Below are 129,704 nucleotides of genomic sequence, written 5' to 3'. Positions count from 1 at the left end.
TTTAGCAGATGAATAATTCAGTATTCCAGTATTGATAATATATTCCCACTACTTTCCTACATTTAAAAAATATGTCTTTATTGATTTCAGAGAGAGGAAGGGAGAGGGAGAGAGAGAGAAACATCAATGATGAGAGTCATTGATCGGCTGCCTCCTTCACGCTCCCGACTGGGCATGGAGCCCACAACCCGGGCATGTGCCCCGACGGGGAATTGAACCTCCATCTCCTGGATCCTAGGTCGATGCTCAACCACTGAGCCGCACCGGCTGGGCTTTCCTATGTTTTTTCAAATGATTCTGAGGCAAGGATGGAGCTCACCTCGCAGAGCCTGAATGGGACTGAGCTTTCCAATGGGATGTGTGTTCAAATGCTGTGGGTGTAGCCAGCGAATCCCCTTCTGATTTAAAACAGGCCAAGGGGCTAGAAATTCAGCCACACAGTGATCAGGGGAACTGTGCCGATGCTCTTATGCTTGTTTATTGTGCAAGAAGGGTCTTCATCTTGTGCTCAAAAGGCACGCGGGGGTGGAGCTGGAAATACGGGTGAAACGTCCTCACAGCTGCAGAGACCGTGAGCTACCAAGGGCTGTCTTTCCATTTACTGAGGGCTTTGTTTAGGCATCGCCCGCCGTTTAAAAGTTTCTTCGAATGGGTAGCTTTATTTCTTCTTTTACCTGATTTTTAAACATCTTTGCTGTGGCTTCTGTAGATGATACCCTCTCACTGGTTGTTGTTGGTATTGATGAGTGACATTGATCACTTTGCATCCACTAACCTATTGCAGTTTTTCCTGGTTTGTAATGCGTTTTTAAATTGACTTTACTGCACTTGAAGGAATTCATCAAATCATCTGAAAATATGTGTTTTCAGACTTCCTCACTAACTTTAACCTCTGATTTCTTGGGCTAACCTAATTGCGCTGACCAGTGCCTCCTGGTCCGTGGCCACAGCAGACAGCCATGCCTGGCGTGAATGAACCGACGAAGGCGACGCGGCTGTTAGGAGAAAGGCTGAATCACACATCTTCTCCTAGCAAATTCCTTTGTCGGTGCTGCAACAACATGGTTCCTCCTCAAAAAACTAAACCACCGCAAGGAGATTGAAATTGCTTTCACAGTTTTTATTAGTAAAATTCATTCACTTTTTATTGGGGAGCGTCAACCCGATATTCAATTCCTACGAGTGCAGGAAGCCTAAGGGGTGAGAGCGCGAGAATTCCAGACCCGGGCTCGTGGCCGTTGGCACCAGACCCTCTAGCTGTGGCCCTCGGGGCTGCCGTGGACCCTAAACCTGTATAAACATGTGTATTTCGGATGCCCCCAGTTGCTGAGGATTTTAAGTTTCACACATTGTAAGGGTTCAGAAACGTCATGCTAGAAATAAAGAAAAGATGAAATTAATGCCTTATCAGGAAATCCATCTCACGGTCCCCGGTCAGGGCACATGCAAGAATCCACCAATGAATGCATCAGTAAGTGAAACAATAAATGGATTTTTTCTCTCTCTCTCCCTTCCTGTCTCTAAAAAAAAAAATTTTTTTTAATCTATCTTGCAGAACCCTAAGCAATGTAGCCATGATGGGAAAGGAACTCTTCCCTGCCTTAAGTATAATCTAACAAGCTCTGACGGGGGAGAAGTGAGCCCCTCTAAGACAAATGCCGGGGGAGGGAGACGCCAAGGTGGCCGGGACAGCCACGTGCTCCCGTGGCCACGGCCACGCCCCCCAGTGCTGCCTGCTGGCTGCCCAGGGTGGGAGGGAGAGACGCGGATATTCAACCAAATATGAAACTCCACAGGTACGTTCATGTCTAACGTTTTGCTTTCTCACCACTGGCCAAGCAGTGCCCTAAAACCCTTGTTTTCACACGAGACGAAACGCCCCCTGTGCCTCACCACTTCCTGCGGCTGCTGAGAAAAGTGAAAATGTTTCACGACCTTCAGGAATTAAGGTCATTAAGGAATTACGTATTAACAGCTGGTACTTTTCCTCACTGAGTTATTAAATATTTATTGTCCCTTCCTCTGAGTTCCGCTCCGCCTCTAGCATGGCACGTGGGAGGTGAGGCAGAGACTCGCTCACCTAACAGCAAGGTGAGGTCAGGACTGAGAAGGTAAATACACCGGGCGTCCGCCACCCAAGATGCATGCAGGCACCGAATAATTATAAAGGCAGCGTTTATTAAAACACATTTCATTTTCGAAACTGAGCTCTCAGCTATTGAAGTGCGTATACATTTTGGGGGGCACCCTGCATATTTTAAAGTGTGATAGCGAATGAAGGATCCGGCTTGGACACCCTTTGGTATTTGCCTGTCTTCTGCCTTGAAACGCACACAAGCACTTGGCACTAAGGACCGAGGTTCAGAGGGGCCTGCTGACCTCCCGCTTTGTCACCGTTAATCCAGAGTCTGCATCATGCAGCCCCGGCCACCCCTCCCGGGACGGAGCCCCGCGCACCCTGCCCCGCACTCCTTACCTGGAGCTCAAACGTTTGCACGGTGGTTCCTGTTCTGTTATATACGAACTGACCTAGGAGAGCCTCCTCCCCTTCACACTCCTTGGAGACGCCCTGCGGAGAAAGTGACGGACAGAGGTTGTAAGGAGTGGACCCCCCATCAGAGTAAGTGGGGCAGCTGTGTGTTCAATTAGCAACCACTCTCCAGACCCGCAGGGCACAGGGCACAGTAGCCAGACGCGTGGAAACAACTCAAAGGTCCGTCAAACGATGAGTGGATAAAATAAAATGTGGTTAAAAAAAAAACAAAATATTGACCCTTTCTGTAACATAATGAATCTTGAAAGCACAATGCCAGGTGAGAAAAGCCATTCACAAACGACCACACAGGTGACTCCATTTATATGAAGTGTCCAGAAGGCCGAGCTTTAGAGACACAGAATATCGGTGGCTGCCCACAGCCGGGGGACTGAGAGCGGGGATGGGAGGTGGCACCTAAGAGGTACAGGGTTTCTTCGAGGAGTGATAAATAGATGCTAAACTAGATTATGGTGATGGATGCACAGCTCTGTGACTATACTGAGCCACTGAAGTGTGCATTTTACATGGATGAACTACATGGTGTGTGAATTATGTCTCAATAATAAAGACACACACATGCTGAGGCTGGGAAACCATAGAAGGGAGCTAAGCTTCATTTCCCATCAGAAGACGTCAGTAGATAACAACCAAAACTGAAAACAATTAAGAAATTAGTAAAAGCAAACACGAAGGCAAGAACCCAAATAATTATTTTCAGCTAAACCTGTTACAAATGAAGCTTCCAGAGAGTAAGAATCCGGGGCAGGAGAGGTGGGACAGAGACAAGCCGTGTTTCATTATAAACATGTGGCGATGTTCCATGTTTTCATTATACGTGCATGACTTTGGTAAAAGTAAAATTAAGTAATAGAAATCATCTGGCCCAACTCCCGCACTTGGTCCATGACAAAGCGGAGCCCAGGAAACAAGTGACTTTCTCACAGCGATGCAACTGGCCAGCTGCACAGCGCAGCTGAGAGCCCGGCTCCTACCTCCCGGCCACCCCCTTCTACCATCACCCTCTCTGAACCGAGGTTTAGGCAGCGTCTCACGTGGACAGAAAACTCCTTGGGTGCACTGGAGATGCTTCCTGAGGGAGAAACCTTCTCCGAGATGTGCTCCATGGTGACAGCGGTGGGTATGATCTTCCCCACGAGCTTGATGAGGGCGTGGCCCTGGGAACCTGGAAAGGCCCAGCACCTGCCAGGGTGAACATCTGGCTGGAAAGAAAACAGAGTTCGTCTCCTACCTGGTTATGTAAGTCCACCCCCAAGCACTGGCCAGCTCATCACTGCTGACCTCAGATCTCGCTTATGCCTCTAATATGAAGGCCCTGGATGGGCTGCGTATCAAACGGGAAAATTTCAGACACCCGTAGGGTTGGTTGTTCTTCCAGCTCACATTATGCTTACATCTGTTACAGCCCTTTGTTAGGTGAGAATCTTTACTTTCAGTGTTCTGATGACTAGAAGCTACTAGAAGGCAGTTAGTATGGTGGGGTGCTGGTGGTGCTAGGGATGGAGGAGAGAGTGATGGCGGTGGCAGTGATCACTGTGATGGGGATGGAGGGGATGGAGGTGACGGTGGTGGTGGTGATGGTGAGGATGGTGGTGGTAGTGATGGTGAGGATGGTGAGGATGGTGGTGGTGGTGATGGTGAGGATGGTGAGGATGGTGATGGTGGTGATGGATGTGGTAAGGATGGTGGTGATGGTGGTGAGGATGGTGATGGTAGTGATGGAGGTGGTGATGGTGATGGTGGTGATGGTGGTGATGGTGGTGATGGTGGTGATGGTGATGATGGTGATGGTGGTGATGGTGATGATGGTGATGGTGGTGGTGGTGATGGTGATGGTGATGGTGATGGTGATGATGGTGGTGGTGGTGGTGGTGGTGGTGGTGGTGGTGATGGTGGTGGTGGTGGTGGTGGTGGTGGTGGTGGTGATGGTGGTGGTGGTGGTGATGGTGGTGGTGGTGGTGGTGGTGGTGGTGGTGGTGGTGATGGTGATGGTGATGGTGATGATAGTGGTGGTGATGGTGGTGGTGGTGGTGGTGGTGATGGTGGTGGTGGTGATGGTGGTGATGGTGGTGATGGTGGTGGTGGTGGTGGTGATGGTGATGGTGGTGGTGGTGGTGGTGGTGGTGGTGGTGATGGTGGTGGTGGTGGTGGTGATGGTGGTGATGGTGGTGGTGGTGGTGGTGGTGGTGGTGAGGATGGCAGTGGTGATGGAGATGTTAATGGTGGTGATGGTGATAATAATGCTACTCCTGGTGCTGGTGTTAAGGGGAAAAAAAAGTACCATTTGCTAGATTTAGACTCTGCTCTGGAATGAGGTTTGGCCCTGAAGGTATTTCTACACTGGAAACTAACTTCAGGTGTGTAGGCTCTAGTGAGCTCTATTTGTTGATGTCTAGTGCCTTTTGAATTGAAGTGAAATGTCAGTGGAAATCTTATTTGGAAGTTTCTCCGGTTATTAGTGGACTTTCTGAGAACGTGCTGGCCTGAACACCACAGGCACTGAGGGAGCACAGACCTTCAACAATGTGCTGAGGGGCTGAACTTGCTCGTGGAAAGGGAGCCACAGCCCTGGCTGGTGTTGCTCAGTGGTTAGAGCACCATCCCACACACGGAAGGGTCCGGGTTTGATTCCCAGTCAAGGGCACACACCTCAGTAGCAAGTTCGACCCCCGGCCCTGTTTGGGGCAGGCGCAGGAGGCAACCAGTCTGTGTGTCTCTCTCACATCGATGTTTCTCTCTCTCCCCCTCCCTCCCTTCCAGTCTCTCAAAAAATCAATGGAAAAAATGTCCTTGGGTAAGAATTAACGAAAGGAAGAAAGAAAGAAAGAAAGAAAGAAAGAAAGAAAGAAAGAAAGAAAGAAAGAAAGAAAGAAGAAGGAAGGAAGGAAGGAAGGAAGGAAGGAAGGAAGGAAGGAAGGAAGGAAGGAAGGAAGGAAGGAAGGAAGAAGAGGAGAGAGTCACAGGATCCACGTAAAGATGTGGGCTATGTGTGTCCTATGTGAGAAGTAAATAATCTAGTTTACTGGTCTTCAAATAACACATTAATATTTTATCAATCATAGTTTCCTGACCATAAAATAAGAACCAATTCATGTCGTTTGATGACTATAAATATGCAAGGAGGTGGGGTCCGGTTCTGTGACAAGTTCAGAGCTGCTTCCATTTTAGATATTGTTTTCATGATTAAAAAAAAAAAAAAGTGAACAAAATCCTAAAATATAAACAAGCTACTCTTAATCTAGCTTTACCTGCAGGATGCTGTCTGGAGGCATTTCATAATTCAGGAACCCGATCCCGTGCCAGTGCAGTTTTGCTTTATCACTTTTATAACTTTCTGAGGTCCCAGCTTCAATGATGGAGGCGCCTAAAGTTATCCGATAGTTTTTAAAATAAAAAAATTACAGAACTCAAAACACCTCATGTAGGTTTTAATAATGTTGTTGGAAAACGATTACTGGGCAAATTATAAATAAGATAAAATTCATGCTCGGGATTTGGTAGGAGAAGCCTGACTTTCAGTGTCTTCAGCTCTGCAGGCTATCACTTTGATGAAGCCATGTGTATTCTGTGTAGTTTCGCATTTCCGAAACTGGTATTATGACCAAATACTGAATTTGGAAGCAACTGGTTTAGGGATGGAAGCATTAGATGCCTTGTGTTTATTACCCGGAGACACAGGGACCCCGTTTTTAACAACTCATGTGACAGGTGAGGCTTATGCCAGCCCAGGTCACTCAAAAACAAAAAGCGATTAAAACAATGTCATAGATGCACTAACAGGTTACATAAAGCTCATATTCATGAGCTTTAGCTTTAATCAGAGATACATAAAACCTACTCATCAACTGTTATCCCACCAGGTTACTTTGTTTCGGAAGCAAAATGTACTTCTGCACGTGATGCTAAGCTAACCGCTGCCTCCAGGGGTCGCCGTGGAGCCCGCTGCTGGGCGCTGACCAAGGGGCTCGGCCGCTGCGCCGGGATTGGCACCAACCCCAGCAGTGGGCGACACGACCGTCTCTCTCCTTCACTGTCTGGGCTTGTTCACGGCGCTTGTCTCAAATTACCAGGGAGATAAAAGTGTTCCCCTAATAAATATAGAGAGATACACAGAGCGGGACACCCCGGGAGAAGTTTCACTTCCTTACGCACCCGCCGACTTCAGGGCATAATCGGCCATCTGCACTTGGTCTTCTCTCAGCTTCTTAAGCACATAATTTACCAAGTTGGACGTTTCCTGCACAGGTTTAAAAAATAGTCTCTGTTAACAATCCCTGCCAGCTGCTGAAGTGCTGACCATCCGCGTTGTGGGTTTGGACCCAAGTTCCCTACCCTGCAAAATACGAATAGGAGTGTTTACTTATTCGAGGCGCTGCGCACGGACTTCTGGCGTCACTTGCACAGCTGGGCGGGCTCTGCGTCTCTCGGGTAACTAAGCTGTTTCCCTCACTCCCCAAGGTCAAGAGCAAGGTCAGACCGAAGGCCCCTTCCGAGGCCCCAGTGACCGCCCACCGTGGTCAGTGAGATGGTCAGATGACGTCGGTGTGGCCCGCTGGGTCCCCTCCTTCACTGGTGTCTCTGCTCGCTAATAGGAACTGGAACGTTCCGCGGGCATTTGGGAGTTAAGGTCGTTTGTGGAAAGTGCCTGGTTGCTCATGTTAGAAATTCATTAGTTCGAATTAGTGTGGGTTTCTCGAGGATGTTCTGATTGTACAACTTACTTTTGTCTCCTTTGATTTCTTTCCTGGCGAGGAAACCAGGGACAAGTGGGGCCAGGAGGCAGGGGGGGCCGGTCAGAGTCCTGGGCCCTCAAAACACAGACGCCGGGGAAGCAGCCCATGCCCTGCCCAGCTGGTTTGACTCAGTGGCCGGTTAGAGCCTCAGCCCTCGGGCTGGAGGGTTGTGGGTTTGATTCCACGTCGAGGGCACGTACCTGGGCTGCAGGCTCGATCCACAGTCCCGGTCGGGGTTCCTCCGGGAGGCAACCAATCGATGTGCCTCTCGCACACCCATGTTTCTCTCTCTCTCCCCCGCTCCACTCTCTAAAAAACTCAATGGAAAAAATATCCTCAGGTGGGGATTAAAAAAATAAAAGGAAAGCAGCCGGTGCCCGCAGAGGGAGGAGAGAAGCAGAACCAGGCCACTCCCTTCACCACCCGGTGGCCTAACCTGGTGCAAGTTCCAGCCAACGCACCACCTTTAGGGCCGGAATAAAGGCATCCTGTGTGCGGACCTCAGAGCCTGCCGTTTCCGACTGGCCTTTGTTTGTGTGTTTGCCGGAAAATAAAGCAGGATTAGTTAGTTATTCGGGTGGGACGTGTGTCGTTTGCCACACAGTCTTCTCTCTGATGAGCCGTGATGAAGTGGCCCCGGGACCAGCTCAGGGACAGAAGCTGCAGTGAGGACTTGGGGGGGGGGGCGGGGGGGGGGCCACATATCCATCAGCCCCGACGTCTCCTCTCAGGGGGGTGGTGCAAGGTGTCCCCAGAAGGGACTCCGCCCGTGTCCGCCCCAGCCGCCTCACCTTGTCGATGACCTCCGCGTGGTCCTGGGCCTCCGCGGGGTCCCCATCGGCCGTCCAGCTGTAATTGTGCAGACCGGCCTGCATGTCTCTGAGTAGCGCCTTCAGAACGTCGATTTGCTCCATTAAAAGCAGAATTTCACGCAGGCTGTTTTCCAAAGTCTGGCTTTCCTTCCTGTGAATGGAGACCCCGGTGTGAAAGGAGGGAGAGGCTGCTCCCGGCATCCGCTGGAGCTGGAGCTGGGCTTGGGCAGCGGAGGGCAGAAGAAATGAGCCTGAGACTGAGGGGAGCCCAGGGAGGGCGGCTGGTCAGGATGCTGCGTCTCAGCACCGCGCAAGGCAACGGCATCCGGGCGGCCTTCCCGGGGGCGTCCGAGGGCCTGGGAGGGGGCGGTGCTCAGAGAAGGCAAGTGGGGCTCAGCCGGCCTTGCGGTTTCTTGTCCCTCGGGGGCTCTGCCGCCCTGACCTGAGGCTGGGTGACGCCCCCGCTCTCACCCCTTCCAATCGTAGTGCCTGGCACCCGAGTGTGGAACGGGGCAGCCGATTTCAATCTGAGCCTGGGGGTCTGCAGACCAGCCCCTGGCAAGAGGTGGTGGGGCCCAGCCTAGGGGGAGGTTTGACTTTAGAAGACTAGGTTCTGCTGCCTTACAGCCTGAAAGTTACTGGTCACGTCAAGCCAATGGGTATTTCTTTCTCTAATCCTCCCCGAGGATATTTTTTCCATCGATTTTTAGAGAGAGTGGAAGGGAGAGGGGTGGAGAGACAGAGAGAGAGAGACAGAGAGGGAGATGGGACAGAGGCACATCGATTGGTCGCCTCCGACACGCACCCCAAAGCTCCGGCCCAGGTGCGTGCCCCTGACTGGGACTTGAACCAGGGCCGTTTGGTACCCAGGCCAACACTCTAACCCCTGAGCCACACTGGCCAGGGCAATAGGTATTTCTTTATGTTGAAAAAAGGTAATCTAGTATTTTTATTCACCACATGTTCACAGTTTGGAAAACACAAACTTTGAGGAAATGCACACTTTTACATTTTAGGGTGTTTATGACAGTTTTTATTCTATGCCAAAAAAAAATATATAGTAAAATAGTATCAAAATAGAGATCATACTTATATTTTGTGTCCCATCACACTTCCCAAATTCTTAAGTCTATTTCAGAATAATTCGAATGGCTGCCTGATCCTCGGGCTGGGATGGGCTCTGGCCTATTCACCCACGAGCCGGTGTTTCTTACATAGGTCGTTCCCCCCGTTTGAATCATAACTAATATTCACAGCGCCTCCCATTGTATCTTTCGTTAAACAAGTGTCTATAGAAGTACAAGTGCGTGTAGTTCTATAACTTTACCAAACCGCGTCTGCGTTTGGGACCACGTCAGAAAGGCCCCGCGTCAGAGAATCTCACTCACTTGAAAAGTTTCACTTGCTCCGTTGGCATCCGAAGCCGGGCCTGGGGAAAAAAAAAAAAAATCGCCTTCAATCCTGCCTGTTCCTTCCCAAAACCCCCACAAGAGATCGCATTTTAAACCCTGTGAGTTCCAGGGGCATCCTCGGCGACATCGCGGTGCCGACCCCGGACGCGGTTAAGCCGGCTGCTCCCCGTAGGGTTTTGGCTGTAAACCAACAACGCGCTTCACGTGTTTTCAGCCAGTAGTTTGCCGTCATCCGCCTTAAGCTCCTCATTGTGACCGTGATGATGTGGCTGCTGAGGCTGCACATTGTGTGACAATAAGGCTGCGTCCTCAGCATGAGCAGCAGACAGGTCGGACCGGCCGGCCAGGGCCAGGCTCTGAGCAGGGCGGGGTGGGTTTCAGCTCCGGGCTCCAGCTGTGCTCCTTTCGCACTCACAGCACCGCCCGGTCGCTCCGACCTCGCCCATGAGCGCATTTCGGGATACTCTCACTGAAGGACCACTTTGTGGGTGAGATGAGCGACGGATTAAATTTGCTTAAATTCCCTCTGGGGCATGGCTGTCATTGTCCCAGTGGCCATGGGAACATCTGGCTCTTGAAGAGCAGTATTGAGTCCCTACGACTCCTTATAAACGGTCACCTGAAAACTGAGACTATTCCTTGTTTACTTCTGTTTTTTAAAAATATGTTTTTACTGATTTCAGAGAGAGGAAGGGAGAGGGAGATGGAAACATCAATGATGAGAGAGAGTCATGGACCGGCTGCCTCCTGCACGCCCCCGACTGGGGTTCGAGCCCGAAACCCGGGCCTGTGCCCTGACCGGGAATCGAGCCCTGACCTCCTGGTTCATAGGCTGACGCTCAGCCGCTGAGCCACACCGGCCGGGCTCTCCCTCTTTTAGTAGTGGGTCCCAAATAAAATCCAGGTGGGTGAAAAGATGCAGCAACAGGGATGTTTATGTTTATAATATTGGAAAATTGCCAACAATTCAATTATATGGAAGTATTCATCGAATATATCATTTATCGCATTATTAGTCAGCCATGAAATGCTGTTATAAGGTAACATTTAAAGACAAGGGAACGTGTTTAAAATCCATCGTTAATAGGATGAAAACGAGGCATAAACAGCTCCTTTGCACATAGCGCGGGATCTAGGAAGAGTCCCATGGAAACAGCCCCCGTCAGTCTCAGGTGGTCGCTGACGGGGCGCAACTGAAACTGACCGGCGAGGTGCCCGTCCTGCTGGAAGCCCTGGCCTGGGGGAAGCCGCTGAACAGGGCTCTGGTCCCGCTTTACTTGTCAGATATTCACGTGCGCAACACGGAGAACGCTGCGCGTTACACTCACCGGGCGCACATTAAACCTCAGGGAGCGGCACACACAGAGATTTAACAGCTCGTCACCTGGTAATTGTACAGCCGGGAGCCATATTCTGCGATTGCAGCGTAAAATCGCTGGGGCTTCTGAGGAGATTCTCTTTCTTTCAGCCACGTGCGACTTCTAAACCCTGTCAAAGAAGAGAGCAAGCCTGATGACAGTTTACCTGGGCACAGTGATATTCTGCCTGCACAGAGACAGGCACGCTCTCAGAGAGCCTACCAGACCTTTGGGTGACAATACAAGGTGCTCAAAAAACCAGTCCTCCATCGAAGCAGCCAGTAGCCGGCCGAGGGGAACAGGGTCAGCCTTTTTTAGATTCTGGAATCTAATCCAAAATTCACAGGTAACGGAAGGCTGAAGGAAAGAGGAGATTTGCCCGGCTGGGGTGGCCGGTGGCTGAGTGTCACCCCATGAACCAGGAGGTCACGGTTCGGTTCCCGGTCGGGGTACATGCCTGGGTTTCGGGCTCGATCCCCAGCTGGGGGCGATCAGGAGGTAGCCAATCAATCAATGACTCTCTCATCATTGATGTTTCTATTTCTCTTTCCCTCTTCCTTCCTCTCTCTGAAATCGATAAATATATATTAAAAGAGCCAGTTCTTTTTGGTGAGCGGGCAGGGTGGCCTTTTGCTCACCCGCCTGCCACCTCCCGTGCCCCACGTGGTGGCAGTGGCCATGGGAGGGTGCAGCTGCTGGTGCCAGCGGCTAACACAGACCTGCCGTGACTGAGCTCTGAGTTGGCCAGTGTCCCCTGATCAGCTGGTGCAGAGGCCAACCGTGGTTCCCTCCCACCCCCTTGGGCCAGATGGTTTCTGGGAGGGAGGCTGCAACGTCTCTTGAAGGATTTCAAGTCATAAACTGGCTATGCCCACTGGGCAAGGGACGGTGGATGAGGCGAGTGGCAGACACAGGAGCGGAGGAGAGAGTCTCTTGTGGGAACGAGGGCTTGGCAAGTGCAGGGAGTGCCCAGTGCGCATGCTCAGGAAAGATCCCGGGAGACCCTGGGCTTGCAGCCACAGCCAACGGCACCCTGAGAGCTGTGGGGCTATCGAATGGCATTTCCTGACAGTAACTGGGTTGAAGCCTTGGCTTTCATGGGCATTCTCTCTTCACGTTGCCCACATATCATAAAGAGCAATCTTCCAGTGCATGGGGGGCGGGGGCGATGTGAGAGACAGGCACCCAGAAAACTGCTCATGGGACGCCCATGGCCATTTCATCCAGAATCCGGTGATCGGTGAGTCTTTGGGTGTCAAACCCCCCCAGGCTGAGTCACCTTGAGTTAGAAAAGGTGGACTGTATGTGTTTGCAATAAAAATTTTAAGCCTTAACTTCAAAACAACTTCTGTGTTTTTAATTCATGATTCTAAGAGGAAAAAAGTGGCCTTCTAAGTTTTCAATAAAGAAGACTGTTATTTTTACAATCAGAAATAAAAGCCAAAAAAATAAAAATAAAAGAAATAGCTTCAGGAATGTGCAGTGACTTCCAGCGACTTCCATGACACATTAGGTCATCCCACTGTGGTCTTTCCTCACCACAGAGACATCCCTCGAAGTGGCTGTAAGGATGATGACTTGGTAAGACTTACCTACAAGAAGAAAAGTCAACATAAACACCACACTTAGGACAATTTTCCATGATGGAGTCAACCTGAAAGAGAATAAAAACCACAGAAGGAATTCGACAATACATCACCACGGACCTTTCATTTCAACCACTACCACCAACTCAACAAGTGTGCCTATTCTAGGCTGAATTTGTGAATTAATTCCTAACCCATTATCTTTGAAACTGAGAGAAAATCGTTTTCAGGATGGTATCCGTAGGTCATTACAGCTGGGAGAGCCCCCCAGATTGTCTGAGTTAAATGAAAATTCCCACATTGCTATAGTCACCAAAGGTTCATTAAGTTTTGGATCAAGCCCGGTATCAGGCTGGGCTTTGCAAAGCAGCTCTGTGCCTGGCCCACCTGCGGGATTCTGCCTCCAGGGAGCTGCTTTGCTCCTGTGGCCACCTGGTGACTGTCACACAGTTGCTATTGCGGGGGATGCTCCTCTTGCGCAGTTGCTTTGTAGCTTTTCTAGTTCAACTACTTTGTAGCATTCCTTTTATTATGTAAGGGCCATTTCTGACTGGTGCTTCACTGTTCCCAGTGGGATGGCTACTTTGTTCTTTACCTTGTTTGCTTCCCCAGCAGGCAGCACAGAGGGGGCAGGGAAAGGGGCCTTGGGTCCTTAGCCCACCCAGGTGCACAGGGCCTCCCTGCAACCAGTTCCAATGAGACAAACAACAGCTGTTGGCTCAAACTGTGTCCCCTCTAACACCGTGTGGTCAAGGCCCACCCAGGGATGTGGGAAACCCCCGAGCCTGTAGTCCCTCTGCCACTGAGCACTGCAGACCTCGGAGACTGCGAGCGGTGAGGAAGGAGCATCTGTAAACTGTAAATTAGAGCCCTCCTCTCCCTGCTGCTGAGGCTCATTCTTGTATTTATTTTTCAATTACAGTCTACATTCAGTATTATTCTGTATTAGTTTCAGATGTACAGCAAAGTGGTTAGAAAATCATGTACTTTACAGAGTGGTCGCCCATTGCTTCAAGTACCCACCTAGCCCTATACCTATTTATCTCGATTAGGGACCATATTCCCTGTGCTGTGATCCACATCTCTGTGGCTATTCTGCAGCTACCAATTTGTACTGTTTAATCCCTTCACTTTTTCATGCAGCTCCCCACCCCCCCACCCCTCTGACAGCTGTCAGTCTGTTCTCTGTATCTGTGGGTCTGTTTCTATTTTGTTTATTCTGTTCATTAGATTCCACATGTAAGTGAAATCATATGGTATTTGTCTTGGTATTATGCTGAGTTAAATAAGCCAGTCAGAGAAAGACAAGAGGTTCATTCTTTTAAACGGGTGGCTTCTCCTTCATCGTCCCTGTCTCCGGCCCTCTGTAATTCATCTGAACACCTCCGGCCTACAGAAAGCCGGCCTACCACAGACAGCTCTGTGGTCGAGGGAAGCCTTCAGAGCAAACGTTAGGAAATCATCTCTGAAAAGGAGAAAAGTTCTTACTGGGTTACTTTCCAAGTAAACAGAAGCCCTAGGACGCAGCAGGTATGACAAGATCTGATGGGACTCGTTCTGCAAAGTTACACACCTGTGGGCATCCGGGTTCTCATGCCCCTGGACCAGAGCGTGAACGCTGGAGCTCCTGTTGGCTTCTTCCGACGGGCCCTGAGGGCCCTGTGGCATCAGCTCCGGCCTTCCACTCATCCCAGGTGACAGATGTGACAGATGGCCGGCAGGAGGGAGAGTCCCACTTGTCTTCTGTCTTTCTCTCATTGGAAACAGGACACACACATAGTGGGCTGGGCTGGTTCTTTGTCTTCTTGCTTCTTGGAGTTTCTCAGTCAGGGGGCAACTGGGAGTGAGCTGATCCTGATGTGCCTGGGCCCCTCTGTGGAGTCACCCTTCTGTGACACGTCACAATGGCAGGGTCAGGGGGTGCCTGGGCCCCGCTCCACCCGTGGTCACTCCCTGATGACGCTGACAGTGGTTTACTGCAGCACCTTCCTGATGTGCCATGTAAGTGAAGGCCCCAGACCCTGACAAGTGTACAAGGGTAACATAAATATATGATTTTTTAAATTTCTCTTCCTTTCTTTTTCCTTTCTCTCCTTTTTACTAACAGAATGTGTAACTGATTAATCAATGGTACATGTTTAACCTCATGTTCTGGCTAAGATTTTGTTGCAGTTCTCAGATGACCAGGCAAGAACAAAGAAACTTTCAGGTCCTGAAATTCCAGGCCTGGCCACCAGGAATGCGGAGGCTGATCAATTAGGTCCCAGAAACACCGGATGACGCACACCCTATCACCTTGGCCGGTTTCAGAACGCTGACCCGGAATGAAGATATTCATCACGACCGAGACCCCCTCCCTCCAGCTCTCGAGGCTGCGTCGAGTCTCAGTGTGCGGGCGTGGTGCCTGCCGAAGACACCGCACAAAACATAGCCTCGTGCTGAGGCCAGCGGCCTGTGAGCTGAGGCCAGCGGCCTGTGTGTTATTTTCATAATACTGTCTTTGTCCTCAGCAGAGACTTGACCAGTGTAACTTTCCCCGGGGAGCTTATGAGACTTTATTCCTAGTCACTGACACAGTGTGTTATTATACTTCTTATCTTTGCCAATCAAGTACATTCTAAAAAATGGTACCTCACAATAGTTCCCTTTTGTGTTCTGATGGGGGAGTCTGTGCTTTCTTTTCTTAGATCAATATCATTTAAAAATTTACTTACATGTTGCATACTTATAGTAAGATGTTTATATATAAGATATCTATAACATAGATATATAAGGTAAAATGAGATATATTGATATATATATAGATATCTCTATATAGATAGGTATATAAGATATTTCTATTTATCTAAACATCAACTAATAAAATGGAATAAAATTGTGCACGAAGTGAGGTCATGTGTGAGGACATGTGGATCCTTCTAAACACCGAGAGCTGTTATGTGACAAAGACCACAGGTGACAAGAGGTAGGAAATGAAGACATCGAGCTAGTCTCATTCTAAATAGATTATTGTTCGTGTTTCCATTTGCTGGGCCCCTCACCTAGAGTCTAAGGTGACCTGGAACCTGCAAACCTTTGTAGTTTCCATCCTACCCCAAACGTCAAAACTTTTTTCTAGGGCACGATTGCTTCACTATCACTCAGATACCGACTTTGATTAGTAAGGGAGGTGGTCAGCTGGGGCACGTTCTGCGCTCTCCTATCACCCCAGTTTGGAACTAGAAAGAGACTCTCTCTAGTCACCTGTCTCCAGTTACTGAGATCAATTATTTTTAAAAAGAGCCTTCTCTCAAGGGTGCGTTCCCCCAGGCGGAGGGTGCTGTGACTTGGGGGAAAGAAAATCCCTTTATTTTGGTGATGAGCTGAGTACCTTTACATACAGCAGGACCAGCACTGGAGGCTGCAATGGGAAGTGTGATTGCCTCAGGAGGGGCCAGCTGTAGGCCCTGAAAATCCATCATAATATTATGTGAGAGCCGGGTGGACCACAGCCGGAGGCAGGGCTAGTCCGGGACACCAGTAATCTCACACTTTCCCATGTCACCTGCCTCCTGCTAGACTTCTAAGGTTTTACTTGTTTGATAAAAGAGACACCTTGTTTCACTAAAGTTGCCAAATGACCACCGTTAGAATGTGTCGATTTTTAAAAACTTTCAACAAGAGAAGATCAAAGCTCCTTCCTGTTGCCCAGTCACTGGAACAGGATTTCTCACGGTGTCCTCCCCCAGCTCAGCTTGTCGGGCTCACACCTGGTCAACACCTGTCTTGTCTCAGTGGCCAGGGCCGCGCGGAGTTTTCCCGGCTGTTGCTGCGGGTTGGAGCCACCGAGCAGCGGGCAGGGATGACGTCCAGTGTGGGGAGCAGGATGCACGCCGCAGCCCCCTACCTGTGCGGACCCCGAATCCAGCCGGGCCACAAGGTCGCGCTGAAGAAGCCCAGGTTGGGACGCTGAGCGCTGTGCCGTAGAAACAGGACTAAAGGCTTTTTAAAAGTGTCTCAACTCACAGGCCAGAAATAGTCCTGAAAATCAAGGTGCGAGGAAGGACGTTTACAGGACAGTTTTACTGCTGATGCACAACTGGCAGCAATGTCTCCTTTCGGAGTTTTCCCAGGTATTTATTCGTTCTTTTAAAAATGCATTAAATAAACGGGAGTTTTCCTGGACTGCGTTGGGGAAACTCGGGGGACCCGGGGAGGGAGGTGAGGGGGCAGGAGGGGGGCTCAGGGACCCGCCCCCTTCCGCGGCCCTGCCCCGCTCGGGTCCCTGGCGGTTGACTGGCAGAGTACGCGCTCCGCCCCTGGTCCTGATTGGTCTGCTGCTGCCCCGCGGCTGCTCCGATTGGCTGTCGGCGCTCCAGCCGCGCCCGCCGGTTGGCCACCCGGCCGTTGCCCGGGCGACGCGAGTTGTTGTGGTTCCGCGCCGCGCCGGGCGTTCGTGATTGGCCCGCGGCTCTCCAGGTGGACTTTGGCCCCCGGCGCGGCTGTAGGGACCCGCAGACTCGCCGGGCGAGCAGGTGAGCGGGGCGGGCGCCGGGGGCCTGGCCGGGAGCGGGCCACCTGTCCCCGGGGGGCCCGGGAACCTGCCGTCCTCCGCCGCGTCCACCTGTTGGGGCGCGCACGCCCTTCCCGAGGGATGACACGCCTGCATTCGGGTCAGGCGGAGGCGGACGGACGGGCGGACGGACAGGCAGAGCAGGGGCGCGGACGCGGCCTCCGCACTCAGCCCGGCGCGGCTCCCCGCTCCCCCGCTCCCCGCGAACCCCGGCCCAGCGCACCCCCGGCATGAGGAACGCGAGCAAGGAGGTGCACGGCGCCGCCAGCCGCTACGCCCCCTGCGGTGAGTGACCGGGGGCGCGGTCAGCCCCTGCGCCGGACAGCTCCGCGCCCCGCCCCCGCGCGTGCAGATGGAGCCCGCGATACCCCAAAGAAAGGGCCACCGTTCCTGTGCCCCGGGGTCAAAGCAAGGCGTAAAGGGAAATATGGGGGGAGGGGGGGGTTGGCCTTTCTCCCTCTCTTCTTAGAAAACAAGCACCCAGCTGCCTGCTGCCGCCTCGGCTGTCGGGGCAAAGCATCTCCGAAATTTCCTCTGCTGCTCTCGCTGCACCTCTCAGGGCTCCTTTCTCTGAGTGGTGAGGTCTCCTCTTCCTTCAGCTGCAGCCAGTGTCCTTCATTGAGGGGCCCCCTCCTCATTTAGGCCCCAACCCATTTAACTATGCCCCCCCAAGTGCCTGGACACGGCCCCCAGGTTCCGTGGAGGTGCGTGTGGGTTCCCACTGGGCTGGGCCTGGGGCTGGGTAGGGGGTGGGCTGTCCTTGCCTTTGTTTCATTGCTCCCCTCCTGGGGGGGCTGGAGGGGGTGGAGCGGGGTCCAGGAGCCGGCTGGGAGCCGCAGGGCGGGGCTGGCAGGCAGCCTGGGCCCTCGCCTTGCTCAGAAGTGGAACAGAGGGTGGCCTTCCCGTGACCTAATAGGGCTTCTCGTCCGGAGCTCGGACTGTGACCACTGGGGGACACTTTGGTGGGGGACAGGGGTGCAGGGAGCTCGGACTGTGACCACTGTGGGGGACACTTTGGTGGGGGACAGGGGTGCAGGGAGCTCAGACTGTGACCACTGTGGGGGACACTTTGGTGGGGGACAGGGGTGCAGGGAGCGGGGCGGTTTCCCCTTCTTTGCCGGGCTCTCGTGCTGCGTGTGACCCCTCCGTGCCTCAGTGAGCGGCCTCCCCTGTATGAAACACTGTTCTAAGCACGTTTATACGCTCACAGTGAACCTCAAAACAGCAGGGCAAGGTAACGTTAACCCCAGTTTACAGGTGGAGACGGAGGCGCAGAGTTTGAGGGCACTGCTGGAGGTCACAGCCCTCCCAGGAAGCTCCTCCCAGGCTTTGACCCCAGTTCTCTGAGGCCTCCCTGGGCAGCCAGGGTGATGGCGGGCGGGAGACGTCTTTGGGTCCCCTGTGGGGTGTGGCTGAGCCTCAGCCCTGTGCTTAGAGAACAGAGGGCCGCGGGGGTGGGTCCTCGCTGCTCCTCAGCCGCCTCCTTCCTGATACAACAGTGACCACAGGGCGATGGACACAAGAGTCCTCGACCTGGGGCCATGCAGGACTGATACCCTTCGGAGTGATAGAAGCCGCAGGGCGACTCTTGCCCCCTTTCGCCCCGTGTGCGTGGTGCTGACAGGGGTCTCCGTGTTGGGGCCCCGGCTCTCTGGGCACCTTTGCGCCATGATAAACGGCGTAACGAGGAGAGGGCAGTGTTCTCTGTGGATTAATTAGTAATCGAAACACAGAGGAAAACTAAAGCCAGAGCTGAGCGCCGTCCCTCGAAGTGAGATGGTTCGACCCGAGGAAGAGCAGAGTGTGAAGCTCGTAAACTCCTAATTCCTAATTTGATTCTCTGTGAGCCTCTGCACAACCCCTTACACCTTCCCCGGTGCGTTTTTTCCCCTCCTTTTCAAAACTGTAGCGCTGATTCAGCTCATGCCTGTCCTTAGACGTTGAAAGATCTGCTGTGTTAAATATTTACTTGCGTGTAGTGAACCCAACTTTGGTTCTGAGTAGAAATTGGACATCTGAGCTTTCAGCTCAGGGGACCATTACCTCTTGCTCAGGGGCCCCCTGTCCACTTATGTAAATCAGTCCATTCAGCACCGTTTTCCTGGGCACCCCCTTATCGGGCAGGGCTCCCCAGAGCCAGGGAGCCACAGGATGTGTGTACGTGTATATACACATGGGGGGGGGGGAGGAGATTGATTTTAAGGACGGGCTCACACCGTTGTGAAGCAGGCAGGTCCACAACCTGCAGGGCGGGCAGGCGGCCTGGGCCCCAGGGCTGTCGTCCTGGGTCTGAAGGCATCTGGAGGCTGAGTTCCTTCCTCCTGGGGGACCTGAGTCTTTTTTTTTTTTTAATCTTCACCTGGGGATATTTTTTCCATTGCTTTTCAGAGAGAGTGGAAGGGAGAGAGAGAGAAACATCGATGTGAAACAACATGGATTGGTTGCCTCTGGCACATGCCCAACAGGGTCAGGGATTGAGCCTGAAACCGAGGTACATGCCCTTGGCCGGAACTGAACCCAGGACCCTTCAGTCCTCGGGCCAGTGCTCTAACCATTGAGCAACGCCAGCTAGGGCGGGACCTCAGTCTTTTCTCCTAAGCCCTTGAACCACACCGTCGAGGGTCATCAGCTTCCCTCAGGGTCCACCTCATCTGAAGGTACCTTCGCAGCATGTGTCCCGTGGGCTTTCCCCCATCCCCACATCCCACGGCAGTGAGACCCCTCCCGGCACAGCCAGTCTTCCGGGCAGGGGCCTGAACCAACCTGGGCCTCCCTGTGGCAACTCAGCCTCGGCCCCTCCTCTCCCTAGACTGGTATTACCACCTCCCCGTGAGGCGCTCGGAGAAGGCTGTGGACGCCCCGCCCGTGTCCCAGATCCCAGGCCTCAGCGAGCTTCGGGGGGACCCGCCCAGCAGGCACACGCTGGCCACGCGGAGGTACTGGATCAAGGACACGGACTCGGAGTACGTCAAGCTGGCCAAGCAAGGCGGCCGGCCCGGTGAGCGCCCTGCGCCGGGGTCCCCGCCCCGTGGGGGCAGCAGTAAGGCTGTCGTCGTCCCTTCCTGTCAAAGTGTCACTGCACAGAGCTGGGTGTTGCGCAGGCTGCCGGAGATGGCGGCTAACGGTCACCTGGGCTGCCGGAGATGGCGGCTAACGGTCACCTGGGGGCCGTGAATACCCCTCAGGGACACGCTGCCCCTGAGAATTAGGCTCTGTAGGCAGGTTCACAGAGCTGGCCCCGGAGGACTTGCTTCCAGGCGGCAGCGTGGCCGTGATTCGCGGTCTCACGCTCCGATGGCAGAGTCTCGGGAGACTGCTCTGGGGGCAGAGTCCGTCTTCGAGTCCGCTGGCCTGGCCGCCCGCTCGCGAAGCGTGTCTCCCTGTGGCCGGTCTCGCTGCCTTGTCCCGAGCACTCACGTGTTCGGAACCGTGGGCCCCGGGTGAGTTCCAGCGGCGACGCTGACGAGCCTCCGACCTTGTGATTTAACTGAGAAAGCGCCGGTGCTGATAGACATCGCTGAGCGGGCGAAGGAGTCCCGTCCAGAATGTCTCTTGTCACTAGTGGCGCCGGGGATACGAACCTTTCTTTGCGGCCGCCACCGTCCCCGAGAAGGTCGTCGCGGGGAGCGAATCGTCTGGGCTGCAGGGTTAGGGCCCAGAGCAAACCGTCGGGTTCAGTCCACACAGAGCACAGGGCAGAGGCCCCCGCCCCCGCTCCCGGCTGTGGTGAAAGGGAAGAGCAGGCAGCTGGCAAATACGGTTGAGACCTGAGATTAGGTAAAAGAGCTAATTTTCAGCGATGGCAGTGACAGTGCTGACCAGGGGGCAGAGATGAGGGAGAGGACGGTGGAGACACAGACAGAGGGGGTGGAGGCGGAGACGGTGGTGGAGGCAGCGATTAGGCCGCGTGCGGGAGGTAAGGCAGGTGGGGGTGAACCGAGGGCCGGAGCTGGGGGTCTGGCTGAAGGTACAGCCGGAGAGAACTCACAGTATTCTTGCAATTGCTAAGTCAGAAATATTTAAAAATAAAAGTTAAACTTTTCTTCCTGATGGCAAGCAGGAAGCATTTATTACTCTTGTCACTTTGCGGCCCGTCACCCGTCCTTGACACCCGCCTGGCCCCCAAGGATGAGAAAGCACTTGGGTGGGGGTGGGGGGGGAGAGGTAGTAAAAGCCAGAGACTCCAGAGAGGAGGCAGGTGGATTGGGGCTGGATGGGACAACTTCCCCCTAAAGTGCTGCGGGGTCAGGGACAGCCCCGCGGTGGCAGAGAACAGTCAGGCTGACCCAGGTCACAGGGTCGGCCTGGGGGCAGCTGAGAGGGCAGCCAGCCAGCAGCCCCCTGGAGACCGGAGGGGCTCTGCTCCCTCAAACGTCAGCCTGGAGCATGAACCACCCACAGGGATGGGTGGGTGTGGACGGGCACAGATGGCAGCCAGGACCAGGGGCGGGTGGGGGAGCGGGGGGGGGTCCCTCCCCAGCACCACGCGGGACCCGCCCCTCAGCATGTGCACAGGGGCCTGAGGACCAGGCCGCCCTGACTCCCGTAGCTTCGGAGCCCAGAGCCGACCCCGGGAGAAATCAGTGTCCCTTGTAAATGGTGAGCGGCCTGCGGGTCAGGCCCCTTCCCCGGGTGGGCGGAGACCGCTCACCGGGCCTCTCTTTGGTTTTGAGATCTGCTGATGCACTTGGCCCCTGGGACCAGGAAAGGTTCCCCGGTAACCTACTCCCTGCCGGACTGGTACGTGCACCACAGCAAGCCGTCCGCGGCCAGCCAGAGGCAGTGAGTACCCGGCGCTTCCTGCCGCCCATCTTCACGGGGGGAAAGGGCTGAACTGACTTCTAAACATGCCTGTGATTTCTGGCCTGGCCTCCAGGAGACCGGGGAGCAGGCCCTGGGGAGGGCCATGTGCTCACTCAGAGGCCCTGGAGGGAAGGGCTGAAGGCAGGTGGAGGGAGGCGGGGGGGGGGGGGATCAGGAAGCAGCCGGCTGCTGATGGGAGGCCCCCCCGTTTCTGCAGGGTGCTTGCTGCCTACATGCCCGACTACATGGTTCATGAAGAGTTTAACCCCGATTTGTCCAGCGGGAACTATGAGTCCAGAAGGGGGCCGTTCGACTTTGACATGAAGACGGTTTGGCAGAGGGAGGCCGAGGAGCTCGATGAGAAGAAAAAGGTGACAGGCGTCTTCCTCCGTGTGCTGTGGCTCCCTGAATGGTGATGTGATGTTGCCTGTGGCAGGTCTCTGGCTGTCCATGACGTCAGCAGGGCCTCTGACCTGGAAATCTGGACCTGCCGGGGAGGCCAGAGGCCGCCCAGCCCTTGGCGAGCAGGGGGGGGTTTCGGTCATTCCGTCTTCCTCTTCAGGGCCGGCTCAGTAGCCCGCACCCTGAACCCGAAGGTCCCCGGTGGCATAGCCTGTCCCCCACCCCCCCACCCAAGGGCTTTCTCGTAGCTGGGGGCCAAGCCCGCAGGATGTCAGGGGCAGGCCACAGCCGGCGGGGGTCCTCTCAGCGTTCCACAGCGAGCTGTTCCGTTTCTCTTCCCGAGGGGACGCATCCTTGCGTGGATGCAGCAATGCTGGGCCTTGCCGGTGGTCTCTGTCCCCGTGGTGTTGGGCGGGGAATTGCCACACCGCGTGGTACCATGGCTGTTCACGAGTGACACGCCAGCCACGCCGTGGTCCCGTGTGTGTGTGAGACGTTCGCCGCCAGCTGCCTTCTCCCTTAGCGTCAGGTGCTGAGCGCTTTTCACTAAACCAGGGTTTCGTGTTTCTCCGCACAGGTGAGGCTCCCCGCCATTAACTCCAGGAACCCAAGCAAAGCGGGGACCCCACCAGGCCCCAGAGACCCTGCAGGAAGTAGACTCTCCTTCCCCCCCATGTAAGTGATGGGGCAGCCCCAATGCCCTCCGGGTTCAGGGCGGTTTGGTCTCTGGTCCAAGTGACCGTGGTGACCGTGAGGCAACAACGTGCTGTGCTCCCGTGGCCTGAGGATAGTGACTTCCCCGCCACACGTGGCAGTGAGACTCCGATGTGGCAACTTCCCGTCGCCTGGCCAGCTGCCTCCCTTTACTTTCCCCAAATCCTAGTTTGTGCTGGAATTAATGTGGCCAGTTGTCTTCAGAGAGAGAGAGAGAGAGAGAGAGTCTGTCATGTTTTGAGAAACGAGTGGCACCGAATCCATTATTAGTGTGTTTACCGTGATCTCGCTGGACTCCCACAGACCTCTGTACTTAACGCTTGTCATTAATTTTTGTCCTCTTGAGGCCTGGTTACAAAACCAGTTCACCCACAAACTTCTCCAAGCTCATCAGCAACGGCTACAGGGACGAGTGGCTGCAGCAGCGAGCCGAAGCCGACAAGAGTGCCCCAGAGCCGCCCACGGCGTCCCCGCCTGCCCCGTCCCCGAAGGACCTGGAGGGGCAGGAGGCCGAGCGGCAGCCGGAGGCGGCGGCTCCTGAGGCTCCTGAGGGCTCTGCGGAGGCTCCAGGTGAGGTGCCCCCGGCCAGCCGCGGCCCGGAGGCCCGTGTCCATTGAGATGGCGCCAGTGACTCTCGTCTCATTACATGTCTCCTAAGAACCATGTACAAACCCACAGGGGTGCCGAGGAGACAGGTGCACGTGGAGAGCCTGTGTTTTGCATTTCCCTCTATGCAGGCGAATAGCCGAAGTCATGTTTTCTGTGGCCTGACATTTCTTTTTAATTGTCCCAAATGCTAATACTTCCTTTGGTGTAGCAAGCAAATCATATACCAAATAATATCCACGTTAGTCTCCGGATCGCGAGGGTTCCGAGCTGCAGTGCTTGAACTCCATAAGCAGCTGGTCCCTCAGTTCTCTAAAAAAAAAAAGAGTCACCTCCAGGCAAATGGTCAGTAGTTCTGGAGCTACGGACACAGAGCAGTTGGAGCTTGGCCTGCGCACCGAAGGGTGGTGGCTCGATTCCCAGTCCCAGCCAGGACGCGGGCCGGATGCCACCCACCAGTCGATGTTTCTCCCTCCCTCCCCCTCCCTCCCTCCTTTCCACTCTCTCTAAAAATCAATGGAAAAATATCCTCAGGTGGAGATTAACAAAAAAATACGGAATTAAATTAATGGCCACCTGTTCCCATTTCCCATCAGCTCACCGCTTTGCTCTGCTCTGCGTTGCAGGTCCAGCCACACCTCCGTCCACACCAGCGCCCGCGGAGCTCCAGTAGCCCTGACATGGGCTGCACCCAGGACCCCGTTTTCCGACGGCTAAATATGACCTGACCATGTCACAGTTGTATTTACACAGCTCCTGTTATACTTTATGAATATAGATTCTCATGAAATAACTTGTCTTAGAGCAGATCTGATGTCACTGTCTTGTAGATGGTGCGAGGCTTGGGTTTTGCTTCTTGAATTTCTCTGGGATGTTAAAAGGGGTGGCCTTAGGGACGCTGGGCCTCGCTGGCCTGGGGAGTTCAGGCATCTTGGACCCAATTCCTCCCCATCACCAGCTGACATCGCCCCGTCATGTGCACCTCCGGCGGTGACATTCTCACTGGAGTCCACGGCTCAGACTTTAACTAGAAGAAACTCACAGCCTTTCCCATGATCTGGTCCTGTAATCTCTGCAGAAGGAATGTTTCTGTTAAAAAAAAAAAATTAATTCTGGAATATGAGGCTCTAGTTTATATTCAGAAAAAGACTTATCAGGCCTTGAAGTTTTAAACAATTTATTATAGAAACATTGGAGCACTTGCTAATTTTAAATGCTTGCTAATTTTTCAATAAACTGAAATCCATCCTATTACTTATTATATTTTTTCCTTGAGGTAAAAATGTTTAATTATAATATTAATTTAGAAGTCTTCACAAAAATTTTTTAATAGACTGAATTCTCTTATAAATGTTATCGTTTGTATGTTATCAGCATGAAGATACAGTTTTATATTCTGTATATTTAATTCGTTAGTAAAATAATAATTTATCGATGGAAGATTGCCAGAAGGACAAAGGAGGTCACAGGTATTCTAGCTGCTTTCCCAGGGTGAGCCTGTCCTGCCCCAGCTCACCCAGAGTTTAGAAGTTTCAAAGTCCTGCTTCAGATGAGAGACTGAGCACAGCACCGGCTGTTCGCGGGGTGGGTTCGCTGGGGCAGCGAGGACTGAATGGGGCCTGGAGCCCGCAGCGGGCCCTTGTTTCTCCCCCCCCCTTCCACTCTCCCTAAAAATCAATGGAAAAAATATCCTGGGCTGAGGATTACCAATAAAAAAAAAAAGTCCAGACAATTTTGTTTCCAGCCCGGCACATTTAAAAAGTTTTAACTTGACAAATGAGTCCTCAGCGTCTGATTTTCCGGCTCCTGCGCAGCCCCCTGGAAACCAAAGGAAAAGAATCGGGGCCTCTGCCGTCCGGTCCCCAGAGTCGCCGGCAGAGGGCGCTCCCGCCCCACCCCTCCCCGCGCCCCCGGCAGGTACGTGCCCGGCTGCAGGGGGTCAGCGCGCACCCGGCGGGTACGTGCCCGGCTGCAGGGGGTCAGCGCGCACCCGGCGGGTACGTGCCCGGCTGCAGGGGGTCAGCGCGCACCCGGCGGGTACGTGCCCGGCTGCAGGGGGTCAGCGCGCCCCCGGCGGGTACGTGCCCGGCTGCAGGGGGTCAGCGCGCCCCCGGCGGGTACGTGCCCGGCTGCAGGGTCAGCGCGCCCCCGGCGGGTACGTGCCCGGCTGCAGGGTCAGCGCGCCCCCAGCGGGTACGTGCCGCGCACAGGGGTTCAGCGCGCCCCCAGCGGGTACGTGCCGCGCACAGGGGTTTAGCGCGCCCCCAGCGGGTACGTGCCCGGCTGCAGGGTCAGCGCGCCCCCGGCGGGTACGTGCCCGGCTGCAGGGTCAGCGCGCCCCCAGCGGGTACGTGCCGCGCACAGGGGTTCAGCGCGCCCCCAGCGGGTACGTGCCCGGCTGCAGGGTCAGCGCGCCCCCGGCGGGTACGTGCCCGGCTGCAGGGTCAGAGCGTCGTCGGGAGGCCTCGGCGGTGACCGAGCGGATGAGTCACTTCCTCTCTCGGCGCCCGCGGCTCCGGGCTTCCCCCGGGGACTCCCGGCCCGCAGGTCTCAGAAGCGCGCCCCAAACGGGACACCGAGGCCGGGCGCTCAGCCGAACGCGGCGGGCGAGGCCCCGCCCTCGGGCCGGCTCCACCGTCTTCCCCTCCGGCGCTCTCTCCCCGCGCAGCCCCCGTCGCGCGTCGGGGCGCGGCGCCTCCAGGCCCCTGGCCGCGGGCTGTCAGTCTCCCCCGAGGTGTCCCCGCCGCCAGAGGCGGAGGCGAACAGCGGGCGACAGGCTCGGCGGGTGGCGCAGTGACTCAGGGCGTCCCGGAGTCATCCCCACCGCGCCCGCCCCCGGGAGGAAACAGAGGCGGGTGGAGAGGGCGGGGCGGCGGGGCGCGGCCGGTGGGCGGGGCGCGCCGGCCGTAGACTCAGACCCGCAATTCCCGGAGCCCGCGGTTACCTCCCGCGACCAGTCCCGGCGCAGCTCCTGCCCAGCGCGGCCCCGAGACTCACCGGTTCCTCCGCCCCCGGAAGGTGCTCGGCGCGGGCGGCGCGGCGGGTGCAGCGGCTCCTGCGCGGTGAGTGGCCCTGGGCTGGGGTCCCGCTTTCGGGGGCCACGGACCCTCCGGCGAGGTGACTCGAGCTCGCGCCGCCCTCGGCCGTTTGCTGGAAGGATATGCCGGGAGCGGGTCGCAGAAGTCAGGGGGCGCGCGGGAGGGACGCCGGGAGCGGGGTGCGCGGGGTGCGCGGGGTGCGCGGGGTGCGCGGGGTGCGCGGGGTGCGCGGGGTGCGCGGGGAGCGGGGCGCGCGGGGAGGGTGGGCTTCCTCGGCTCCGCACACAGCGGCCTCTCCTGGAGCTCAGCGGGGTGTGGGACCGCGGCCGGGTTCCCCCTGGTGGGGACCGAGCCGGCAGGTTGGGCTCCCACAGAGAGACCCCACCCCCCACCCCGGCGCTTTCCAAACCCCCGCGGGAAGGGGGTGCGGGGAGCATAGTTGCATTTGGGACCATGGCTGTTAGCACCCCTGCAGGGCTCTCATGGGCTCCAGTGTGTGCTGAGCCCACAGTGAACAGTGTCACAATGTAACACACTGACAGCTCAAAAGAGAAACTTGTCATAAATTTTATGACACAAATGTAACCGGCATGGGGGGTGGGTCCTTTTACGATCCTTTTACAACCCTGCGCGGCAGGCTGGCCTTGGGCCTGGGAGAGCCTCACTGGCTGTCCCCAGATCTCTCCCTCCCAGGTCAGGGTTTGGCCAGGTGACTCATGGTCACCTCCGGCCGGACTCGGGCTGCCTCCCACTGGTCTGTCTTGGGCCCCCGGCCAGGCCCTGCCCCTCCAGGGCGAGTTCCAGAGAAGTCCTGTCCGAAGCTACAGGCGAGTGCCGGTGTTTCCGCAGGCAGTGGCGGAGTCCAGGTGACCCCGACCTTTCCCTGGGCACTCCCCCCGCTGTGTTGTTCTTAAAAGTCCTCACACACCCACCCCGCCCCCCCTGCCCGCCTGGTGCTCTTTGGCTCCTTAACTCCCTTCCTGGCACCTGGGCTAAGGAGACCTTTGGTTCCATCCACTGGCTGTGAGCTGCGCTTTAGAAGTACTTGCGATTTCCTCGAATTGTCTGGGTTTCTGTGCCCTGGCCGTCCCCCCAGAGGTCTCGCTTTCGCTTTCCAGGTCCTTCAGCACTGGGCCCAGCTCTTCTCAGTTAACCCCAGGGGATCTCCCGTCCTCTGGGGTCCAGTGGACCCCTTTCCCTTCCTGCGGGAGTGGCTTGCTCGGGGCTTTCATCCGGCCCAGGTTTATTGGACACAAGTTATAGTCTTGGTTCCCTTACGTTTAGCGCATTTCAGTTTAAAAGGATACATTAACTTTTCTTTACATTGCTTTTTGTCCAAGTGGACTTTTTTTTTTGTCTTTACTGACTGTAAAATTAATATTGTTAACGTAAGAAACATTCAAACCTGTGACGAATTTTTCTGAGTTTATTTGAGCCAAACTGTCGACACATGTGAAACAGAATCTCACGGATTGAGGGGATGCTCCTTGGGGAATGGCAGTTTCGCACTTTGTTTTATAGATTACAATCAAAAGAGGAGACGGGAGTGGGTTACGAGAAAGCCATTGCTGACAGGTGACGGGAACCGGAGGGAGCAAAGCTGGGGGTCGGGCCGGGAGGGTGGGGGGAACCTCTGGGGTTGGATGAAAATAAAATGATAGACACACACTTCTTTTACTTAGGTGGGTGCAGGATATTCAGAGTCAGCAATTAACAGGACAACAGTGATAATGAGGGGCTTGTGGTTTCCACTCTAAGCCTTGAGGGCCCATTAAAAGCGGAAATGACTCTGTTTTGCAAAAGTATGTCAATCAGCTGTGTCCTCTCAGATGCAAAAGATCACGCACGGGCTTAGCTTGAAAGTTAACCTTTGTGAAGGAAAAAGGCCAGCCTAGGATGTGACTACCTGCCCTGAACTGCTTTTAGTTGGACACCAATCCTGTGTGGCTGCTTTAGGTCTCTGAGTTTGCAAGGCTGCCTCGCAGGCCTCCCCTGAGCTTGTCGGGTCAGCATGGGGCCCCTTTCCGTTCACGATACTCATTGTAAAAGTTTATTGTAAAAACAAAAAAAAAGTGACAGAAAGTGAAACTTCCAGCTTCTGCTCCGTGAAGGTGAACCTCACCCCCCTCCTCTCTCTCTTTCCCACACACACACACACTCACACACACACACTGTTGAAATATGAAATATGTTCATTCAAAACATTATAGACATTTACATACTGTGGATGGAAAAGGGGCCACAGGCTAAACCCGATGAGCTCAGGGGAGGCCAGCGTGGCGGTCTTACAAACTCAGAGACCAAAGTAACCCCATGGGGTGGAGTGAACACAGAAATTCCTAACTGTGGGTCTTAGTGCACAAAGTGAGCTGCAAAACTGCTCTTCTCAAGCATTTTCTCAGTCAGTTGAGATTTCACTTCCCAGAAATCATCCTTAGTTTGCCTCCAATAAACTCTTTCATATATATATTTTTTCCTTTTTTTTTTTAGAATGAGTGGAAGGGAGGGGGAGAGATGGAGAAATATTGATTGGTTGCCTCTCACATGAGCTCTGACCCGGCCGGGGATGGAACCTGCAATCCAGGCACATGCCCTTGACCGGGAATTGAACCCTCCACCCTCTGGTGCACAGGCTGATGCTCTAACTCCTGAGCAGCACCAGCCAGGGCTGTGCTGATTCCTGCAGCTGTTCCCCTGCCTCAGTTTACCGTTTCTCACTGCTCTGTGTTGCTCCCCAGGGTCCTCTGCAGCTGAGAGAATGGCCGTCCCAGGGGCCAGCGCTGAGGAGCATGAGAGACACAGGTGAGGCTCCGCAGGCCGTGTTCCTGGCCGGGGTTTCCTCGTGAGAGTGGACTGTGTGAGCCCCTGATGCTCGGACGGGCTGGGGGCGGGCTCAGCCCTGGGGTGGAGGCCCGGCCCGGCCCGGCCCGGCCCGGCCCGGTCCGGTCTGGTTTGGGCTCAGCCCTCGGGAGGCGTGTTCTCCGGGGCCAGGTGCTCAGAACTCAGACCCTCCTCCCCTGGGCTTTATCGGACACCCGGACTCTCTGCTGAAACTCAGTCCCTCTTCTCCCCAGCTCTCCCTTGGTCCTGAACCTTAAATACTTTCCTGGTTTCTTCACAGTTTTTCATGATTCTCCTGGCACCTCTTTTATGTTTATTTGCTGGAAAAGCATGAATTTCTTGTCCTAATCCCGATTCCTAGGTGGACATCAAATCCACTGAGTTTTCTAGTTTCCTGGATACCCACTGCCCCCACCTCTGCAGGGTAACCCGGGGTGACCCGGGAGATCTCACCCTGCTGCAGTGGCCTCCTGGTCCTGGTGACCTGTGTGTGACCTAGGGCCTCTGGGAGCCCCCTCTTCCAGGATTCTCAGGACTCCTCCGTGACTCGAGGCCCCTCTGGAGGCTCTCACCTGCGGGTCACATGTCCAGGTTGTAATTCCACACGCACCCCCCCCCCAAAGGTTTTTCCTGTGTCAGGTGGCCTTATGGACGTTACATGCAGAGATGACTTTCTTATTGAATTGATAGAATCCCTGCTGCTTTCAGTCAACCAAGATGCCCTGTCCCCGATTTCTGGGCCCCTCTTAGGTTGAGGACCCTGGGGCTGGGGGAGGAGAGTGGTTGAAACAAAGTTGGGGGGGGGGCGCTGGGCTCAAGTGCCACTTGTGTGACTCACCCCTTCCCTCGCTCAGTAATTGTTTACTCTCCCTCAGTAGTTTTATGGCCACCTGCTCAGGACCTCTGAGTGCCACCTCTTACTAAAGATGAGACTGCAAACCTTTGAAATGGGGGTCCTCCTAGAACTCAGCTTCTGAGCATTAAATGAATTATTAGGTCCCAGATATTAGTGACATCATCTCCACCACAAAGTCGAATGCCTTCTGTCTTACGAGGCCTTGTGTGTGTTTCTTAATTGTTAGACTCAGCCCAGGCTCCCGAGCCCCCCAGCCCCTTCCCTCCTCTCCCTGGTCCCCAGCTGCTCAAACCCAGCGGCCAGTATGCATGCGAGTCAGGAGTGGGGAGTGCTTTGCCCTCCCTGCTGATCAGCTGGAATCAGAAGCCAGTTTTCATTTATTTGTGCCTCACTTTTTTTTTTTTTTTTACGAAGTGGGGGCTCAGTCATATTTGTTAATTGAAAGAACTGATGGCACAGAGCAGAATGAAATTACTTGACTGTGTGTGGGCTGGAGACCTGGTTTTCCAAGTAAGGTGTCCTTGACTTGTCGTTTTAAATCCTTTAGGTTATAGGTGTGAGCACATCCAGTCCGTTGTGGTCCGAGTCCACTTCATCTATTTTAAAATCATTGCTGGTTGTCAGTCACACCCTGTTGCCGTCTCTTCTTCCTAGAATCAGAGAGAAAGGGAAGGGTTTCTGTGTTGCAATGTGTGACCACGTTGTTGCAGTCACAGCCTGTTGTATCAGTTCCGGAGGCTGGCAGTGGGTCCTGCTGTTGGAGCTCTGGGTGCACAGAACCCTGAGGCCTCCTCACAGGACCACGGGCACATCAACAGTTGTCACTAAGGAGCGTAGGATGCTATGGCAGTGGCGTGGAGTCAGAATGTCCGCTTGGCCTAGAGATCAACAGGGATGGTCCTAGTGATTCAGTCTCTTGAAAGTGGCCTCCCTGCCCCAGGAGGGAGAAATACACCCTGAATCTGGGGCCCCAGGGAGCCTGCTCAGGACCAGGCAGGGGGTGGGACAGAGGAGCATGGCTCTGGGCCCTTCCCGAGTGAGGTTTGCAGCACCTCTGCCCCGGGTGCTGATGACCACGATGAGCCCACAGGCGTCTGATGTCTAGCACCTGCCCGTGGCAGCTGGCAGGTTCCCTTTATAAAAAGGTCCTTCTGTCTCTCTTTAATATTTTGTGCTCAGCTTTTCTATACCAGCCTTTTGAGAATGCCCAGGTGTGAGTTAATGTGGATGCCCTTCTAGGGCGATGGGAGGGGACATGGGAGTGGGAGCGGGGTTGTGAACTGTTGTTGATGCCCAAGCCAGGTAGAGACTAGATAAGATGGTGGAGGAGACCAGGGAGAGTGAGAGGTGAGATAGACTAGGGACGGATACAGTGATGATTAGAACAGAACATGAATACAATGTTATAGAAGACGGACTGGGGCTTAGATACAATGTTATATAAGACAGACTGGGGCTTAGATACAATGTTACATAAGATGAACTGGGGCTTAGATACAATGTTACATAAGACAGAAGTGGACACAGATACAGTGATAGATTAGAATAGGACATAGATACAATATTAGATAAATCAGAACCGGGAGAGATAAAATGATGGATAAGATAAACTGGGGACGGATAAAATAGGACGCAGATACAGTGATAAGATGGATGAAGCAGGGCACATGGCTTGGCCTGTTTGTGTGTCTGCTGTATCCTGCAGGGATTCACCAATAAATAAGAGCTGGTCATGGCCCCCAGGACTTCTTGTTACTGGAGAGAATTAAAATGATTACATTCATTATGTAAATGTTGTCAGAGTGACTGGAGCAGAGCAGGTATTCAGTGCAGGTGTGACTTGTGTCTCAGTTATTAAGAGTCTACACAGAACGTGTTTTCCTGGGAAATAACCCGTTTTCATGCCTGAAGCAAAAATAAATAAACGGAAATAAAAATTGGCATTGTAGCTGTCCAGAACATCTGTTTGGTAGGAAAATATTGGACAAACCTCCAAACACTTGTACCCCTAGGGAGAGGCCGCTGCCGTAGGGACCTGAGTCACAAGCAGCGTCTCCCAGATGGGGCGGTGGAGCTCCGTGCCGGACGGGCCTGCTGGGCATGGTTTTCATGGGGAGAATGTGCGGCCCGGCCGTGGGAAGTCCTGCAGTGGGGTTTCCAGGTCACAGGCAGCTGAGACCTTCTCCTGCATGTTTTTTTTTCTTTCTGTCATCAGTGGGTTTGGGGCAGGAAGTCAGACTCTGAAGGGAGAGAGAGAAGGTCCCGGTTGCTGTAGCCAGGGGTCCACATCTGTCTCCCTCTGTGCTCCTGGCTCCGGGTTTTGGGGAGCACACCTGTCTGTGGGCGTCAGGGAGGCACAAGTGGAAGGAGGCGTGTAGGGTTTGTTCTCAGGGATTTCTCAGGCGAAGATACACTTTGGACCTGGGCACCTGCTTTTGTGAGTAAAGTCTTATTGGAGCAACCACAGTGGTTGGCGTGTTCTCTGTGGTCCCTTTCCTGTGATGGTGGCGGAGCTGAGTAGTTGTGGCAAAGCTCAGATGGCTTGCAGACCAAAAATACTTGACGTCTGGCAGGTTTTTCCTTCTGTTTCTGTCCGCGGTGAATGTATTATTTTGAAAATTAGGTCAAGTTTGTGTTGCGTGAACTTGAGTCATGTGATTAAGCCTTTCAGTCTTGTGTTTTTCGTTTTCCTGGAGTTGTGCTCAATCCACCCTCCAGACAGGGCCCTGGGTGTGGGGAGCGGGAGGGGGAGACAGCAGACAGGAGGCGGGAGCCCCGCGGTGGGGTGTCTGTCGCAGTGGGGGCCTGTCCTTCCCACCACGCGCCACACGCTAACGTCGGGCTCCTCGCTACTATCATGCCGGCTGCCGCCCCGGGGCCGCCGGGGCTCTGCTAACCTTGTGCTTTCCCGGCCCGGCACAGCGACGGCTTCGTCCAGCTTTGCAACCCAAACATAGCGGCGATGAAGGAAGACATCCTGTACCACTTCAGCCTCAGCACCCGCACGCACGACCTCCCGGCCATGTTTGGGGACGTGAAGGTGAGAAGCTGGGCTTTCCGGGGCTCTGTCCTCTGGTCGGCCTCATCGGGCGGTGGCCCGAGCAGACCCCTCCCGGAGGGCCAAGGGGACAGGGCACGTCCTCGCAGCGATAGGCTTGTCAGAGCTTCGCAAATTGCTACTTTCAAGTACAGGAACGAGCGAGTAAAAGGAAACTGTCACAGGTACCGTCTATTGGTCCCTCCTTAATCTTGAAACTTCCTGATGCTTCACTGAGAAGGAAGGAGACAGCAGCAGTGTCAGGGAGCCCGGAGACTTGGTAACAGGCCTGGCGTGTGCTTTGGAAGTAACACGCCCGCTGGCACTGATCAGTCCGTTGCCTTTGACGGTTTACTTGCTGAACGTAGCCTCGGGCCCGTTTCCCTACAGAGCCTAAGTTCTCAGCTCTGACTTATCCTAGCACAGGGCTTTTTTTCTTTTTTAATTCTTTCTATTTTTAAATATTATTTTATTTTCTCCCAGCACCTTTTATCCCCACTGTGTCCTCTGCCCCCTCCCCCCTCCCCCTGCACCCCACAGTCACCACACTGGCGTCTGAGTACACGAGCCCCCCTCTCTCCCCCGTTTCCCCCTTTCTTTGGCTCAATCCCTCCGCCCCCCAAGCCTCGCCCCCAGCCCCTGCGCTGCCTGTCTGTCCTCTAAAATGTCTAATCCCCTGGGTAAAAAACGGACAAATGTGTAGAAGTGAAAACAGAACCCACCAGTGACGCGGGAATACGTGGCTGCTTCGCGGACTCGCCCTGAAACACGGAGCCCTGGCCCGGGGCCGCGGCCTCTCCTCTTGTTTCCCTTTCAGCGCTCTCCACGCACTCAGTTCCTGTTCTATTACCCTTAATTTTTTTTCTCATCTTTAGAAACTAATGCTTCTCTGATCACCCAGCTCCCTTAAACTGTCGTGTTTACTTGCTTTTCTTGTGCGGAACAAAATGGAAAGTGAGTTTTTTTATACACACTGCTCTGCAGATGAAAGGTTTGGCTCTCCGAGCTGCGCACCCCCACTCCCTGCGCCCCACGGCCCCCGGGCGCCCCCACGCGTTGGCCATTGGACGTCCCGTGGCCGGCGACAGGTGGTGGTTCAAGCCCGTTGTGCAGGTGGGCTGGGGGCCCGGGTTGCACAGCCAGGAGCCGGCGTCCCCAGAGCTGCTGTCCGCGAGCTGGACGGAGGCCGCAGGCTGGGGACCCCGAGCTGACCCCCAGGGGAAAGGCCCGGGCCCCTGTGTCTGGGGGCCCATGGCTCTGTCCTGCCCGGCCCCCTGCCCCGAGCGGTGACTCCACGCGCCAGGTCCTCCCAGACTCCAGTGAGCGTTGAGTCGCCAGCAGGGCTCCCCAGACGGGCCTGTCCGGGTGGGCCCGGGACCTGGCATTCCCAGCGGCTCTAGGAGGAGCGTGTGTGCTGCCGGGGCCCCTGCGCTGATGGGCGCCGTCCTCTGTCCACAGTTCGTGTGTGTTGGGGGCAGCCCCTCGAGGATGAAATCCTTCATCCAGTACGTGGCCGTGGAGCTGGGCCTGGGCCGCCCGGGCGAGGACTACCCCAACATCTGCTCGGGGACCGACCGCTATGCCATGTTCAAAGTGGGGCCCGTGCTGTCCGTCAGTGTGAGTTCCTGCCCGTGACCAGCGGGGAGGGGGGAGGAACGTGAGAGAGAGAAGCCGGCAGGTGCGCAGGGCTGGTGGGCTCCGGGCGCCCAGCGGCGGCCGCTCCCCTGCCATCCCCGGTCCTCGCGGCTTTGTCACAGACGTGTGGCCCCAGTGGGACGGCTCTGCCAGCCTTCACGCCTCCCGAGGTGGCCCGGCTGTCCGTTTATGTGACGCTCACGCTCTGACCGCTGGCGGGAGGGTCCGTGGCACGGCGGTGCCCAGCTAACGCGGGTTTCCCGCCAGCACGGGATGGGCATCCCCTCGATTGCAATCATGCTGCACGAGCTCCTCAAGCTGCTGTTCCACGCCCGCTGCTCCGGCGTCACCGTCATCCGCATCGGCACGTCCGGCGGCATCGGTGAGTCCCCGGGTGGCCCCGGCGAGGGCAGGCTCGGCGCAGGCGTGGGAAGAGCCTGCCGTCGCTCGGCCCGGCCCCTCCCGGCACCGGTCCAGAGACCGCGGAGCGGCCCCGGCCCTGCGCTGCTCACGCTCGGACCCCCGTGGGCTCCGTTTCCCCTTAGTCTTTCTACCCCCGCTCGGCCTCTCCTTTCCTCTGCCCCCCCTTCCTGGGAGGGTCCGAGGCACTTGTGAGAAAACCTGCAGGAGCCCTGGCCGGGCGCTGGGGTGGTTAGAGCGCTGTCCCGCTTCGCCAAGGCTGCGGGTCCCGCCCCGGCCGGGCACGTGCAGGGAGCGACCAGTGGTGCTTCGTAAGTGGAGCAACAGATCGTCCTTTCTCTCCCTTCCTCTGTCTCCAAAAATCAATCAATACAATTTTAAATAAGCCTTCGGGGGGGTGGGTGCAAAGTTAAGATAATGGCTCAGCCCCGAGGGGTGACACACGGGCCGGAGTTGGCCATGGGTGGAGCTGGGCTGGGTGCCCGGGGTTCACGACACGGCTCTTTAATAAATATGGTTTTTAAAAACATTGATGTCAGAGGGAGGAGGGGAGAGGGGGAGAGAGAAACGTCAGTGATGAGAGTCATGATCCGCTGCCTCCTGCTCGCCCCCTGCTGGGGACCGAGGAGCCTGTACCCCGGGCCTGTGCCCTGACCAGGATTCGAACCCGCGACCACTTGTGTATTTGTTTGAAATGTTTTGTAAGGAAAAGGTGCAGGTCAGGGATCTGTGAAACGCTCTCCGGCCCCGTGTGGCCCACAGGTGAAGATGGAACCGACCAGGGGACAGGTGGCTGGGGGGTCCAGGCGCTCCGGCTGCTTTGCATTTTCTTGTCCGTGTTCCCTGCCATGTGTCCGCATCAGTCACTTCTACTCTCAGGAAAAACGCATCTGATGGAGGCGACGGGCCCTTTGCCGTTCCCTTTAGGACGTCACTGGGGCGTCAGCGTTTTGTGGGCAGATGGGCGTTTCCCACACACGCTGGGCCGCGGCCTCCTGCTGGCCCTGCGGCTGCGACTCCACTTCTGTCCTCAGGTCTGGAGCCCGGCTCTGTGGTCATCACCCGACAGGCGGTGGACGCCTGCTTCAGGCCCGAGTTCGAGCAGCTGGTCCTGGGCAAGCGCGTCACCCGCAGCACCGACCTGGACGCGCGGCTGGTGGGGGAGCTGGCGCAGTGCGCCGCGGACCTGAACGAGTTCCCCACGGTGGTGGGCAACACCATGTGTACCCTGGACTTCTACGAAGGTGACGGGCGGCTGGCGCCCTGCCGGGGCGGGCGGGGCGGTGGGTGCCCGCCTCCTGTCCCGGCGGCGTTTCCACGTCGGTTGTAACACAGGCCTGCGGGGGAGCGTCTGGGCCCGGGCCTGTGGGCTGCAGGGGTCGGCAGCGTTCCCGTGCCCGGGGCCAGCGCACCTGCGTCAGGCGGGCCCCTCTCCCCGTGTCCTCAGGGCAAGGCCGCCTGGACGGGGCTCTGTGCTGCTACACGGAGCAGGACAAGCAGGAGTACCTGCGGGCGGCCCACGAGGCCGGCGTCCGCAACATCGAGATGGAGTCGTCCGTCTTCGCCGCCATGTGCAGCGCCTGTGGCCTCCCAGGTAGGCGGGTGCTGGGTCGTCACTCCCGCCGTTCTCCGGCACCCCCGGCTGGCCCAACCTCGGCACCTCCTCCGGGGCCTCCCGGGTCCCCACCCCCAGCGTCTGCCTTCCGCCCACCCTGTCCCCGAGGCCCGCTCTGGATGGGGTGGCATTGCCCACCCCGTGCTCAGAGCTGTGATTGCCACGTGGCCGAGTGCAGGGTTCTCGGTGTCTCTGTGTCCCTGCCGTGAGTCCCGGGCCACCAGGTGGTCACTGAGGGCCACCAGCTCCACTCGGGCGTGGCTGCCACCAGCCCTGCGCTGGGCCTGGCTCCCAGATTTCAGTTTGAGTCAGGCTTTATCTGCCCCACGTTCCTGGCCTCCCTGCAGGGCCCGCTCTGCCACCCAGGATTCTGCGTCCCTGTCACCTCAGTTGCCTTCAAGCTCGTGCAGGCCCCTAGCAGGTCCCAGGATGTGCCGGGGGCCCTGCTGGGAGGAGGAGGGGGGAGGGCGGGGTGGCGGGAGCAGGGGCCTCGGTCTCCCGTGCTCTCTGCCTGTCCGCAGGCCCGTGGTCACTGGGCGGCAGGGGACAGCTCCTCTCGCCTCGCCTTTTCCCCCTGCAGCTGCCGTGGTGTGTGTCACCCTCCTCAACCGCCTGCAAGGGGACCAGATTGGCAGCCCCCACGAGGTGCTGGCCGAGTACCAGCAGCGGCCACAGAGGCTGGTCGGCTGCTTCATCAAGAAGCGCCTCGCCGGGGCCTGAGCCCCTGCGTCCGGAGACGAGCGTGGTCGTGGCTGCAGACGAGGCCACGTGCGAGTCCCCGTGTGGCCCGCGCGTTGGTGACAGCTGGGAGCCGAGGCAGGCGGCAGTGGACTGCGTTTCCGAGGCCGAGCCCGCACTCAGCCCGCGGAGTTTACCTGTTGAGCTCCAGTGGGGCCCGTCTGCCTGGACCAGCCTGATGTGGGTTTTCTGAACAGATGTTCCTCTGAAAATGGAAATATTTCTAGGGAAAAAAAATTTCAGATGTTTAAATTCTAATGGTTGTCACATTTCACATCACTGAGAAAGGAACCTGATTATAATGGCAGAAAATTTACCCCCTGGGGTAGTTTTAGATCCTCTGTACACGCCCGTGACAGGCGGCCACGGACACGGGAGACGGAGGCGTGAATGCACCGCGAGCACATGCGTGTTACAGCTGACCCTGAGCGGCAGGGGCTTGAGCTGCGTGGTCCATTCAGAGGCAGAGCATTTATTTTTTAAAGAATTTTTAAAAATTGATTTTTAGAGGGCGAGAGGAAGGGACAGACAGAGAAACATCGATTTGCTGGTCCACTTACTTACCGGTTGCTGCCTGTATGTGCTCTGCCTGGGCTTCGAACCTACAACCTTGGGATGTTGGGACAATGCTCTAACCAACCGAGCCCCCGGCCAGGGCCAGACGCAGATTTTTTTCCGTGGATCACAGCTCGGTTGTCCACGCAGCTCAATCCCACGTCATTCAGGGTAACCGGGGGCCGGGACTGTGTCTGTGGAGGGCCGGCTGTAGCTCACGCAGATCTTCAACTTCGTGGGAGGTCGGTGCCCCCGACCGGGGGCTGGTCCCGGGCCCACCGCTGTGCACACAGTTCCCTAGTTACACAGACACAGCCACGCTTCTGGAACCTTCTGTGTCAGCCCAGTGACACGGCCATAGCCCGTCTGTTCTCCACACGGCCGGCCAGAGGGAGCTGGGTCCTCGCCCGTGGACTGGAGTGGCCCACCCTGGGAAGTCTCCTACAGCAAAGGGGCCGTCCTCTGGTGTTGGATCCTGTTGTGAGCACCCGAGGGGTGTTCCCTGGTCGTGCACCGAGCCCCCCGCCCCCACCCCCACCCCGTGCAGTGCTCAGCTCCGGCAGCTGTGACCGAGGGCAGGGCAGTGTAGGGACCCCATGGTGTTATGGGTGCGGTTCATCCCCTTCAGAAGGCCACTGAGGGTCAGAATCAGGTCACCCCCGGGTGCTGAGAGGAGCCCCACCCCCTTCTCAGACCTGGAGGCCGTCCTGCGGAGTCAGTCCCCCGAGGTCCTTCCCTCAGCTCCCTCCAGTGGCTGTTTGCTGGGCCTGAGGCACCGAGCAGGAGGCTGACCGGGAGGAAGGGCCCAGAAGGGCAGGGGCCCGACCAGAGCCCCCCGGAGGAGGCTGTGCACTTCCAACCCAGCACACGGAGCAGGACCTGGGCTCTGCTCTGTCCGCAGGCTGCTCACCTGCACTCCCATCTGTCCCCCAATTCCTGAGTTTTGCGACTTCAGCTGGACGTCGTCGCCGGGCCCCTCTGGGGGCATTTTTGCCTCTCAAACCTCAGCTCAGGCCCAGAGTCACTGAGGCCTCTGGATCTCTGAGCTGGCCAGGCCGCCATGTGGGCCCTGGGGCCAGCGTGCCAGGGACAGAGGCTCCCTTCTGTGGGTGCTCTCGCCAGGCCCCAGCCTGGGAGGGGGTGAGGGGCTCATCACCGGGCCTGCCGGGGGTGGGGGGTGGGGGGGGAGGGCCTTGTACCCCTCCCTGGCAAGCGTGGCTGCTGGGATACCCCGCTGCTTCCTGAGGGCACCGGCAACGCAGCATTTAGGCTGCAGAGGCCGCTACCAGCCAGAGAGGGGCCGGGTCCCTCAGCTACGTCCTTGCAGAACCTGGGGGGACCCCAGGCAAAGGGACCAGGGCCTCCCCTAGGCCAGGTTTCCCGGGATGCCGAGGCTCCCGGCTGGGCCTGCGCCGCCCTCTGCTGGCCACGGGCGGGACTGCACGTCACGCGCCCTGCGGGTGCTGCTTCTGTGTCAGGGGTGACCCTTCCCTGCGTCCGTGACCCCTCCCCAGGGATGACCTTGAGGGGCTGGACGGGGCCCAGCGCAGGGAACACCCTCTGAGCCAAGGGGGTGGTTCTGATGGGAAAATAATTGCACGTCTATCGTGACAACTGAGCTCAGAATTTAGTTTGGTTTCTAAGATGACTTGGGAGGTGACCTGGAAAACGTCCTCTAACACGTCACCCCTGAGTCCAGGCGCCCACCTGAACGTGGGGCGTTGCACTTGGGTCTGCTGCCCTTCGCTTCCACATCAGACGCGAGCCCTGGCTTTGGAGTAAACAAATTACATTTTATGTTTTCACCCGGAGAAACAATTCAACAAAAACGGGAGGCCCGAGGGCGGGATGCCCGCCTCAGTGCCCAGAGGGAAGGGCAGCCGGGTCCTCGCCGCCTCCTACCCACCCGCTCTCCACATTCTCAGTAGATTTATGGGGGTTTCCTTTAATTTTCTCAGCTCCGTGGGCAGCAGACAGCATTAGAAGATGGAACCACATGTTTCTATCCATTTATTGTCTTTTGAGCAAATACGCTTGAGCTGTGAGTTGGAATTACGGTTTTCCATTAGAGAGAGAAGAGAGACTCATTCAGATTTGTGAGAAATTATGGAAATTAGCGAGGTGGAATTTCGGTGTCAGAGAAAGTAACGTATTTAAATCACCCAAGAGATTATTTCTCAGCTTTTATAAATGACAAATAAGAAACATTCGGGTCATGAATGTTCTTTTAACTATAAAGCGTCCAATTGCTTATTGCCCCTAATTTTAATAAAGACTTTAAACAGAATCCGAGGCCGTTTTACCTGAAATTAATGAATAATTACATTATGACTTTCAAATAGCATAGCCTCCCAGAGGGACCCGCCGAGTGTGTGTCATAACCTGCCTTCAAGTTTCTGCACCTGAGGGACTCAGCTCTGAGTGAGGCAAGTTATGTGGGGACGCATTCGAGGGGGGCTGGACCTGGGTGGGGCCCTCGGAGGGCTGTGGTCCTCAGGCCTTTTTTTTTTTAAATGTTTTTACTGATTTCAGAGAAAGGAAGGGAGAGGGAGAGAGAGAAACATCCATGATGAGAGTCATTGATCGGCCGCCTCCTGCACGCCCCCGACTGGGGGTCGAGCCCACAACCCGGGCACGTGCCCTGACCCAGAATCCAATCAGGGACCTGCTGGTTCACGGTCCGATGCTCAACCACTGAGCCTCGCCGGCCGGACAGGCCTTACTGTTCTGGCTTCAGTCCCCTCCGTCCCCCTCCTCCTGGCCACCTCTTGAAGGAAAACAACCTGAAGTCCGGGGGTCGGGCTGAGTGGCCGGGGAGTGTGGACGGGGTGGGAGGGCAGCCAGGAGCAGACACGGGCCAGCCCGTGACCCCTTATGAACCCGAACGAGACGTCCTAGCCCACAGGCCAGGAGCTCTGGGGCTCTGACCGCCTGCCCTGCGCAGAGCATCGGGGAGACCACGGTCAACGTGGAGGGGCCCCCTCTCCTCTGGGGCAGCGTCCACGTCAGAGCTGAGCCCCAGGGAGCTCCAGTCTCAGGATCCCTTTATACCAACACCTGCCTGCTGGCTGCGCGTTTCCTCCCCAGCAGCAGCCTCCCCTGCAGGTGCTCACAAGCCGGTTTGGCAGCTGGGCTCCCCTTTGTCGGCCGTGGAATCAGCGCCCGGGGCGGCCACGCTCCAGCCCTGCAGGCTGGGCTTCAACAGGACGTCTGTGTCCCCACCGTTCCGGGGGCCGGACGTCCGAGGCTGAGCCGTCAGCAGAGTTGGATTCTGACGGGTAAAACCACACGCGCGAAACCTGGCTGCTACAGGAATGAGGGGGACACCCCACGCCGGGGTTTTCCTAATCCAGGAGCTTTCAGAAATAATGACAGTCTCCCACGAGGTGAAGCACTGTACATATAGGTGACCCCCAAAAACCACACACACTTAAACAGCTGGTCGCTGTAGATTCTATTACATTTTGAAAATGAAATGTATTTTATTTTTTTAAATATATCTTTATTGATTTCAGAGAGAGGAAAGGAGAGGGAGAGAGAGAGAGAAACATCAATGATGAGAGTCATTGATCGGCTGCAGCCCACAACCCGGGCCTGTGCCCTGCCCGGGAATCGAACCCCGACCGCCTGGATCCCAGGTCAATGCTCAACCCCTGAGCCACGCCCGGCCGGGCATGAAATGTATTTTAAGAAACACTGCCTTTATAGTGTGTGTGCATTTTTTGGGATGCCCTGCATGTAACACAAAATAAAATGTAAAAATGACGTTCTCGTAAAACCAGGCTGGCCGGGTAATTGGGGCCGTTCCTCTGCTGGAGCCTGGGCCCCACTTCCCACTGCGAAAGCCGCCGAGGGGACCCGGCAGCTGTGGAAATCGCTCTATGACGCGGAGACCACGGGCTTGGTCGCCTGAGGGCCCCCGACCACAGCTGGGGGGCGACAGGAACCCCGAGCCCAGCCGTGGGGATGGTGCAGCCCCAGCTGCCCAGCTGAGGCCATCAGGCCGGTGACCAGGTGACCGCGGGCGGGAATCACCCGGCCCCGGAGCCCACAGGCTCGCGGATGCCGCTGGGGAGCTGCAGAGGGGAGAGGGGCTGGGTTTGCTCAGACGCCGGCTCCGCCCGCTGCACCCTCCGGTCCCTGAGCACTGGTCCCAGCCCTTTGGGAGAAATGGGTGCAGGAGGGGAGGGGGGAGGGCACAGCAGCACCGCGACCTTGACTGTGACCTTGACCCACGGGCCCTCTGTCTCCCCAGCGGTGTGTGCTCTGTGTGCCCGGGCTCAGCCTCCACCCTGGACGGCTGGGAGGTGAGGTTTCTCCCGAGCTCAGCAGGAGGGACACCTGATCCGCGGCCTGCAGAGGCCAGCGATCCTTCTCGCATCACTTGCCGTCGTTGGGGTTGACCAATGAGCGCGGGCGCCGGGCCAGGCCTGGGCATATAAACCCCGGCTCTGGCTTCCCCACCCAGAGGCAGAGGCATGGGGCCGGCCTGGCGCCAGCTGGGAGCCCTGCTCTGGAAGGACTGGCTGTGCCGATGCAGGCACCCGGTGAGCGAGGCCGCCTGTCCCGGGCCCTCGGGGTGGGTCCTCCGGGTGGGCCCTCGGGGTGGGTCCTCGGGGTGGGTCCTCGGGGCGGCTGGGGCTGCGCCCCACCTTGCAGGGTACGGGGAGGCCGGGTCCCTCAGGGCCAAAGTAGCCGAACCCCGGGACCAGAGCGAGACAGGCTGTGGCATCGTCAGGAAAGAGCTGATTCAGAAAAACTCTTTATAAAAATAAAGGTGGGAAAATCAGCTCTAGTGGCTGTTCTCGGCTCCTTGTGAAAACTGTGCCTTCCGGCCGAAAGGACAAGGTCTGAGATTAGTGCGTAGACGGGCGTCCTGGGCGCCCACCCCAGGGCCTGAGGCTGCCGTGTGGGTCCCCGGGGAGGGCGGCAGGGCCCCGGGGTTGCTCTTTCCTGTCCCATCGTTAGCGTTGGTTCACCTCCTGTGGACACCGTACCAGGTGACGGGGCAGCACCCTCCTCAGTGCAGGGGGGCCGCTCAGGCCAAGCTCGGGCTAGCGCGAGGCGAACCCCCCCCGCAAGCGTGCGCCCCAACCAGGGGGGAGTCAGTGCTTACGAATGACGACGGGCCGGCCTTCATTTCCGAGGCTGCTGGGCTGAAACGAACCCCTGAAAACGCCGCCTTTCCGGGGAGGCAGATCTGCGTGGCGTGCACATAATTTCTGACTCAGGTCCACGCTTAGCACACGGGGGTTTCTGCCGACCGGTTCCTCTGTGTGAAGAAATTCTGGAATTGACATTGAATTCCATTTTGCTGAATTCTCATGTCCCCTCAATTAAAAAAAATATATATATCTTTATTGATTTTGGAGAGAGGAAGAGAGAGAGAGAGAGAAACATCGATGAGAGAGTCATTGATCGGCTGCCCCCTGCAGGCCCCCGACTGGGGATCGAGCCCGCAACCCGGGCCTGTGCCCTGACCGGGAATCGAACCTTCAACCTCCCGGTTCCTGGGTTGATGCTCAACCGCTGAGCCACACCGGCCGGCTGCTTGGGATGTTTAAATGGCACAGCTCTCCCTGGTGGCTTGGACCCCAGGGGCCACCCCGAGCCCAGGGAGAAATACGCTGCTTGTGTCACTTGAGTCAACTGAAGGGAACCCCCCGAAGGCCCCCTAAGATCACGTTACCTCCTGTGCTCAGCGTGGGGTCAGCTGTAACCTGCCCCCCCACCCCTTCCCCCGTCAGGGAGGCTGAGCCGTAGGTTCACGGCTCTCGGGTCAGACTCATGTTGTTCGAACCCCTTTTCTTGCCATAGTATGAAGTTTGTGCTTCATAATACCCTGGGAAAGTCTCTTCCCGGGCGAGGTCGGCATCCACAGAGCCCTGAGGACACAACAGACTTTCAGGCTGAGCGCAAAGCCCTTGTTTCCACGGACCCGGGGCCACGGGCTCACTACACGGGTTCCCCCGGCTCCCTGGATGTTCCAAACCCACCACAGCTTTTCCTTCTCTCGCCGCCAGTGAGGCTCCGCACCAGCTCCTCCCTCCAAAGAGTTCCTTTTCTTCTTCACTCGTTTACAATTTTATTGTTTTTGGGTATCGAATGTTTTATTTTTTGTCGTTTTCAGTTGCAACCCAAACCACGTGCTACCTGAGCAACTCAGAGGATTAAAAAGTGGGTTTCAGCCTGGTCAGCGTGGCTCAGTTGGTCGAATGTCGACCCAGGAACCAACAGGACCCGGGTTGGATTCCCCGCCGGGGCACATGCCAGGGTTTCGGGCTCGATGCCCCGTAGGGGGCGTGCAGGAGAAGGCCGATCGATGTTGACGTTTCTCATGGATGCGTCTCTCTCTCACTTCCTCTCTCTCTAAAATTAATGAAGACATATTTTTAAAAAATGGGTTTGAACTCAGTGTGTACGATGCTCTGTTTGAGTGGATGGAAACTCACTCATTTCGTCTGCAGGCCTGAGATTCAGTCCAGGCTCCCTCACAGCTGGATCAAGGATACGGGGCAAACTAGCCGGGTCCCTGGAGGCCAGTGCGCAGAGCTGGCCCCTCCCTGCCCGTCAGGAGGGTGGAGCAGTGGATGAGCGAGAGCTTGTAAACGAGGGGCCCTGTGCATCCCGAGGGGAGCCTGCCTCCGGGCTCTGCTTCCTTTCCTTCCATGAGTGACCTCCTCTGTGGTCCCCCGTCTCCCACAATTGTTCTCAGAGCCCCATGGTAGGGATGGCAATGACCTCTGGTAGAGGAGGCTCGGCCTGGCCAGTGTGCCAGTTTTTAACAGATGGAGAGGCAGTAATGCTTTGTGATTTATTCAAGCACTAATTATTTTTGGACAACTTCCCCAGGTCCTTTCCCTCGCTGAATTCTTGTGGCCATGTATCCTGTTCACGATTCTGATAGTCCTTCGTGTTCAAGAACCTCCCAGACATAGGGACAACTGTAAGTGTCACTTTGATGACAAACCTCCAGAGGAAAAGTGCAGCACTCTTTCTTCTGTCCTTTAGAAACGCTGAGTTCTGAGCAGGAGGCCTGGGCAGGGTTCCGCTATAATATCACGATGGCTGTAGCTCTGGGGCACGTGTCTGTGAGCATCGATTTACATTTTTTCCTTTTAGGAATAATATTCAAAGGTAGATTTATTCTCCTAAAAAGTTGCCTCAATGTGGGCACCGGTATGTGTGCCATTTATAGGGACAGAAAGAGCAGAGGAAGAGGTAAAAGGTGGATGCACATCAGCTCACCCACCTGGTACTGATGGTGGTGATGAAGGAAAAGGTGATGATGGTGTGATAATGTGATGAGGGTGATGGTGATGGTGATGATGGAGATGGTGATGGTGATGATGGAGATTATGGAGATGATGGTGATGATGGAGATGATGATGATGGTGATGATGGAGAAGATGGAGATGATGGTGATGGTGATGATGGAGATGATGGAGATGATGGTGATGGTGATGATGGAGATGATGATGATAGTGATGATGGAGATGATGGAGATGATGGTGATGGTGATGATGGAGATGATGGAGATGATGGTGATGGTGATGATGGAGATGATCGTGATGGTGGTGATGATGAAGGTGACGGTGATGATGGTGATGGAGATGGTGATGGTGATGATGGAGATGATGATGGCGATGGTGATGATGGTGATGAGATGATGATGAGACGATGGAGATGGTGATGGTGATGATGGTGATGATGAGATGATGATGGAGATGATGGTGGTTAGGATGATAGTAATATTGATGATAATGTTGATAATGGGATGATGCTGGTGATGATGACAGTGATGGTGAAGATGATGTTGATGATGATGGTGATGGTGAAGATGGTGATGATGATGGTGATGTTACTGATAAACCATTATTGATAAATTCCTCTGCTCCAGGGGCTTCTCAGAAAGACCATTTTGTGTTTCTGGTTTGCAACCTCAGTGGCATCACTCCTTGAGAAATGAAGGCCTGTTTTGTTTCTATCAGACTTATGCCCCTTGAACTATAGATATGGCTGATTCTGAAAATGTGACACGAATGAAGGATTATTAAGGGGCGGGATTCATCTAAAACAGTATGTCACTATTCCAAATGGTGAATTAATTTACTTATTCAGTTGGCAAATACGTATCGAGTGCCTTCTGTGTCCCGGGCCTTGCTGAGAATAGAGTGGCAGACAGGTGTTTTCTCTGTCCTCACAAAACTTATCGTAAGGCCGGATTATGACAACACAGCAGGAGAAGTGTCATGGTGGGGCTCCCACGGGGGACCATGTGAACACATAAGAGAGGATTAGTGATACAATAGCGTGACACCCACGTTACCGTTCTTGCTCTCAGTAGGTACTGCTTTCCTGCAGCCAGGTGTATGGACTCATTTCCTCCTTGCACCTGCATCCAGGTTACTTGCAGCCCCGGGACCTGCCCAGCGGGGGCGTTTTCCCCTTCATCCAAGGCCTTCTCTGCAACACCGGGGCCAGGTGCCGGAACACAAGCTACGCGGGGCCCAAGGAGCACCACTTCCAGTAAGAAGCACAAACACCTTTCAGAATCCGTGGGAAGCCAGGGCATAGAACAGGAGCGATGCTTTTAGTAACGCCTCGGTCATTTGGGACGGGTCGGAAGCCATGAGAAGTACAGACGTAGAGTTACAAGGAATCAGTTTTATTAAATTCAGACTCATATGATAGTGTCTTTCTACTGTTTAAGGACCAAAAAGCAGTTGCTGACTAGCAGATACTAGTTACATATAATGGTTTGTTTTCTTAGGTTAAGAATCTGACTTCAGAATGGCTTGTTTAGCCAACTGTTCATGTTGGTGCCAAGTGTTTGTTGGGGCCACCCACTGGGGTTTTCCTACTGTGTTGTTTTTGGCCTCAATCCTATTGTTCCGCAGCTGAGATAAAATGAAAACAGGGATCGTTTAGCTCTTTCTTTTTGGTCTGGCCAAACCTGGTGCCCTAGGGGACAGGCGTCTAGCTCTGACTCTCCATCTAAGCCACACCCGGGGTTGCCTGTGGCATCAGTTGGGATCAAAGACCAACAAGAGAAAGAGTGGGAGGTATTTTATGTAAGAAAAGCCAGAATAAAGGGGCATTGCCGCTGTGCCCCAGGGGTTGGAGAACCCGCCAGCTGACCGAAGGGTCATGGGTTCAATTTCCCGTCAGGGCTTGCACCTCAGTTGCAGGCTCGATCCCTGGCCCTGGTCGGGGCACGTGCGGGAGGCAACCAACGGATGTGTCTCTCACATCGATGTTTCTCTCTCTCCGTCTCTGAAAAGTAATGGAAACAATCTTGAGTAAGGATTAAAAAATAAAATAAAAAAGAAAAATTGAATTTATTTAAAGGAAAGGGGATGGGGCATCCAAAGGGAAGGGCTACCCAGCCCTGAGCCCGAGGGCACTGGGTCCAGGATGGCAGCAGAAGTGCACTCGGGACCGTGAGACAAGGAAGGTCACAGAGGAGGCAACGGGAGAGCCGGGCTGGGCGGCTCTGGCCACTGGGAAGCCGGAGAGAAGGGGCCTGGGAGACAGGCTCAGGCGGTGACCCCGGGACGAGCTGCTGCTGCCCATTGCTCCCCTGGTCGCACGTCTTGCGGGGTCCCCTCGGAGGGAAGAGGGGCGAAGGGAACGGCACAGCCGTGCTCCCCCGGGGCCTCGCAGTGCCTGAGGCCCGGGTGTGAGAAATGCAGGGTGAAACAGCGAAAACCTGTGAGGGCCCAGGACCGAGGACCGAGGACCGAGGACCGAGGACCGAGGATGGAGGGAGAGAAAGAGGGGCCAGGAAGGAGCGGGGCTCGCGCGGGGGCCAGCTGGCCTCTGGCTCTGACCCTGCCCCCCAGCCTTTCCCACCTGCTCTTGTGTTGGCTCAGTTGACCCTCGAGGCCTGAAGCAAACGCCCTGTTCCTGTGTCTGGGCGACAGGTGTGTGAAGGCCGGTCTCCGTCCAAGTCCATTGAAGCATTTTCACGGTTAGTTAGGCCTGTGAGCGCCTTGCCCTCTATAATCCCCCGGGAAGGTTCGCAGGAGTCCCAGATTTCACCCGGCCTGGGCGCGGCTGTGAAAATCCGCTTCCTCCTTCCTGGTTTTGCGGCGGAGCTTCCCCCCCTCCCGGCTCTGGGGGGGGTTGAGCTCAGACGTGACTCACGGGAGGTGTCTGAGGCTCGGTGGAAGCACAGGCCTCGATGCAGGACCGGAGGGTCCAGGCGCCGAAGCTCCCTGAGCAGAGCGGCCGCACACAGCCCAGCCCACGGGATCTGAGGAATTTAGCAGTTTGACCGCGGCGGCCCCGTTTTATTTCTCACCCTCTTGCTCAGTCTCTGTTTTGTAATTTTCCTGATTCCAGGGACCGGCTTCTTTACAGGTAGCAGAATCCTCTCTCTGCACCCAAAGCAGCAAAGAACGTGTTCCTTGTTCCTTATGTATTTATTTACTCATCTGGTTTCGATTTAGAGAGAGGAAGGGAGATAGAGAGACATGGGTGTCCCCCCAGGCACCCCAACTGGGGACCAGTCCCGCAACCCGGGGACGTGCCCTGACCGGGAGTCAAGCCCAGCGCCTTTGGGTGCACAGAACGGTGCTCTAACCATCTGAGCAACACCGGCCGGGGCGGCTTCTGGCTCCGTGAAAGGCTTTTCTGACATCGCGGGCCACTGACCTTGGGACTGACCTTGGAGACGGAACTGGGAGGGACCCACAGGTGTGTGTGACGCACAGCAGGCCGCGCCCCCAGCGCCCAGCTCCGCGGGGCCGGCCTCTCCCCCGAAGCCGAGTCTCAGCTGCCTCCCTCTTGGCACATTATGAGAACACGTGGGACCCGGTGTGTTCTGCTATATATTTTTTATTTGTAAATTTCCCCCCAATAAAATTTGCATTTAGGCCAGTTTTCTTCAAGGGGTTCTTCCCGCACCAGATGAACGGTGTGCGTGTGTTTTCCCCGCGTTTGGGTTGTCTCCCCACTTTCTTTCTTGTTGCCCCTGAAGCGCACGGTTTTTAATTCTGAGGAAGCCTCAGGCATGTGTTTCCTTTGGTTGCCCGTGTTTCGGCGTCGTCTCGAAAAGGCTTTGCCTGACCCCCAGCCGTGAAGGTTCACCCCCGTTTTCTTCTAACGGCTTTGCCCTTTGGATTCCACATCTGGGCCTGGGGTCCCCGTGAGTTGACCTCTGGGGGTGGCGTGAGGGGGGGGCCCATTCTTTGGCCTGTGGGCGTCCAGCGTTCCCCGGGGACTACATTTAATGTACAGATGAGTTGGGAAATAATTGATATTTTAACAACGTTGAGTCTTTTACATTTTTTTAAACTTATTGATTTGAGGGACAGAGAGGACGGGGGGGGGGACACACCACATGGGTTTGGCGTCCCTCCCATTTATTGGTTGATTCTTGCCTGTGCCCTGACCGGGGACTGAACCTTCGGCCCCTGAGTATCAGGGCGACGCTCTAACCACCTGAGCAACACCGGCCGGGGCACAGCCTCGGGCCTTCTAGGCCATGAGCACGACGTAGCTCTCCATTTAATTACATTTTCCTGTCTTTCGGGATTCATTTTCTGCTTTTACAGTTTGTTAAATCTACGTCTAAGTGGTTCCTGTGTCCTGGTATTTGTTTAAAAAAATTTTAAATATGCACAACCAGGCCTAGTGGTTTTTAGTGCACCCCTGAGGGTTTCTCACGTTCGCGATACCTCGCAGGAGAGACAGTCTCGCCGCCTCCTCTCGGCCTGGGTGCGTTTCCTTCTCTTATTTCGAGTTGACTGGATCGTCTGCATTTGGGTCCCGCCCCGTGAGGTTTCGCTGTGAGGCCCGGGGCCCAGAAGGAAGTGTGGGCACCTCCCAGGGGCCTTTTCTTGCCTCTGTTCACCCTAATCTCCTCGCCCTGCCTCTTCTTTACAACTCCTTTCATTACCCAGCGAAAGACCAAAGACCCGGGCCTGGGAAGGAGGAAATGATCTCCCTCCAAATCCGATTACGGCCCTGGAATTTCTCCGGTTCACAGTCTCTCACGCGTCAGTGTTTAACTCTGGATTTCCTGTGTATTTTTTCTGCCACTGTCTTCATTTTAGTAATAATAGTTCTTAATCCCATCTTAGGGACAAATGAAGGGCCTCCTGACATAATAATTGGAAAAGGAACATGAAACCAGTTCCTTTGACAGGAAACCTCCCTTCGAGGGGCCTCCCGTCTGGACTCTGATAATTCCGTGGCTCCCAGGGGAGTCCCGCGTGTGGGTGAAGCAGCAGGGCCTGCGTTTCCGTCCGCGGCTCCCGGGGGTCCTTTATGAAATGGTTATTTTGAACATTACAGATGCAATGACTGACGTTTTCATTGTGCTTCTGGAATCCCGACCCCTCCAGGCGAAGGCCCCGCACTTTCAAAGGTTTGGTTTGGGTGGAGCCTGGTGCAAGGGGGCGGCCCCGTGCTCGGCTCTCTCGGCCTGGCCCTGGCCCGGCCGTATCCATCCTGTGGCTTTTAGAACATTCTCTTGGGTTCTCTGGGCCTCATTTCTGCAAGTTTAATGGAAGACAACTTGATATTTGGTGTCAAGAGTCTTAAAAACGCCGAGGACACCTATTCCCATCAGGAGTTCTGCTGGCGACATTTCTTCTGTTTGCTTTAAGTTCTTCTAGGTTCCAAGCCACCGCCGTCCATCACAAGATCGAGGACGTGGGCTTCTTACAAGAGATGCAGGACCTGGCCGATGAGATTTGTGAGACGATGGACAAGGCAACTCACCTGAAAAAACTTTGGGCGGAAACACCTGAGGCTCCAGGCAAGTAAATGTCTCCCACTGTCAGCCCCTCACCCGGACACAGGCTTGGGCTGTGGGGACGCACAGTGTCCTTAAAGTCCTGTTGACAGGGTGGCCCAGGCTGTCCTCGTAGGGCCTAGAGAAGGCGCACCCTCCACGTGTGAGGCCCAGCGCGGAGGGGTTTGTGGGGGGCGGGGCTGGACTCCCGCCACCTCCCCCAGGTGGCACCTGGGGCACAGCCTTCGGGGCTGCAGCCCATCCCTGCTCATCTGGGCAGGGCCCCCTCCACTCTGCCCTCCTTTCCTCTGTTGCCAGCTTCCTTCCTCATTCCCTCTCCGCTTTTAACTCTGACCCCGCCTTGCACACACACACACACACACACACACAACGCACATGCACGCACACACGTGTGCACACGCACACATATGCACACACATGTACACAGATGCGTGCACACATTCACACATGCACGCACACGCATGCACACGCAGGCTGATCACTTGACTCCTGTAGACGTGGGTGGGTCTTTCTGTGTTAGCAGCACTTCGTGCTCTTTGATGCTGGGGCCTCGGGGGGGGGGCAGGTCGTTGCCTCTCTTCACACGGCTCAGTTGCTGCCTGCAGACTCCGTCCCTGCGTTGGGGTCACAGTGACCCTGTCCCCTCTACCTTCTTAAACACAACCCCATCCAGGGTTGCCAGGTAAACTATAGGACATTCAGTTAACTTTGAATTTCAGGGAAACAACAAGTACTTCTTTAGTATGACTATGTTTTTATTTGCTAAATCTGGCAACCCTGAGAACCCCCTTCCAATTTTTTTTTTTTTACAAAATTTTGTTTTCCTCTTATGGAGAAATACAAGAAATAGAAAGTTTGGCAGGAAAAGGAAGGAGGTGACGTTATATGTTATCCCTGAGGGAGAAATGGGCACCTCTGTCCAGGGTGCAGTGGGGCCGGCCGACTCCACGATGGGCCAGATGCGTTTCCCAAAGACAGGACTAGCTTCAAACACGAAATGTTTGACAAAATTTGTTTTTCAAATGAGATTTTCCGCATCCTATTAAAGGGGGAGTAATGTTTTGAGAGCCAATCTCACTTGATTTTTTAAAGAAAATATGTCTGTATTGATTTCAGAGAGAGGAGGGGAGAGGGAGAGAGAGAATCATCAGTGATGAGAGTCATTGATCGGCCGCCTCCTGCAGGCCCCCCACTGGGCATCGAGCCCCCAACCCGGGCCTGTGCCCTGACGGGAATCGAACCCCGATCTCCCAGACCCTACGTCGACGCTCAGCCGCTGAGCCACGCCGGCCGGGCTCATTTGATTTTTGTTTTCACCATTCGAGCCAGTTCCCGTGCCCAGCGCGTGAGAGAAAATCTCTTCTACTCACAACACGCGCCTGCGTTTTCTACACTAAGCGACTCCGGTTCTCCGCAGACACCCCCGGGGCTGAAAAATCACAATTTCGCTTTTGCCCCTTCAGCTTCTTCCTCCCTTTGCTTTCCTGTCTTTTCCCTTCACGTTCTCCGTCCGCCCCGAGCGGTCACAGTGCCGGTGGAATGAGAGATTCATCGAAGTATAATTTTCCTCCAAATTGCGGGAACCTGGGTCGCCGGTTTCCCCCAGGACTTCTCTCAGTACCAACGCGCTCTGGAAGGAGAGAGGCTGTTGACGCCCGGCCGGCCTGTCGTCCGACGGGGCGGGGACCCCGTGTCCAGCCGTTTGATTTCGGAGCTGAAACAGGCACCCGGCGGACGCGTTCTGGCTGCCGGCGGAACTAACGTGTCCGAAATCTTCTTTATCGTAGGCTCTCCTCAGGGCTCCGGTTTCTTGTCGGTAAGTATCGTCACGGAGGCTTGAAGCGTGGTCGTCAGAGGCGGGAAACAGGTTTCAGCTCCTGGTTTATCTTCCGAAGCAGCAGACGGGCCCTGAGCCTGGGGGGGTGCACACCCCGGGGAGACGAGAGGGGCTGGGAGCAGCAGCTCCATGGCCTCGGCCAGTGGGTCCTGCCCTCGGCCAGCGGGTCCTGCCCTCGGCCAGCGGGTCCTGCCACCACCACCCGCGCCCCGTGGCCATTAGAAGGGGCATCTCTGCTTCTCCGAGTCTCATTCCCTCCCCACCCGCCTGCCGCCCCCATAGGCAAAGAAAACCTGGCCTGACCTTTCCTATTCCGAGGATGTGTTGGCAAAGCACTCGCTTAGGCGTCATGTTTTATGAATGTTTCTCCAGACTGAAATTTTAGTGGTTGTGCCACCAAAACCAGCTCTTCGGGAGGGTGGTGGGGCCGTGTGTGTGCAGGAAGCATTCAGTTACCGACATGGCGTCGCTCAGGGTTCGGTTCAGCTGCTAGAACAGAAAAAACCCACAAAAAACACCAAAATTACAAACGCAGACGGCCGCGTCTCCGTCCCTGTCTGAGCTTTCGCAGCACTTAAAACCCAGCCTCGCAGAAGCATTTTAAAATCTTGCCTGTCCACCCGACGGGCGTATCAGGCAGCCTCCCCCCAGGGGCTCTATTTTCTTGCACCTTTGCGGAGACCCCCCCATCATTTAATTGATCAACAACACGGAAGAGGGGAACCCCTGGTGTTTTTCCGCCAGGCAGACCTCAGCACGACGGAGGAGGTGATTTCGACGTTGGAAAGCCTCCACCGGCAGCCCCGGGTCTGGGACTTCCTACTCTCACTGCCCAGGCTCCACGCAAACGGCGCCGGCGCGGAGGAGGGCCCCCGGGGTGCAGAGCGCCTCCTCCAGGCAGCCCTCAAGTAAGACGCAAGGAAAGCGGGACTGAGGGTGGGGGTGCGGGCGTTTCCGCCTCACTTTTTACTGGGAAATGTATGCGTCTGAGCAGTTGTTTGACGCCAGGAAAAGTGCAGAAGGAGGTGGTCCTGAGGTGGCCGGAGCTCCTGTGTCTCCATGGGGCCCTCGCGTCCCCGAGTCAATGCTGTTCCGAGCACGGTCTCCTCGATTTAAGTTGTTTAACGTGAGGCCGTGAACAGTTCATGGGCCCCCACAGCCTCCAGTGGTCGTGTTTACGGCTGCGTAATATTCCACGTGGAACCACGTGGGCGGAGGGCCCGCTAGTGGGGACGATGCCTGAAGGGCCAGCATCCGGGATTTTAGGTTTTACGCCTTTGACGTTTGCTTCAAGACAAATTCATTTATGCGTTTCCTGTTTCATTTTTTTCTTATTTCATGAATTTCTCCTTTTATCTTTATTATTTCCTTTCTTCTACTAAATTTAGTTGGCTCTTCTAGCTTCTTGGTTTTCAGATTTTCTTCCTTTTTAATAGATGCTTCCAAGGCCCCGGCGTCCCCGCGACAAGGAGCCCTGGGTTCCCTCCGCCACGGTCATAGTCGCAGCTTTGTCAGCAGTTTCTAAGATTTTCTAACTCGAAAGTCTTCTCGCACTCACTGTGATTTCTTCTTCGACTGGTCGTTGTTTAGAAGCAAATTGCGCAATTTCCACGGAATTTGGGGGCTTTTCGAGTTCCTTGAAAAACGCTGATTTCTAGTTTTATTTTAGTGAGAGGACGCACTGAGTGTTTTAGGGTTTTGCGTTTGGCGAGAGGAACTCGACGGCTCACGCGGGCGACCGTGGCAAACGCAGGTGCTCGTGGGAGGAAGGCGAGCTCTGCGGGGGGCAGGGGCGCATGTGCCTCCACTGGGCCCCGACACCCTCCAAACGCCCACGTTCATTTAATCCCTGTTGGGAAGACACGTCGTCTCGCAAACATTTCACAGCTTTTCCTCTAAATAAATCTGAGTATTATTCTGAAAATGGGTAGGTGGGACTTTCCTTGAGTTCATCTGTTCCTTCCTGACGCTAACAGCTCTGCTTCGGCCGTAGGGTCTTCAGCTCCCCGAGGGGCCGTCCAGCAGCGGGGGGAAGGTCGCAGGCCCTCGAGGACGGGCCAGTGGACTTTCTCCTGTTCTCCGTGGACTTTCTGGGGAAGCTGTTGCTGCCTGACCCTCTCCGCTCCCCCGGCGACCCCACGGAGACCGTTCTGAACGCGGGTCATTCGGGGGACCACCGCTCGGGGGCTTTAGAGAGGGAGCCGCCCGGCGCTGACCCTCAGGGGCTTCGGGAACTTGGCAGAGAGACGACCGAACACACGCAGACCCTCGGGGAGGAGGCGTCGGGCGCTCTTTCGAGATTTGCAGACACGGCGCTTTCTGCGGTCAGCCCCCGGCTCCTGGCGGTGCGGGCCGGCGGCATTTCCAAAGGGGAGCGCGCGCCCCCGGAGCCCCCGCCTGCGCCTGCAAATCCGTCTCTCCTGCGCAATGAGAGGAGCCTGGGGGAGACCTGGAGCTCCTCCCGGGTGTTCCGCCCGGATCGGCCCGAGTCCCCGGCTGTGACGACGGGCTTTGTCCATCTGAGCGAAGCTGTAATCCGGGGCCTCTGTGACCTGGGGCTTCTGCGGCCGGAGCAGGCCTCGGGCGCCCTGGGCGCGCTCGCCGCCGTGAGGAACGCCTCCGGCCTTTTCTCAGCCCTCCCTGGACCCCAAAGGCAAGACTTTGATGACATTTTGACCGACATATATCGAAATGTCTTTAAAGGCCGAGATCCGGCTTTTCTTCTGCAGGTTTGTTCTTCCTATTACCAGTCCGTCGGCGGATCCTCGGGCACCCCGAGCGGCGGTTCTCTGCTGTCTTTCGTCGCTCACATCTTGCAGCACGTCCTGGAGATCACGACGCCGTTTAACGCTCAAAACACCAGCAGAGCATTTGCGTTTTTACACGAGACGGCGGAGCTCCTCGCGGGGCTTCCTGAGGCGTCTCACTGCCAACAGCTGCTCCCCGTTTTCAGCTTCGTGGAGCTTCAGGCCGGGTCCCCGGTGTCCTCGGAGGGCCCAGGGTTGGACGCGGTCCCCGCTGCCCTGACCGGCCTCAAGCACCTGCTCCGCGTGGACGGAGGTGTCCGCAGGTCATTGTTTCAGCACCTGAACCGGCTCCTCAACAGCTCGGCGGGAGCACCCGTGGGTGACGGGTCCCTCGCTTGGGGTGATAACGGCTCCTCTCCTGTGAATTGCTCAGTAGGTGGGGGGCCCCCGATTACTCCCCCGTGGGCGCAGATTCTTTCAAACCTCTCTGCGGACGGCGGCGTGTCCAGCGGCCTGAGGGCCCTTCACTGCTCCATTTCGTGGCTTCGGGCGTGGACGGAAATCTGGGCAAGCGCGGCCCAGGCGCTGGAGCTGGACACGGACGTCTTCACGGCCCTTCGCGCGGGCCTCACCCAGCTTCTGCGTGACCTGGGGATGGAGGCGGGAATCCCCCGGAGCTGCCCGCGGGCCCTCGCTGAAGGTATCGCCGCCTTCATGGGGCGAATCAACAGCGTCTCCGGAGAAGGCGATTCTCAAGCCGACCTCCTGGCTCGGCCGGTAAACCAAGAGCAGCCGGCGGATTCCTCAGCTGCGCCGTCGCTTCTGGAAAGCGTCCTGGTTAATTCCATCAGCGGCTCTCCAGGCGCGGCCGGGAACTTAAGTGACCCCGACCTTCCGACCGCGAATCCCGTTACCCTGACCTCGAGCCAGGCGCAGTCAGGAAAGGGCGCGGGGCCCCGGCTCCCCCCAGGAGGCGCGGCGGAGTCCGCGGGGCGGCCTTGGGGGACGGTCCTCACCTTGCTGGGAAAGGAAGCTTCTGAGGACGGGGCATCTCTTCCCCTGAAAGTCCTGCCTGACTCGACTGTGACCTTTCTTAGCAGTTCCACAGTAACTGCGGGTAAGCACGTGCTTCCTCCAGGTTTGCGTGATTAAAAATGAAATTTTCTTGCACAAAAATATTATTAAAATAAAGCATAAAAAGGAAAAGCCATGCTATTGTGGTTAACAACAGTGCGGCACTCGGCTGCTCTGAGGTATTGGGGGTGAAGGAGGCGGGTCCTCAGATCCTGGCTGCCAAACCCAGGAGGAGGGAGAGAAACCTCTGTGGTCTGGGTTCCGCCCGGACCCTGCGCCCCGGGCCCGCCGCCTGGGACCTGCAGGCCTCCTCCTCTGGCTGGCAGCTCCCAAGCTCCCTGCCCCCAAGTAAACCTCTTTCTGGAGGAAACCTTGGACCGTGCGGGTCTCAGGGAGGGAGCGGGTGAGCAGAGACGCCGTCCCCTGGGCTCGCCATGCCCTCGGGAAATCACGGGGTTCCTCCGGAGGAGGTGGCGTCTATGAATCCCGTTTTCACAGTAATAGCCCCAACGTTCACTATTTTATTATTTCTTCCTCTCGTCGTTTCTCAGACGTGAAAGTAAAAGACCTGATGCGGAACATCACCGCGTTGACCGAGGAGCTCCGATCTCTCCACATCTCAGATGGAACGGTCAACAGCATTCTGGAAGCAAATATTTCCCGCTCACAGGTACAGTGCGGCTGCTCCGGCCCTCGCCCCCCCACCCCCGGCTGGGGCCGTGCCCGTCTCCCCAGGCCTCCCACCGCGGGGCCGGGCGGCTGTGATCGGCGTCGCTCGGAGGCAGAAAGGAACCGAAGGGGGTCCTTGTGATGCCACGGCCCTGGGGTCCTTCGTTCCACAATGCTGGGGCTAGAAAGGACGAAACTGGTGAGGACACTTACTCCAGGGGTTCTCAAGCCCCAAGCACGACACCCCGACGTATCTACAGATAGGAACACGTGGGTGGAGGGCACCTTGCAGTCTGGCCTGTAGTGGGGCTGTGGTGACAGCAATGAGCAGCGACGGGCGGAGGCACCGCCGGGGCAGCTGAGATGCACGGTCAAGGCCACGCAGTAGGGGGTGCGGGACACACGGCGTCCACGGGGCGGGAGCAGAGAACACCGGGGTCCTCAGCGGGTGCTTTCTAGCTGCCCTTCCAGCACTTCTGGCCGGTCAAGTGCTTACGTTCCCTACGGAGAACCTCCCAGAAGGAGATGGCTCTCACGTGAGCGTTTTTATTCACGAGCCACCGGGCCCCGATAGGCATCGAATTACTTCACGCCGACTCTGGGTCATCGGTTCTAAATTCGAGCCCCGGCTGGCAGAGCAGCTGGTGAAGAATCAGTCTGCACCCAGAAAGGGGTAGATTGAAGCTGGGAGCCCGAAATTCAAACGGCAGTGTCACCAGGCTGTTTACGGTCACAGAGCGTCTGCCCTGAAGGAAAGACCCCGAAAGGCGGCTCCTTGAGCCCACAGGTGCCGGGGGGCGGGGACCAGGTGGGTGAGGAGGGCGCCCCGTGCTGTCCAATACGCAGCTGTGATCGGGCCCGGCAGCGGCTGGCTAATGAAGAGGCTGACTGCGCGCTGAGACAGGTCGGAGCCCACTTCCCGGCCCCTCTCGGGGGCGAAGTCTCCTGGTCGTGGGTCGGAGGCTGCAGCCTGACTGAGCGAGCGGCCACCAGGTGGCGCTGATGTGCTGCCAGGGAGGCTGTGCTCTGGGGGCCGTGCAGAGGGGCGCAGCCTGGGGGGGGGGGCGGCTGCCCCCTGCTCTCCTGCCCCCGTGTTTCTCCCTCTGCCTCCTCGACAGTGGACCACTGTAGTCAGCTAGTCGTTGGACAGTTAGGTCATCGGGAGGGTATTAAAAAAAGCTTGCGTTCCTGCCACTCAAACAAACGATGCCCCTGCTCGCTTTGATCATGAAGGTCGTCCAGGAGCCCAGATGTGCCCACAGACCTGGGCCGTGCGTTCACGGTGGTTCGGAGGTGGCCCTCGGGGGCTGTGGTGTGTCTAGACTGTCGGGTGGATGGCCCGCAGCACCGTGCGTGTTACTTGTGGTCCCTGTTTGATGCCTGTCTCCCTGGACTTCACTGTACGTCCAGTCAGTTGTGAATTCATCACGTCGGGTCCTCAGTCCAGCTGTTGGTCACCTGCAGGGAATACTTCTCAGGGGCCCTGGGGCCCTGGAGGCAGGGCAGGGACTCTCATTCACACGTCTGATTAACATCCCCTTTCTGTTAGTGTGTTTGCAGCAGCTGAGGCCAACGTCCCTGCTCCGAGGAGCAGGCGTTCTCCGGGGCAGCAGGTTGCTTAAGTTAGGTGACATTTCAGAAAGATTTCGTTCAAGATGCTCGAAGTAGAGCAGAGGTGGGCCCCATGTGCCTCCAGGTGGACCCTCAGCCTTGGGGAGACGGGCTCGCAGGGCTCCTCCCTGGGCGTGGGTGGGGCTGCACCTGCCTCAGGTGCACTCGCTCTGACCCTCCCGCTCCGGGGCAGGTCCTGTCCGGGGCCCTGACTGTGGCCTTGTCCGGGAGATGCGATCAGGAGGTGCTCCGTCTCCTGCTGGCCTTTCCCGAGGATGGGACGTCTTGCTTTGCCGCGAGGGAGCTGTGTGGCCTGCCCCGGGCCACGGCGTACTCTCTGCTGGTGTTGATGAGCCGGAACCTGGACCTGCGCAGCTTCATCTACAAGGTAGGGGGTGATGGCTGGGGTGCCTGCGTGACGTGGGTGGGGGCCACTTCCATGGGTGGCAGACAAGTAAATTGCAGCGAGTCCCAGGCGGCCTCGGGCACCCTCTGTCTCCTGTGTGCTAACTCCGGGTGGGGCTCGGAACCAAGGGGCGTCCAGGGGACCTTACAGGGGTCCTCGGGTCAGGCCCCTCAGGGCATGCACAGCATTGGTGGTGTCAGCATGGCCAATACAGAAGGTCCAGCAGTGAAAACATCCCCTGAGGCCCCGTCTGAGCCACGTGGACTCTGATGCTGAGGACGTGGGAGAGCACAGCAGGGACGGCCCACGTTCAGGAGAGAGCGGGAGCCAACAGCCATGTTCTCGCTGCTCAGCCGACGCACTGAGAGTGAAAACAGGGCCTCGGTCATTTCCTGTTGCGTTTTCCTTCCAGGTTCTGATACCGGCAGAAGCCAGAGGCATGCTCGGCTCCCTGTCGGCCGTGGTCTCCCGGCTCAGCCACCTGCTCCCCAAGGCCAGCCGCGTCCTGGACCACCTTCCCGAGACCCTCCACGCGCTGAACGCCACGGCCTGGCTGGACGCGCCCGACTCTCCACAGGTGTCTCATCGGGGCCCCCGGGACGTGTCCAGACGGGCTGGGCCCCTATTCCGTCAGCCTGTACCCCTCTTCCAACATCTAACACTAGCCCGAGACAACAGAATGTAGGAAAAGGAAAACCTTTTAGTGGCTCCGAGGCAACAGCATGACCAGGGGCCAGTCCTGCCCAAGAACTAGGGGGAGTGACTTTGATGACCTGCCTGCCCCCCGAGTGGAGTTTGGGGCCAGTTCCCTCGTAGTCTGCGACGCCGGAAATCGCCAAGTCAATTATTAGCACAGATGAGATTCTGAGGCCTATCGATTTAATTCAGAGAGCAAACTGCTTTCAAAAATCTTAAACCATTTATCTACATATCGATGACTGGCTTACAAATTACAGACCATTTCTGCAAATACAAACATTAACTTGAATGATGTTAGTGAGGTGACATTTGTCTTTGCTTGAACCCTCTCTGCCCGGGATGGGACCAAGGAGAGGGGTGTGTGGGGGGAACGCAGACAGACATGGGGGTGCAGGACGTGGCCGACGGTGGGGTCCTCGAGCTGTCTCGGGTGGGGCCTCCCGATGCCCACCAGCCGAGGAACTGTTTGGGAAGATGTTCAGTGTCGGGGCAGTTTGGTAGCAGAGACCAAACTGAGAGCATTAGTTAGTCTGAGTTAGTGATTTTTGTGGGTTAACAGTTCATCGCTGGACAGCACTGGGCTGGTGTGTGTGACATTTTTGTCTCCCACTGGGGGACAGGCCAGCAGACTCCCTGTGGCGGTTGGCGTGGCTTCCCCAGGACAGGCCACGCGGGGGCTGCACACCTGTGCCTTGCTGGATGTGTGTCTTCAGTGGGAGGAGGGGCCACACTCCCGCAGGCCTCGGAGGCATCGTTCCCGGTCGCCGTTTCCCTGAATGTGTTTGTCACACGCTCTCAGGCTCCACACGGTGACCAGGCCAGGAGTTCAGCCTTTGGCTCCTTCCAGTCGGTGATGAAGATGGTCTGTAAGGAGCAGGAGTCTTTCCTCAGCAGCTCGCACATGTTCCTCGACTTGCCCAGAGTTCACGAGCTCGTGGGAGACGACAAAGAGAAATTCAACATTCCTGAAGGCTCAAGTAAGAAAACAGTGATTAATATTTGTTTAGATTGATTTGCATATTGACCATTAGCTTTGCTTTGTCCGGACTACTCTGCGTGGAAGGCGGGCAAGGAATTTCTGCTCCACCCTCTAACTTCTAGTCTTCCTTTTTATAAGAATTTTTAAAATTACTTTAGTGGCAGTTGACATTCAATATTATATCAGTTTCAAGTGTACGGCATAGTGGTCAGACGTTTATGTAATTTTCGAGGTGATCCTCCCTCCGCCCCCGTAAGTCTAGCGTCCTCCTGGCAACATAGATGCAAAAATCCCCAACAAAATATTAACAAACCGAACTCAGCAATATATTAAAAAGAACATACACTGTGATTGAGTGGGAGTTATTCCTGGAATGCAAGGTTGGTTCAATACCTGCAGATCCGTCGACCTGATTCATCACATAAACAAAATGAAAGATTAAAATCATATGATCATATCAATAGATGTGGAAAAAGCATTAGACAAAATCCAAACCCATTCATGGCGAAAGCTCTTAGCAGTGTCCTTCCTTCTGGGTAAGGCTGCCGAATGCCCGTGTGGCGGCTGTGCACGTGTGGGTTACGTCCCTTCTGAAATCAACATCGCCACCGTCCGCATTAAGCTTGTACTTTAAACTGTAAGTTGTTAAAATATCAGCCCGGGCAAGCTCTCTGATTCATGCTTTAACACTCGTTACGTAGTCATGCTCGTAATTTATATTTTATGGGCTTATTTCTATTGGTTTTATAGTAATTTTTGAATAAAATACCTTGTTTTTCTTTTCAAACGGTGAGTGTGGCAGGTGAACTTAACACTGGAAATAATCACAGCCCTGCCCTTCATACCCCGAGCGTCACGAATCAGGATATTGAAGCTAAGATAGTATTTCTATTTTAAATAGTCTCTTCAGGGGCAAAGGAACTCATGACATGGAAGCATTCGTGGCTAGCTGAAGACCTGATCGTATATATATTTTAAACATGTTTTTATTGATTTTAGAGAGAGAGGAAGGGAAAGAGAGAGAGAGGAACATTGATGAGAGAGAAACATCAATCAACTGCCTCCTGCACGCCCCCTATTGGGGGATCGAGCCCACAACCCGGCCAAGTGCCCCGACCGGGAATCGAACCAGTGACCTCTCAGTGCATCAACCACTGGGCCACACCGGCTGGCTAGACCTGGAATCTCTGATTACTAACCTTTATGGCGACGAAGGCTCTGCTTTCATTCGGCTGACACAAGCAAACCTCCTGTGGCGCCATGACTAGGATGAAAGCCCGTGAAGAGTGGAGGGTTTGAGCGAAAACCAGGCGATTCCACATATCACAGTAATAGGCTCCATAGCTCTGTACAGTGCCGCGAAGAACATTCAGTGGCCCTTTATGAGGCTCATTTTATTTAAAAAGTCTAATTCTGGTCCCCAACCTGTGCGGTTGAAATGAAGATTTTTCTAGACTAGAAGCCAGGTGCACTCCTGTGTTACTGCTGCTCCGTCGGCAGGCGTCCCTGTCACCATTCAGGGCTCTCAGCGATACCTCGGTGAGCACCCCGAAGCCGCACTTCCCTTTCTCTCAGATCACTGACCTGAACGTGGTGCCTTGAAAGTTTCTCAGGAGACAAGAGCCACTAAACACCATCAAGAACAATATTCCTGAACCCGCCGCCCAGATGCAGACCTGTGTCAGTCACTCACTGAAAGTGCGGCACACGGACGTGGAAATGAATTTCCCCACTCCCCTGGGCATCCTGTCTTGGTAACATGTTTTTTGTTTTTTAATCACCACAGCTCCGTTTTGCTTGAAGCTTTATCAGGAAATTCTACAGTCTCCAAACGGCGCCTTGGTGTGGTCCTTCCTAAAACCGATAATACACGGGAAAATACTGTACACGCCGAACACCCCGGAGATGAACAAGGTCATTCAAAAGGTGAGTCCAGCAAACGAGGGTCTGAGGGGCCATACAAGCAACAGAGTTAAAATATTGACCATAACTGTTATGAGGTTGGATGACCTGTGGTTTTCTTAGACTGATGACAGTCTATTCCGGCCAGATTTCCTTGTTTCTGTTCAAGTTGGATTTGTGGTCATTCTCTGGGGGGACACTGCAGGCAGGAGGTGCCATCTGCAGCGGCTAGTCTGGTGAGGACAGTCAGACAGACAGACAGGAGGACCGGACAGGGAGCCCGGGCACACGGCACATGCCCTTGGAGATGCATTTACCAGAAGTCAGCCCTCCCCCAGTGAGGTGACCGTGACCTGGGTACATGGCCCACGTGAGCCCTTCCTCCAGCCCCGGACCCGGGAGCCACAGTCAGCGCTTCTGTGGGCACCACCTTGCGGCAGAGCTGGCTGGACACGGGGCTCCTGGTTTGTGTCACTTCCCCCGGAGAGTGTAGATTCTGCTCCATTGTCCCCTGACCCTCACTTCCGCAGTGCTCACCTTGCTGTCCAGAATAGCAGGTGCCTCTGACACCTCTTGGCTGCATAAAGCAACGTTTGCCTTCACCGTCTCCTCAAAACTACATCTGTAGCTTCTCTCTGCACCTGTTTTGAGACCCAGCTCTGCTGAGCAGAGAGCAACGCCGGCCGTGTGCTCACCCACTGCTGCTGCGGGCCAACCAGCATGTGGCTTTTGTAAAATAAATCGGTATAAAAATACTCACTGACCCACAAGATAATGCCCATGCCTTTCTTCTCAGGGGGCCCCAGGGGAACAGGTGGGGGCCCCAAGGGGAACAGGAAGGACATACTGTAGTGGACAGGTAGGTGGGTGGAAGAGCCGGGACAAGAGGTCTCAGGGCCACGCCTCCGACGCGAGGGCACTGGAGTGAGTGGGTCACCTTGTCTGGGGAGGTGTCACCAGCCTGCAGGTGGAAACAGCAGACCTTTGCTCTGATGGCCAGTCACCTCCATGCCCTTCTCCTTTTAGCTCCACAGGGTGGAGGATTCTTCCAGCTGAAACAGAGACGACCAAATACAATTTATCTTGCAGGCGAATCACACGTTTGTGTTTGTGGACAAGCTAAGGACACTATCAGAAACGTTGCTGAAAGTAGCCGGCAGCTTCCAGAGTGGTGGGAGTGGCCAGATGCTCGAGTGGCTGCAGGTGACATGGTCCTTCGCCACAGGGCCTGGGGAGCAGGTGCTGGGAGTCTGAGAGAAGGGTCTGCGGTCCCCCCCGGGTGTGGTTTTCCCAGTGGACTAATGGTATTGACACGACACTGGACGTGTGTGAAAACTCTTTGCGAACGATCAAGTATTCTGCCCACCATGCAGGGTGTTATTGATACTTTATTAATAGTGACCAGAGCTTTATATTCCATGTTAGCTTAGTGCTTTCTCGGCGGTTTGTGTACTTTCTACTGTAGGTATGTTAAAATGATCAATGGTCATTTCCTAATATTCTGTGTTGGAAACATAATATATTCCAATAAGTGGGCTGGGTTTAAAATGACCGACTCCTTCGGGCCTGTGGCCATCGACTGCCAATGTGTAGTCAAGGGAGGTCACATGATAACCTCGGGGCGTTTGTTAGCTCTGACCTGCTTGTGTCTGAGAGGTGAGCACACAGGCCCTGTCTTTATTGTTATTTGGTTCATCTCATGCCCCAGGTGAGCAGTTCACCTGAGTGAGAGCTGGGACTCAGGAGCTGGGATGTCTGGTTTCACTCCAGCCCCTGTGCTGTGTGATCTCGGGCTGGTCACTGGAAGTCTCTGTGCCTGGGTTTCCTGCCTGTGAAGTGAGGGAGTGAAGCACACGGAGCAGAGCTCGGCAGGCAGGAAATGCCTCCATGTCTGGTCTTTCCGGAGCGGAGGCTGGGAGGGGATAACATGTGTGAGATTCTTATGGGAATCCCTGGCTGTTAGGGCTGAAGAGGGGGGAGCCTGGAGGGGGGCTCGAGCACCCCTGTCAGGTGGTGATGCAGGTCTGACCTGGGGGAGAGGAAAGGGAGGGATGTTGCACGCTCAGTCTCTCGTGGGTGGCGGACACCGCGAGTGTGCGGGGCAGAATGCACACAAATGCACAGGCTCCAAATAAAGACCAGGTTCCTGAGGTTGAGGAGAGTGGCCGGGGTGGGGGGGCACAGCCCACAGGGCAGGGGTCGACGACGAAGCCGGGGTCAGGAAGGAGGAATGACGCAGGTGACCATGTGCAAGGAGCTCCCCGAGGCGGTGGGAACGTCACAGGGTTAGAGGGTTTGGGACAATCTGGCCCTTTCTTCGGGTTTGTAACCGGACCTGTCTTTGTCACTGGCCTGCGGAGAAGGCAGCTGGAGAGTCCAGTTAGAAAATCTGCCCGAATCCGCGCTTCACTCATTCTGTTTTCGGTGTCAGTGCACAATTACGGGTAACACCCACGTCGGCATAACTGCTACTGCTGCTTTCGAGATAAAGCCCGGGTCGCGTTGTCTGTGACTCACCGGGACGCTCAGAACCTCTGTTAAGACGATTCACTTGACGTGCCCTGTTCTCGTGCAACAACGAGACTCCGAGGGAACCAGGGGGGATCGTGGGTAAGGAGAAGCGAGGCCGTGGCCGTGGTTAAACTGTGTTACTTCCCTCCAGAAAGTCCTGGAAAGCACGTTTATCAGGCGCTTTGTGGAAAACCAGCTACACATTGACGTGGACACACTGATGGAGAAGCTGCAGACGTTCAGTGAGTGTGAGCGCAGGTGTGAGTGTGCGAGACACTGAGCCTCCACGGGGTCCGGCCCTGCACAGTGTTTGGTGTCCAGGCTGCAGGCTGAGGCGCCTCCGCTCTACCCTGCTGCTCAGATGCACCCCCCGGGGCAAGAGAGCAGCGGGGTTGCCTCCCTCAGTTCCCCCCAGAACGGTCTGCAGACTTAATGTTGCAGAGCGAACGGCCTTCGCAGGCCCGGGCTCCAGTGACCGGGCTTTGCTTCGGGTCCCGCGCGTCCGGGCGGAACGTTCCCTTTCTTGCTGCTCCCTGGGTGACAGCTGCCCTCCGCGGCCCAGGCTGGCCCTCTGCTTGCTCCCTACACCCCCACCGCCCCGTGCCCAGCCTTTGCTGATTTAACCGTTTCTTTTCACTTACATGTAAGTGTCAGTATCACGGGAAATGTATATAAAAGGTGGACACTCAGCCTTAGCTGGTGTGGCTCAGTGGTTAGAGTGTCAGCCTGGGGACTGAAGGGTCCTGGGTTCGATTCTGGCCAAGGGCATGTACCTCAGTTGCAGACTCAATCCCCGGACCCGGTCAGGGCAGGTGTGGGAGGCGACCCATCCGTGTGTCTCTCTCCCGTCGATGTCTCCCTCTCCCCCGCCCTTCCATTCTCTCTAAAAAAGCAAAGGAGAGACACCGCGTACACTCAGCCGATGTGCATATGAACGAAACGGGACTCTCTGGAGTGACTTCCTCTCGCAGGAATTTAGCTACATGTCCCGTGCCCTGCACGGTGTCTTCCGTGGGGTGGCCGGTGCTGTGGGGGGAGCTGCCACGTGCCCGTGTTCACTGTCCCCAGCAGGGAGCCTGGGCCGGATGCTGAGCCCCACTGGCACCGCCCGCCTCCTCTCCCTGGGCCGGGCCGTGGTCAACCTCTCCTCCTGCGTGGAGCTGAACCGCTTCCAGGGGCTGGAGTCTGTCGCCGCCCTGGAGGCCGCCGCGCTCAAGCTCAGGCAGGAGAACAGTTTGCTGGCCAGTAAGTATCCGGTGACAAGCGGTGCCCGCGGGCCACGTGCCAGCATATCGCCTCTCCCCGAACCCAGGGGCCCCACGCAAACACCTCACCTCGGCCTGACGTGGGGGCCCCCTGCCCGTCTCGCCCTCAGGCGTCATCTTCAACATCTCCTCCGCGGGCAGGGGCTCGGGAGCGGACGGGCCCCCACTCCCGCCCCGCGTGGCCTACACGCTCCGCACCAGCGTCCTGCACAGCCTGCGCACCGACCGGGCGAGGAGCCCGCTGTGGAAGTTCCACCCCCAGAGCCTGCCGGCCGAGGGCTTCACGTACAACTACGTGTTCGCGCCGCTGCAGGACCTGATCGAGAGAGCCCTCCTCCTGGCGCAGGCCGGGCGGGAGGCCGCGGGGCCGGCCACGCAGGCGCAGGCCATCCCCTACCCCTGTCACCACAGCGACCTGTGAGCACCGGGGTCCCAGCCGGCCGTGTCCCCTCACACGCGAGGCCCTGAGCGGGGCATGTCCTGGGCTTTCCTGCAGTCCCTGCCCCAGCCCCTGTCCCTGCCCCTGTCCCTGCCCCAGGCCCTGTCCCTGCCCCAGGCCCTGTCCCTGCCCCTGCCCCAGGCCCTGCCCCAGGCCCTGCCCCTGCCCCTGTCCCTGCCCCAGGCCCTGTCCCTGCCCCTGTCCCTGCCCCAGGCCCTGTCCCTGCCCCTGTCCCTGCCCCAGGCCCTGTCCCTGCCCTTGTCCCTGCCCCAGGCCCTGTCCCTGCCCCTGTCCCTGCCCCAGGCCCTGTCCCTGCCCCTGTCCCTTCCCCAGGCCCTGTCCCTGCCCCTGCCCCAGGCCCTGCCCCAGGCCCTGTCCCTGTCCCTGCCCCTGTCCCTGCCCCTGTCCCTGCCCCAGCCCCTGTCCCTGCCCCTGTCCCTTCCCCAGGCCCTGTCCCTGCCCCTGCCCCAGGCCCTGCCCCAGGCCCTGTCCCTGCCCCTGCCCCTGCCCCAGGCCCTGTCCCTGCCCCTGTCCCTGCCCCAGGCCCTGTCCCTGCCCCTGTCCCTGCCCCAGCCCCTGTCCCTGCCCCTGTCCCTTCCCCAGGCCCTGTCCCTGCCCCTGCCCCAGGCCCTGCCCCAGGCCCTGTCCCTGCCCCTGCCCCAGGCCCTGTCCCTGCCCCTGTCCCTGCCCCAGGCCCTGTCCCAGCCCCTGTCCCTGCCCCTGTCCCTGCCCCAGCCCCTGTCCCTGCCCCTGTCCCTTCCCCAGGCCCTGTCCCTGCCCCTGCCCCAGGCCCTGCCCCAGGCCCTGTCCCTGCCCCTGCCCCAGGCCCTGCCCCAGGCCCTGTCCCTGCCCCAGCCCCTGTCCCTGCCCCAGGCCCTGTCCCAGCCCCTGTCCCTGCCCCAGGCCCTGTCCCAGCCCCTGTCCCTGCCCCAGCCCCTGTCCCTGCCCTAGGCCCTGTCCCAGCCCCTGTCCCTGCCCCAGGCCCTGCCCCTGCCCCAGGCCCTGTCCCTGCCCCAGGCCCTGCCCCAGGCCCTGCCCCTGCCCCAGGCCCTGTCCCTGCCCCACACCCTGCCCCAGCCCCTGACCCTGCCCCTGCCCCACACCCTGTCCCATCCCACATCCCACCAGAGGGCCTGGAAGGTGGGTAGTTGCTTGGTGACAGCAGCTGTGGGGGGAGGAGAAGGAGCAGATTCATCACATTTTATAATCCCCCCCTTTCTCATGCCTGCTGGCTGGTCCCTAAAGGAGTAAACAGGGGAACGGAGACAGAGAGAGGGCCGGACGGCTGTGGTCCTTCCCCTCAGCAGCCTCTGGGCTCTGCCTGGGCCTGGGCCTGGGGTCCTGGGGGCAGTGGAGAGGGGTTGGGGGGGAACAGCAGGGGGAGGCAGGGGCAGAGGCCCGGGGTGGGGGCGGAGAGGCTGCAAGTCGAGGCCCCGCACTTGGACCAGAGTTGCTGTCTCGGGTCCCTCCGTGTGTGTTTTCCACTCCTGGTGTCTGCCTTTGGACTCGGGGAAGGTGCTAATAGAGGGGACCCCCAAGAAAACACTGTCAACGGGGGGCATTAGAATGTCGACGGAGGACTTGCCTCCTTCCGAGAAAGGCGGTGACAATTAAAAGCTTAGGAGACCAGAGTGTCCTTTTAAAAAGTGTTCAATAACCAAGGGCTTTGTTCCCCTGGTTGCGGAGTTTGCCGAGCGAGCGACGTGCTCTTGTTCCGGTGCCAGAGCAGGGTCATCGCTGGTCGGAAGGGTCTGGAACCGGGTTGTGCGCCTGCTCCCCCGAGTTGGGGGGGGGGACAGGGCTGTTCCGAGGCCTCTCAGACGTCCCACTGTCAGTTGTATAAATAAATGGTTATCTACCGAGAGGTAGAAAGCAGAGGGGAAAGGTGGCCTGTTCCCGCTTCCAGAACGCCGGCGCCGTTCGCTTGTTTTTGGGCCCCCCTCCCCCCCCCCCCGTGGTCGGGGTGCCTGTTTCACAAACTTAGAACGGCCACGTGTTGCCGGGAGGGGAGGTTTGCGCTGTCTGCATCCGGGAGCCTCGCGGCCGACGGCTGTGCGTCGTGGGGAACAGCAGGGTCGCCGCCTCAGGACGCCGGTCACCAGGGTTCTTAGGACCAGAGACCACAGGTCACCGGCTTCCGCTGGGGCCCCGAGGGGTGAGGGGCCTCTTCAGAGCCTGTCACCCAGGGTGGGGGCTCAGGGTGCTGCGGGCTGCAGGCGCCTCCCCTGTGAGCCTGCACAGCTGTTAGGTCAGGACCCCGAAGAGCGGCCTTGCCTGTCACAAGCCTGTCGGAATGGCCCCTAGACAGCGTCCCCACAGTGCCGTGTTCTGCGGGGACAGCGTGGAGGATGCCTGGGCACCCCGCCCCCGCCCTCAGGCCGCCCGCCTCCCTCCCTCACAGGTTCCTGAACAACGTGGGCTTCTTCCTCCCCCTGGTAATGGTGCTGGCCTGGATGGTGTCCGTGGCCAGTATGGTCCGGAAGCTGGTCTACGAGCGGGAGATCCAGATGGAGGAGGTGAGGCGCTCGTGCGGCCTGGGTGACCAGGGCCCTGCCCGCCTCCCCTCCCGGGGCTCGGGCGCGGCCGGGGGGGTCCCCGCCCCGGGAAAACCACCGTCGGCCCCGGTCCTGCCGGAGCCGAGCAGGTATTTCTGGCCGAGATGAAAGGAGGGGAAGGAAGTGGAAGGAAGGAAACCACGTTGCTCACTCAGCAGTTTTTACACCGGAAAGGGGGGGCAGCCGCTCGCCTCTTACCTTACGGCTGGAGCTCTCTTCCCGCTCCGCCGGCTGGTTTTGTCCTAATATTGTTAAAAGTTAGACCATCAGAACTGCTTGTTTTTTTTTGTGTTTTTTTTTTTTTTTAAATCCTCACCTGAGGACTTGCCTTTACTGATTTTAGAGAGAGAAGGGGGCACGAGAGAGAGAAACATCAATGGGTTGCCTCCCACGTCCAGAAGGACCTGCCCCCCTTTAGCCGCAGGAGGGCAGGGCCGGGAGGCAACGGCCAGGCTGTTCGCTCCCCGTTTCCCGAGGCGCAGCCGGGGGCAGAGCCCAGCGAGCTCCCGCGTGGCTCAGTCCCGCTCGCCTTACCTTCCTGCCCGTGGCTTCACCATGAACAGCGGATCCTGTTTCTCGCCTGGTCCAGCCGGGCCCCTGGGCATAGGGCCTGGGGTGACGGTTAGTCTCCCAGCTGCCGCGGCCAGAAATCCTCCTTAATAGTAACGCTGCGCCCAGAGCTCTCCCGATGTTACCGAGGAGCCAACGGTCGGTTCAGCGGAAGAATTAATCCTCTGCTGTTACTTCAAACTGAGCTATTTAGCAAAACTCCTTCTAAACCCTGCGCCACAGTCCCCCGGACGTCAGGAAGGGTTTCTCCTCATTAAACAAAATGAAACGCAATGAAAAATGGGACTGGAAACAACGAAGCCCGGGCGGGCGAGGAGAGGCCGGAGCCTGCGGCCGCCCGCCCGCCTGGGGTCTGACCCGCTCTGAGCTCCTCCGCAGGAGCGTGTTTTCCGGGCCCTCGCCGGCTCCCTTCTCTCTGTCCTGACGCGGGGACCGGCCTCCTCCCTACGGTTCCTAAGAATGAACCCCGGGCTGCCGGGGGAGCCCCCAGTGCCCCGGGCGGGGCTGGGTTTCCACGCGGGGTGGGCGCAGTGCCAGCCCGGCCCGCCCGCCTCCCGGGCCTCCTTCCCGGGACCGGGCCCCTCTTCCTGGGGCCCCCGCGGCTGTGCTCACCGGCTCCTCCCCCGGCAGCACCTGAGGATGATGGGGGCGCCCCCGGCCGCCAGCGTCCTGGCCTGGCTCCTGGGGAACGTGGCCGTGATGACCCTCAGCAGCGCCGCCCTGGCGGCCGTCCTGAAAGCCAGCGGCATCTTCGCGCACAGCGACGCCCTCCTGGTGTTCCTCTTCCTGCTGGACTTCGGGGTGTCGGCGGTGACGCTGAGCTACCTGCTGAGCGCGCTCTTCGGCCGGGCGGCCGCCGCGGGCCTCTGCTCCAGCCTGCTCTACCTGCTCAGCTTCCTGCCCTATGTCGTCCTGCTGGTCCTGCGCAGCCAGCTCAGCGCCGCCGCCCAGACCCTCCTGGTGAGCCGGCCGCGCCGCACCAACGCCCAGCAGGCAAACCTGCCGTCTGCCGGCAAACAAGGTCACGGCCTCCGCACGTCCCTGTGCGGGTCCCGCCGACGCGGGCGCCCTGGCCTGCCCCCCCACGCGGCCTCGCTGTGGCTCGGGGCGCGGCGCGGGGTTGCGGGGGGCAGGCAGCCGGGAGAGCGGGCGTTTCTCCCGCGACGGCCTCTCCCGCGGAGCCTCTGGGCGATCGCCGGCATCTCTCAGGAAGCGGGGACTTCAGTTCTCTGCTTTACACGTGGAAATACGCGGGCTTCCCTGGTGGTGTAGGGGTCAAAGACAAGCGATTCCTTGGCGCCTCCTGAATTGCCCCACGTTACGCGGACGGCCCTCTCTGTCAGCGACGCCAGCCTCTCACCCTTTCAAATGCACGTCCTGGGAGAGTGTCAGGATACCTTCAGGTCTCCCGAGCCACCCGGGGGAGACCGAGACTCTCCTGACCAAGCCTGGCAGGCGCAGGGCCGCTCGGGGCGGGGGCTCCGTCCCCAGGGCAGGGAGGGAGGGACCGTGACTAGCACAGTCGGCCCCAGAGCCGGGGCCAGAGCGGCAGGCGGGTGCCGTGGGCGCCCAGCCTCACCCCCCCCCCCCCGCGGGTCAGGTGGATGCCCCAGGCTCTTCCCTGTCCTCACCTGTCAGGAAGGGTCCCCTCCCTGCCTGATCCCAGCCCGAGGGGGGAATATTTCTGTGAGAACCACGTTGTGTTTTCTCCAGCATCAGTGAACCCCTCGGCGCCCCATGGTGCCCACTGGCTGCAAACAGCACAGAGCTGCGTGCAGGGGGACAGGTGGACAGGTGGACAGGTGGACAGGTGGGCAGGTGGGCAGATGGGCAGGGGGACAGGGGGGACAGGTGGACAGGGGGACAGGGGCCCATTGGTGGGACTAGCTTACGTCGCACCCGTGAAAGTCCACAACCCCCGGTTCCGGGTTAGTGTTATGAGGTGTTTCCAGGGTGGTTACAGCTCCTGGACCATTCGGGCCCCGCACACGCCGACGTGTGGAAACGGGGCCGTGACAACCAGGCATGAATTTCAAACCCTGTTGATTTGTTTTTACTCCAAGCCTCGTATCAAAGGGCTCCGTGCACACAAAGCTCAGGTTCCTTTTCACACATTCAAGTAGTTTCTGCAGGACAGGCTCCCTCCGTGCGTCACATTTTCGGTATAAGGCTCCTTTCCAGCGGCCTGTTCCTGACGTCGCCTCTGCGCTGGGAGGAGAGCAGGGCTTCCCTCTGGCCCGGTCTTCCCGGCACAGACCGTGTCCCCTCCGCCGTCAGCCCCGGGGGCTGCAGGGCACTCACTTCGTAGCAGAAAACAGTAAACGCTCTGCCCGATTCCCGCGGCTGTGTCCCCGTTTCTGTACACGGCGAGGGATTTATTATAGTTCGGGCACCGCAGGAAAGAGAGATATTTCCTTTTAACGTTAAAACCAGCTTGTTTCTGCATTTCCAGCAGCTGACCTCGGGCCTGATGTCCAGGTGCAGATGTCACCGTGGGGGGGTGCTTTCATCTTAGAGGGGAACCTTAGGGGGACCACGGGGCTCCTCCAGTTAAACACGGCGCTGGGGACGTCCGGCGGCCGTGCGCTAATGGCCGTTTCTCTCCCCCGCCCCTCGCAGTGCCTCTTCTCCACGACCGCCTTCGGACAGGGAGTGTTTTTCATCACATTCCTCGAAGGGCAGGAGGCAGGTGAGGAGACGCCTTGTTTCAAAGTGGCTCTCGGGGCCCAGGTGCTGGGAAACGTATGGCTGGCTGCCCAGGTGGCTGAGCCGGGAGTCTTCACGGCCAAGCCGAGGCTCCGGGACGTGGTCCTGGTGTTGGCGTAGCTGACGCAACACCTCCCGCGTCAGCTGGTGTCGGGGGCAGTCAGGAAAACCAGGGGGCCCAATGGTCAGCTGCTGCCCGGTCAGCCCGCCAGCCACGCCCGGGGCTTCCTCAGGGCACCCGGCACACGGCCAACTCAGCGACCGTCTGACTTCTCCCTGGAATGGCGTGGGCACCCATGCCCCGTCTCTCAGGGTCTTATCGGACCGGAGTCTGCCTCCCTGGGTCTCACTTTTCTACTTTTTTAAAATTTATTTTTTTAAATCCTTACCTGAGGATATTTTTTTCATTGCTTTTCAGAGAGGGCGGGAGGGAGAGAGAGAAACATCGATGTGAGAGAGACACTCGATTGGTTGCCTCCTGCACGCCCCCGACTGGGGGCTGGGGATCGAACCTGCAACCCAGGTACGAGCCCTTGGCTGGAATCGAACCCGGGACCCTTCAGTCCGCGGGCCGATGCTCTAACCACTGAGTCAAACTAGTTTCTCTCTCTGATTCCCTCTGTCGCATGCCCGCGTCCACGCATTGTCTGCCGGCTCTCACCTCCGCCCCCAGATCTTCTGGCTCCTTCCCCAAGGCCACGCCCAGAGATTTAACCGGTGCAGATGGAGTATAATCATCTCCTTTACTTCCATATATTTTATCCCTATTAATTCAGCCTAAAATAATATTCTAACAAATCGAGTGGCTGCCCATTTCACTTACATTGAGGCTTTGACAACGACCCTCCTGAGTCAGGACAGGCATGTGTTTCTCGCGTGTTTACATGGTCTCTGTAAACACTTACAGGTACAGTCTGCACAGTAAATGCAGCTCTGCTCCAGCCACTGTGAGGGTAACCCTTTCCCTGGGCGCTGGTTCCGGAGCCCCGGGCATTTCAGGTCTCAGACATAGACCCTGTGCACGGGAGCTGGGCTGGGGCAAGAGCGACCCCGCGCGACCCCCCGGGGGCCTGCAGCCGCTCCTGACCCGAGACGGGGTCCAGAGGACACAGAAGGAAAATGGTCACTGTCCAGTCCTGTGGATATTTTGGGCTAAAATTCCAACAAGCACACAGTGTTGAAACATTTATTTTGTTGAGTTCTAGGCTAGTCCCAGAGGAAAACTGAGGAAGAGGGATATTTTGCTTAAATTATATTTCAACCCAGCAGTAAGTTGCAAATACATTGTAGGAAGTAGCGATTCTCTCCCACCCCAGGTCCTCTGCGTCCTGTTTACGTTTTCTAAGAGCAGAGGGAATGACGCCACGTGGGGTTTGGAGCCTCAGGAGTCTGCTTTCTCTTTTATTTATTTATAAACACGCTTATTTTCTCTAAATAAGTAAACAAGGAGAGCAGCCTTTAAAATTTTTAAACGTTAGATATTAAGACGTTTTAACGGTCGCTCTGCCGCATCGTGGGGCTAAGTGTGAGGTTAACAAGCTGACCCCCCTGAAGGACTGGGCCCCCGGCCTTGGCCTTCCTTCTGCTTCGCTCGCCGGCAGCTCTGCCCGGGCCTCCAGGACTAACACGCCTGCCCCCCGCCCTGGGCCTGACTCTGCCCTTCCTCCCCCAGGCGTCCAGTGGGGCAACCTGGACCAGCCCCCGGAGCAGGGGGGCATGGCGTTCGGCTGGGTCTGCTGGATGATCCTGGTCGACTCGGGCCTTTATTTTCTGGGTGGCTGGTACCTGAGCAACCTGATTCCCGGTAAGACTCCTGCACTTTACAGGAGGACCAGGTGACCGGGAGCAGTGTGAGAGCTGCTGGCTGCTGTGTTCAGCGGATGTATCCGTGCTGGGAATGTGCCCTCGCTGGGTTCCTGTCCCTCCTCCACCGCTCCCCTGGTCTCAGGCTCCTCGCTCGGCGCCTCCCCTCGGGGAGGGTCCGTATGTCAGCGTCGTCCGCGTGCCTCTGGTAACGGGCCGGGGTGCGTGAGCCGGCAGCGTGCGCGTGAGACGGGCTTGGGTGCTCGGCCGAGGAGCTGGGAGCCCCGGCCTCCCCTCCAGCTTGGGCCTGCAGCTCCCATTCGTTAAGTTAATAGATCAATTAGGGGGTTTTTTAAAGTCCAGACAGATTAAAGCTGGGGTGGTGTAATTAGCAATCACCATTAATATCCAATTTATTTCTAAAGTCTTCCTTTTCCCTCCAAAAGGCCTCCACCGCGGCGAGCCTCACCCCGGCCTCGTTGCGCTTACCTGGGCCCGTCGGCCCCATGTAGCTCCTGCCCAGGCCTCTAGGCGGCCCCCTCGCCGCTGCTAATTCAAAACCTATAGCACCCGAAGGTGTCCAAACCCCAGGGCGCTTTCTCAGGGGGTGCCCACCCCACCATCAGCAGCAGTGACAGAGCTGTCGCCCTTCGCAGGAAACTGCTTGTTGAGCAGCAGGGAGAGCACCAGCGTTTGCAGGATCGTCTCCCTCTGTTTCCACACGCTCGCCGTTCCTGCCCCGTGGTCAGGGGAGCAGAGAGGAGGCGAGTCTCCTGGCTGTGAGTCAGGGGAGACCTGTTTAAAAGGACGGCAGGAGCGTCTCCGTGTTGCATGTGTGTGTCCGACAGGCAGGGGCTCCCGGGGCGCCGCACGCTTGTCGTGAAGCTGCTGCAGCTCGCGGGCAGAGGGTCCTCGGGGAGGCTTTCTGGGGCCCTTTCCCACCAGGAAGGGAGAGGTGATAACAGCTCCGCTTGTCCGGGGGCGAGGGCCGTGTGTTAATATGGGAGGGCCCTGGCGGTGCCGGAAGAGAGAGCGCGGGGAGGGCGGCTGTGGTGTGGCGTGGCCACCCGCGGGCCCCTCGCCCTCCCGCTGGGGATGGGTGTTCACTCGTGAGGCTCTTGGAGAGCAGCCCGTCTGCATGAGTCCACTCCGGCCTCCAAAACGAGCACTCGGACCGCGTGGCCAAGCAGCGGGAATGAAGGGTCCCGCGGTCTGGAGGCAGAAAGTCCAGGATCGAGGTGTCGGTGCCCCAGGCGTGTATCGCCCCTCCTCCCTGTGTCCACACGTGGCCTTCCCTCCGAGGTGGCTTCACGTGGCCTCCCATCCGAGGCGTCCACACGTGGCCTTCCCTCCGAGTGTCCACCCGTGGCCTCACCTCTGAGGGAGTCCACACGTGGCTATGCGTGGCCTTCCCTCCGAGGTGTCCTCATGTAGCCTGTGTCCTGGTCTCCGCTTACAGGGACACCAGTCATGGGGTTAGTGCCTGAGCTGGTGACTTTATTTAACCTTAGTCATCTCCTGGAAGGCTCTTCCTCCAAACGCAGTCACACGGGGGCTAGGACGTCGGCGTATAAATGTATAAATGTTGGGGGACACAGTTCCACCCGTAACATGGAGAACACTGGCCTGGGTGCCGGCTCCGCGCCTCCCTTCACTGCAGAGGTGGCGCCTCCTGCTGTCCTCTGTGGTAATTTCAACCATCTGATGAGATGGGGTGAGGGGTTGTGTGTCTCTCCCTTGCTGGGTGGTCTCGAGGGCCTCTCCCTCTTCAGTGCCCCGTGGAGTGTGGCCCACGCACCGGACCTAAGCTACGGTGATGTGCTAAAGAAAACCGAGGCCTGCTAACCGTGAAACCCACCCGCACCTCAGCCCGCGAAGCGGGCGCGTGGCTGCTGAGGGGACGGAAGGGATTTGGCGCCTGATGAAAGGCTGTCGATGTGTTTCGTGTGGGAACGTTGGCACCGCGACTTAACCTCCTTTGTAGAAGTTGTAACTGGTTAATTCCTTCATGCTCTTCACCCGTCTAGTCACCGGTGCGCACATCCCAGGTGGACAAAGGCGGGGACAGGGCCGCAGGGCGGTGGGCGGGGCCGGCTGCGCTCGGGGGAGTCGGGGCGTCAGGCAGCGCCGCTGCTGTCTTGGTGAACCCCACCTGTGTCCTGGACGCCTGCTCAGGCGGCCTCGCGGGGAGCGGAGGGAGGGGCCCTGGGCAGGCTGGGGACTGTCACTGGCCTCGAACACGGGCTGTGTGCGGAGTGCGTCCACCTGGAAGGACAGCCTGTATTAATTAGTCACGACGTCCTGTTACAGAAGCTTGCTCTGAACAGAGAAGAGCTGAACTGACCCGGCCCCTGTCTTGCTTCCCAGGAACGGTCGGCCTGCGGAAGCCGTGGCATTTCCCCTTCACGGCCTCGTACTGGAAGGGCCTGTGTGGCCCCGCGGCCCGGGGGCAGTGCGCTCGGGGTCCCGGTCTGTTCTCCCCCCGCGAGAACGTCGGCCACGCAGGTCTGTATGGAGAGCACGCCGGGCGCGCGGCGCTCAGGCCCCGTGTTCCCTCGTCCCCACTTGGTGTGTCCCTGGGAGAGCGTCCCTGTCCCTGCGCACGGGAAGCTGCCCCCGGGCAGGGCAGGAGCGCGGCCCGTCCTCGCGGTGCTCACGCCGTTCCCGGGGCCCCTCGCAGGCGGAGGACCGCCGAGGGTCTGCGAACGCACAGGCTCCCGCAGGACGGTTTCTTCTACAAGGCAGTTCTGGAAAGTATGGTTTTTCTCGCCACACGAGGAAACTGCGAATCTCTCAGAAAACTTGGAACACGACAGGCACCTACTAACTCTCGCCTCCTCGGGAGAGTGTTGCTTGAGGACGTTTTGGCGCGTAACTTACCTGCGTGCTGTTGTCCTCTGCAGATGTACACGCACGTGTGTACGTGTGCGTATGTGTGCACATGCGTGTGGATGCATGTACACACACGTGTGCACACGTGTGCAGATGTATGTGTAGCCGTGCATTTTTGTGCATGTGTGCATGTACATACACGTGTGTGCATGTGTGCAGGTTTATTTTTATTTTCTTACGAAACGGACAGCGTAAGGCTGCAGACCTTTGTAACCCGAGAGCTCCCTAAATTTTGCTGTTACGTGATTTGCTTCTTGATTTTGTAAAGAAAGATTTTTGCACGTTTCATAAGTTTTGGAACCACAACTCGTGTCCAGGGCCGCCGCTGGGTCCTCTCGCTATCGGGGCGTTTGCCGTCCTCTCAGGGGTGTTTCCATCTTCCTCACAGGGTCGTCACCACAACACGGGAAGGGGGAGAGGGAAGGGGGCGCCCCGGGCGTCACCCTGGTGTCGGTGACCAAGGAGTACCAGCCCCACCAGGCGGCCGTGCGAGACCTGACCCTCACCTGCCACAGAGACCAGATCACCGCCCTGCTGGGGACCAACGGCGCCGGGAAGACCACCGTCATGTGCGTCCCCTTCTGCCCTGTAAAACTCGGGCTTCTGTTCTTAAATGTCATCTTACCTGAGAGGCCGGGGACCGGATTTTCTTTCCTCATGGAGGGAACACAGGGCCCTCTGCCCGGAGCTGCTGTGCCCCCAGCCGACCATCACCCTGGGCGCCTGGAGCACATGCCAAGGAGGGGGGTGGATGTTAAAATCTTAAATTCTTCGTCTATTCCCTACAAATAACTCGCCTGTTTTCACTTAACCTTTGAAAGCCCAGGACCCTTCCAGTTCCCCCTAAGTTTAATCTCGCTTGCATTTCTGTGGGAAGGTGAAATTCAGAACCGAGTTTGTTGTTCTGTAAACACCCGAGTAGTGTTTCTCATGTCCTGATTTTGCGTGGTTGGCTGGTTTTTTTTTAAGGCTTGGTTTTTGGTTTAGAATTCAAAGGCTCTAAATCTGGTGAAAGAATCAAACCGCGTTGTCCCAGAGAAACGGGGAGCTCAGACGTCCGTGGCCCACAAGGCAGCCCGAGTGGCCCGTGGAAACCGTGGCTCCTTGGGGCGGAGCTGCCTCAGCCTTTGTTGCTTAGTGGTGCTGAAGTTGCTTCATTAAAACAGCAAAAATAATATTTTTCTACCTTTTAAAGAAAGATGGACAAATAACATACACGAGGCTTTGGAATCTCATCCCGAGGACAACCCGAGAGGAACTCTGGGGGTTTCCTCTCTCCCGGGGCCTGGGTGGGAGCCGCAGCCCCCCGAGCACTGGGTCAGTGTCTCCAGGGGGGAGTGACCACCGCACAGCAGCGGCCAGGACGCCAGCGCCCCACGCCTGCCCCTGCAGGGACACTGCGGTTGCAGGCGCTTCCCTGCGGCTCGAGCTCCTCTGACCTGGTCGGTCCTGCAGTGAGTGAGGAAGGGCACCTGGAGTCACCTCCGGGCAGCTCTCAGAGGACGGTTAGCAGACTGCTTGTCACTATTTAAAACAAAAAGCCCCGCCCTGGCCAGTTTGGCTCAGTGGTTAGAGCATCAGCCCGTGGACTGACGGGTCCCGGGTTCGATTCCAGCCAAGGGCATGTACCTGGGTTGCAGGCTTGATCCCCGGCGCCAGTCAGGGCGTGTGCAGGAGGCAACCAATCAATTGATGAGTCTCTCTCTCTCCGGAAAGCGATGGGAAAAATATCCTCAGCTGAGGATTAACAACAAACAAACATACTAACAAAACGGAAAACACAAAAAGCCCTGAGACACACAAGCAGCGTGAACAGCCCCCGGAAAAGGGCTGAGACCAGCCCAGCAGCCAGCTGCTCATGAGGGGCACGGGGCTCACGGGGCTGAGCTCCCACAGGCTGGCGGAGGCCAGAGCAGGGACCCGATACAGACCAGCCTGGTGCCCATGCCCCTCCCCCCGGCCCCCGTGCCCACAGGCCCAGCTCTGTGCCCCTCCCCCCTCCCCCCGTGCCCACAGGCCCAGCTCTGTGCCCCTCCCCCCTCCCCCCGTGCCCACAGGCCCAGCTCTGTGCCCCTCCCCCCGGCCCCCGTGCCCACAGGCCCAGCTCTGTGCCCCTCCCCCCGGCCCCCGTGCCCACAGGCCCAGCTCTGTGCCCCTCCCCCCTCCCCCCGTGCCCACAGGCCCAGCTCTGTGCCCCTCCCCCCGACCCCCGTGCCCACAGGCCCAGCTCTGTGCCCCTCCCCCCGGCCCCCGTGCCCACAGGCCCAGCTCTGTGCCCCTCCACCCAGCCCCCGTGCCCACAGGCCCGCCCCGTCCCGAGCCTCCTGACTGTCCTGCTGACTCTCTTCTCCGCAGGTCCCTGGTGACAGGGCTGCTTGCTCCCACGTCTGGGACCATCCTTGTTGATGGCAGGAACCTGCAGACAGACTTGTCCGCTGTCAGGAAGGAGCTGGGGGTGTGTCCTCAGCGGGACATCCTGTTCGACAGGCTCACCGTCCGGGAGCACCTGCTACTCTTCGCGGCCATCAAGTCCCCCCAGTGGACCTGGGCGGAGCGCCGGCAGCAAGTGGACAAGTGAGTCTCGGCCACTCTGCGCCCCAGCCCTGCCCTGTGTCAGCTCAAGTCAGTCGCTTGGTAGCACGAGTGCTGGGGGGGGTGTGTCTCAGGGAGGACTTGACCTTGACTTGTCCTTGGGTGGGGCCAGACTGTTCACAGCTGGAGGGACAGGCCACGCTGACCAGCTGATGCCCAGGCAGGGAGGGGAGTCCAGGCGGAAGCCCAGGCGTGCCCAGGGGAGGGCCGGGGGCTGGGGAGGGGCAGGGCTGGGGCAGCCAGGACGGGCCAGCGAGAGCAGCAGCCTCCGCCCCACTGGGGACACGTAGTCCCTCAGACCAGGTGGAGAAGGGAGACACCTGGTCGGAAAGCAAAGCGTGTTCCCGGGAGATGAGCTCGGGAGGGTGGGCTGGGGGCAGGGCAGCAGCCGGTGGCGTCCTGGACCCGCCTGCCTGCGCCGGGCGCTGCTCTCTCCGGGCGCCCGTGGCCGGGCCCCCAGGTCGCGAGTGTCCTCAGCTTCTCAACTGGATGCTGCAAAGCAGAGCCCGAGCCGGGCCTGACTGCGGGGGGAGCTGCCCCGGGGCCGGAGACCTCGGTCACCGCAGGTCACCGTTTGCGGAGAGGTCTCAGCACAGCTGTGGGGTCCGGGCGCGAGCGAGGGTTCTGTTCTCGGTGCAGGACCCTCCTGGACGTGGGGCTGACGCAGCACCGGCACAAGCAGGCCCGCGCCCTGTCCGGGGGCCTGAAGAGGAGGCTGTCCATCGGCGCCGCGTTCCTCGGCTCCTCCAGGACTGTGGTGCTGGACGAGCCCACCAGCGGGGTGGACCCCTGCTCCCGGCGCAGCATCTGGGACACCATCCTCCGGTACCGCAAAGGTGGGAGTGGCCCCTGCCACTGCTCTCCCGGTCCTCTTAGGGGACTCACTGGATCCTGTCACCCGAACCACCGGGTGGCACTGACCAGTGTCCAGCTGCCTCAGATGCCAGACCAGGGACAGGGCACTTTAAAATAAATGTTTTTATTGATTTTAGAGAGAAAGGGAGGGGGAGGAGTAGAGAGAAAGAAACATCGATCGGCCGCCCCCTGCACGCCCCCGACTGGGGATCGAGCCTGCAGCCCGGGCCTGTGCCCTGACCGGGAATCGAACCCTGACCTCCGGGTTCATGGGTCAATGCTCAACCACTGAGCCACACTGGCTGGGCTCTCTCTGGCTTAGAAATGGGTGACGATCTTGGCATTGTCCCCACTCTCCCTCTGGCAGAACAGGGCGGACGGCCTCCCGGCCGGGGGTCAGGCCGGTTCTCACGCCGCCTCTCTTGGGCCACAGGTCGCACGATCATCTTCACCACCCATCACCTGGACGAGGCGGAGGCGCTGAGTGACCGCGTGGCCGTCCTGCAGCGGGGCCGGCTCTGCCTCTGCGGCCCCCCCCTCTCCCTGACCGCGGCCCACAGCCAGGGCCTGAGCCTTGTGCTCACGAAGCAGGTGACCCACGAGCGGCCTTCCCCTGGGGCCTGGAGACACCCTGTGAGATCAGGATCAGTGGATGTATGTTCGGGATGGTTGCACTTATATTTTTTACTTTTTCTTTTTTGGGGGGGTGTAGCCTTCTGTTCTGGAGGTGGAGGACCCGAAGGACACAGCGCACACGACAGCCCTGATACAGGCCTACATCCCACAAGCGTTCCTCAAGGACAGCAGCGGGCACACGCTGAGCTACGCCATCCCCCGGGACGCCGACCGAGCCGGCTTCAAGGGGCTCTTCCAGGCGCTGGAGCAGCACCAGCACCGCCTGCACCTGGCCGGCTTCGGGGTCTCAGACACCACCTTGGAGCAGGTGCTGCTTAGCGTCCATGTTTGTTCTGCAACGTATTTTCATTTATACGTTCCCCACCCATGTCCCTTTGGGCAGTTTCTGAGTCTCCCTCCTCCTTTCCCTCTGTTCTTTATAACATGTTTTTTTTTTAGTTGTTTTTTTTTTTTTTTTTATGAAGTTGCACATGGTAAAATCTGCCCCTGTCAGTTCCAACAAGTGCGTGGGGTCAGGGCCTCACACACACTCAAGACACGGGGGCTCCCCGCTCCCGCCGCCCCGAGAGCACTCGGCAGGCTGCTCCCCGCAGGGCGCCCCGCTCGCGTCCTGCAGTTAATCACCCCAAGGAGCCTGACAACAGGCAACAGGACCAGCTGCCTAATTGCTCCGGAGATTCTAGTGCTTCTCCGGTTTCTCGCAGCAATTTCCATGCCCTACATTTAGCACATGCTTTGCACATAATAGATGCTAAATAAACACCAATTGATCAGGTCTCGTGTATCCCTCCCCCCCCCCCCCCCCCCCCCCCCCCCCCCCGGTGCTAAAAAGAAGTCATCTGTGTGCAGGACAGACCTGAGCAAAGGGCCTGAAATACATAAAGTGTATTTAACAAAATATAACATCGTAGCACGTTTGGACCTGTTGGAGAAAGATGTCTTAAATTGGAAAAAGATTAAGTGCCTTAAAAAGCCTTCTTTTGTGTGGTGCAGTCTATAAAATAACTAACCAACCAATTTCGTCTTTTTACACTTGGCAAGTATTGACTTTCCCATCTCTCGCCTGCTATCGACCATGGTTAGCAGGGCCGCGCACACCCCACGCCTGCCTTTCCCCTGATCGGCGAGCTCTGCCCAGGACGGCGCAGGGTCCGGAGAGCCTGCCAATTAACACTTTAAACCACAGTACGGTTCTGTAAACCGTGGTCCCTGAGTAGACCCCAGGCCAGCGAGGCTAACGTGGGAAATCTGACCACGATTGTCACCAGTTTCTTTTTTTTCAAATTGATTTCAGAGAGGAAGGGAGAGAGAGAGAGAGAAACACCACTGATGAGAGTCACTGATCGGCTGCCTCCTGCGCGCCCCCTGCTGGGGACCGAGCCTGAAACCCGGGCAGGTGCCCCGACCGGGAATCGAACCCTGACCTCCTGGTTCACGGGTCGACGCTCAACCACTGAGCCATGCCAGCCGGGCATCAGTCTCATTACAAAGTTTACCCTTTCGCCCCGGGTGCCAGGACCCGTGTTTGCCTGGTGTGGGGCTGGGCCGGGGTGCCCGGAGCTCGGTGGCCCAGGGGCACCCGTGTGGCCGTCTCTGAAGCCAGGGCGAGGCCTCCTGACGCAATGCACAGGGAGCGTTGTTACGAAGGAGGAAGCGGAGCGCAGTGTAGAGAGGAAGATTTATGGAGAACGCTCCCTCCCCGCCGAGACCTGCGCCCCGCAGCTCCCGACCGCGCTTGCCCCGGGCGGGGCCGCTCCCTTTAGAGTCAGATGCGCAGGAAGCCGCTCCGTGGACCATTCCTGACGGGCACCGTTTCTCCCGTTTCTAATGTGTTCTTCACAGACGCGCCTGGGGGACGCGTACGGCGCTCGGGGCCTCGGGGCCGTCCCCGCCCGGACACAGCCCCCGTCCCATCGGCTGAGGGAGGGTTAACCGGGACCCACTGGCTGTCCCTGCACCGCCTCCGGCCGGCAGCTCCAGGGCCCCACGCGCAGCTGCAGCCGTGTCCCGGGTCATTGTGTGTAAACGCATCACTGCTGGGAACAGTCCTGTTCCGTGTCTGGCTGTTACCGTGTGTCACGTGAGGAAACCGAGTCAGGCCCACTCCCCATGAGCAGCCTTGCAACCAGCTTGCCAAGGACTCCGGGGCCCTCGAGTCGCACCAGTTACGCGAGTGAATGGGTGGATCATGACGCGTTGGGCGAATATCGTCCTGATGATCCAGTTGGGTCATTAAGGCAAAGAAAGAAGAGCCGTGTGGAAAGGAACGTAATATAATACAAAGCTCTTTTTTCATTCTCAATACAAGGTGTTTCTGATGCTTTTGCAAGATCCCAAAGAGCCACCTGATGTTGCCCCAGGGCCGGGGGTGGAGCCACAGAGCCGCGGGCCTCGGGAGCACACTCCTGCCTACTTCTGTGAGTACAGGGGCGGGGAGCTCCGAGGAGGGCAATCGCCATCGCGCACGGGTAAAGATGAGCGCGGGAGACCGAAGGCAGGGACAGGTGGAGCTGAACAGGAAGGAGGCCGTTCAGAGGCAGGAGCTTGGCGTTTACCCGCCCGCCCGCAGCCACCATCCCGCTCTCCCTCCTGAGAGTTTAACTACTTCTGGTTCCTCCGCTAAGTAGAATCTTGCAGCTTTGGTCTCTGTGTCTAGCTTCTGCCGTGTCCTTCAGTCCACCCACATTGTCACAGATATTATCACTGAGCAACATCCCTTGGTATGGACAGACCACTTCTCCTTGTCCATCTGGAGACACGTGGATGGACAGACCACATTTCCTCTGTCCGTCTTCTGTGGATGAACACGTGGATGGACAGACCACTCTCCTTGTCTGTGGTCCGTCTGTGGACACGTGGATGTTTTTACATCTTACTGCTGTGAATGCTGCTTTAGGGAACAGGGGTGCAGACACCTCTCTAAGGTCCTGATTCAGATTCTTTTGGCTAAATACCCAGAAACTGAAATTGGATAAATCTATCACATGGCCGTTCTCTTTTTAAGTTTTTAAAGAGCTTCTGTAGTGCTCTCCCCAGGGGCTGCACCAGTTTACATTCCCACCCACAGTGCACGAGGCTCCCTTTGCTCCACACCCGCCCCCAGAGTTTCCGCACAGCCAAGGACACAGTGGGGTGCAAAGGGAACCTCCGGAGCTGGGGGAAAGGCCCGCGAACCATCTCTCAGAGGGTCAATATCCAAAACATATAAGAAACTCCTTCGACGCAATAGCCACCCCGCCAATAACCTGATTAAAACATGGGCAAAGGACCACCACATGCAAAGGTCCACAACACACAGATTTCTCTAAAGAAGACGTACAGATGGACAGGGGCATGGAAAGGTGCTCAGCACCGCTGACCACCAGGCCCTGCGGTCAGAGCCTCGGCGAGCTGTGTGCTCACACCTGTGACCACGGCCGTCACCAAACAGCCAACCCGGGCGCCTATGCAAACGGCAGGTGCTGAGGCCCGGCGTCCCCTCGGGTGGATCCTGGGGACTCCGACGTCCACGGTTTTTAGAAAAGCACTTGTTTCCTCCCGGACGTGGGGGGGTCCGTGGTCACTGAGAAAAGTCTCCAAGCTCCATGCTCACGGGAGGGAACACAGGTTCCTCTAGTGCGGAGAGAAGCTGGAAGCTGCTGTTCTCCCTCTGAAGGCTTGTCCACGGCTTTTTAAAGCCTTACCGCCCCCCCCTTCAAGATCTGAAATTCTCAGCTCTGTGGCGTCTCAGGAACACTTCACCTGAGATTCTTCATCTTTCTCTCCACAAGCAACCCCCTGCGTGTCCTCCCTTCCCCCTGAGCCCTGTGCCGATGGAGGCTGGTTTCGGCCGTGGCTGGCGGGAAGGGCCTGCGGCCTCTCGCTGGCTTTTTAGGACAGTCGTGTCTGCACGGCGCCTCCCACGCGGCGAGGCCGCGGTCCTCTGCCTGTTGAAAGAGCGGCTCCGAGTTCTGTCTCCGGGGCCGACTGTGCCGTCAGACCCACGTGGCTGCCTTTCCTTTTTAACCGCGTTCCCTTGGACTGGGAAAACTGCCCTCCCGCCAGCGAGGCGGGAGGGGCCGCGGCCGCTGCCAGCTGCAGGCGCCAAAGGCGGTTTGCTGTCCAGGCCGGCGGGAGCTTCGCGGGAAACCGTGCCAGCGAGAGAGTGGGGCTGAGCCACTCGGGCGGACGGACAGACGCGGGGCAGGTGCGGGAAGCCGCAGCTTGTTAGGGGCCGTGGGGCGTCGAGAGCCTGTGAGGCGTGAGTCCTGGCAGCTGCGCAGATCAGGGCGGCCGGAGAGAGCTCCCGAGGGTGGCGATGGGCACGTCCAATCCTCGGCACCGTGCAGCGGGCACCCCAAGCTGGCTGCTCATCCTTCCAGCCCCGAGCCCCATTTCCTCCTCGTGTGGACGGGGGTGCTTGGGGACCTGAGCTCTTCTTGTCTCTCAAAGCCACGGCGCAGTCACGGCTTTGGCTTGGCGCCTGCTCTGACCCGCCGCGTGCACTCCAGCCGAAAGCCAGATAGAGACGGAGCCACTGCCCGTGGCCTGGGTGCCACAGCCGAGTGAGGCCAGCAGGCGAGGCTGTCCAAGCTGAGAGCGGGCGGAGCTGCGGGAGGCACCGGGTGTTGTTTTCTACGGGGAAGGAATGGCCCTGGAGGGGGGGTGGCCTCGTCTCAGCGACACAGGAGGCACATAGGACGCTGGATGTAGTGCTTGTCCACCACGTATGACCGTCAGACCTCGGCGAGCACCTTCCTTGGGCCGTGGTCTTACCTGGAGGCAGCAAGGGGCCCTGAGCCCCAGCCCCGTGGCTGCGAGGACCTCCCTGCACACGGTGAGGCCGGACGCGGGAGGTGGTAGGACAGTGAGGGAGGTGAGCCCAGGGCCCAGTCCGGGCTGTATTTATGGACCCCCCTGTGGGCCACGTACCCCTTAAAGGCTCCTGCTTCAGTGTCATCACTAACTGTCCCTGGAGCAGCTGTTGGAGCCCGTCTTCCACCCCAGGTCTGCAGGACAGTGGAGCCCAGGGCCGCCCGCTGTGCACCTGCCTCCCCGCTGTGGCTGGAGCAGAGCCCGAGAAAGGGGCTGAAACGGTGGTGGGAGCAGCAGACGGCGCCCCAAACCCCTTCGCTGACCGTCCGTTACCACTTCAGGGGGCTCAGGCTTGAAACCTGAGCTTGGGGCCATTTAGCGGCTTCAGGAGGACGTGTCTTTGGTGCACGTGAAGGAGGGAACCCAGCCTGAGCGTGGGGACCTGCCCCCGGCATGGCGGTCGGTGCAGGGCCGGGGTGCCCTGGCGCCCGGGCGGCGAGTCTCTGTCTTTTCAAGGCTGGTGGACTCAGAGGGGCCTCGGCAGCCTTTCCATTGTCCAAAACCGTGGCTGGGCCTGAGGGTGACCTTTCCCAAAGTGAAATCCTAACTTGGCCGTTACAGTCGGACTGCTTTCCAAAGAACCGAATCGTCACTACACCACACACAGCGCTGACTCGGGTGACGCGATGTGATGGTAGACAATTACCCTGACCTGGCTCTCCTTTCCTTTTTCCTTATTTTAAAGAAAAACCATATATTAAAAAGGCAGTATGTTTGTTCCACGAAACGAACCGATAAAACGTTATGAGTTGGGTCACATGTAGTTGGGAAATTATTATCAATAAAACAATTTAGATAAATATAGCTCTACCTGTTAGCTTTTTAAAGAAGGAAGCCTCATTAATACTGAGTTTACTTTTTAAAAAAATGTGTTTTGATTGATTTCAGAGAGAGGAAGAGAGAGGGAGAGAGAGAGAAACATCAGTGATGAGAGTCACTGATCGGCCGCCTCCTGCACCCCCCCGGCTGGGCATCGGGCCCGCATCCCGGGCATGCGCCCCGACCGGGAATCCAACCAGTGGCCTCTTGGTGCCTGGGATGAAGCCCAAGTACTGAGCCACACCGGCCGGGCCTGAGTTTGCTTTTTAGAGGAGTATTTGCCCATATTGATGAGCTGAAAGTCCTATCGCTGCTCTTTCACAGGAACCAGCTGTCGGCTGTTGTGTAGGCTTCTGTGAGCCGCTGGCTTGGTTTTGACTGGGACGGTTCTCTTTTGAAAGCACTGCGTTTGTGATGCTTTATTTAAAGTCCCCCAGGCACGGGCGCACTGGACTGCGGCGCCCACGTTCCGGGCGCGCACCGAATCCTGGGCACTCTGCCCCTCAGAAAAAAATCTTTGCCCATTTCCCTGAGCAGCTGGGCGGTCAGGGCGAACGGAGAGGCACAGTTACGGATGGGATGGGAGCCTGGAGCGTAATTGGGCACATACGTCAAGTGCGACAACTCTCCATAGTCTGGTTTTAATTTTGTCTGTTAAATTACTCACATGAACACTTTCACGAGTTTAGCCATGAATTTTTGATTGGTGCTGACTCAAGGCTACAAATTATCTTAGCCCCTTATTTTCCCCATTTATATCCAATTAACATGTGCGGGGAGGTGAGAAAATTTATTTTTCTTAATATGAGCAAAGCCCCTCCCCCCCAAAGCTTCCTGAGCCTCTGATGAGCATTTACTGTGATGGGAGGTCGACACTACATCTGTTCTGGCAGTTTAGTAGGTACAGTAATAATAATCCTGTCACCTGGCGGGAAAATGTTCTAGGTCTTTATTTCATAACCGAGGGAAGTGACATTCAGAGAGGGTAGGTCATTTTCCAGAAGTCACACAGCACGTTGGTGGCTGAGGCTCGATTCCAATCCAGGTCGGTGTGGATGGAAAGATGAGATTTTCCCCAGTCAGGCCCTGGGCGCAGGGTCACAGAATCAGGGCTGGGGGGCCCTAGGTGCAGGGTCACAGAGCCGGGGCTGGGGGGCCTTAGGTGCAGGGTCACAGAGCCGGGGCTGGGGGGCCTTAGGTGCAGGGTCACAGAGCCGGGGCTGGGGGGCCCTGGGTGACTCAGGCTTCATGTCCTTGTCCCTGCAGACGGCGCCCCTGCCAGCACCCTGACCCAGGTGTCCGCCCTGCTGACCAAGCGGCTGTGCGGCGCACGCCGGGCCTGGCGGGGCTCGCTCTGCGTCCTGCTGCTTCCTGTCCTCTTTGTGGCCTTGGCCATGGGCCTGTTCATGGTGAGGCCTCTGGCCGTCGACTACCCTCCCCTCCAGCTGACACCCGGCCACTACGGGGAAGCCGAAACCTACTTCTTCAGGTAAGACGCTCACTCGATCAGGGAAGGACTGTGCTTTCCCCTTTACTAGAAAGCATGACCACAGCCTCGATGCTTTAGGAGTTTCGGGTACACGTGTGTTTCCACTATTGTGGGGCCTCGTTCACCCGGGTCAGCTCCGGGCAGCTCTGGCTCCTCCCAGGGCCTGTCTCTGGGCAGGTGAGGCCGGCCTGGCCTCCAAGCTCCTGTTGCTGGGCACCTGCAGCTCCCCAGGGCCACCAGGTCCCCTCCGGGAAAGGGGACCCAGTGCCACTGGCTGACGTGTCACGGGCCCGGCCACACCAGCCCAAGGCCTGGAGCAGGAACTGGGAGGAACTGGGAGGCTGGGTCTCTGCATAGAGCTGACGAACCTCCGCTCCCTCTTCGCTCCCGAGCTCTCCGGGCTCAGGCGCAGGAAGGCGTCTGCCCTGCAGCGCAGCTGGTCCTCGACTCCTTGGGGGGGACCTGGGGAGGCTGAGGTCAACCTCACCTGGGTGCTGTCCTTCGGAGGATGGGTCCTTCCTGGCCCCCGGCCCCCGCTCTGCAGCTGATTTCATCCGTACGCTGCCGGGACAATAGGGAAGCGACCCCCCCCCCCCCCCGTGGACTCTGCAGGCAGAGCCTGAGACCCCCCCCAGGCCAGCTGCTCCTCAGCAGGGAAGCTGGGAGCCGTGGGGGCAGGAGGAGCCAGGCGGTTACTCTCCTCCCGGAAGCCCCTGGTCCTCCAGGCTGGTTGAGCTCCGTCTGCACCAGAATCACCGGGGAAGGGGGGCTAGTCAGCAGCACAGGGGCCCCTGAGGATGGGGCTCGGGGACGAGCCCGTGTCCAGCCAGGCTGCTGGGTCGCTGGTGGGCGCTGCACTTGGAGAAGCTGGAGAGAGGGCAGTGGGGGCCCGTCTGGGAGCTGCCCCGGGAATCACAACGAGGCCCCGATTCCCAGCCCAGGGTCTGCTGAGGGCGACTCCACCCGCCTCTCACGGCACCTTGAACGCAGCCCCCGCCGCCCAGTGGGAACGAGCATTCGCGTTTTATGGCAACAGGGACAATTTAAAGCCAGTCTGTTGTGTTTTTCGTGTCTGTTTTTTTTTTTTAAACAGCGACCTTTAGACCGAAACAAACAAAAAAAAAATAGTAAAAAGTAACCCATAACTTTAAATCTTGCTCTTCGTAATTACTCCAAGTAAACTACTTTATGGATCAATATATATGTTTTCCTTCAGAAGAAGCATTTTAAACTTTTATATTTGTTCTTGGGTTAATAGGTCAAAAGAGGGCGGCCTGGAGAATTTCCACAGATGTCACAAATAGTGTTTTCTTTTTATGGGAACATTTCAGTGGGAAACGTGTCTCTTTCCTGGGAAAGCGTTTTCTCATTTGTCAGAAACTCGAAAGCTGTGTGTGCAGGGGGGTCACTCCGCCCCCGTACGGGACATAACTCCTCTGTAAACGCCAGTGTTTTTCATCGTCGGGTATTTCTGGCCGTAGCCTCAGGGAATCATATTAGACCAGCTATAAACCATGTTGACTTTGACAATCAAAAACCCAGTTCTTTTTATCAGCAGAGGTGGGTTTATTTGGGACCAGCAGAGAATTACAGGTGGGGATAAAGATGCTACAGTAAACCTGTGATGCAGCCCCGGCCGGTGTGCTCAGTGGTTAGAGCTTCGGCCTGTGGCCCGAAGGGTCGTGGGTTCGATTCCAGCCAAGGGCACGTGCCTGGGTTGCAGGTTCGATCCCCGGCCCCAGTCAGGGCGAGTGAGGGAGGCAGCCCATCGATGCGTCTCTCTCACATCGACCTTTCTCTCCCTCTGTCTCTCCCCCTACGTCCCTCCCTTCCACTCTCTCTAAGAAACAATGGGAAAAATATCCTCGGGTGAAGATTAAAAAAAGCCACACACAAAACTGTGATGCGAGGTCTGGACAGTCGTCGCTCTAGTTCGTCCATAAACGCGATCATTCCGAATTTAAATCAACTACAATGGGCCCTGCTCCCAGTCAGCCCAGCTGACAGAGGTTCCATCCAGCGTCGTTTGCTTTGCCTTTTCTGACGTAAAGACGTTTCCTACACGGAGTTTGTTCCCACAGCTCCCCGACTAGGACCCTGTGTCTCGTTCCGGGTGCATCTCCCACAAGGAGGCTCGGCGCGGGCGGCCCTGGTTCTCAGCCGCGCTGCTGAACCACTGATTCACTTACGAGACCTGGGCCAGAGAAATAAAGACTGTAGTTCAGCGCGTGCCCAATGCACACTCAGGGTCCTGCGCTAGGGCTTCCCCACGAGCAAATGCTGTTTAAGACAGTTCACGTATAAAAACGAAATCCACATGGACACGAGCCGTGGTTTTTTTGCAGAACAAACGTGTAACAGAACAAACGTTCAAGCCAAACCAGAGCACCGTTAGCAGAATATTTGCATAGATTTTAATATGTTAACACGATGTAATGTTTTGCAGCCTTTGAAACTCATTTTAAAAACTCATGCAAAAATGCCAAAGACGGGGATAGCACCACATTAAGTGAAAAGATGAGAGGATAACCTCCCGGGAGGCAGGTGTGCACAGGTGCCCATCTGCGGTGGCAAAGCTGTGCGTTGAAGGAATTCCCTGTCTCCTCGCTGGTTTGGCTTTACCGTAAAACTGAACAATTTGCTCGCTCTGTATGAGCTGCTAGGAATCCGGACCAGCCCGACGCGGGCGCGCTGTGAGGTCAGTCCCTGCCCTGCGACCTCTGGCTGATTCGAACCCCGTCATCTCGAGTCCTTTCTCTCCTGACAGCAGCAGTGAGAGCGATGGCATGGGGCTCACCCACGTGCTTCTGCGCCAGTTCGAAGACAAGGAGCTGCTCTGTGCCACCCCGAACCCGGACCTGTGAGTACCAGCTGCCCTCTGCACAGGCGTCTCCTCCAACCAGTGACCCACAGGCCGGAGACGTCCCGTCGTGGTTTGTGTTCAGGTGACAAGTTCACGTTCCACGAAGTGAACACCTGCCAACCGAGCTGGTCAGTGCTGAACAGACCTGAGGCGACTGGCCTCCTAAAATGACCCGAGATAAGCTATGTAATTGTCCCTTTCCGTCCTCGGCAAACACATGGCTTATATTATTGCAAAAATCATTAATCAATAATTAATAGCATCCTGCTTCTTATAATAAAACCCAAAGCTAAAACATTAACTAGCAATCACATAGGAAGTATGTATTACCTGTCATTTACTTTTAGGGAAAACTTGCACATGTGGAAATATTAGCTATACTTTTTTTTTTTTAACTTAAGGGACTTGAGTCAGTGACTTCAGTTTGGGAGTGAATTACATTGACTATTTTCTTCCTTGGATTTGAAAATGATCCTATAGACGTGACCTTTTTAGAGAGACTGGAAGGGAGGGAGGGAGGGGGAGAGAGAGAGAAACATCGATGTGAGAGAGACACATTGACTGGGTGCCTCCTGAACATGCCCGACTGGGCTGGGGATGGAACCTGCAACCCGGGTACATGCCCTTGACCGGGAACCGAATCTGTGACCCCTTGGTCTGCGGGCCGATGCTCTAACCACTGAGCACACCAGCCAGGGCTCCCTGACTGTTATGTACTGAGGATCTACATCAGCCACAGCAACCAGGGTACCGATGGGATACAGCTCTGGTCTCAGGACTTAGTGGCTCTGGGTGGAGCAAATGGGAAAAGTGATAAAAACCATTATGACATATGAAGGACAATAGTGTATGTTCTTAAGCCATAAACGTAAAACCCAGACAATAATGCGATGCTGGGAATATCTTTCTCTGATTTATGGTGACACTCTGCCCATTCGTCACGGGGGCCTTTAGCTGCAGGCTGGATAGCTGCTGTTAATGGCCTCAGTGAGGAAGGATTAATAGAAACTTAATTATGTTGTTTCCCTTTAGTCTTCTCCTGAAAGACAAAGTAATTACGTTAACTAAGTAAGAGCTTCTCCGTGATGCTTTCATTCCTCTGCTCCCGAAACGAGCAGGATGTGAAATCGTCTGCGGAGGGGAAACCGAAGGTGGCCTGGGCCCCGTCCGTCCTGGCCCAGCATTGCCGCAAAGACAGGGCAGCTGGCAGGAAAGAGACGTTTCTTTATCTGGTCTCTCAAGAGGGATAAACGGGTAGAATCAATGCCAAGGACAGCAGGACACATCCCAAATTCTGTCCCGACCGCGATTTCGCTTCTCGGTTCTGTCGCAGGAGTGGCTGTGGCCCCCAAACTCCCCTCAGCCCCCGGCCCAGCCTGCCGACCGCCCTCAGCATCTCTCCATTTACTTTGTAAAATCCAGGGAGTCTGTCCTTAGCTTACTCCTGTTTTGTAACAATTTCTACCCTTTTTCTTGGTCTAAATAACATAAGGCCAGGCTGTGGGTCTCCCTCAGACAAGGGCACCGTGAATACTTCCATTAATAGTAATTTATGTCCATGTTGCACAAACAACCGTTGGTTACTAAGGTCCCAGAGTGAAGGAAATGTTTTTATTTAAAACAAGAGAGTTTCCTTCTATTAGTGTAAAGTATCATTGAATCCAACAATATCTATGTTTTTCCTTCCTGGTGGACTTTAGCAATCACTCGATTATTGATTAGAGAAAACATCTGATTTTATTTTTATTTATTATTATTTTTAATCTCACCCGAGGATTTTTTCCATTGCTTTTCAGAGAGAGTGAGAGGGGGAGAGAGAGAAACATCGATGTGATAGAGGCACATCGATTGGTTGCGTCCCACACTTGCCCCAACCAGAGCTGGGGGTCGAGCCTGCAACTGAGGAACGTGCCCTTGGCTGGAATCGAACCCAGGACCCCTCAGTCTGCAGGCCGACGCTCTAACCACTGAGCCAAACCGGCCGGGGCCAGAGGGAACATTTGAAATGGCAGATTACATTCTGCTCACTGGCTGATTTTCTGCTAAGATGCTCTGGGGGCCATCGGGGAGGCTGTGCACTGACCCTCCGGGCCCTGCTCCTCTCACACGGACGGCACACAGCTCGCAGCCTGAGTCCTCACCGGTCCCCGCGCTGTTCCCGCAGGACGAACTCCTCCTGTTGGCACACGGACCCCTTGTCTCGCCTGGAGGCCCAGGGTTCCTGCGGCTGCCTGGTAGGTCTCTGTCATGGTCTTATTTTTCTTGAAAGTCTAAACCTGAAATAACAGTAGTGTTTACCTCATTTATAAATTCTCTGGTCTTGTAAACACAGCGAGCCTCTGTGGCTTTGGTTTACTGGATGGGCTGCTGCTTGGAGAAGTTTCATTTCATTCCACAAAGTGAACATTTACACGTCGCAGGTGTTACACGGGCCCCACCGCGGCCTCCCTCCTTCACTCGCCGCAGTTACTGACAAGGACACTAGATTCGCCCTCGGGGAGAAATCTCCCAACATTTCAAGGCGGGATGACAGGGCTCTCGTCATAGTATTTATTTGAGTTCTGAGGACTGGATGTTAAGTTTTAAAAATAGTTTTTAATTGATTTCAGAGAGAGGAAGGGAGAGGGAGAGAGAGAGAAACATCCATGATGAGAGTCATTGATTGGCTGCCTCCTGCACGCCCCCCGCCGGGGATGGAGCCCCGCAGGCCGGGCGTGAGGGCTGGATATTAAAAGCTAAGATGCCACCTCGGTCTTCTGACTGTGGCTGATTCCCACTGAAACACGGGCATAGACATCCTACTACTAAACAGGGCCGCAGCTGCCCGGAGTGCCCAAACTTACACATAGCGAAGCATGTGCGGTTCCCAAACACAGTTGATGCAAAGGGCCCAGTGGGATCCTGGTGTCATTCTCAGATGTAGGCGACTCCTGACGAAATGTGAGCATGCAGCACATATAATTTAGTAAAAACCGAATGCCTTAGACAGCCATGCTTAGTTAAAGGTACCGTCAGTAACCTGCTTGCTTGTGGGCTATAAATAAGTTTCTACGTTCTCTCCTTGCAAACAATTACAGACCTGTCCAAACGCAAGTGCCCGGGCCTCCTACCTGACCAACCGCCTGGGCCACACGCTGCTGAACCTCTCGGCCGTCCGCCTGGAGGAGTACCTGCTGCTGCCCAGTGAGAAACCCAGGTGGGTGCGAACCTGCCCCGGGCACCGCTGTGCAGAGCCTGTTCTTTCAAATGCAACGTTCTCAGGATGTGAAAAGTCTCATAAAAGTCCCAGCAAAAGCTATGGGGGTAACAGGCCCCCGACTGCTGATGTGCCCTGGTCGGCTGCACCCGCGGGCGTGGGGGCAGGTGGTCAGCGGCTAGTGGAGCGAGGTCCCTTCAGACCCCTCCTCTCCGCCGCACCCCGAGGCCGCTGTGTCTCCCAGCTCCTCGCGGGCTGCTCTGGGAGGGCGTTTGTGTCGTGCGAATTCCCTGAGCCTCGGGGATCTCGATGGGGCAAAAGGGGTGCTTCCCGGGGCTCTACATCGCGGCCACTGCTGCTGTGCCCCCAGAGCCAGGCAGTTTTGCACTAACACTAAAGAAGCAGGAGGGGAGCCCGGCCGGCGTGGCTCAGAGTTTGAGCGTCGACCTATGAACCGGGAGGTCAGGGGTCGATTCCTGGTCAGGGCCCAGGCCCGGGTCGGGCTCCATCCCCAGCAGGCCGCGTGCAGGGCTCTCTCTCATCATTGGTGTTTCTCTCTCTCTCCCTCCCTCTCCCTTCCTCTCTCTGAAATCAATAAAAACATATTTTAAAAATCAGAAGCAAGAGCAGGGGGACAGAGCAGTGCGAGGCAGGGCAGCTGGGAAGCGGGTCCCGCCAGGTGGTTGGGATCAGCTGATCTGCAGGGGAAACGGCCGTTAACGAAAATAATTAGAGAGCTGGTCGCCCCAGCCATGCCCTCCTGCCCCGGGCGGGTGTTTCCTGACAAGGTGGTAGGTTCTGAGCAGCACGCTTTCGAGGCCGCAGCCTCGCCCCGACCCCCACACGGGCAGTGCCCTCCCTGGACGCCCGCCCTGTGTGCCGGCGGCTTCCTGGGTGGCCCCGTCCCCCACGGGATGCTCAGCGGCTGCCCTTCGGGGTCACAGGTCGTCATAACCAGTGCGGTGGTGCCGGTGCCCTCGGCCGGGGGCCCCCGCAGTAAAGCCCTAACGCCCGTCCGCCGTTTCCAGGCTCGGAGGCTGGTCTTTCGGAGCTCGAGCCCCGGATCCAGGACACGGTGCTGATTCGAGTGTGTCAGAGCCAAGAAACCTGGCAAAGGTAACGGCCTGTGTTTGTTTGTTTCTCCTGTTCCAGGAAGTATTTAGGGAGACTCGGTATCCAGACACGTCCGTGGGCTCAGGAGGAACCAAGTCAAATCCCGGTGTTTGCTCCTGTGGAGTGAAAGCGTTTCTACTGAACAGGCCCTTGAAAGAGGAAATAATTTTCCTTCAGCGCGCGTAGCAAATGGTTACTGTTGTTTACGATCTGAATTCACCCGACACACCTAACGCACCTGAGAAGGTGATCAGTTTGTGCCGACCCGTCAGGACCACCAGCAGCATCCCCGGTTCCCCTGGGGGCCGGACTCTTCCCCACATGCTGACATTCCCGACCCGCCAGGACCCAGGGCCCGGGGTGGCCCGGGGACGGCGCAGACACAGTGACTGGCAGGATTTCTCCAGGGCCTGCGGGACTGTCATCTCCCGCGGCGTCACGGAGCAGGGGCGGGCAGGGATGAGGAGCGGCGGAGGAAGGACGCCTCTGTCCCCCGAGGGACTCAGAAGTGCTGAGTCACGGCAGAGGCTGTCTCGGGGGAGCCCCGGCTCAGCCTGCAGGCGGGGAGACACGACCAACTCCAAGCTTCAGTCCCTGCGACTGGGACACAGTTTGGGGGTGTCCCGCCTGAGAAAGAAACGAGGAAAGAGCAGGTCCTGGGGGTGGTGAGGCTGCTGGTCAGCTGGCCACGTGAGGGATGAAATACGGTCCATCCGCGTGAGCCCGGGAGGCAGGCCCCTCGCTGCTTTCGTGGCTCCAGGGAGCCTGGAAAAGCTCATCAGGATTAGGGCTGTGGGTGCTGGCGTTTCCCTGTGTGATCCCGGGAGAAGTTTTTAACAGTCGTATTTCACAATCTAATCCCTGATAAAAGTCTCAACATTCACACTGCACAGTGTAATCCTGGAAGAAAATGTGGACGGACGTATTTCACGATGTAATCCCCGACGAAACACTGTGGCTGTGCAGACTGCTCAGCAATCCTCCCTCAGCCGGCACCACCGGGGAGGAGATTTATCCCTCGATACGAAAACATCAAGATTCGTAGCTTGATAGAAAAATACCCTAAAATGCATCTGCTGGTTTTTTGATCATAGGATGTGGCTGTTATTAGAATATGCCAAGTTAGTAGGGGAAACCTGTCCATTTCCTCTAAGAATCTTTTAGCCTTTTACTTTGGCCTTTAGGGAACATTCATAAGATGTTGTCCAATTTTCAGTCTTTCCGAAGAGAAAATAGAAAATTTTCATAGGCGCAGGCTTACTATGAATTAAGCTCATTGTGGGGTAGGCCGTGGCTCACGTGGCTCACGGAAGCTCTGTGAGTTGTTTCATTCCCGCCTGGAGTGTTTACCTTGTTCAAGCAAAACACTCGATACATTGTATCCACTTCAGATAAAAGGTTCGGCCGCCCGGGGGAGGGGCTGTCTGTCAGCAGGTCTGGGCCGGAGCCTGCCGGTTGGTTGGTTCACTAACTTCTTCTAGACACCGGCCAGCCTTCCACCGGGAGAATATTTTTAAAAAATTCTGCTTACAATATTAATATTTTGAAACATGGACACTGATGGTTCAATTAGCACTTTTATGCTCCCAATTACCCCAACTTTAATAACGCTGTCCGTCTTCTCTTTTCTCCTCCGACTCCCTCCCCCCAGGCGGGGAGCCTGCTTTACGCTCTGAGCTCAGCACACGTGCAGTTCCATTTATTTTAAGAAATAATGTTCCACATTCAGTTATTAATTTGAAAGTAATCTTTTTTTTTTTCTGGTCACTTTCCCCACTTTTAATTTGCAGGTCAAATTTCATTAGCTTACCAACCGAGACAGAAAAAAAAAATGATGGGTTTAAGTTCTTTTTCTCGCTGTGGGGATATAATTATAGAGCAACATTCGCGTTTGTTCTGGGGAGAATGAATCTATTTTTAGCTGTGAATTATGTGCTTGAGATAGATGTGAAACGAGCGGACTGGAGTTTGCCGCTCGTGGCCGCCGCTCCGGGGCCTGCGTCCAGGTGCCGTCGAGGCCGACGGGCAGGCGCGCTCCTGTGCCCGGGAGAGCTGGCGAGCAGACCCGAGAGCGAGCCCACGGAGCCGTTGGGCTCTCTCCCTTCCAGGTGTGGTACAACCAGAAGGCCTTCCACTCCCTCCCCTCCTACCTGAACCACCTGAACAACGTCATCCTGTGGAGGCTCCTGCCGCCTGGCGCGGACTGGAGACGGTATGGTAAGGCCGTGTCTCCCGCCCCGTCACCCGCTGCCTGCAGAGGTCAACGCTTTTACGGGCGGGAGACGCAGACACCCACCCGTTTCTAACTACACCCAAAGTCCCAGGCCCTACTTGTCTTATTTGTGTCATTCCATGGTTGTTTTTAATTTTTATTTTTAAACTAAGGAAATCTGAGCAAAGGATGGACTTTTTATTTTTATTTTTTTATATGTTTTGATTGATTTCAGAGAGAGGGAGAGAGAGAAACATCAGTGATGAGAGTTATTGATCGGCTGCCTCCTGCGCGCCCCCTACTGGGGATCGAGCTGCAACCCGGCCTGGGCCCTGCCCGGGAATCGAACCAGCGACCTCCTGGATCCCAGGCCGATGCTCCAACCCCTGAGCCTCGCCGGCCGGGCTCTGTCATTAAATGTTTTTGCCTCCCTGGAATTGTGACCTCACCTGTGCGGTGGAGGGAGTGGGCGACGTGAGAGTTCTCACCTCACTAGCAGCATCTTACGAAAGCAGGACCAGTCCCTCCTCTCAGGGCAGGATGCCCGGGGTCTGTGGCAGACTCTGCAGGCGTCAGCCAGGGCTTCTGCACACGGCTCCCGGGTTCTCAGGGGTCCCCAGGCTCTGCTCAGTCACACCTACGGGACTCCCTGCTCCTCTGTTGAAAGTTTGTTGACTTGAAAAACACATTTATTCTCAATCACCGAAACTCGAGCAGCATTTTATTTATGTGCAAATCTCATTCCTAATTTGGCCTGTGCATGCAGCCCTCTTGGGGCGGGGAGTTTGTGCAGGGAACTGGGAGCAGGAACATCCCGGCCCTGGGGGCAGGGGAGTTGCCACCACACACTGATCGAGGTCTCCCGTGTGCGGGGTCGGAACGGAAACGCCTCCTCACCTCCTGAGCTTCCCTTCCTCGGGCGTGGGCGGAGCTTGCGGCTGATCGTCCGTTGCCCTCCTCAGGAATAACGCTCTACAGTCACCCATACGGAGGGGCCTTGCTGAGCGAGGACAGGATGTGAGTCGCGGGGACGTGGGGAGGGTGAGCCAACTACGGGTGAAATCTTTGGGTTACGGGGGGGGGGTTGCTGCTTCTGCACTTGCCCTGGGGGAGCTGGCCCGCGGAGTGGGTGGCACAGAGGAGGGAAGAGGGGGGGCAATGGTGCTGCCTCGGGGGGTCGTGGAGGGACTGACGAGGGAGGGTTCCCGCTGCTCGCCGCGGGTCCCGCCCGCAGGCAGAGGCCCTGCTCTGTCCCCCGCCTGACCCGCCGTCTGTCGGCCCACAGCCTGGAGGGCATCCGGCAGTGCGGCGTCGCCCTCTGCATCCTGCTGGGCTTCTCTGTCCTGTCCGCCTCCATCGGGAGCTCCGTGGTCAGGGACAGGGTGACCGGCGCCAAGAGGCTGCAGCACATCAGTGGCCTGGGCTACGGCGCCTACTGGCTCACCCACTTCCTGTTCGACATGGTAGGGTGTGGGGTGAGCCCGGTGCCCCCCGGGCCCTGTTTAGGTCTGTGCGTGTGTGTGTGTGTGGTGCGGATATGGGTGTAGCATGTATGTATGTGTTTATGTGTGTGCATGTGTAGTGAGTGCATGTGTGTCTGTGTATGTGTGTCATGTGTGTGGGTGTATATGTGTGTGTGCATGCATGTCTGTGAGAAGGTGTGTGTTGTGTATGTGGCATGTGTAGTATGTTTAGTGTATGTGTGTGTGGTATGTTTAGTGTGTATGTGTGCATGTTTGTGAGCATGTATGTGAATGTGTGTGAAGGTGTGTATGTTTGTGTATGTGTGTGGCATGTGTAGTATGTTTAGTGTGTATGTGTGTATGTTTGTGAGCGTGTGTGTGAATGTGTGTGAAGGTGTGTATGTGTGTATGTGTGTGTGGCATGTGTAGTATGTTTAGTGTGTATGTGTGTATGTTTGTGAGCGTGTGTGTGAATGTGTGTGAAGGTGTGTATGTGTGTGTGTGTGTGGCGTGTGTAGTATGTTTAGTGTGTATGTGTGCATGTTTGTGAGCATGTGTGTGAAGGTGTGTGAAGGTGTGTATATGTGTATGTGTGTGTGGCGTGTGTAGTATGTTTAGTGTGTATGTGTGTATGTTTGTGAGCGTGTGTGTGAATGTGTGTGGTCCCATTTCGGGAGCTCTGGCACCTCAGACTATGAACACCAGAAGGGATCCTTTCACTGGCAGACACGTCCCAGGTGAAGTCCCCTCACTGTCACCAGCAGTCACCTGGCTGCTTCGTGAGAGGCGCTGACCAGCCTCAGGCTGCGGGCCTGGGGCACAGGGGCCTGTGCAGAGATGCGCGTTCTCGTCAGGAAGATCAGAAAATAAACAGCCACCTTTCACACGCTCTCTCCAAGGGGGTGGGGGGTGGGACAGATCATTAGAGGTGGCCTGTCACCTGCCGCTCTCCCGGGCCCCTGACCTGTGCCCCAGCCCTGGCTCGTCCTGTGTGTGCTCGGCTCTGACGGAAGCTTCCAGATCCCCACCCTCAGCCCTTCAGGAGACAACCCTGCAGCTTGTTCCTGGAGCTGAATCACAAACACACCTTCAGGGGCCAACACCTCTCTCACTGTCACTCACAGTGTCCATCCCATAGGACAGTGGCGTCTTGTTCTCATAAACACGACTGTCCGAGGTCGTAGGCTGTGACCTCAGCAGGGGAGGGAGGAGGGCCTGGCGCTCACCCGGCACCTGCCCCGTGCCAGGGGCTGCCCTGGCCGCTGGGACCTCAGGTCAGGCTCGTGCCTCTGACCCGCCTCAGAACTCAGCTCACTGTGCCCTTTTGAACACGCGGCTCGAATTTTACAATGTCTACGGGCCACACCTCAGCGCTCTCCACCTTTTAGGAGGTCCCTTTGTCTACTCAGGTCTCCCCAGCACCTGCCTGGTGAGTGTGACCCCCTGGGGGTTCCTGAAGGGACCCGCGGGATCCCCTGCCAGGTGGGGCCGGGATGGAGAGTCTGCGTTGTCGGCCCTCGAGCGATAGGTCTCAGCCCAGACTGAGGAACACTGGTCCTGGCCCCTCATCTCTGCTGAAGGACACACTCTCGGGTCAGGACAGGAAACTGCTTGTCCCTGACCCCTCCCCCCTTAGGGCAGGGCCAGCCACCGGGTCCTGGCTCACCTCTGTCCCCGAGCCGCACACTGCTGGCCGTTTAACGACTTGGTGACAACAGCTTCCCAAAGAGAAGGGGAGAGAGGACAAGCGCTTGCGGGGGCCACGCTTCCCGGACACCTGAGGCCCCTGTCCCGACTTGTGGACGCTGCCCCCTCCGTGTCCCCACACGGCTGTCCCTCCTGTTCGTCTGTGTTGTCTCCCCTCTTTGAAAGGACACCGGTCGATGGATTAGGGGACAGGCATGTCCTCCTTTTACCTGATTGCCCTTTACAAGCCCCCCCTCCGGGTGCACCTCCCAGTACCTCCTGAGGGGCTGAGGCGTCGGCAGGTGAATCTGGGGGACAGGGAACCCCCGGGCCGCGACTCTCCAGGGCCGGTGCCGCTGTGCGGAGCCCGTGAGGCGCAACATAAACACAGCGCAGTGGAAGCGGACATGAAAACCTGAGGCTGGGCAGGAACTCACGTGTCCGCGACGTCTCAGGCCCCTCTCCCTTTGCTTCCCAGCTCTCTTACCTGGTCTCCGCTGGCCTCTGCGTCGTTGTCGTCGCCGCCTTCGGGCTGCCAGCCTTCACCTCCCGGGAGAACCTGGCGGCCACGGCCCTGCTGCTGGCGCTGTTCGGGTGTGTGACGGGACCCGGCTGCACCATCGGGCCTGTTCCCTGAGGCGGGAAACCCCGGGGGGCTCCGAGCGGCTGTGGCTGCCTGAGCTCCTCTCCTCTCCTCTCAGGCAGTTACGTGGCTCCTGCAGGGACGCCTCTCGAGCGAGACGCCGAGCGCCCCCCGGAGGAGGCTGGGTGGCACGTGGGGGGCAGGCGGCCCTGCTCAGGGGGCCTCCCACTGCTGACAGACGGGCACCGGGGACCAACTCTCTCTTACCTTCACCGTGACGTTGGTCAGGGGCTCAGACGCCTCGTCCCCTGGGCTCTGAAGGTGCCCACGTGGACATTTTCTGGGAGCCCTGGGTCTGGGATGTGTTCTCTCTCCTACCACAGGAGTGGACTGGAAATGTTTTGTCCAACTTTTACCACTTTTTTCTCAGAGGGAAATGAAAAGGCCGAAGAGTCATTTTATAGGTTTCTCATCGATACGCACGAATCAGGGTTGCTGCCGGTGGCCCCAGATTGCGCTTTCTGTGTGTGTCTGCACCTGTGTCTACACGCGGGCAAGCGTGTGCGAGAGACCTGCTGGTGGCAGGGAAGGAATGGACACACCAATTTGTTGTAATTCAAGGCTGTTTCAGCAAAGCAGTCGCTCTTATTTAAGCCAAAGGTTACAAGTGAAGTGAATTTTACACAAATCACAGTCTGGCCATCGGAGCTCAGAGCGAGACCCAGCCACGTCCCTGCAGGCGGGACACGGTGGGGTCACTGGGGGCCTTTCCCAGGATGGCAGAGCCGCAGGTCCAGGTGCTCTCACGACTCTGAGACCCCGGGAGATGGCTCACTAAGCGAGGAAGGTTGGCCGGGCAGTGAAACTTCATCCGTCATCCCGTCTTTATGCAAATAAACGTCACAGGGAAATAAACACGGTTTCCACGCCACCTGCAGGTATGCGACTCTCCCGTGGATGTATCTGATGTCCAGGGTCTTCTCCAGCTCGGACGTCGCCTTCATCGCCTACGTCTCGCTGAACTTCATCCTGGGCCTCTGCACCATGCTCATGGCCACCATGCCCCGGCTGCTGGCCATTGTCGCCAAGGACCAGGTCAGCGGGCGCCGGCCAGCCTCTCAGGGCCTCTCAGGGCCTGTCAGGGCCTCTCAGGGCCTGTCAGGGCCTCTAGGGCAAGGGAAGGGGACCCCGGCCTGTCCTGACCCAGCCGGGCAGACTCTGTGGAGCCAGGCAGTCCCTCGGGCTCACTGGCCGACAGAGTGTAGCTGAGCGGCTGGTTTGGGGGGGCCTGGGCGTGGGGAGGGGCTCTTAGTCCAGCTTCTGTCCCCTTTCTCTCCTGCACAGACCCTGCAGAACATCTACAAGGTCCTCAAGTGGGCCTTCACTGTTTTCCCCCCGTTCTGCCTGGGCCAGGGGCTCATCGAGCTCTGCTACAACCAGGTCAGGTTCGACCTGGCCCACAGCTTCGGCGTCGACGCCTACGCCAGCCCCTTCGAGACGGGCTTCCTGGGCTGGACGTTCGTGCAGCTGGCCTCGCAGGGCACCGTGCTCCTGCTCCTCAGGCTGAGCCTGCACTGGGACCTGCTGCGGAGGCCCAGGTGCGTCTCCGGGGCTCGCCCTCTGGGCACCAGCTTCTGAATGAAGGGGGGGAGACTCCATCCTGGAGGCTGGTGTGGGCACCTGTGGGTGGGTCTTGGAAACAGGAGGGAAGAGAGGAGACCATTTGCTGTTAGAGAAAGAAGAGGCATCTTGAGGGCCAGCTGGGGAAGGGGAGAGAGCAGCCTGACAGGAACGTGTGGAATCTGATGAATTTGCACAAACTGGACACACATGTCACCTTCCCCCCGGCTGAGGGCCGTCAGCATCTCAGAGGCCCCAGCACCCGTCCTGTCCGTAGCCCCTGCAGGCGGCCACGTCCTCGCCATCCCTCCCCACCCGCCGGCCCCGTTTATCTCCGTTGATTTGTTTCTCATGCATTTTGAATGTGACATAGATGTATTGTGTCATATACACTCCCGAGTATCTGGAATATTTCCGCATCATCTGTGTTCTCTCTCGGGTTCATCTCTCCACTGGGGAAAATTATACAAGGAAAGGACCTCGGGACACTGGGGGCCAGATGTGGATATTCTATTTTATTTTTAAATTTTATTTATTTATTTATTTTTTAAAAAAAATATATCTTTATTGATTTCAGAGAGAGGAAAGGAGAGGGAGAGAGAGATAGAAACATCAATGATGAGAGTCATTGATCGGCTGCAGCCCGCAACCCGGGCATGTGCCCTGACCGGGAATCGAACCCCGATCGCCGGGATCCTAGGTTGACGCTCAACCGCTGAGCCACGCCCGGCCGGGCATCTATTTTATTTTAAATATCCGAAAATTTTAAAATATTTTAAGACCGGAGAAATTGCAGACCGAGTGCAGAGCCCCGTGTGCCGAGCACCGGCCTCCCGCGGGGATACCCAATAGTGTGGTGACAAAGAACCTGACAACGAGACATTGACAAAGCAGGACACTGGTGTTGGGACAGGACGGATGCAGGGTCCGCACCCGTTAGTGGTTCACATGCTGGCATATTGTGGTTTACACGGGAGACTGATGTTCACCTGCGAGTAAAAATGAACCAGGTTAAAAATCCCGAGGAGGAGCCCGGCCGGCGGGGCTCAGCTGTTGAGCATCAACCTAGGACCCAGGCGGTCGCTGGTTCGATTCCCGCTCAGGGCACAGGCCCGGGTTGCGGGCTCCTCGGTCCCCAGCAGGGGGCGAGCAGGAGGCGGCCGATCAATGACTCTCATCAGCGATATTCAACCCTCTCCCTTCCTCCCTCTGAAACCAATAAAGACATATTTTTTAAAAAAATCACGTGGAGGCATGAAGAGGAAGCAGCTCAGGTGTGAGCGGATGAGTGAGAATTTGAAATTGAATGTGAGTCCGTCTGACAAACGCCTTTGAAGGGCAGCGAGCGAGTCGCTGTGGGACGAGCCTGCTTCCTGCGCGGTCCGTTCATACAGCCCAGCGCCTGCCCTGCGGTTGGTGTGCGGGGGCTTCTCCCTGCAGCCCCGGCTGCTGGTGACCCACCTGCTAGAGCTGCCGAGACGGCTCGATTCCTCGTAACAGCTTCCAGGGCCTTTTCTCCATCCGGCTCAGGTCCCATTCTGTTTTCCACACAGCTGAGAGCAGCTCCAGTGGCGTCTGCACTCGCTGTCTCTCAGGGACACCCACGTCCCCTTCAGGTCAGGGGACGCCGACTCCGGCCTGTCGTCAGAACCGGGGGCATCTCCAGGCCTCGCTCCTGTCCTGACAGGTCTCTCACCTTCCCCCGCTCCAGCCGCCTCCAGTCCCGCCTCCCAGGTGTGAACTGACCGACCGTCTCTTCCCAGGGGTCGCTCTGCCGTCCAAGGCACGGTCACGGCCTGCGAGGACAGGGACGTGGCAGAGGAGCAGACGCGGGTGTTGAAGGGAAGAACCGGCGGCGACCTCCTGGTGCTGTGCAACCTGAGCAAGAGCTACGGGGGCTTCTCCCGCAGGACGGCGGCCGTGCAGGACGTGAGCCTGGGCCTGCGCAGAGGGGAGGTGAGGACCCGTCTGCTTGTATCACTTTTTAAAAAAAGTGTTTTAATTGATTTTTTTAGAGAGAGGGGAAGGGAGAGAGAGAAACGTCAGTGATGAGAGAGTCATGGATCGGCTGCCTCCTGCTCGCCCCCTGCTGGGGATCCCCGCTTGTGCCCTGACCAGGAATCGAACCTTCGACCTCTTGGTTCATGGGTCAGCGCTCAACCACTGAGCCACACTGCCCAGTGTGCCTTTGTACTAAGTACTTGAATGTGCAGTGAAGTCAGGGGGACAATCAGGATTGTGTTGACGTGACCTGCCACTGCTACAGTCACCAAGGGGAGATGGCGAGGAGCTCGCTGGGACGGCCGCAGGGTGGCTTCCACCTGTCGCCCTCTCGAGTTTCCCACACGTGGAGCCACCTGTGTGCCGGGCACAGCTGGACCGGTGACTCCACTCAAGTGCCAGGATCATTTCGGGAATACTCTGCAGTCCATAAGCTGCTTCACGCAAACGGTTGCTTTTAAACGCCCACAAATATCGCAAAAATGCTGCCTCCGAGCTGCTGAAAGGTGCTGTTCTGACCCAGTTTGACGTGCGGTTTAACCGTTTTCCCCGTTCAGTGCTTCGGGCTTCTGGGGGTGAACGGAGCCGGGAAGAGCACCACGTTCAAGATGCTGAGCGGGGACGAGCCCCCGACCGCAGGCCACGCCGTGGTCAGGACGCCCGCGGGGTGAGATCCGCACTCAAATCGCCTTACTGCCCATAGAGCTAGTGACTGAGCCCAGAGAACCCGACGGCCTGGGTCCTGTGCACCAAGGGCCAGGGGGTCACCCCCCGAGTTCTCTTCACTTCAGGCCTCCTGGGGGAGCGGGAGGGGGGCAGCCTCCACGTGTGAGAGAAACGAGCCCAGGACGCTGGTGGGAGCCCAGGGTCAGCGCAGGTGGGGAGGATGTAGCAGGTGAACTTGTGGTGCCCAGAGGGGCTGGGGGTGTCTGTCTGCTCGGTGCCCCCCACTCGGCTGCACGGGAAACGGTGCGTGTGGGGGGGTTGGAGGGGGACTGGCCCTTCCGCCTTCACTGCTCACTGTCCCCCTCAGCTCCAGACGCCCCGCAACTGGAAAGGGGCGCACACCTGGTAAATATTTCTACGAACTGAGATAAATCCAGGTCTGCAAAGCATGTCCATCGGCCTCATGGTCCACCTAGAACGTGGGCTCGTCTCGGGGACCAACGGGACGTTTCCCTCCCTCCCCTCCGCAGGCCTCTGACTGTCCCTCTTTGCTTCTCTAAACCATCGGAACAACGCCGGAGGGTGGTCTGTCCGCCCAGTTACTTAAAGGGTGGTCCGTCTATTTCACCAAGTGTGACGGTTTGAAAATTATATACATATTATATACATATTCATTTCATATATATGTATTTATTATATACATATATGTATTTATTATATACATATATATGTATTTATTATATATACAAATTAATATGTATATTAATTTATACAAAATTATATACATATTTCTTATCGCAGGGAGATATCACTTTGCAATTTTATTGTAAGTTCTGTAAGGAGAGTTTTAAATTTATCAGTTAGCACTTATGCACATGGACATATCTTACGGTTCGTTCTTTACACAGATTTATATCGTAAATAAGATATTTCTGATTATTGATCTGCCCTAACCTTTTTTCAGTACGTTTATTTTGTCCTGGACTTAAATCTTTCTTAGCTGTTAAATTTCACATAGTATTTTAAATGGATAGCTCATAAGAAAAATTAGTTTGTTGTTGAAATCTTTCATTTCCACTCCTTACTATTAAATTACTTTTATTTTTATTTTTTGTTGTATTTTCATAGTTTGTATTTTCTTACAAAAACTCAATTTAAAAAAATTTTACTGCTTTTTTATAGTCATAATTATTATTACCACAAGATGTGTATTTTTGTCCTGTCCCTCTACCAGTATGTTTGGGATTTTTTCCTATAGAATTATCTTTATACTTTCTCAACTTTGACTATTTTACTTTAAAAAGAATGAAAGACTGAAGTTTCTTCAGGAATTTATTAAACTTTGCTCTTCTTGGTAAACTCTCCACCACGCTCCCCTCGGCCTTGCTGTGGTGTCCGATTGTTAACTTCTTGATCTGAATGACTTTTAAACTCTTTTAAAAAATAAATGATCAAATCCTTACGTTTATAAACATGCTTCTTGGCACAGCTTTACCTTGATCCTAAAAATTTAATCACTGACATTATTGCTGCCACTTTCTCTAAACGACGTGTGTAAGTTTGATTTCGTCTTTCAAAAACTTACATATAAGAGTATTTCTAGATCCTCAGAGTCTTGTGTTCCTGGGCTTAATATTTTTTCATTTTATTTTTTATTTCGTATCAGTCTCAGGTGTACAGGGGGATGCACAGGACAGCGTGAGAAATACAGTCCATGATATGGGCTTAATAAAAGTCTTTAAAATGTTTGCATTGACGTGTAAGTTCCATGTAGAAAAGAGCATCTTGATACATTTTCACAAAGTAAATCTGTACCAGCTCAAAACAGGACAAGACCATCCCATTAAAACCCCTTCTGGGTAATGCCTACCCTGATTTTTTTAAAATGTGGTTTTGTGTATTATTAGCTCATTTCTACCTCCTGGAGCCCGTGCAGCTTCATGACCACGAGTGTCCCGGACACCACAGTCTCCTCTTGCTCCTTTGTAAAAACCTCGGTATGACTTGTAAGTGTCTCGATCTCGGGCCCCTTGCAGGCTTCTTTACAATCTGCCTACTGACCCTGGGCCCCTGGGCTCGGGGACGGAGCCGCCCGCAGACTTGGCCGGTTGCACAGAGATGACAACGTTTCTCGTGGACGCAGAGGCCCGGGCTCGTGCTCCGGCAGAGCCGAGGGGAACCTTTCACTGTTTCTCCCACCCAGAGGCCGCTCGCCTGGTCTTCGCCGTCTCCCTGGTGGGCGCAGGCGGGCCCCCTGCGCAGGCGATGCGCGCCTTCCCTGGCGAGGGAAAGGGTGCGATCCCCCGCTTAGCGTTCCCTTTTCACTTCCTGCCTTGGGTCATTTTAGGGCTGCTTGCTCTCGCTAGTTTTTATTTGACGACTCAGAGGTGTCGTTCATATAAGAAGGACAGGCGAGTGCTTATTTTTTCCATTTTACTTACCCAGTTTTCAGGATCACCGGTTTCCAGTCATCCTGGGGGGGGGGGTTGTATTTCGGTGACATCGTCCTGGCTCCTTCTGACCGATGTGGGAGAGGTCACGGGGTCGGCTGTGTTCCTGCCCCGTCCGCTCCTTACGATACCCTTTTCCTGCCTCCTGTTCCCCGCGGGCCCTGTCCCCTCGTCCGTATTCTGGGATAGTGACAACTCCAGGGTTGGAACGAAGATTCGTCCGTGACACCTCATGGGAAAGTCACCTTCTTCTCCCTGGAGAACGACCCCCTCTCCTAACTTAAGTGAAGACAGTGGAGGCTCGGCACCCAGCCGGCCTCACCCCGGGGGCCCCGGAGGAACGCCACGCCTGTGTCGGCTCTCAGCTGCTACAATTGTTGCCACCCGCGGGCAGAAGATACAGTTACACTCGGGCTAGTGGGTAAAAAGTCAATGTTTCAAGCTAATTGTGTCCAAGAGCTTAAACCAGAGACGTCGCCCTCTGAGGGAGGGGGGGAGGTGCTCCCCCAGTGGCAGCCCCCCGAGCACCCTGAGGGGACCCCCGTGTGGGGTCGGAGCCGCTCGCGTCGCGCTGTCGGTTTCCCCGGCGGCCACAGGCGTGAGAAGGTGTTTTTGTTGATTGGGTGGCACATTTTTTTGGATAACTGCTCTACGTACAAGTACAAAAGGACAAAATAATCGGAATTCAAAAGGAAACAGAAATACGTTGTTTTATTTTGTCATCCCCGGGAGGCTGACTGTCTCTTTTATATCTCATTCCGTTGTTTGTGAAATAATTGGAAAATGGAATTCAAACGGCTGCCCTGGAAAGCAGGAACGAATCTGCATCTCCGCGACGGCCCGCAAGCCCCTTATTGGGCTGCGGATCTGTGTAATTAGCTTAATTATAGCTAAATCACACTTGCATTAATTATATTTTTAACCTTCATTATTTGTGATGTTAATTGTACATTGGTATTCAAGGGATTAAAGGGGCAGTTAGATCACAATGGAGTTTTAACCGAGGAGGGAGCCGGCGCGCACCTTCCTGCGCGGGGAGCTCGCCGCACACAGCGGCGCCCGGTTCCTTCTGAAACCGCGGCAAGCCACCTGGAGGTGCCGCTCCCCCAAATTCAGTTATTTAAATTTTTCGTCGGTTCAGGGGCGTCTCCTGACACACAGCTTACGTCCAAGGGCCTGTGAATCTGGCTTCCAGAGGCCAGTCCTCCAGGACCCAGGAGCGCAGCCCAGCACCCACCGGAGGCTGACGGGTGCCGGTGCATCAGCGGGGACACCCGCGGGGAGGTGTGGGGGGGGCGGCGGGACCTCAGCTGTTTGGGGGCGAGCAGGCGTCTAGTACTGACCGGGAGAGTGCTTTCTTTGCTCTCCCTGATGTGCTTTGGCCGCTTGCGCTACTGCTGAAAATACAAAGGAAACGAAATGCCCGACGTGAAAGGTAGAGCCCGGGCAAGACCTTTCCAGATGTTAAGACGCGGGCTTGGCAACGACCTCCTGGGGAGCTTCAGGCATTTTTTCAGTTCTCGGAATTTCTTGCTCTGGTACGTCGGTAAATAAAGAGAAAAAAGGCTGCATCGTGATCAAGGTCACTGGAAGGTCGTTTCGGTGCCAGACCCTGGGCGGGAGATGCCTCGCCTTCCCCAGTGGTGCCGAGGCACAGGGCTGGCGGGGTGCTGACGTCCCGGCCGGCTGGGGACGGGAGCGCAGGCGCCTGCGAACTGAACACAGGTGTGAGCGTTTCTAAGACGCCCGGAAGGAAACACAGCGCAGGCGCCCCGACGCCGGCCTCAGGCCTGTTCTCGCGCGGGAACGCGTCCGGGCGCCTCGCGTGTTCGGCTGAGTGGAGTTACCGGCTCGCGTGGCTGAGACGCTGTAAGTGAGGCGTCCGAGCGATGGCCACGCTGACTCGCCCACGTCCTCCCGTCTCACCAGCTGCCTCTTCGCTGTTGTCCTTTGTGCGGGGGTTTTCGTCCCACTGGCCTGTTTCTGCTTTTGTTCCCTTTGCTTTGGGCGTGAGGCTCAAAGCGGTCATCGCAGGCCCGCAGCAGGAAGCTTATCCTCCGCGTTTCTACAGTTTCAGATCTCAGATTCAAGTCCTCGGCCCCCTTTGGGCTGATTTCTGTGTGTGGCGTAAGGCAGAGGCCCAGCCCCCCGCGGGTTTGCTGGGTGTGCCCCCCTCTCACCCAATCTGTACTCTTGGTTCTCTGCCAGAGCGGATCGGCCGCAGGTGACCGGGCTTATCTCTGGGCCCACGGTTCTGTGCGGGCCTGGCGGCCGGGGCTGTGCCAGGGCCACGCTGCTCTGATTCCCGCAGCTTTGTAACGTAGTTTGAAACCAGGGGGTAGGATGCCTCCAGTTTTGTTATTTTTTCCTCAAGATTGTTTCTGGCTCTTTAGGATCTTTTGTGGCTCCGTTACGACGTCCAGGATTTTTTCTGTGAAAAACGCCGTTGGGATTTTAATAAGGATTGTATTGAACCTGTGGATTTCTTTGGGTGGTGCGGGCGTTTTTAGCGTATTAGTTTTTTCAGTCCATGATAATGGCCTGTCTTTTCATGTATTCGTGATTTCGGTTTCTCTCTTGGATGTCTTACAGTTTCACCTCTTCAGTTAAATGTATTCCTAAGTATTTTTTCTTTCTGGTGCAGTGGTAAGTGGGACTGTTACCTAATTTCTCTGATAGTTCATTGTCAGTATATAGAAATGTAACTGATTTTTGTATATTGATTTTGTATACTGCAACTTTGATGAATTCATTTACTACTTCTAACAGGTTTTGTGCGTGTGTATGTGTATATGCGTGCATGTGTACATACGTGTGCACGTGCGCACACATGTGCACAGGCGTGTATCGGCGCATGCATGTGTATCCCTGTGTGTATATGTGTCTCTGTGTGTATGTGTGCGCATGCATATGCATGCATGTGTGCATGTATGCGTGTGCAGGTGTGTATGTGTGTTGTGTGTGCATGTGTGTGCGTATGCATGTGCAGGTGTGTATGCGTGTGTTGTGTGTGCATGTGTGTGCAGAGACAGACGCTATGTCTCCTTTCGTGCCTTATGCTCTCTCTGTGTCCGTCTGGAAACTGTTGCTAATCCGGGGCCGGGAGGATTGATGCTCCCGCCTTCTTCCTCAGAAATCACGGAGGGCGACCATACCTTCTCCTTCATCCCTCTGTTTTTCACCGGTTCAGGGACAGATTATATAAAATTGTTATAAGTTATTTTTTAAACCTGATACTCAAGATAGTTTAGTCACTGGTACACTAGGTGTCACATGAATTGTTTTTGGGAAACACCAGCTATGACGGTGGTTCCCTGAGCATCCTTTGTGCCAACTACAGAGCTCGGTGCTTGTGCCTTTTCTTTAACACGCAAAGCAGCCGTGGCCACAGAGTCCGGCTGTTCAACGGCCACGCGGCTGCTCCTGGCGCGCTGACCCTGGGGCTCGGTTGGGCCTCAGCGGCCTCCGTGTGGAGCCAGAGCGCAGGGCCGGTGCCTCCCGGAGACGGCGCGTCCTGACCTGCGCCCCGCTCTGCAGGGTGGACGCGCCTCTGTTCTCCGCCGCGGCGGCCGGCGTGCGCGTGGGCTACTGTCCGCAGCAGGACGCCCTGGACGAGCTGCTGACCGGCCGGGAGCACCTCCACTACTACTGCCGCCTGCGCGGGATCCCCGCCCCGCACATCCCGGAGGTGAGGCCCCGGGACGGCCCCCGAGGGCTGCCTGGCAGCACCTCCCGTCCCCCTGTGGCTCTCAGCCCGTGAGAAGGAACCAGTGTCAGACAAATGGACCCCGACGGTGTTTCCAATATGAGGACACTGGAGAAACACCAGGAAACGTTTCTGTGGTGTTTGTGTTGCATTTTCAGCTCGACCTGGGCGAGGAGGGCGGGCGCTGGGAGCCCATGGGTGAGGTCACTGGCACCGTGGTGTCCCCTCCGGCCTCCTCTCCCGCGCTCTTTACACGGCCGGGCTGTAGCTTTGTATTTAGGGACAAATGTCATAGAGTCGGTGTCCCCAGGGCCCAGATTTGGAAACAAGGCCTGTGGTTGATGGTGGCCCCGGAAGGAGGGAAGCAGCCCCGTGTGCTGGGGGCGCTGGTGTTCCCTGGGGCTGGGCTGCAGTGACCACCTCCCGACTTGACTAAAGGCCCCCAGCGGCGGGTGAGCGACGCTGTCCCCTCCTGACCCACCTGCAGTTACTGCATAAACCAGGCTCCCCTGTGGACTGCGGCGGGGTCTCAGGGAAAGGGCCTTTTTGTCCCGTGTGGACACTAAAACCTCCCTCCCAGTTCCCTGCTCGCTGAGACGCTCGCTCAGGCTTCATTCCCAGTCAGTTCCTCTCAGTCTCTGCTTCGGGCTCACCTGTCTCTGCTCACCTTGGGGTGGCTCCCTGTCCGGGCCCACCCTGGACCGGGTGTTTCTGGCCCGAGCTGGCCCCCTGGGCTCCAGACCATCACCCCGACATCTCACAGGCCCAGGAGGCCCAGCAGGGTCCCGGGGCCCTATCTGTTCATTCTCAGTTACCCCCAGTAGTGAGGGGACTGTGTATGGGGGGGTCAGGGCAGAGGGAGGAGTGGGATGGGGGCCCGGCGGGTGGGGGCTGTTCACAGAGACTCCTCTCTTCCAGGTGGCGGGGGACCTGGTGAGGCGCCTGCAGCTGGGAGCCCACGTGGACAAGCCCGTGGCCACCTACAGCAGGGGCACCCAGCGGAAGCTGTCCGTGGCCCTGGCCCTGCTGGGGAAGCCGGACCTCCTGCTGCTGGTGAGCGGTGGGGACATGGGAGACCCGCAGGTGTCCCAGCCCCTCCGGGCTCCTCCAGGAGCAGAGTCCCGATTTGCAGGGCGGGGTCCCTGAAGCAATAGGCTCTTCAGCCCTGGGCCAGCGCCCCCCAAACACAGCCATCGACATTTCACTGGGCTTTTACAGACATAAAGTTTAGTTTTGAGAGTCGCTTTTATTTATCAAATTGAAGATTCAATAAACTGTAACATTAAAAACAGTTCTTTAAAAAAATAGGAATTCACCTGCATCTAAAACCAGCATGTTTGCCCCCTAGCGAGTGTCAACCTTCGCTGTCTCAGGCACGTAGGCCAGTGACTAAAATTCTGCTGTGCACCAGAAGTATGGGTTTTTTTTTTGCCGATCTGACAGAAAAAAAGGTATAATTTTGACTCACTCACACCGGGCGGCTATTGCCGGGCTGGCTGTTGTCATTTTTTACTCGACAATCTCAGGGAAACATGGTCAGCGCCCCCAACGAAACAGTCACGCGTTGCGTGTGTTAAAAATCCTTGCGGCACTGGCTGAGAACCGCCGCCCTGAGCTCTTAAGAAAACGTGTTGCTTCCTGACTTCAGAAAGCTCAGAAATGCCTCCCACGCTCCGCACACGCTTCTCTCAGAAACGGCTCCGATGGGAAGCACTTGGCGTTTATTGAAGGAGAAATTCAGGTTCCGAGAAATTTCACTTGATTTGATGTTGCTCAATAAGTGAAGCTTTTTAGGGCTGTCGCAGGTCTTTCTTGGGTGCATCTTTCTGACATTTCATGGCCGCTGAGGTTGGGTTTCGGAAACATCAGGGCGGGCTCAGCCTCTGGCCGCCACCGGGAGCCGAGGCCCACGTGGAGGTGCCGGGGTGGGGCTCCCTGCAGGGCACTGAGGACACCTGCCCCGGAGCCGGATCGGGGGCTCCTCCTGGCCGGGCCCCTGGCCAGTCACTGTGTCTCCTGCAGGACGAGCCCAGCTCGGGGATGGACCCGCCTCCTGGCCGGGCCCCTGGCCCCTCACTGTGTCTCTCCTGCAGGACGAGCCCAGCTCGGGGATGGACCCCTGCTCGAAGCGGTCTCTGTGGGAAGCCATAAGGAAGGAGGTCCAGGAGGGCTGTGCCGCGGTGCTGACCTCGCACAGGTGAGCTACGCACGGGGGGGCTGCGGGCCGAGGCCGGGAGGGCCGAGGGCCGGCTCCCGGCTGCCCACAGGGTCCTCGGTGCCCACAGCGGCACTGCTGCTCCACCATAGAGCTCAGGACACTGCCACAGGGGCAGGGTGAGCCTCAGCCAAGGCCACGCAGCCAGCGGGGTGGAGCTGGAGTCGGGGTCTACACCCCGTGTCTGCCATGGACCACACCCCTCCCCGCCTGTGCTCCGAGCGCCGGGCCCTCGGCCGGGCCTCCTGCGGCCGCCCCTGGGTCCCCTCGGCCACGGCAGCTTCTCCCAGCAGGAGGGTGAGCGGACGGGAGGCCAGCAGCTGCTGAGTTGGGGCTCAGGTTCCCTTCCTGGCGGAATCACCTGTGTAATTAGATTTCAAAACCTTCCCGGGCGCTCGGCTCCGCGGACACTAGGCCTGGGAGCTCCATGGCGAGCGGGCCCTGGGATTTGGCCGATGAAATTCCCGGACGCAGGGATCAGGCTCCTCCTGCTTCTCTCCCCTCTCCTGTGGGGCGTCAGCGCGTCTGTAGGACTCTCGGGGGCGCCCACGGATCCCTGAGTCCCGGCGCTTTTCAGTCGTGTGTTTCTGTTCTCAGGTTGGTCACCGCTGTTGACTCGGCCTCGCGGTCACCGCTTCTCTTTCCCGCCACCTCACACCCGCCGCGGCCCCTGCGGCGAATCCTGCGTTTAATTTATCGTACTCCTTGCCTGCAAGAGTCCCACTCGTCTCTTTTTAAAAACATCGTTTTCATCTCCTTCAGAATCTCTGTTAATTATTATCATCAGGCTTTTCTTAAGTTCTGTTTTTATTGATTTTAGAGAGAGGAAGGGAGAGGGAGAGAAATGTCAATGACGAGAGTCACTGACTGGCTGCCTCCTGCGCGCCCCCGACTGGGATCGAGCCCCCAGCCCGGGCCTGTGCCCCGACCGGGATCGAACCCCGGTCGCCTGGATCCCAGGTCGACGCCCGGCTTTAGTTCTTCAAACATGGTTTCTTTTGGTCGGTTGAACACGTCGATAGTGGCTTCACTGAAGACTGTCTCCTGCTAAGTCTCACGTCCAGGGACACGTAGAAACAGCTTTTACTGACTTGTTTCCCAAGTACACATCGAACATTCTTTGCTTTCTGAGTGTTTATAACTTCTGTTGAAAAGTGAACCTTTTACAACAATGCAGTTAAAAATTATAAATCTTCATTAAATATTTTATATCAGAACAATGTAGATTTATATTACAAAATAAATTACAAATTACAATAATACCCATTATATTATATTTTATATTCTAGCATGTTAAATATCACTTGTATTTATTTTTGTATATAGTAAATATATTTTATATAATTTATTTACTTACATTTAATACTTACTTGAACACTTGAACTTACACATACCACTAATATTTTATATCACAATAATTTCATATGATATTACTTTTTATATTATAATAATTTCCTGTTTTAAAAATATCCTTTTACTTTCCTTTATTCGATACATCTTTCCATTGATTCGGGATTTCATTTAAGCGCATCAGCAACTCTTGTTTCTTTTCATGAGACTTTCACCTTTTGTGAGAAGGTCGCTCCCACCTGTCGCGCAGGTGGAGCTACTGTTGCTGAAAGGTCCCCTCTTTATACTTTGTAGCTGCTGGGAGACGCCGGGCCCTAGTCGCGCGTCTGTGAGCGGTGTGGCCGGCCCCACGCGGGTCCCCGGGGGGGTGACCGGCCCGCCTGCCGCCCGACGGCCCGTCTGCTGGGCGCCTGGCCCCAGGACGCCGCTCACCTGTCTCCTTCCTCCCCCAGCGTGGACGAGTGTGAGGCCCTCTGCGCCCGGCTCGCCATCATGGTCGGCGGCAGCTTCCGGTGCCTGGGGTCCCCCCAGCACGTCAGGGACAGGTGGGTGCCCCCCTCTTCACGCCCAGCCCGCCGCGGGCCAGCAGCGAGGGGGGCGCGGGGAGCGGAGGTCTGGTTTCGTGGTGACAGCGGCCTCAGAACACGTTGGGGCGCGTTCCTCCTCTTCTGTTTTTTGGAAGAATTTATGGAGAATTGGTCTTAATTTTTTATTAAACGTGTGTGAGGATTCACCAGGGATGCCACCCGGGCCGGGCACTTTCTTTCTGGGTAGCTTCAAAATTACTAATTTCATCTCTCCACCGGTTACAGGTCCGTTGGCACCCTCTTTCTTCTTGAGTTGGGTTCGGCAGTTTTTGCTTTTCTAGAAATGTGTCCGTTTAATTTGTATAAAGTACTGACACAGCTGCTGGTCTGCCCCGTCTCCCCGTGACAGGGCTGGTCCCCATCGCTCTTTCCCGACGCTGGCCGCTCGAGGCCCTGTCCGTCCAGCTTGGGCCCGGCGGGCGGTCGTCGGAAGGGACCCGGCTTCCGTGTCGCCGGCTCTCTTTGTGCCTTGTCGAGTCCCAGCCTGACCGTCATGGTTTCCCTCCTCTTTGCTGGGGTCTCGGTTCCCTCTCCTTGACCCGTGTCCCAGGTGACAGGTTAGGTTATCGCTTTGTGACCTTTTTAATTTAATTTGTTTTTTATTAATCTTCACCTGAGGGTATTTTGTCCATTGCATTTTCAGAGAGAGAGGAAGGAGGGAGAGAGAGACACGTGGATGTGAGGGGGACACATCGACGGGTTGCCTCCCGTATGCACCCCGACGGGGGGCGAGGAGCGAACCCACAACCCAGGTGGGTACCCTCGACTGGGAATCGAACCCGAGGCCCTCTGGTGTGCAGGCCGACGCTCCACCCACTGAGCGGTGCCGGCCGGGGCGACCTTTCTTTCTTTTAAATACGGGCATTAAGACTCTGTGTGTGTATTTCTGTGGAGTGGGCAGACCGTAAGGAGATGCTGTTCAGTGCCCGTGCTCGGCACCCGGGCTGTGGCAATGGAAGGACGTAGCTTCGGGAAGCCCCGTGGGTTCTGGGGTCACCGTCTGACTCCTCAGGCGTGGCCGCTCCGGCCCCAGAGCCGCCTGCAACTCCGCAGTGTGGGCACCGGCCCCCCGGCCCAGTCGCGCCGGCTGGTCGCACAGTCGGGAGCGTTGTTCCACGTGAGGGTGACAGAGCCCCGCCTGGCGGGACGGCCCACGCGCCCGTTTGCCCTCCCCGGCCACACCCCAGTCCCTGCAGACCCGGACCGTCCTGCCCGGGGGGCGCCGGCCGGCTCGGGCTCCCCCAGCTCACACCTGCTTCCACGGTTGGCATTTTCACGCCTCGTCATCAGACGGGTGTTCTGGTGATTTTTTTTTTTTTAAAAAAAGCAGTTTCTGTGCCAATATAAGTTGAATGAGAGCAAACTCCACGACTGAGCTGGAATTAATCCCTGAATCCGTGTTTGAGGAGCCGAGACCCCCCAGCAATTGGGAAAAGTCACCGCCTCCCTGTGAACTGGGCCCGGCCCGTAGTGACCGTGTTTTCTTCCCGCCCGCCGCTCAGGTTTGGGGACGGCTACACCGTCAGAGTGTGGGTCCCCGAGGAGGGAGGTCACCACGCCATCTCCGGCTGCCTGGAGCTGCTTTTCCCCGGAGCCCGGCTTAAGGTAGGGCCGACGCTCTGCCCGTAAACCCCTCGCAGGCGCGGTTTCTCTCCCGCCTCCGTCCTGGGCTGCAACACGCTGCCTGTTGTCCCGGCCTCGCCGCCGAGCAGGGGCCTCCAGCGGCGCCGGTTGGCGCTGAGAATGGCGACTCGCCTGCTGGCCGCGGGTGGGGCGCCCCGAGGAGACTGCAGCCCCCCTTGTCCTCGGGCGCGGCCCCGCCGCCTGGCTCAGCTCCCTCAGGGGGGATAACTGCGAACTTTAGTTCCTTCCCGTGAAAAACGCTGAAACCCTCAAGCCTATAACCCCCCGTAATAGGAATGATTCATGGGAAGCACCTGTGCTCGAGGTCCTGGTCCCCCACCAAGCGATGCAAGTGTGTCCCCGAGCCCGCGGCGTCTTCCCGCGGGGACTGGGCGGACCGGCGGGCGTCAGGCCCCAGCCTGCCGAGTCCTGGGCCGCGTTCTGCATGGTGACCCTCCAGGAGCCACAGCTCCAGCGCCCGGGGGTCCCGTGTGGGCTGGTGCGGCTCCGGCTCTTATGACTCCCAGGAGGAGCCGTCCCCGCGGCGGCCGTGACCTGCCGATTTCCACAGTGACAGCGACGAGATCCTGCCAGGCAGGGCACGCTGGCCGGACACGGGCATCCCCGCCGCGTGCGCCCCAGAGGCCCCCGTGGGACAGTCACGGGCTCTCGGGACGGCGCAGAGCCTCCCAGGGGACAGCGGGAGCCCAGCGGGGGGGGGGCCCTTATCCCGTAGGCGTCCGGAGGAGCCGTCCTCACTAACCACCCGCCGGAGACTCACAGAGGTGGCCCGCTCACCTGGCTGGTGCTCACGCGTGTGGTCAGTGTGGCCGACTGTTTGCCGATGGCGTATCGACCGCGTGACCTCTCGTTTGGGCCTCCAGGGACAGCGCCTCCCTTTGCTGGAGTTCCACGTGCCCAAGGGGTCGGGCCGCTTGGCCGACCTGCTGCAGGTTCTGGAGAACAGCAAGGCTGCGCTGAGCATCCGGCGCTACGCCGTCGGCCAGGCCTCGCTGGAGCAGGTGGGCCACCTGGGCGCGGGCCGGGCGCCGCGGGAGTCTCCGGGCTGTGCTGGGTCACCAGCGGGAGGCACCAATGCCCGCAGGGACTCGCCGCCGGGTCTCGCCAAAGGCTGACGAGGGCTGGGGGCTGCGTATGGTCGCTCCCCCCTCAGCCCCGTGCGATGGGGCCGGGGCGCGTTCACAGTTGCGTCGGCCGTGCGGTGGGTAAACCCCGCCCCTTAACCTTGCCTGTCCGCCGGGCCCTCCGCCGCCCGCAGCCCGATGACCTGGGGCACCCCTGGGACTGGGTGGTCGCTAACTTTGGAAAGACAGGCGCTCGGTGTCGTTCTAAAGGCGAGACTGAGGCACCGGGGACCCCCGGGGACCCACCCTGTCCAGACATTGGTCACCCCCGGAGTTTGACTCCAGTGGCCTTACCTGTTTGGGGGGGTCTCGGAGGGTGGCGTGGGTGAGTGATTTGTGTTCATTTTCTTAATCCGCCCACAAGGACATTTTCTCCATCGATTTCTAGGGAGAGATGGGGGGGCACGTCGGTGGGTTGCCTCCTGCACGAGTCTGGACTGGGGTCGGGGATCGAACCTGCACCCAGGTCGTGCCTTTGACCGGAAATCGAACCCAGGACCCTTCAGTCTGTGGGCCGAGGTTCTGACCGCTGAGACACCAGCAAGGGCTCATTTGTGTGTTTTTTTAGGCACAGTGGGGCGGAGTTTGGGAGGATTTTCCTTCTTATGATATTTGAGAACAGAAGGCCGCGTGTGCTTGTAGGTTAACGATCATTTTCACTTTCTTTCAGGTGTTTATTGATTTTGCTACTGAGCAGCAGCCGGCTCCAGGCCCGTCCCCCAAGGGCCGCCGGCCGCCTCCCCTGCCTGTCTGAGCCCCAGGAAGGGGGCCCGTCTCCATCGCAGCCAGTCCTCGGCGAGCAGAGGAGCGAGCGCGGCCTGGGGGGGACGTGCTCGGGCCCTCGGAGGGTCTCACCTTCCTTCACTTTCCACTTTTCACTGTCAATTAACAACCCCCCAACTGAGCGGCGTTTCTTTCCCGCAGACTTGGAGGTCCCCCAACACAGGCACCCCTAGAGCCCGGGTGGGGACATCAGGTGGCCTCAGAGACGGTCCACTTAAAACATTTCACTTTCTCCATGAGGCCCCGAGGCCCTGAGGTCAGAACCTTCCCAGCATCATTACGGGAAACAGCACCAGGACTATGTTCTATTTTGTCATATTTTCACTCGATAAACTTACAAGCATCTAAATAAAAATCCAGTGATTTAAATGCAAACTTTTCCTTACACTGGGTGACGTTCTGTGGTACGGCATGAAAAATAATTGCTGTTTTTTTTCATCTAAAAGATGCTTTTTAAAAAAGGAGTTAAAGTGCTTTTGAGTCAGTGCTTTGGCGAAACAATAAATTGTAATCTGTATCGTTTATAAAAGTTTTACCAGAATTTCACAGGTTATACTTTTAGGGGAGCCTACAAAGAAATAGGATGTGAATGTATTTTCTTTTCCTTAATTTGGATTAAGAATCACCATTTTTAAACTGTTTCAAATCAGCAGCTCTCAGCTGCGTCCAGCAGCTCCGGGGAGGTTGGTAGGAAGCCGGCGCCCGGACCCCCCGGGTCCGAAACTCAGGGCGGGAGCCCTGGGACCTGAATCCCAGACAAGCCCCCCAGTGATACTGACCCACATTCCAGTTGTCCAAACACACTCAGCACAATCTACAGTCTGTAAATATTAATTACAAACATTTTAACGTTCTTTCGAAAGATCTCAGCATCACTGTCTTCCAAGCACAGCCCCAGATGCTCGCGCCGACCCCTGCCTCTCAAAGACGCTGCGCACCCGGTGTTTTAGTAAATCCATCAGGTCAGGCGTCGGCCGCTGAGAATCGTCGTGGGCCCGACACTTCTGCGCCCAGGCCCGTCTCCACTCCCAGCAGCGGCCTCCAAAACCTCGGCTCCGACTCCGCCTTAACACTTAACGTTAGCAATTCAGTGCTGAGCCACAGTATCGGCGATCAAAGGAAACACTGTCTGGGGGCGATTCTTTAAGGAGGAAAGATCCCCTTAAATCCGTGTCCCCGGGAGGTCGCCCTGCGCGCAGTCGGGATGGTTTTCATCGCTCGGGTTGATTCCCGCCACTCGCGTTTCCTTAAAGAAGTTACTGTCTAGGGTTTTACGGTGACTCTTCCCCGATTCGCACGCCGGCTCCGTGTCGAATGGAGGGCGTCCTCCTTTGTCGCCATGGTGGGTGAGTCAGTAAATGAAACCGTGAGACGCGGCCCTGCTGACCGGCGGCGGACAGGAGGGCTGCGCGGGGACCGGGTGGAGTCTGGGCGACGGGCCGTCCCGCACAGGGAGCGGCTCCCCCAGCTCTCGCCGCGGGAAACGCTTAGCGTTCGGCCCTTTTCCTCGGCGGCGTCCTCTCCTGGTCTCCCAGCTGCCGCCTCGTGAGGTTCGCTTTCAGGCGCGCATTTGAACAATCAACAGGGAGGAAGGGGAACCCGCCGGCGAAAATGCCGCATCCCCGAGGACCGGCCTCGAAAGGTCAGCTCCCGTGTGAATGTCAGAAATGTCACCGCGCTGATAAATTATGCAGGTATTTTATGACTCTCGAGTTAAACAGTTGTCTCGAGACCTTTGGGTTTAAGGTCACCCCGCCGAGGCTTTTAAACAAACCCCGTCTTCGAGAGCCTTCTGCGCGGCGCCCTGCCGGGCCGAGGTAACGGTGGTTCCCCGGGTCCCAGCGACGCAGCTTCCAGCCCAAAGTTTATCTTCATCTGGATATTTAAACAGATAACGTACTGAAGCTGTCGGGCAAACTCCAGGCTGTAAAAAGCAAATAAGAATTCTCGTTTTGTGATCGTAAAGAACGGGGGGCTTAGGGACGTAGTCAGCTCGGGTTTGTGGACACTGGGCCGGAAAATCGCTCCCCGTGGTCACTGCGAACATCTCACAAAACGCACCCCCGCCCCCCACGCCCGCGAAGTACTGTTTATAAATGTGACACAAATACGTCACTCCCACATTTTCCTGCCCATCTGCGGGACGCAGGCTTTTAAAGTGTTCAAACGGGTTGGACCATGGGTCGGCCTCTGGCTTTCCGGGGGCCGCACTGCTGAGCTCAGCGGTGGCCTGCGTGTCCCACGCGGACTCGTTCAATGTCCTTTCAGTCACCGGGGCGCGGCCTTGCCCCGCACCCGTTCCTCCCATCAGCACCTCCGACCCCGCTGGGGGTGCGTTAGGAGATGGCGGCACCGTAAACGCGGGGCAGTGGGGGAGAGGAAAAGCCGCGAGCTCTGTCCCTGAGACGCACACAGTCCGGCCGGGAGGCCAGGGGAGGCCTCTGGGCCCAGCGATTACAGTGGGGTTCCCTCTATTGTTTTTATGTCTTTTTTAAAAAATTTGTTTTTATTGTTGAACATATTACAGATGCTCCCCCCCCCCCTTTTTTTTAGCATAGAAGGTGAGGTTCTGACCGTCCCCAGGACATTTATGTCCCGTGGGTGAGGCTCGTGTGGCCGCATTTCATCTGTTGCCGAGCTGTGGTTGTGTTAGCCTCCTGGCTTCATTCACACAGAACCGGGGCCTGGCTCCGGGTGATCCTTAGTGGGTGTCAGGAGCTGATGAGACACGGCTCCCACCCACCCCCTCGCCCTGTGTCACACGGGGCGTGTTCTGCCCACGCGGGATCTCGGGAAAATCTCACCCGCATTTGCACTGACTGTGCAGCTGGACGCTAACCATTTACAAAAGGTGACGATGCACTGAGTGGCCGCCTGTATTTATGGAGTCCAGGGAATAAAGGCTCCGGAGGGTTTTGTCAGTGGCCGGGTCTATTCGAGACGCTTTCAAATCATCTAAGCAGCCTCCCGCTGCGCGGACAACGCCACAGTGTCCGTGGAGCACAGCGTCCAAGGCTGCAGTGAGCGGCCTCCCGGGCGCGCTGACCTCGGGGCCGGCCCGCCCCCCGGATGCCTCTTCTCACGCTCGCTCCCCGCGTGCGCCCAGGTTCGTTCTATGAGGGACTTTGCCCCTTCACATCCGAGAATTTTCTCCGTGGTTCCTCTGTTTGGAAAGCTTTCCCCCCGGTCCTGCTGAACGAGACGCTGAACGATTTAGGGCCGTGGGAGGAAGATGGGTCTGGAATCAGAAGGGCCTATTTGTAAATCGTGCCTCTTTCTCCTGGGAACGGTGGGACCACGGGGTGACCTCCCGTCTCCCCCTCGGCTCCCCCTCGGTGATGGGCACGAAGACTGTGTCTAATCCAATGGCCAACATCTGAAGGCCCTGCTTCCGGCATTGTTTCCCATTCGTTTTAGTTGTTTAAGACGGGAGGGCAGACCTGGCTCCTGGTTACTCCATATTATCAGAAACGAGCCTCTCTGTAAATATCAGTTTTACTGGGGACAATAAAGCCAGGCAGTAAGAACACGGGGCTTTCAAACCCTTGCGGAGTGATGGGTCTCACTTTGCGGTCGCGTTGGGCTCTTTAGAGATGGAACACACAGGACCGTCCGGAGAGAGCACACGGCTGTTTGAATCACATCTAAATTAAGTAGCAAACTTTGCGTCAAAATGTCCAGCACAGCGTTCGACCGGATTAAAGACTAACGCTGGGGAGGTGGGCAGGGGGATGTCCCGCACTCCATTCATTTCCTCGCATTAAATCAAATTCCTCCTGTTTCCTGAGACAATATTGGCTCTGGAACTGCTCACAGTCACAGAGGCTCCGATGCCGGTTATTTTGAACGCGAGCTACTTTTCTCTGTCTACGGGATAGGAGCTCTGTCCTAAGGCACCACGTGGCTATGACTAGCTCTAACCCAAGGTTTATTAACCTGAAATCAATGTTGGAACACAGGTTGTGTGCAGCACTTAGAGGTATTTCCAAAAAACAGTTCCAAGATCTCAAGAGTTAAGCTGTATTTTTGGTGAATATTCTCAGAGGAACGTCCCCAAGGAGACTCTCACCACATCCCATCGTTATTCTGCATTTAAATAATGAAGAAATGCAAATTGTTTTTCATGCATATGGATTAGAACATTCAATTAGTTTTCAATTATGTGCCCGGCTGCCTTTAAGAAACCCCCAGTCTGTGCCGCGCCAACACCAGCTCTCTCTTCTTTTTCCTTTTTCTGAACCTTAACCAATTTTAAGAAATCGGCTAACAACCCTGCAGCATCTCGTGAACTGAGGAAGAAAGAGTTCCTGAGGCTTGGAAATAAAGAGACAGCCCGTCAGAGAGGTAAGTGGGAATTGCTAGCAGAGCACAGAGAAAGGACATCCTAGCAACAGGAGCCACATCCAGAGATTCATCCATCCACACACTCACCCCCCACCCACCCACACACACACCCATCCATCCATCCATCCACACACCCACCCACCCACCCACCCACCCATCCATCCATCCATCCACACACACCCATCCATCCATCCATCCACCCACCCACCCACCCATCCATCCATCTACCCACCCATCCATCCATCCACCCATCCACACATCCATCCATCCATCCATCCATCCATCCATCCATCCATCCATCCATCCATCCACCCATCCATCCATCCATCCACCCACCCACCCACCCATCCATCCATCTACCCACCCATCCATCCATCCACCCATCCACACATCCATCCATCCACCCATCCACACATCCATCCATCCATCCATCCATCCATCCATCCATCCACCCACCCACCCATCCATCCATCCATCCACCCACCCACCCACCCATCCATCCATCTACCCACCCATCCATCCATCCACCCATCCACACATCCATCCATCCATCCATCCATCCATCCATCCATCCATCCATCCATCCATCCACCCATCCATCCATCCTGCATGCCCTTTACTGGAGATGGAGCCAGAAACCCAGGCGTGTGCCCTGACCAGGAATCGAACCAGCAACCTCCTGGTGCATGGGACAACGCCCAACCAACTGAGCCACACCGGCCAGCGCCATAGGACAATTACTAATAATTTCACTCATAAGATTTGTGAGAAGAGCAATTTGATTTCGATATTAACAGACCTTTTTGAAAGGAAGACAAATGAGGGAACATTAATGAGAGGAATCTGAGATTGTACAAAAAGTGATTTATAAAAGTGGATGTTAATTCGTCATGTGCTTGGAGGTCGTTTCATAATTTTTCTTTGGTTATTTTTAAAGAAATTCAGGCCTCTTCAAGGGAAGCATGCTCTATGGCCCTACCCAAGTAATTATTTGATAGAAGCAGTACAGGGATCTTTACCCACCTGTAAATACCTATTATATTGCTTTGTCACCCTAGTCATCCATCCAAAGAGCTGCCTCTCTCAAGCAATTCATTTTCCCCTTGTTAAGTTATTGTAGCTTCTGCAGAATCCATGTGGCAATGCTGGCGGTGGCCACGGCGGCATCGCCATCAAGCAGTATTGATGCCCAGGACCCAGGAGCAAATCTGCCAGGTAGACGTGATAGAGGGTGAGGCTTCGCCTTAAAAAACAGCCGCTTTGCCTTTCCCTAGCAGTTGCTATAAAAATACACCTTACAGGGGTGATCTCTCTTTCCACCAGGACTTTTTATTGCTTGTAATTTAAAGCCATGGTAATTGAGATGTTGAGTGGGGAACTGGTGGGAGAAGGCGGGGACCCGGGGAGAGGGGGTTCTGCCCCCAGGTGCTCCTCACACGTGATAAGAGCTTGAGCGGCCGGTGGGTCCTGTCACCCTCGGTGGCGAGAGGGAGGCTTGTCTTTCGTGGACTAGAAGAGCAGCCCTGGAGGCTGAAGGGGCAACAGGATAAACTACAACAAAGACGCTGGGACTACGTGTGCTGCGAATGTTGTAATGGGTCTGTCAACGAAAGAAACGCTCAGACCTGTGAAGAATTTCTGCGAGTTTATTTGAGCCAAACTGTCGACTGTTGCCTGGAAGCAGAATCTCAATGGACTGAGATAGTGCTCCGGAGAGGGGCAGTTTCGCACCTTGTTTTATTACAATCAAAAGAGGAGCCGTAAGTGGGTGAAATGAAGTCCATGGGCGACAGGTGAGGGAGGCGGGAGAAAGCAAAGCGGGGAAACCTCTGGGACTGGAGAGAAAGGAAAGTGATGGACTCACACTCAGGTGGGTGCAGGATAGTTAACAGTCAGCAGTTAACTCGGTAACAGCGAGGGGATGTGTGGTCTGTGCCCTGAGGGGTCCGGAAAAAGGAAATTACTTTGACTTTCCAGTGATATGTTATCGTAGATGCAAAAAGACAACAGACAGGCTCAGTGAAGGTGAAGATGGACCTTTGTCAGGGAAGATGCTGGCCTAGGTCATGACGACCCTCCCTGAACTGCTTTTAGGTAAAAAGTTTTACTTTCAGGCCATTCTATGTGGTTTCTTCAGGTCTCTGAGTTTGCAAGGCCGCCCGGCAGGCCTCCCCTGAGCTGGTCAGGTGAGCACGTGGCCCCTTTTTGTCCACAGGTTTTGGTAACAATGAAACCTATGCTCTTGGCTCTGATACTTTGTGGGTATCACATGAGACCCCCCCCCCACGCCAGGAAGCCCAGACCTGTTACAAATGTAGCAAATGTGTAGGGATCTTAGGGTGTTCACTTTGTGATTAATCTTTCCTCTGAATGAAACTTAATTTCCCACCTTTGTTACTTTGTCTCTACAATCGTTGATATTGGGCGCACTTCTTGTCTGAGCTCCTTCATGGATTCATGCGAGAAAATTTATTCATAGATTAATTTAGGATATAAATCAATGTGTCGATTGCATTTTAATGAAAAGAGCCAGCGAGGAAGCAAACCAGAACGTGAACTGTACCATCGAAACACTGCGTTATTCTCACTCTTTATTTCCAATAAGGCGATGACACCAAGAATACAGGTTTTCTTCTTTTAATATCCATCTTTATGTAGTAACTCCTCTGGTGTATTTATACAGAAACAGGAGAAGTTTCGTTCAGTTCAGGAAATACCTGGTCCCAGGCAGGCAACCAGTGTTTTTTCCACTCACAGGGTCCTTGCCCCCCTTTCCGATGCACGTGAGACTCAATCCTCCCATCAACCGATTCCCCGCCTTCAGCGTGAATTCCCCAGAGCCGCTCAGAGCACTTTGTTTCTGACCCGACAGCTGAGACTCTCAAGTAAACAGAAGGCGAGATCAAAGGTCCTGGCCTGAGACGTGATTTTACACATGAAATAATAGAAAGAGACGGACAGAAATCTCCTGATCCCTACGACACTGAGCTGCAGGAGACTCTCCTCTCCGCCCTTAGGCCACGTGAGCCCGCGGGCGCCGCAGGCGAGGGTCAGAACTTTCCGGGTCAGTCTTCACACGGTTTTCTCTTCTCCCTGGGCCACCCCCTCGTTTTTAGCTCCGGGCGTCACTGCCGCCTACACTCAGGGCCACCGGGAGGGGCACCCCTTGCTTCAGTGTATTTGCCATTTTGTCCTAACGCTACCCGAATGTCCCCAAACAAACTGAAAATGTCTGAATACATTATAGTTCCCACTAAACTGGGTCCTTCTCCAAATTTCCTTCAGATGTGATAATTCTGGAAAGAGGGTGAGCCGGGGAGACCGGGAGAACCGGAGCCGTGGGCAGAGTGGGGCGGACGGGGCCCTTCAGCCTGGTGACAACAGTAAAAAACAAAGGAGGCGACTCCGGGCACCGCCCCGGCCAGGCTGCCCGCGTGCAGAGCTCGGTGTAGGGCTGCGAAGCCCGAGGCAGGGGCGCCCTCCTCGGGGACCCCGAGCCCCGTCCCCAGGCTGTCCCCTGGCTCCTCCCCTTCAGCGAGACGGGAGCGGCCAGCACACCCCCCTGCGACTCGATCCCAGTCACTCAGCAGAGGCCCCGGCTAGGAGCTTGTATTTTCTCAGCCTCGGCTGGAATTCAGTGCCATTTACCTTCCCTCCCGCTTCCTCACCGTCTTCTTTACTTTCTTTAAAAAAAAAATGTTTTTATTGATTTCAGAGAGGGAGGGAGAGAGGTAGAAACATCAGTGATGAGAGAGTCACTGGTCGGCTGCCTCCTGCACCCCCGACTGGGGATGAGCCCACAGCCGGGCATGCGCCCTGACCGGGAATCGAACCAGCGACCTCCGGGTTCAGGGGTCGACGCTCGGCCACGGAGCCACGCCAGCCGGGCTCACTGTATTCTTTCCCACAAATGCCGGCTGCCAGCCACGTCTGAAGCCACGCAGAGCCCCCTGTGGCAGCTCCTGAGGCCCTTCCTCACCCTCTGAGGATGATGGAGGCGCAGCGACGGGGCACCTGCCCGGCACAGCAGCTGCGGTGTGGACGCTGAAAGAGGCAGCCGCGGGCCCGTGGCCGTGGCGGCTCCTCCCGGCCGGCGGGCTCGGCGGACCCGGGGCGGCCGCAGGTGTCCCGTGAATGGCACTTCTGCCGACACGGAGGCGTCCGCGCACGTGTTCACTCGGCTGCTGATCGTCTTGGGGAGAATAAATAACCCGGCTCTTAAAATGAGAAGGGGAAGGAGCTATTTATTGAATTTCCCAGCATCTGTTATTCGTGCATTTCCTGTAAAATCTTCCTCTGCGTTTGCCTTTATCTGCCCCCGTGCCCCGAAGCCTCCTGAATATTACGGTTTCAAACGCACGGGTCACCACGTTTGTTTCCTGAGGGGCATAGGGAGACTGCCACCGAGGCTGCGGGTGTGGCCTCCACCCCAGGCCATTGAAACGTGGGCCACGGGGGGCCCGGCCGGGCCGCCGCTGCGGAGAGCGCGTCCCTGTGACGGGCTGGGGGCGGGTGTCTCTCATCATGGATGTTTCTGCCCCTCCCTCCCTCTCCCTCTGAAATCAATAAAAATGTTTAATAATAAAAAAAAAAGAGGCGCCACCCCGTGTTCAGAGCCCAAAGCCCTGAGCACACACTTAGAACTCTCCACCCCCAAGGCCCTGCTTGGGCGGGGCACCGTCGGAGTGGAGCCGCGGTCCTGGGCGGGTCGACTCTCCCGAGCAGGGACACCATGAAAACAGGCGCAGCCCCCGGGCCCGCGATCGCCGGCGCACTCGGCGCTTTCCTTTCCCTCAGGAGACACGGACGGACCCAGCCGCGCGGGCGCCGTCTCTGGCGCTGTGACTGGAAGAGACAGCTGGGGATGGAGGGCGCGGGCTGGGCTGTCCCCGGAGAGCCGAGCGCCTGGGTCGCGGGCGCCCGGGGTCCGGAGCCGACCGCCGCTCCTCTGGCTTTGCCTTCTAGGCTCTGATGCCCCGACGGTGCCGCCCAGGCTGCGTCTCACGGCCCCGAGCGATTCCTCTTCTGTCGGGAGCAAGAGGAGATGGAGGGAGAGGACACTGTCCTCTGTCGCCGGGGGCCAGGCGGCCACTGACTGTCGCACAGTCCTCCCGGCATCCGTGCCAGTCCCCGCCATCCCGCCCCCCGATTGACG

The 129,704-nt window shown here is 56.8% G+C and overlaps 4 protein-coding genes across 4 annotated transcripts; 3 read left to right on the top strand and 1 right to left on the bottom strand.

The window, feature by feature from the left end:
- Positions 1–1,253: 1,253 nt before the first annotated feature.
- Positions 1,254–14,186, bottom strand: SUN3 (Sad1 and UNC84 domain containing 3). The gene is made up of 10 exons (XM_087821449.1): positions 14,029–14,186; positions 12,462–12,523; positions 10,896–10,999; positions 9,488–9,528; positions 8,079–8,250; positions 6,707–6,791; positions 5,803–5,918; positions 3,589–3,756; positions 2,477–2,569; positions 1,254–1,373 (listed from the first exon to the last, which is right to left on the bottom strand). The coding sequence occupies exons 1-10, from the start codon at positions 14,142–14,144 to the stop codon at positions 1,254–1,256; spliced, it is 1,077 nt and encodes a 358-aa protein (XP_087677575.1). The 5' UTR covers positions 14,145–14,186.
- Positions 14,187–17,213: 3,027 nt separating this feature from the next.
- On the top strand, positions 17,214–24,769 carry C10H7orf57 (chromosome 10 C7orf57 homolog). Its single transcript, XM_016198314.2, has 7 exons — positions 17,214–17,292; positions 19,817–20,005; positions 21,681–21,789; positions 22,028–22,181; positions 22,790–22,887; positions 23,273–23,496; positions 24,159–24,769. The coding sequence occupies exons 1-7, from the start codon at positions 17,238–17,240 to the stop codon at positions 24,203–24,205; spliced, it is 876 nt and encodes a 291-aa protein (XP_016053800.2). The 5' UTR covers positions 17,214–17,237; the 3' UTR covers positions 24,206–24,769.
- An 8,337-nt stretch (positions 24,770–33,106) lies between these two features.
- On the top strand, positions 33,107–38,154 carry UPP1 (uridine phosphorylase 1). Its single transcript, XM_016198315.2, has 6 exons — positions 33,107–33,307; positions 34,763–34,921; positions 35,207–35,321; positions 36,394–36,603; positions 36,807–36,953; positions 37,555–38,154. Exons 1-6 carry the CDS (start codon positions 33,230–33,232, stop codon positions 37,692–37,694), a joined length of 849 nt encoding a protein of 282 aa, XP_016053801.2. The 5' UTR covers positions 33,107–33,229; the 3' UTR covers positions 37,695–38,154.
- A 4,591-nt stretch (positions 38,155–42,745) lies between these two features.
- Positions 42,746–120,176, top strand: ABCA13 (ATP binding cassette subfamily A member 13). Its single transcript, XM_087820881.1, has 47 exons — positions 42,746–42,814; positions 45,120–45,213; positions 46,673–46,796; positions 50,885–51,036; positions 52,821–52,849; positions 53,615–53,778; positions 54,864–56,734; positions 57,243–57,361; positions 59,165–59,359; positions 59,790–59,954; positions 60,876–61,053; positions 62,842–62,981; positions 64,047–64,160; positions 65,620–65,710; positions 66,537–66,713; positions 66,844–67,150; positions 69,574–69,688; positions 70,928–71,257; positions 72,917–72,986; positions 74,676–74,807; positions 77,174–77,311; positions 78,087–78,267; positions 80,054–80,272; positions 80,930–81,126; positions 81,579–81,736; positions 81,858–82,088; positions 86,955–87,051; positions 88,721–88,943; positions 91,714–91,803; positions 93,971–94,040; positions 94,884–95,002; positions 96,031–96,118; positions 98,224–98,332; positions 99,290–99,344; positions 99,613–99,790; positions 101,955–102,070; positions 102,998–103,154; positions 103,404–103,657; positions 105,443–105,635; positions 106,238–106,347; positions 112,334–112,484; positions 113,421–113,555; positions 114,596–114,699; positions 116,520–116,612; positions 118,157–118,259; positions 119,162–119,299; positions 120,093–120,176. Exons 1-47 carry the CDS (start codon positions 42,746–42,748, stop codon positions 120,174–120,176), a joined length of 8,427 nt encoding a protein of 2,808 aa, XP_087677007.1.
- Positions 120,177–129,704: the final 9,528 nt, after the last annotated feature.

Source organism: Miniopterus natalensis, chromosome 10, assembly GCF_054644295.1.
Source record: "Miniopterus natalensis isolate mMinNat1 chromosome 10, mMinNat1.hap1, whole genome shotgun sequence".
NCBI classification, from domain to species: domain Eukaryota; kingdom Metazoa; phylum Chordata; class Mammalia; order Chiroptera; family Miniopteridae; genus Miniopterus; species Miniopterus natalensis.
The sequence above is the reverse complement of the archived record's forward strand: the minus strand, read 5'-3'. Positions and strand labels throughout refer to the sequence as shown.

Excerpts from the sequence above, each read along its gene's own strand:
- SUN3 (XM_087821449.1), bottom strand. The coding sequence starts at position 14,144 with ATGAGTGGAAGGCCGGAGCTGATGCCACAGGGCCCTCAGGGCCCGTCG. Across the intron at positions 5,919-6,706 it reads TTATGCCCTGAAGTCGGCGG|GCGCCTCCATCATTGAAGCT; the intron begins GTGCGTAAGGAA and ends GGATAACTTTAG. Across the intron at positions 2,570-3,588 it reads CCAAGGAGTTTTCTGTCCAC|GGCGTCTCCAAGGAGTGTGA; the intron begins GTGAGACGCTGC and ends CTTTCTCCGCAG.
- C10H7orf57 (XM_016198314.2), top strand. The coding sequence starts at position 17,238 with ATGAGGAACGCGAGCAAGGAGGTGCACGGCGCCGCCAGCCGCTACGCC. Across the intron at positions 20,006-21,680 it reads CAAGCAAGGCGGCCGGCCCG|ATCTGCTGATGCACTTGGCC; the intron begins GTGAGCGCCCTG and ends TTTGGTTTTGAG. Across the intron at positions 22,888-23,272 it reads AGACTCTCCTTCCCCCCCAT|GCCTGGTTACAAAACCAGTT; the intron begins GTAAGTGATGGG and ends TGTCCTCTTGAG.
- UPP1 (XM_016198315.2), top strand. The coding sequence starts at position 33,230 with ATGAAGGAAGACATCCTGTACCACTTCAGCCTCAGCACCCGCACGCAC. Across the intron at positions 34,922-35,206 it reads GGCCCGTGCTGTCCGTCAGT|CACGGGATGGGCATCCCCTC; the intron begins GTGAGTTCCTGC and ends GTTTCCCGCCAG. Across the intron at positions 35,322-36,393 it reads CGGCACGTCCGGCGGCATCG|GTCTGGAGCCCGGCTCTGTG; the intron begins GTGAGTCCCCGG and ends TTCTGTCCTCAG.
- ABCA13 (XM_087820881.1), top strand. The coding sequence starts at position 42,746 with ATGGGGCCGGCCTGGCGCCAGCTGGGAGCCCTGCTCTGGAAGGACTGG. Across the intron at positions 71,258-72,916 it reads CCGCCGCCCAGACCCTCCTG|TGCCTCTTCTCCACGACCGC; the intron begins GTGAGCCGGCCG and ends CGCCCCTCGCAG. Across the intron at positions 94,041-94,883 it reads AGGGTTCCTGCGGCTGCCTG|ACCTGTCCAAACGCAAGTGC; the intron begins GTAGGTCTCTGT and ends AAACAATTACAG.